The sequence below is a fragment of the Tachyglossus aculeatus genome, chromosome 4 (genome assembly GCF_015852505.1).
Source record: "Tachyglossus aculeatus isolate mTacAcu1 chromosome 4, mTacAcu1.pri, whole genome shotgun sequence".
Classification (NCBI taxonomy): Eukaryota; Metazoa; Chordata; class Mammalia; order Monotremata; family Tachyglossidae; genus Tachyglossus; species Tachyglossus aculeatus.
This window is the reverse complement of record NC_052069.1, coordinates 53,521,318-53,665,496: the sequence shown is the minus strand read 5'-3', so window position 1 is coordinate 53,665,496 and position 144,179 is coordinate 53,521,318. Positions and strand designations below refer to the sequence as shown.

At 43.7% G+C, this 144,179-nt stretch overlaps 1 protein-coding gene and 1 non-coding gene across 2 annotated transcripts; both read right to left on the bottom strand.

The window, feature by feature from the left end:
• Positions 1–27,198: 27,198 nt before the first annotated feature.
• On the bottom strand, positions 27,199–27,337 carry LOC119927733. The gene has a single exon (XR_005450709.1). It is a non-coding gene; the product is annotated as a small nucleolar RNA SNORA7 (small nucleolar RNA).
• A 2,284-nt stretch (positions 27,338–29,621) lies between these two features.
• Positions 29,622–135,647, bottom strand: SNX7 (sorting nexin 7). The gene is made up of 9 exons (XM_038745623.1): positions 135,282–135,647; positions 102,802–102,981; positions 96,381–96,491; positions 95,875–96,039; positions 90,085–90,283; positions 82,263–82,462; positions 74,278–74,364; positions 49,295–49,447; positions 29,622–30,020 (listed from the first exon to the last, which is right to left on the bottom strand). Exons 1-9 carry the CDS (start codon positions 135,645–135,647, stop codon positions 29,940–29,942), a joined length of 1,542 nt encoding a protein of 513 aa, XP_038601551.1. The 3' UTR covers positions 29,622–29,939.
• Between the last annotated feature and the right edge of the window lie 8,532 nt (positions 135,648–144,179).

Here is a 144,179-nt window from a genome sequence, read left to right as displayed (position 1 = left end):
CTATGTGCCAAGCACTTTAATGAACTCTTTGAGAGCAAGGATTGTGTTCTATTTGTCGGACTGTAAACTCGTTATGGGCAGGGAACATTCCTGCTAATCCTATTGTACTGTACTTTCCCAAGTGCTTAGTACTCTGTACATAGTAAGTGCTCAATAAATATGATTGATTGATTGATTCATTCACACCATCTGTGCATTTCACATTACAGTGTACAGTGTAGATAGTCAATAAATACTACTGAGATGAATTTCCTAGAAATGTCCTCTTTGTCATTAAATGTACAACACACAGTAGGAAGACGTAGGTGTCTCAAGGCCTAACAATGTCTTTCCTTTTAAGATTTAGGTTTTCTGGCAGCAAAGTCTTTTACACTACAAAATTATCTAGCTGGATGTAGAATTTTGTAGAGGGCAAAAACTAGGCTTCCACCGATCCTGTTTTCTAATCTGAGCTAACCTAGTAATTAGCTCTCTCCCTAAGGACTTTCCTAACAGTTTCAATAGTAATGATGACATTATGATTATCATGGTATTTGTTAAGTGCTTACTATGTGATTAAGCATAGGAATTAATCAATCGAGAACTTCCAGGCACCAATTCAGAGAGCTTTCTGTGGACAGCTTCCACTCCACCCAACCAACACAACTCCTCATTCAGGATGTCCTTCGGTAGGCATCCTGGTTTTTTTTTCTTAGTTGGAGTCATTTTGAAAACATTCCCTTTGTGTTTAAATGTAAAAAATATAGCTTTACACAGAGTACTTTTCCTTAAAAGTTAATTGCTTGATATTTTGATTAGGTCAAAACCATGGTCAATCTGGAAAGAAGGCAACTGTTTAGTATTGCTTACTGATCTCATAGACTTAGTAGTTACATTCAGCTGCCTTTTATATTTGATGAAGAGGCCGCTAAAGGTGAAATTCAACGTATGGGGGCATGTGCAGGTGAAAAGGCCAATGCAGGAACCGTAGTCCCAACCTTTCGTCTTTGCTGTGGTGATGTTTCTTGTTTGCCTCACCTTTAAAAGAAAATACATGGTATTTGTTAAGCGCTTACTATGTGCCAATCAATCATATATACTGAGCGATTACAACGTACAGATCACTGTACTAAGCACTTGAGAGAGTACAATATAACAGACATGATCCCAGCTCAAAAATGAGTTTAGAGGAGGAGACAGACATTAATAATAATAATAGCATTCATTAAGTGCTTACTCTGTGCAAAGCACTGTTCTAAGCACTGGGGAGGTTACAAGGTGATCAGGTTGTCCCACAGGGGGCTCACAGTCTTAATTCCCATTTTACAGATGAGGTAACTGAGGCAGAGAGAAGTTAAGTGACTTGCCCAAAGTCACACAGCTGACAATTGGCAGAGCTGGGATTCAAACCCATGACCTCTGACTCCAAAGCCCCTGCTCTTTCCACTGAGCCACACTGCTTCTCACTGCCTGGCACTAAGAGTGTCAGGCACCAGGCTAAGTGCTAGGGTAGATACAACATAATTAGGTTGGACACAGTCTGGGATTGAAGTATTAATCCCTATTTTACAGATGAGAGTACTGAGGCACAGACAAGTTCAGTGGTTTGTCCAAGGTCACACAGCAGACAAGAGGTGGAGTTGGGATTAGAACCCAGATCCTTCTGTCTCTCAGGCCCTTGCTCTATCCACTAGACCACACTGCTTCTCACCTGGAAATGTTTTCACCAGGCACCCACAGAAACACATTAATTGCAAGCATTCTAATAAGAACTCAAACTAGGTTATAGATTATTAACATAAAAGCTCGTCTCAAAGAGCATTCAAGGAATGTTTCACTAGATTTAGATATATCAGGGGTATTTAATGAGCAATTACTATGTGCAGAGCACTGTACTAAATGCTTGGGAGAATATACAACAGAGTTGGCAGGAACACTCCCCTGTCCACAAAGGGAGACAGATATTAAAGTATTTTTTTTAATTGTACGTGTTAAGAAATTACTGAGTCAAGCGCTGTTCTAAGCACTGGGGTAGACATTAAAGTATTTTTATTTAAATGGTATGTGTTAAGCAATTACTATAAATCAAGCGCTGTTCTAAGCGCTGGGGTAGATATGAGTTAATCAAGTTGGATACAGTCCCTATCCCACATGAGGCTCACAGTCTAAATAGGAGTGAGAACAGATTATGAAGCAGTTGAAGATATTGAGGCACAGTGGGACATGCAGAACAGGAACCATGTCCAACCCATGCCTGGCACATAGTAAGCACTTTAAATGCCACAATTATTATTATTATTATTGTTATTGACATCCCAGCAACCAATGGAAAGACATGGGGGGATTTGGGCCAATGTGATGATCTGGGGGAAGGATTAGGGAAACAGACAAAAAGTTATAAAAGACCAGATTTGCAGGCAACATGTGCTCAGTGTTTGGAACCATGGGCCCATTCTGGGACTTCCTAGGGAATAAACAAGCTGCTGTTCGGCTGTTTTCTATGCTGTGCTCCTCTGGAAAAGTACTCAAGAAAGTACAGTGCCACGGAGTTGGTAGAATTGATCCCTGCCCACAAAGAGCTTACAGTCTGAGGTCTATAAATGCCACTGATTGATCATTGTTATGAAATCAACTTTGGACCTAGCCAGTTCATGTACTATTAGTACTCACAAGTAAACTGCAGCTGGTGAGCTTTATACATGCAGTACAAATAGAAGAACAGACTGTGAGCCCACTGTGCTTAGTACAGTGTCCTGCACACAGTAAGCGCTCAATAAATATGATTGAATGAATGAACAGACTTATAGTAAGAAAATAATCATTGCATGATGGGATATAAACACTTTATGTCAGTGCTCTGCACACAGGAAGAACTCCATAAATACCACTGATTGATTGAGGATGAAAAGACTATTAAGCAGGTGATAGCAATAGACCAACTTCAATCATGAATTGGCCAACTATACAACATAGAGTAAGCCTTAGTGTTTTGCTTGGAAGTCTTCACAACTCAGATTTGGTAATGTTTATAAATAGAATAAAGTCCCTTTAATTTGCTCTCTGCCCATCTCTTTTATCTGTATGACACACTGTTCTCAAGTTATATCGCTCTAGAGAGAGGGCAAGATTAATGATATGCTTCTGTAGCTTTTCCAGGTGTTCTCTGTTTTTACACTCTGGTCGTTTCTACAGTCAACTCACCTTTCTCCTTGAAGTTGTTGATGATAGCATTATTGAAAACTTGTGATATTTCCTCAGTGGTTGTCCCATATACTGAGGAATAACCTGTGGAGACATCTACAATAATATCCTCACTTATTCTTTGATTTCTGCGTGGACACTAAATAATTCAATTTTCATTATCATTTTACCTGGCTTCAACTTTGGTTATTACTCTTCAAACGGTAAAATGAAGGCTGTGCCAGTTCTTCATTTCTTGGCAGGAGATGGTTCAGTAGATCATTAGACTATTTCTTCTATCTCTGCAGGATTCACTCCTTGTCCGTCTGTGGGAGAAGGAAGCTATGCCTTTACAGGAGGAAGATAATCACACCACTTGTTGGTTTAGGTGGCAGTAAACTGAGAGCTGAATAACTTCATTCTTAGAATTCCAACCCTAGTCATGCAATTTTCTTAGCTTTAGCTCCTGGAAAAGTTTCAGGTCTTTTAAAAAATTTTTTATGGTATTTGTTAAGTGCTTACTGTGTGCCAGTCACTGTACTAAGGGCTGGGGCAGATACGAGCAAATCAGGTTGGACACAATCCATGTCCCCATGTGGTGCTAACAATATTAATCCCTATTTTACAGACGAAAGAAACTGAAGCCCAGAGAAGTTTAGTTACTTTCACACAGCAGACAAGTGGCAGAGCAGGAAGTAGAACTCAAGTCATTTAGATTCCCAGGCCTATACTCTATCCACTAAGCCATGCTGCCAAGGTCTTGGCAGATGTCTTTTTACTTCTGGTGATAAGGGCCCACAATAAAATACTTTGCTTTGTCACAAAGATATTTAATAATTGTAGAAAATGATAGTATTCATTAGAGCCCACTGTTGGGTAGGGACCATCTCTATATGTTGCCAACTTGTACTTCCCAAACGCTTAGTACAGTGCTCTGCACACAGTAAGCGCTCAATAAATATGACAATGAATGAATGAATGCTTACAGAACGAACTCATTTTCCACCCAAACCCTGTACTTCCCCTGACTTTCCTATCACTGTAATAATAATGATAATAACGATGGCATTTGTTAAGTGCTTACTATGTGTCAAGCACTGTTCTAAGCGCTGGAGACAACACCACTCTCCTCCCTGCCTCACAAGCCCGTAACCTCGGTTTTAACCTCGGCTCATCTCTCTCATTCAACCCACACATTCAATCTGTCACAGACTTTCATAGGTTCTAACGTCACAACATTGCTAAAATCCACCCTTTTCTCTCCATCCAAATGGCTACCGTACTGTGATCCAATACTAATTTCCCACCTTGATTACTGCTGCTCAGCCTCACTGACCTTCCTCCCTGCCTCCTGTCTCTCTCCATATTTCACTCTGCTGCCCGGATAATTTCTCTGAAAAACCATTGAATCCAGTCCTTAAAAACTTCCAATTGCTGCCCATGCTCCAGCGCTTAGAAAGATGCTTGACACATAGTAAGCATTCAACAAGTACCATCATTCACCACCACATATAACAGAAAATCCTTACCATTGGTTTTAAATCACTTACCCAGCTATCTTCCCTTTTACTTTACCTCTCTGATCTTCTACTAGAAGTCAAGCCACACATTTCACTCCTCTAATGCATCAGCCTTCTCACTGACCTTCCTTCCTACCTCCTGTCTCTCTCTATATTTCACTCTGCCGCCCAGATCATTTTTCTGAAAAACCATTCAATCCAGTCCTTAAAAACTTCCAATTGCTGCCCATGCTCCAGCGCTTAGAAAGATGCTTGACACATAGTAAGTGTTCAATAAGTACCATCATTCACCACCACATATAACAGAAAATCCTTACCATTGATTTAAAATCACTTAGCTATCTTCCCTTTTACTTTACCTCTCTGATCTTCTACTAGAACTCAAGCCACACATTTCACTCCTCTAATGCATCAGCCTTCTCACTGACCTTCCCCCCTGCCTCCTGTCTCTCTCCATATTTCACTCTGCTGCCCAGATCATTTTTCTGAAAAACCATTCAATCCAGTCCTTAAAAACTTCCAATTGCTGCCCATGCTCCAGCGCTTAGAAAGATGCTTGATACATAGTAAGCGTTCAACAAGTACCATCATTCACCACCACATGTAACAGAAAATCCTTACCACTGGTTTTAAATCACTTACCCAGCTATCTTCCCTTTTATTTTACCTCTCTGATCTGCTACTAGAACTCAAGCCACACATTTCACTTCTCTAATGCATCAGCCTCCTCACTGACCTTCCTTCCTGCCTCCTGTCTCTCTCTATATTTCACTCTGCTGCCGAGATCATTTTTCTGAAAAACCATTCAATCCAGTCCTTAAAAACTTCCAATTGCTGCCCATGCTCCAGCGCTTAGAAAGATGCTTGACACATAGTAAGTGTTCAACAAGTACCATCATTCACCACCACATATAACAGAAAATCCTTACCATTGATTTAAAATCACTCAGCTATCTTCCCTCTTACTTTACCTCTCTGATCTTCTACTAGAAGCCACATCACACATTTCACTCCTCTAATACCTACCTACTCTCTGAACCTCAACTTTTCATATCCAACAGACTACCATTCTCCCCAACTTCAAAACCTCCTAAAATCACATCTCCTCCAAGAGACCATCCCTGACTGAGCCCTCATTTCCTCTTCCTGCCCCCACTTTTGCATTCTTTATGGTATTTGTTAAATGTTTACTTTCATTAAGTGCTTAGTACAGTGCTCTGCGCACAGTAAGCGCTCAATAAATATGATTGAATGAATGTTTACTATGTGCCAAGCTCTGTACTAAGTGCTGGGGTACATACAAGCTAATCAGGTTGAATCCAGTCCATGTCCCACATGGGGCTCACAGTCTTAATCCCCGTTGTGCAGATGAGTTGAGGCACAGAGAAGTTGTGACTTGCCCAAAGTCACACATCACACAAGTGGCAGAACGGGGATTAGAACCCAGGTCCTCTGACTCCCTGCCCGTGCCGTATCTACTAGGCAAAGCTGCTTCTGACTATGCACTTAGCTGTGTACTCCTTAACCACTTTGATGCTCTTCCAAGTCCCACAGCATTTATGTCTATATCCTTATAGTCTATTTCCCCTATTTTTAATCCCCTGCTATTTCCCCTATCTTTAATCCCCTGCTTCCCCTATCTTTGGGAAGTAGCGTGGCTCAATGGAAAGAGTATGGGCTTTGGAGTCAGAGGTCATGGGTTCAAATTCTGCCAATTGTCAGCTGTGTGGCTTTGGGCAAGTCACTTAACTTCTCTGTGCCTCAGTTACCTCATCTGTAAAATGAGGATGAAGACTGTGAGCCCCCTGTGGGACAACCTGATCACCTTGTAATAATAATAATAATAATAATAATAATAATAATAATAATAATGGCATTTGTTAAGCGCTTACTATGTGCAAAGCACTGTTCTAAGCACTGGAGGGGGATAAAAGATGATCAGGTTGTCCCATGTGGGGCTCACAGTCTTAAACCCCATTTTACAGATGAGGTAACTGAGGCTCAGAGAAGTTAAGTGACTTGCCCAAGGTCACACAGCAGACATGTGGCAGAGCCAGGATTAGAACCCATGACCTGACTCCCAAGCCCATGCTCTTTCCACTGAGCCACACTACTTGTAACCTCCCCAGTGCTTAGAAAAGTGCTTTGCATGTGGTAAGTGCTTAATAAATGCCATATATTATTTAATAATTTATTTTAATGTCTACCTGCCCCTGTACACTGTAAACTCCTTATAGGCAGGGATCACATCTATCAACTCTATTGCATTGCACTTTCCCAAGTGCTTAGAACAGTACTGTGTGCTTTGCACACAGTTAACACTCAATAAATACCATTGATTAATTGATACTATGTGCCAATCACTTCGCTAACCACTGAGACACCATATAATCAGATAGGGCACCATCTCCATCTCTCACGAAGTTTACAATCTAAGAGGGAAGATGAACAGGTATTTTATCCCCATTTTATAGATGAGGACATCAAGTTAGAGATGTTAAGTGACTTGCCCAAGGTCACACAATAGGTCACATTTGACTAAGGTCACATTAGAGAAGCAGCGTGGCTCAATGGAAAGAGCCCAGGCTTTGGAGTCAAAGGTCATGGGTTCGAATCCCAGCTCCACCACATGTCAGCTGTGTGACCTTGGACAAGTCACTTAACTTCTCTGAGCCCCCAGTTCCCTCATCTGTCAAATGGGGATTAAGACTGTGAGCCCCACGTGGAACAACCTGATCACCTTGTATCCCCCCAGCACTTAGAACAGTGCTTTGCACATAGTAAGCGCTTAACAAATGCCGTCATTATTATTATTATTACACAATAGGTAAGTGGCATAGCCTGGTTTAGAATCCAAGTCTCCTGTCTCCCAGTTCTCAACTTTTTCTCTTAAGCTATTACTTCATTTCACCAATTCCGGCAGTAAGACCTTGACTTACCCAGAACTTGGTGTGTGCCTGTAAGGAAGTATCACATCGACATTGCCCATTAGCTTTTCAATTGCAGGTGAGGTCCTTAGTCTGAAAACATTGCTGGGTTGTGTCTGAGTGTCATCATCATCATCATCATCATCAATCGTATTTATTGAGCGCTTACTATGTGCAGAGCACTGTACTAAGCGCTTGGGAAGTACAAATTGGCAACATATAGAGACAGTCCCTACCCAACAGTGGGCTCACAGTCTAAAAGGGGGAGACAGAGAACAAAACCAAACATACTAACAAAATAAAATAAATAGAATAGATATGTACAAATAAAATAGAGTAAAAAATATGTACAAACATATATTCATATATACAGGTGCTGTGGGGAAGGGAAGGAGGTAAGATGGGGGGGATGGAGAGGGGGACGAGGGGGAGAGGAAGGAAGGGGCTCAGTCTGGGAAGGCCTCCTGGAGGAGGTGAGCTCTCAGCAGGGCCTTGAAGGGAGGAAGAGAGCTAGCTTGGCGGAGGGGCAGAGGGAGGGCATTCCAGGCCCGGGGGATGACGTGGGCCGGGGGTCGATGGCGGGACAGGCGAGAGCGAGGTACGGTGAGGAGATCGGCAGTGGAGGAGCGGAGGGTGCGGGGTGGGCTGTAGAAGGAGAGAAGGGAAGTGAGGTAGGAGGGGGCGAGGTGATGGACAGCCTTGAAGCCCAGGGTGAGGAGTTTCGTCCTGCATGTGTTCTTCTCTCCAGCAGCTTGGAGTTTAGACCCATAAGGACTTGGGTGATTTTGACTCAGGGGATTCGACAGTAAGCCCAATGTGGGACCTGGCCCACAACCAATCTGATTAACTTGAATGTACCCCAGTGTTTAGAAAAGTGCTTGCCACAGAGTATGAGCCTACTACTACTACTAATAATAATACTAGTGCCTACATTATTTTCTGGCAGTGGGGCATGAATGATTCATGGATTCTTATTTATTCTGCTGGTATTGACACCTGTCTACTTGTTTTGTTTTGTTGTCTGTCTCCCCCTTCTAGACTGTGAGCCTGCTGTTGGGTAGGGACCATCTCCATATGTTGCTAATTTGTACTTCCCAAGCACTTAGAACAGTGCTCTGCACACACAAAGTGCTCAATCAATCAATCAATCAATGTATTTACTATGATTGAAATATGATTGAATGAACGAATGAATACATTCTGAAGCACACAGGCTACCAAATGCTGGGCTGATTAATACTTTTCGGTTCCTTTAGGTTCGGGTTGGGATAAAGGTTACCACTGCTGCAACAGAATCTGAATTCCTGGACTGAGAATTTAGCATTAACTGCTCTTCATAATAATAATGATGGTATTTGCTAAGCACTTACTATGTGCCAAGCACTGGGATAGATACAAGGTAATCAGGTTGTCCCACGTGGGGCTCACAGTCTTAATCCCCATTTTACAGATGAGGTAACTGAGCCACAGAGAAGTTAAGTGACTTGCCCAAAGTCACAGAGTTGACAAGTGACAGGGCAGGATTAGAACCCATGACCTCTGACTCTCAAGCCTGGGTTCTTTCCACTAAGCCCACTGCTTCTCTTTGCAGGCTAATGTACGTGACCAAAATATTATGAGATTTCCCTGTTTTGATTAATTTCATGGCACATCAACACTCCATTAGGTGTGCACAAGCAAAAATTCCCACGTGAAAGATCTGTATTATCTTCAATCATATTTATTGAAAGCATTCTATGTGCTTGGGGGAGTACAAAATAGCAGAGTTGTTAGACATAGTCCCTGACCAAAGTGAGCTTATACTCTTGTTCAGAACAATTAAAGTCATTACTCGTGGTAAACTGTTTCGGGAAAATCTAAACATATCTTACTAGGGTCCATTACACTATCAAAATATAATATTTCATAACTTGAAAAGCACCCTGCAAGCTCCTTTGAGGGCAAGAACTGTCTCTTGCCTGGCACACAGTAAGTGTTCAACAAATACCATCATTATTATTTAGCTTTGGTTGACTTTTCCCCAGCACCTGCACCAATGCTGTGCACATGGAAATGTTGCTGATGATGAAGATTCTGTTTAGAGGGAAAAAATGACCTGCTAGATCTTTCCCCACCCTCTACTACATTTCTTAAGGAATTTCTTAACTGACCTTGCTTCCAGAAGGTAAAAAAAAAATAGAATTTTGAAACATAAAACGCAGCCATTATGTACTTTCATCCATAAAGTTGAAGAGTAGATAATTACAGTAGTATTGCTTCATTTTCCATTTCAGCCTTTCTAGGTTCACCGCGTGATGCAAATTATGCCATCAAAGCCATCTAGAGCTTTTTAGAGGTGGAACGCTGCGTTCTTTGAAATAGTAATTAAGTAAGAGGTTATTTTTTCCTTGAAAGAGCTCCATTTTCTTTTTGACCTTCCATTTCCAAAATGTCAGGATCTGAGTTTCCAATAAAGCCATGCAGTTTCTCAAATAAAATGACAAAAAAAAAAAAAATGTGCCGATCAACATCAATAAATGGTAACAATGAAGAGCACATATTTCAGGGTGGAGTTTCTCAAGGGAAATATTCACACAATGTTTTGTGATGAGAATAAAATCAGGGGAAGAAAATCAAAGCACTGTACTAAGAGCTCGGAAGAGTACAATACAATAGAGTTGGCAGTCAAGTTCCCTGCTCACAAGGAGCTTACAATCTAGAGGTAAAGAACAAATAGTAGAGTTATATGTATAAGAGTTGCCACAATGGATTTAGCAATTCCTAGGGAAACTAGTTCTTTGCCCTAATGATAACAAGACATAACAGCTTCACAAGTTGATGTAATAGGTGATGGTTCACAGGTGAAAGAAATTGCATTCTATTGAAGTGGACAATCTTAAAATGCATAATTTTTTGAGACTCATTTACTAAAAGAACCAGGTTTGCTGTGCTGTGTGTTTTCATTAATTTGGATTAAGCATGATAGAGGACTAGGGGGACATCGTCACCATGGCTAGAAACTGGCTCTAAATATCAATTAAATCAATGGTATTCAATGCTTACATTGTGGAGTGCTTTGTTCAGTGCTTCCACTTTTTGAACACTTAATAATAATAATAATAATAATGGCATTTATTCATTCAATTCAATCATATTTATTGAGCGCTTACTGTGTACAGAGCACTGTACTATTAAGCGCTTACTATGCGCAAAGCACTGTTCTAAGCACTGGAGAGGTTACAAGGTGATCAGGTTGTCCCACGGGGGACTCACAGTCTTCATCCCCATTTTACAGATGAGGTAACTGAGGCACAGAGAAGTTAAGTTACTTGCCCAAAGTCACACACCTGACAATTGGCGGAGCCAGGGTTTGAACCCATAACCTCTTACTAAAAAGCCTGTGCTCTTTCCACTGAGCCACACTGCTTCTGGAGTGCTCAGTAAATATAACTGACTGGTTGATTGATACACCTAGGAAGGATGGAGAGTCAAAGAAGGGATACCATTCTAACAGGATTCCACATTATCATCATCATCATCAATCGTATTTATTGAGCGCTTACTATGTGCAGATCACTGTACTAAGCGCTTGGGAAGTACAAATTGGCAACATATAGAGACAGTCCCTACCCAACAGTGGGCTCACAGTCTAAAAGGGGGAGACAGAGAACAAAATTAGAGTGTAAACTCACGATCCCCTCTGAGGGTCACACCTGGAGAGTTTCCAGTACTCTACCAGTCTCAACTACGGGAGAGAGAGAGACAAGCAGAGGCCTACCCATTCTATTCCTAGCTTGGCCAGTGGCTACCGAGTGGAAGGAAGGCAATCTGCTACAAGTCAAAACTCAAATGTGCTGGGCAGCAGGAGCAATGGAGAGAGTTGGGGGTGGAGACTCAAATTTACTGTGTGGAAGGCTGTAATGGTAAAACTATTCTGTATTTTTACCAAGAAAACTCTATGGATTCACTGCTTGAATAATTGCAGATGGAGGTGGGGTATCTGGGAGAGATGTGTCCATGGTGTCGCTGTAGGTCGGAGATGACTTGACAGCGTAAGACAAACTTATGGTGGGGAGGAGCGTTTGAGGGTTTGGTTGGACTTTTGTCAAGCACTGAGTACAGTGCATTTCACCCAATGGGTGCTCAATAATAATAATAATGGCATTTGTTAAGCGCTTACTATGTGCAAAGCACTGTTCTAAGCACTGAGGGGGATACAAGGTGATCAGGTTGTCCCGCGTGGGGCTCACAGTCATCCTCCCCATTTTACAGATGAGGCAATTGAGGCTCCGAGAAGTTAAGTGACTTGCCCAACATCACACAGCAGACGTGTGGCGGAGCCGGGATTCGAACCCATGACCTCTGACTCCAAAGCCCGTGCTCTTTCCACTGAGCCACGCTGCTTCAATAATAATGATAGCATTTATTAAGCACTTACTATATGCAAAGCATTGTTCTAAGCTCTGGGGAGGTTACAAGGTGATCAGGTTGTCCCACGGGGGGCTCACAGTCTTAATCCCCATTTTACAGATGAGGTAACTGAGGCCCAGAGAAGTTAAGTGACTTGCTCAAAGTCACACAGCTGGCTATTGGCAAAACCTCTGACTCCAAAGCCCGGGCTCTTTCCACTGAGCCACGCTGCTTCTCTGTTCTCAATATTACTAGGACTGCTATTTCAGTGGATATATGTTGCCAACTTGTACTTCCCAAGCGCTTAGTACAGTGCTCTACACACAGTAAGCGCTCAATAAATACGATTGAATGAATGAATGAATGATAGGATCTTGTGGCAACTTATAAACAGGCCTTAGCATTTCAAAGGAAAACCAATGCGCCATAATTGAAATTCATTATTTGTTGGACAATGATCTAAGCACTGGAAATCAGTGTCTGTTGAGAATTTTTTTAAACGGTGCTGTATTAAACACTGGGGTAGGTACAAGCTAATGAGGTTGGACACGGTCCATTTCCCACATGGGGCTCAGATTTATTCCACAGTTCATGCACGAGGTAACTGAGGCACAGAGCAGTTAAGTGACTTGCCCTAGGTCACTCAGCAGTCAGGTGGCAGAGCCAGGATTAGAACCCAGGTCCTCGGGCTCCCGGGCTCATGCTCTTTCCACTAGGCCATGCTGCTCCTCAACATGAGCTGTAAATGATTAGCAATCAAGGTCAGATAGTGTCAAACAAACAAGCAGTGGAGTTGTGATAACACCCTACTATGTGCAAAATACATCATCATCATTAATTAATTCATTCATTCATTCAATCGTATTTATTGAGTGCTTACTGTGTGCAGAGCACTGTACTGAGCGCTTGGGAAGTACAAGTTGGCAACATATAGAGACGGTCCCTACCCAGCAGAGGGCTCTCAGTCTAGAAGGGGGAGACAGACAACATAACAAAACATATTAACAAAATGGAATAGTAATTAATTATTACTACTATTATAATTCCATAAATTAATGGAATTTATTGAGAGATTACCTGTACTGTACTAAGAGTTTGGTACAATACAAGAGTTAATAATAATAATAATGATGGTATTTAAGTGCTTACTATGTTCCAGGCACTGTTCTAAATGCTGGGGTGGATATAGCAAATCAGGTAGGACAAGTGCTTAGTACAGTGCTCTGCACACAGTAAGCACTCAATAAATATGACTGAATGAATGACAGAGTCTCTGCCCCTTGTGGGGTTCACAGTCTCAATCTTCATTTTAAGCGCTTAGTACAGTGCTCTGCACACAGTAAGCGCTCAATAAATACGATTGATTGATTTTACAGATGAGTTAACTAAGCCTCAGAGAAGTGAAGTGATTCACCTAAGATCACACAGCAGGCAAGTGGTGAAGTCAGGATTAGAACCCATGACCTTCTGACTCCCAGACTAATGTTCTATCCACTACACGGATCCCTGCCCACAAGCAGCTTACACTCTACTAAGCTTTAGGAAAGAATAAACAAGTGAGAATCACCCGAGGTCACTGGCCCTGAAGAGATTCACTCATCTAAGAACAGGAGACTGGCAAGAGATATAAGGGGAGATGAAACACAAGAACATAAATCAATCAATCAATCAATCGTATTTATTGAGAGCTTACTGTGTGCAGAGCACTGTACTAAGCCCTTGGGAAGTACAAGTTGGCAACATATAGAGACGGTCACTACCCAACAGTGGGCTCACAGTCTAGAAGGGGGAGACAGAGAACAAAACAAAACATATTAAAAAAATAAAATAAATAGAATAGATATGTACAAGTAAAATAAGTAGAGTAATAAATATGTACAAACATATATACAAATATACAGGTGCTGCAGGGAAGAGAAGGAGGTAAGACGGGGGGATGGAGAGGGAGATAAGAAGGAGGGGGCTCAATCTGGGAAGGCCTCCTGGAGGAGGTGATCTCTCAGTGTGGCCTTGAAGGGAGGAAGAGAGCTAGCTTGGCGGATGTTGGGAGGGAGGGCATTCCAGGCCAGGGGGATGACGTGGGCCGGGGGTCGACGGCGGGACAGGAGAGAATGAGGCACGGTGAGGAGATTAGCGGCGGAGGAGCAGACGGTGCGGGCTGGGCTGGAGAAGGAGAGAAGGGAGGTGAGGTAGGAGGGGGCAAGGTGATGGACAGCCTTGAAGCCGAGACAATAATAACTAGGAGAAGAAGAATAGGGTAGAGGATTTAAAGGAGCAGAGCCCCAGGCCACCCCTGCATAGCACAGAGTCCTGGGTTCCTTGTGGCTCAGAATTCCTGGCCCCTCATGGCTGAGAGTTCAACATTCACAACAGCCACGGCCTCAGCCAGGGGCCCAGCGGAGGATGATGATGATGATGGCATTTATTAAGTGCTTACTATGTGCAAAGCACTATTCTAAGCGCTGGGGAGGTTACAAGGTGATAAGGTTGTCCTACAGGGGGCTCATAGTTTTCCTCCCCATTTTACAGATGAGGTAACTGAGGCCCAGAGAAGTTAAGTGACTTGCCCAGTCACACAGCTGACAATTGGCGGAGCTGGGGTGGGATGGAGTGGGGTGGGGTGAAGTCCTGAAGCCTGCAGCTTCCTTCCCAATGACTGAAAGGCTGAGGAGGCCTCAGGTTGCAGCTGCCAACTTCTCCCCTTTCCCGATCTGGAATGGGGGCCGACAGGAAGCCCCGATGGAGGGAGGGCAGGACACCGCATCAGCAGGCCGCAGGCCTCGGTGTCTGCTGGTAAAGGGGGCCGGCGGGGATCTCACACTGCTGACACCCAGGTGGTCCAGAGTCCAGGTACAACCGGCACTTCCCTCAAGCTCCAGAATGTGTGGAGGTGGGTTACCGAAGCTTAACCCCTCACCACTTTCATTTGCACAATGGGGAATGAGACAATCAGTCCCAAATGGGGCACGGACTAACCCACCTGATCAACTTTCCCCTCACTGTAGACAGAACCACCTTCCTTCCCATCTCACAAGCTCTCACCCCTTACTGAAGGCACATCTCCTCCAAGAGGCCTTGCCAGATTAAGCCCAACTTTTCCTCAACTCCCACTCCCTTTCGTGTCACCTTGAATTGCTCCCTTTGCTCTCCACCCTTGCCCCACAGCACTTATGTGTATATCTCAGCTGTGTGACTTTGGGCAAGTCACTTAACTTCTCTATGCCTCAGTTACCTATCTGTAAAGTGGGGATTAAGACTGTGAGCCCCATGCGGGACAACCTGATCACCTTGTATCCCCCTCAAGCACTTAGACTAGTGATTCACACATAGTAAGCACTTAACAAATACCATCATCATCATCATCTGCAATTTTATTTATTAATATTGATGTCTGTTTGCTTGTATTGATGTCTGTCTCCTCCTTCTAGACTGTGAGCTCATTGTGGGCAGAGATTGTCTCTATTGCTTTGGGCAAGTCACTTAATTTCTCTATGCCTCAGTTACCTATCTGTAAAATGGGGATTAAGACTGTGAGCCCCATGCGGGAAAACCTGATCACCTTGTATCCCCCCCAGTGCTTAGAATAGTGATTTGCACATAGTAAGCACTTAATACCATCATCATCATCATCTGCAATTTTATTTATTAATATTGATGTCTGTTTACTTGTATTGATGTCTGTCTCCTCCTTCTAGACTGTGAGCTCACTGTGGGCAGAGATTGTCTCTATTGTTTGGGCAAGTCACTTAATTTCTCTATGCCTCAGTTACCTATCTGTAAAATGGGGATTAAGACTGTGAGCCCCATACGGGACAACCTGATCACCTCGTATCCCCCCCATTGCTTAGAATAGTGATTCGCACATAGTGAGTGCTTAACAAATACCATCATCATTATCTGCAATTTTATTTATTAATATTGATGTCTGTTTACTTGTATTGATGTCTGTCTCCTCCTTCTAGACTGTGAGCTCATTGTGGGCAGAGATTGTCTCTATTGCTGTATTGTACTTTCCCAAGCACTTAGTACAATGCTCTGCACACAGTAAGCACTCAATAAGTACGATTCATTCATTCATCATATTTACTGAGTGCTTACTGTGTGCACAGCACTGTACTAATGTAGAGATGGGACGGGGGAAGAATAATACTAATGATAATGATGGTATTTGCTAAGTGCTTACTATGTGCGAAGCGCTGTTCAAAGCGCTGAAGAACAAGGGAGCAAGCCAGGGAGATGCAGAACGGAATGAGAAAAGAGGAAAAACGGGCTTAGTCACAGAAGGCCTCTTGGAGGAGATGGGGCTCCAATAAGGCTGTGATGGAGGGGAGACTAAAGAGGCAAGGTTGGGAGCGGGGGCCCAGGATGGCAGAGTGGGGAGGGTGGAAAGCGATCCGGGATGTTTTGTTTGACAGGCCAGTGGGGTCGAAGGGCAGCTTGTGAGTACAATAGCTTACGTTCAAAGCAGTGGCTTTATGAGGCTTTTTCATCTACCTTAACCTTCTTGATTTCCATCCAATGGGATAGAAGCCTTGTGCTATTTCAAATGTTCTTGAACCATCTCCCTTCAAACACCTAACTTCTCACTGAAACAACTCAACACAGCACAGTTTGGGGCCAACAAATTATACGAATGCAACCAAATTGCAGGAGCGATGCCAATAATTGAATATATCAATAAATACAGATGTACAAAATAGTGTTATGGAGAATGATGGGATGACAAACTTGTAAGTGGAGATTATTCAGAAAACACCTCTTGGACCCACTAGGTTTGGGATTGGACTGCATCAATCAATCAGTGGTATTTATTGAGTTCTTACTGTGTGTGGAGCACTGAACTAAGTACTTGGGAGAGTACAAGCGTAATTGTGTACACCTCCCAATTTGACCAATGATCTAACCGAGTTAAAATCGATGCATTACTCATTCACTGCCTGCTTCAGTATGAGGCATTATTTTTCATTTCTTTAAAAATTTGTTGTTTTATCAGAAGGCTTGTTTTCACCATATTTTAGCTAAGAGAAGTGCATGACTTAGTAGAAAGACCCCAGGCCTGGGAATCAGAGGGTGTGGATTCCAATCCTGGCTCTGCCACTCTTCTGCTGTGTGACTTTGGGCAAGTCACTTAACTTCTCTGTGCCTCAGTTACCTCTTCTGTAAAATGAGGATTTGATCTTACTCCCTTCCACTTAGACTGTGAGACCCATGTAGCACAGGTACAGTCTCCAACCTGATTAGCTTGTATCTACCCAGTACTTGGAACAGTGCTTGGCACATAGAAAGCACTTAAGTACCATTATTATTATTAGAACATAACATCAGAGAGAGGAGTTGGTCTTCCAATACCACAGGTCTATTTGGATATACTGCAACACGGTGTCTAAAGAAATGGCTGTAAGGGGGTGAGTTTCCCTTAATGTGGGTTTCTTCAAGAAACAACTGCAATGACAGAGCACACCCAGTTACAGAACTGGGATGGGTGTGTTCTACAGCCCTCCTCTTTTCCTCTGCTCCCCAACTTCTTCATCACCCCAACTTGTTCCCTTTGCTCTAGCCCCCTCCCTTCCCCACAGCACTTGTGTATATATGTACATATTTGTAATTATAATTCTATCTATTTTCAGTAAGGATGTGTATATATCTATAATTCTATTTATAATGATGCTACTGATGCCTGTTTACTTGTTTTGTTGTCTGTCTCCCCCCTTCTAGACTGTAAGCCTGTTGTGGGCAGGGATTGTCTCTCTTTGTTGCTGAATTGTACTTCCCAAGCGTTTAATACAGTGCTCTACCTACAGTAAGCGCTCAATAAATACGGTTGAAAGAATGAAGGAATGAATTATAGTTGATTTCACTGAAAGGCCTCAAAGTACTAAAATCTCTTCATCTCTGTTACAGTTTTATTCTTGTTTAATAAACAAGAATCCCGAAGCAGTTGGAAATAATTTGCTCAAGGCCTCACAAGCCAGTGGGAGAATGGGAGATTTAGAACTACATTAGAGATTTCCTGTTTAATGTTTCCACTGAAACATGCTGACTTCAAAGGTGATGGTGGGAGATGGTCTCTAGGAAAGCCAGAATCTATTCTCTTCAATGCTGAAAAACACATTCCGGGAGAAGCAGCATGGCCTAGCATATAAAGCATGGGAGAGAACGTGGGTTCTAATCCCGCTCTTATCTGCTACGTGACCTTGGGTAAGTCACTTTACTTCTCTGGGCCTCAGTGACCTCATCTGTAACATGGGGATTAAGACTGTCAGCCCCATGTGGGACATGGACTCTGTCGAACCTGATTAACTTGTACTTAACCCAGTGCTTAATATAGTGCATGGCACACAGTAAGAGTTTAACAAATACCATAAAAAAATAGTTCCTTAAATCAGTTTTGGAAATACATTGAGAGCCAGTAGAGGGAGCATAAAACCAGTCAAATTCACCAAACTCTACCTTGCAGTATGTTGTGTCCAGAACCTATTGTATTCTTCAAATGATAATCTAGGTGATTCAGGCAAGGAGCGGCCAGTCAATCATATTTATTGAGCGCTTACTGTGTGCACAGCACCGTGCTAAAGCACTTGGGAGAGTACAATATAGTAGACATATTCCCTGACCACGATGACCTTACAGTGTAGTGGACGAGTTTCCACCTCCAGCATCTTCATTTTGGGTGACTTTGAAAATTTTAGCCCTTTTCCTTTTTTCAGGGGAAAGAAAAAAAAGACAGCCTTTCTTATATGTCATGAAAGTAAAGAACAACCTAGGTGGAGAGTGTAAAACATCTTAGAAGAGAAATAACCAATTAGATAACAACAGATTGACAAGGACCATTACACCTTTGACTAAACGTTTTTCCTGTAATAATTGGACTCTTCAAAATTTCATCAGAGGTGATGGAAAATTAATGGTCTGTAAATTAAAGGGCATATTTTCCCCACAGAATGTTTACTACCACAAAACAGAGACAACATGGCAGTTGGACTGAACAAAAAAGGCTGAATTATGAGACAAATCAGTTTACAGAAACTTAAATTGTAAACAAGGATAATTACCGCCATCATCATCAATGATATTTATTGAGCATTTACCGTGTGCAAAGCACAGTACTAAGTATTTATGACAGTACAACAGATTGGTAGGCAAGTTCCCAGCCCACAAAAAGTGTACAGGGAGAGGCAGACATTAAAATAAATTATGGATATCATAATTGTATTTATTAAACTCCTCACCTTCGGCTTCAAGGCTGTCCATCACCTCGCCTCCTCCTACCTCACCTCCCTTCTGACCATCTACAGCCCAGCCCACACCCTCCGCTCCTCTGCCACCGCTAACCTCCTCACCGGGCCTCATTCTCGTCTGTCCTGCCATCGACCCCCGGCCCACGTCATCCCCCTGGCCTGGAATGCCCTCCCTCCCCACATCCGCCAAGCTAGCTCTCTTCCTCCCTTCAAGGCCCTACTGAGAGCTCACCTCCTCCAGGAGGCCTTCCCAGACTGAACCCCCTCCTTCCATCTCCACCCCCCACACCTTACCTCCTTCCCTTCCCCACAGCACCTGTATATATGTATATATGTTTGTACGTATTTATCACTCTATTTATTTATTTATTTATTTTACTTGTACATATTTATTCTATTTATTTTATTCTGTTAATATGTTTTGTTTTGTTCTCTGTCTCTCCCTTCTAGACTGTGAGCCCACTGTTGGGTAGGGACCATCTCTATATGTTGCCAACTTGTACTTCCCAAGTGCTTAGTACAGTGCTCTGCACACAGTAAGCACTCAATAAATACAATGGAATGAATGAATGAATGAAGTACTTACCATGTGTCAAACACTGTTCTAAGCATTTGGGTAGTTTACTAGGCTGGATGCAGCTCCCGTCCAGGTGGGGCTTACACTCTAAGTAGGAGGAAGAACAGGCACTCAATTCCTATTTTACAGCTGAGGAAAGCGAGGCTGAGAGAGACATTAAGTGACTTGTCCAAGGTCACACAGCAAGCAATTGTATCTACCCTAGCACTTAGAACAGTGCTTGGCACATAGTAAGCGCTTAACGAATACCATGATTATTATTATTATTACCGTGGGGGCCACGAGGGTGCTGGGGCTCCAGATTGCAACCCCTGGCCCTTCTCCATTGCACCTCTGCTCTAGACTATAAGCTTGTTGTGGGCAGGGAACGCGATTACTGACTCTGTTGTACTGTACTTTCCCAAGTGCTTAGTACAGTGCTCTGTAAACAATACAATAGATTAACTTCTCACACCCAGTCCCTACTTGTGCTAAGATAATAATAATAATAGTGGTATTTGTTAAGCACTTACTAAGTGCCAGGCACTGTGCTAAGAACTAAGGTAGATACAGGCAAATTGGGTTGAACACAGTCCCTGTCCCACCTGGGGCTCACAGTCTCAATCCCCATTTTACAGGTGAGGTAACTGAGCAACAGAGAAGTGAAGTGACTTGCCTAGGGTCCCACAGCAGACAAGTGGCAGAGCCTGGATTAGAGCCTCTGACCTTCTGACTCCCAAGCCTGTGCTCTATCCACTATGCCATGCTGTTTCCCTCTGCTTGCAATTCAAAGGTCCCCAGCCCATGCCCACCCCTGATTCCCACCCAGGAGAGCCCAGGCCTCCTGTTGTCGCAGGGACTCCAGCCCCTGCTTCTGCAGTGTGGAGTGACACAAGTGAGAGAACTGCTGCTGGGCCTCGCTTCAATCAATCATATTTGTTGAGCGCTTATTGTGGGCAGAGAGCTGACCCGTGTTCCGCGAGCTCACCCAGCTCATGCCAACTAGGACCTTCTTGGACCGGGGGAGCCTTGGAGACATGTAGTAGAAGTCAAACCACACCACTGATAATAATAATATTTGTTAAGCATTTAATATGTGCGAAGCACTGTTCTAAGCACTGGGGGGGAATACAAGGTGATCAGGTTGTCCCATGTGGGGCTCATTTTAATCCCCATTTTACAGATGAGGCACAGAGAAGCTTTCCCAAGGTCACACAGCTGACAAATGGCATAGCTGGGATTCGAATCAATCAATCAATCAATCGTATTTATTGAGAGCTTACTATGTGCAGAGCACTGTACTAAGCGCTTGGGAGGTACAAATTGGCAACACATAGAGACAGTCCCTACCCAACAGTGGGCTCACAGTCTAAAAGGGGGAGACAGAGAACAGAACCAAACATACCAACAAAATAAAATAAATAGGATAGAAATGTACAAGTAAAATAAATAAATAAATAAATAAATAAATAGGGTAATAAATATGTACAACCATATATACATATATACAGGTGCTGTGGGGAAGGGAAGGAGGTAAGATGGGGGGATGGAGAGGGGGCGAGGGGGAGAGGAAGGAAGGGGCTCAGTCTGGGAAGGCCTCCTGGAGGAGGTGAGCTCTCAGCAGGGCCTTGAAGGGAGGAACCCATGACCTCGGACTCCCAAGCCCATGTTCTTTCCACTGAGCCACGCTGCTTCCACACTGATCACCAAGGTTACTGCGAAAGTTTTTTTACTTAGTTTCACCAACGTGCAGAGGAGTGACACGTACACACACTCACTCACTGCATTCCACCAAGGGTCAGATACCAGTCTGCTGATCAAGGGAGCTCGTTCTGCTGACGCTTCTTCTTCCTGCTTTCACGTGCTGTTGCTTTCTGCTGCTTTCGAGCGCTGCTCTCCTGCTGCTTCAATCCTTGCTTTTCTGTGCTGCTTCTGCTCCAGGTGCTTCCTTCTGATTCTCTGCATGTGCCTGTATGTGTTTACCATGTGCTTCCTCGCGATTCAAAACGACCACCTTTTATCTGTCTTAGGCAGCACAGCTGTGGCTCTACATGGCAGTCATTGATTAGTCCAGCCTCGTTACTGGGTAGAACAGTAAGCGCTCAATAAATATGACTGATTGATTGATTGATTGATAGAACAGGGAGAGAAGGCCACACTTCCCTCCATGCTCCACCCTGACAGGCCAGCAATCATTTACCTCAGGTAGACCCCATCAGTGCCTTCACAAATCTCTTTCCTTGTTGTTCACAGGATCACGTGGCTCAGTGGAAAGGGCATGGCGTTGGAGTCAGAGGTCATGTGTTCAAATCCCGGCTCTGCCACTTGTCAGCTGTGTGACTTTGGGCAAGTGACTTCAGTTCTCTGTGCCTCAGGTACCTCATCTCTAAAATGGGGATGAAGACTGTGAGCCCTCCGTGGGACAACCTGATCACCTTGTAACCTCCCCAACGATTAGAATAGTGCTTTGCACATAGTAAGCGCTTAATAAATGCTATCATCATTATTATTATTATCATTATCACAAACAGTCAGTGGTAAGGCAGCTAACTTTGGGCTCACCACACTAAGCACTTGGAGAGTACAATATAGATTTGATAGGTGACTTCCTTGCCCACAAGGAGCTTGCAATCTAGAGTTTTCTGACCCCTTAACCCAACTAAAGGGCAGGTCAGCTAATTATGGCTACTCTTTCTGTCCCAAAAACTGCACAGGAGAAGCTAATGGTACTAGCCCCATAGTGCCAAGTGTATGGGCCTTGGCCAACTAGGCTACCTTGTTTCCCATGAAGCAGGCACCTGTGCTTGAAGAATGGGGAGTTAATCAGGAAGAGAGGGAGAGTGGTCTAGTGGGTAGCGCACAGGCCTAGGAGTCAGAAGGACTTTCTCTGGGCCTCAGTTCCCTCATCTGTAAAATTAGGATTAAGACTATGAGCCCTATGTGGGACAGGGACTGTGTCCAACCCAATTATCTAGTATCTGCTCCACTGCTTAGAACAGTGCCTGGCACAGAAAAAGCACTTATATGCTATTATTGTTATAGAAAGGCTTGCGGAAGAAGCTGAAATTTTAGGAAGGCTCTAAATATGGGGAGAGTTGTAGTCTGGGGGATTTGAGGAGGGAGTTCCAGGATGGGGTACAGCTGGAATGAGGTGATGAAGGTGAGAGAGAAATTTAGCTTGAAGGTTGCCCTGGGAGGAAAAAAGACAGTGACTTGGGAACAGTGAATGAAGAAAGCCGACATGTAGGGTGGGATGAGTTGTTAGAGAGCCTTGATCTACTGTGAGGATTTTTTGCTTGATGGGGAGGAAAAAGGGGAGGATGCTCATTACGGGTAGGGAATGTTTCTGTTTAATCTCTTGTACTGCACTCTCCCAAGCACTTAGAACAGTGCTCTGCACATAGTAAGCATTCAGTAAATACCACTTATTGATTGAGGATTTTGAGGGATGGGGGACAGCTGTATGCTGAGTGATGCTTCAAGATGATTCATGCAAAAACAAGGAGTAATCTGGTATGTACCAAAGTGTGACTTTCACACTCCCATTCCCACTCAACCGGTCATCAGATGCTGGCACCGGCATTCTGCCATGGGAACGTTCAGTTTCTACAAATGCCCCAAAGATCAGAAAGGTGGGTGTGTCTTCACCGAGATGCCCAGGCTGTCGAGAATCCCATCCCCCAGGGTATTTTGGGATCCAGACAGCGAGCTACTTACCTTCCTCCAGAGCTCTCCAGGATCCACTCCTGGGTCACTCCAGCCTTGCAGAGGGTGAGCGACCACAACACAGTCCCTCCAATGAACCCCGAGGCACTTACAGGATGGGCACCGCAACAAAGTACCGTGACACGATCTCCGAAACCGTGAGTAGCGGAGAGTGACCGTTTGTTCATTTTGGTCACAACCTTTAAACGAAGCAACTGGAGATTGGAAATGTTCAGAAGAGTGACAAAAAGGATTAAAGCTTTGGGAAATAAGAATCTAAAAATATAAGTAATGCCATTATTGGACCAAGTTGATGCAGTATTGTGATTCTGACCAGGGAAGCAGGATGCTTGGAAGAATAATGGTTGGCCTTGTTGGCAGGATGCTTGGCCTCTTGATATAATGATAATGATAGTACTTGTTAAGCATTTACTATGTGCCAAGTACTGTTCTAAGTGCTGAGCGCGGGGATACAAGGTAATCAGGTTGTCCCACATGGGACTCACAGTCTTAATCCCCATTTTCCAGATGAGGTAACCGAGGCCCAGAGAAGTGAAGTGACTTGCCCAAAGTCACACAGCTGACAAGTGACAGAGCCAGGATTAGGAACCACAACCTCTGACTCCCAAACCCGAGCTCTTTCCACTGAGCCACGCTGCTTCTTGATCTTCACATTTAGGGATATAACATTTCTAACTTTTCCCACCTCTATATCTCTAGGTTTCTCTCTTTAAAGACCTCCTATCCATTAATTTATTAAAACCTCTCTTGAAAATGCCCTATTTCTAGCCTTCATCACCTTCTGTTATAATAAACTCCATGCACTTAACCTGCTGCAGGAAGAAGTTTTTTTTAAAAAAATGGTACTTGTAAGTACTTACTATGTGCCAGGCACTGTATTATTATTACATTATTGTATTTGTTAGGCACTTGCCATGTGCCAAGCACTGTTCTAAGCACTGGGATAGATACAAGTTAGGTTGGACACAGTTCCTGTCCTGCATGGGGCTCACACTCTTAATCTCCATTTTACTAAGCTCCAGGGTAGATATAAGCTAATGAGTTGGACACAGTCCATGTCCCACATGAGGTTCACACTCTTCATCCCCATTTTACAGATGAGCTAATTGAGGCACGGAGAAGTTAAGTGATTTGCCCAAGGTAACATAGTGGACAAGTGTGAAGCAGTAAGCAGCAGTCTGGTCTAGTGGATAGAGCACAGGCTTGGGAGTCAGAAGGACCTGGGTTCTAATTCCAGCTCCAACACCTGTCTGCTTCATGACCTTGGGTAAGTCACTTCCCTGTGCCTCAGTTACTTCATCTTTAATTGTGTCCAACGTGATTAGCTTGTATCTAAATAATAAATACCATTAACAAAAAAAAAAGAGGAGCTGGGATCAGAACCCAGGTCCTCTACCAGGTCTGTGTCCTTTCCATTAGGCAATACTGCTTCAATGTTACCACCCTCGAGGTTCAATTGGTTCCCTCTTGTCCTGCGTCGTGAGATTTCGGGAACAGTGCCTTGTTTCTTGTGGTTAGGGAAGGTGTCCATCACATCCATTACTCTCTTAGACTGTGAGCCCACTGTTGGGTAGGGACTGTCTCTATATGTTGCCAACTTGTACTTCCCAAGCACTTAGTACAGTGCTCTGCACACAGTAAGCGCTCAATAAATACGATTGATTGGTTGATTGACTGTACTATCCCAAAGGCTTAGTACAGTGCTCTACACATAGTAAGATTTTGAAAGGTACAATTAAGTTAATAACTTTCTCTAAATTTGTGAAGGTGTTCTATGGACAGAATGCTGACCAGTCGCATACCATGCCCCACATCTTACAGTGTTCTACACACAGTAAGCACTCAATAATTACCACTGATTGATTAAAGGACATAGTGAGAGCTGTCTGGTATTCAACCTTTGGAATGGGCTACCAAGGAAGGCTGTGGGGTCTTCAAACTTGTAGATCTCCAAGGACATATTTTCCAACTGCTTTGGAGGCTTTATGTGTCTGTCTATTGTTATACTGTACTCTCCCAAGCGCTTAGCACAGTTCTCTGCACACAGTAAGCACTCAATAAATATGACTGACTGACTGTAGTCCAAGGATTGACAAGCCATAGATCACAGGCCATATCTAGCTCTTCTTGGAGCCAAAAGTGGCTCTAAAACAGGACTTCAGACCAAGAGGCTACCCCCAGGAAATAGCCAACCTCTAGCACCATTACTGTGCACAGCACGGCAGCCTCAACCTCCTCAAAAGCCTGGCGGCAAGTGATGCAGTCCTGATGGGCTCCCCTCCTACCATACAGAAGAAAGAAACGCAGGGGACGTCAGCAACTAACAGCCTTCCACAAACTTTTTTTTTAATGGTATTTTTAAGCGCTTACTACATGCCCGCCACTGTACTAAGTGCTAGCATAGATACAAGCTAATCAAATTGGACACAGTCCATGTCCCACTTGGGTTTACAGTCTTAATCCCCTTTTTACAGATTACTAAAGCAAGGAGAATTAAATGATTTACCCAAGGACACCCAAGCAGACAAGTGGTAGAGCTGGAATTTGAACCCAGGTCTTTCTGATTCCTAGACCCATGCTTTATCAGCGTGCAGCATGGCTCAGTGGAAAGAGCACGGGCTTGGGAGTCAGAGGTCATGGGTTCAAATTCCGGCTCCACCGCTTGTCAGTTGTGTGACTTTGGGCAGGTCACTTAACTTCTCTGGGCCTCAGTTACCTCATCTGTAAAATGGGGATAAAGACTGTGAGCCCCACGTGGGATGACCTGATCACCTTGTATCCTCCCCAGCGCTTAGAACAGTGCTTTGCACATAGTAAGCGCTAAACAAATGGCATCATTATTATTATTATTATCCACTAGGCCACGCTGCTTCTGACAGAAAGCCATTGATCCAGTCCCTTGCTTCAGGGGCTGCCGGGAGCCCTTACTAAAGTCACCCAGACTGAACCATTAAGATGGGGGAAAGCAATGCTCTGTTCCAACCAGTGAGGGAAGAGTACCTGCCCCTTGTTTCACCTGGAGTGAAACCGAAATCTGCTGTGGCCACGGGGTAGAGAGGGATGGTGTCCCATTCTCAGCCAGGGAGACGAAGAACCTACCTGCCCTTGGAGAACTCGATGCAGTCCCGTGGGAAACGGGGGATGAGACTAACAGATTGGCCTATTTTGCCACACCTCCCCCCTATTTCTTTTCCCTCCCCATTAACAGTATTTACTGAGCATCTACTGTGTGCAAAACCTTACAATGAACACTTATAAGAATACATTAGAATTAAGAGACAAGACCTCTTGTCTTGAAGGAGTTTCATCTAGCTGGATAGGTGGACACTAAAGCAGATTACAGAGGAGGAGGCAAAATAGGGAATGAAGATTGGTACTTATATGCTACAGGGGGTTTGAGTAGCTGAGTGCTTAAGGGAGGAGGTCTTGGCAGTCACGTTGGGGTTGTGGGGGAGACAGGGTCATGTCTTATGCTGTCGAGTCATCTCTGACCTATAGCGACACCATGGACATCTCTCCCAGAACACCCAACCTCCATCTGTATCGTTCCAGTAGTGTATCCATTGAGTTTTCTCAGTGAAAATATAGAAGTGGTTTACCATTGCCTCCTTCCACGCAGTAAACTTCAGTCCCCACCCTCGAGTCTCTCCCATGGCGCTGCTGGCCAGCACAGGTGAGTTTTGACTTGTAGCAGACTGCCTTCCACTCGCTAGCCACTGGTCAAGCTAGGAATGGAATGGGTTATGCCTCTGCGTGACTCTCCCTCCTGTAGTCGAGACTGGTAGAGAACTGGAAACTCTCCAGGCACAACCCAGAGAGGGTAGAGAGAAGGTGATATCATTATTATTCTTATGGAAATTAAAAATCAATTGGTTAAGGCCTCCTAAAAGAGATGGGATTTCAGGAGGACTTTGCAGATGGAGAGAGCAGGGGACAGTCAATCAATCAATAGTATTGAGTGGGCTTTCAGATGCCAAAGAGGATAGAGTTCCCAGGGGGTGGAAGGCACAAAAAAAGAGGTCAGCAGTGGGAAAGACATGAATGAAGCACCGTGAGTAGTACACTGTCCTCTTTCCTGTCTCCTCCCCTCCTTTTCTTTTTCTCTTCCCCTCTTCTTTCCCCTTCTGCTCTAGTAGCAACCTGTGTTACTTTAAAGGAATGATGGTAAGCTCATTGTGGGCAGGGAAAGTGTCTGCTATATTAGACTATCCCAAGTGCAGAGTACAGTGCTCTGCACACAGTAAGCACTCAATAAATATGATTGACTGACAATGATATCAACATGATGTATTGGGGGTAGCATAATAACATCATATATCACATATAGGGCCCTTAAATTGTAAGATTGGCTCTTTACGCACAAAATGTTCTAAGGTTTCATTTTACCTGTCTCTTGTAACCAAAAAAAGTTTCAGGCCCTGCTTTAGTCACTAAGGCTAGACCGTAGAGTGTAGACTCTAGACTGTAAGCTCTGTGAGAGTACGGAATGTGTCTACCAAGTCTGTTATATTGTACTCTCCCAGGCACTTAATCCAGGGCTTTTCCCATAATAAGTGCTCAGTAAATTCTATTGACTGAAGAGGATCCCAGAGAGCAGCTCCTTCCCTCGCTTCTTGCCAGAGAGATTCAGGGTCTACGCTGCACAATCAGGGGCTTGAGGCTCTGGGATACCAGAAGGGCTGGGGGCTGGAGCGGAGGGTCTCCAGAGGTACTTCCTGGCCACAGCTCTAGGGTTCTAGGATAGCAGAACTTTGCTCATGTCTTAAAATGATCTGCTCGAGCTCAGTCCCACTGGAGCAGGATGTAAAAAGGCAGCAGCAGCCACAAACCCCGGGGGACTCCTCCTCCTTCTCCTCCACCCATGGCTCACAGTCTAGGAAGACAGATTGCCCATTGGCCCACCATACTCCACCCTCATCATCATGGGTCCTGGGCCCATCCCACTGCAGAGGGCCGGAAGTATAGTGCTCTGCACACAGTAAGCGAACAATAAATACGACAATGAATAAAGTAGTGGCAACAGAACAGTCATAACAGACTATTGGAATGGAAGGGATCCAGGACTGGGTGTGGCACTGAAGACCCCGAAATGTCCATCAACTGCTAACTCTGGTGCACTGTACACTCCCAAGTGCTTGTGCTTGGCAAATGGCTCTGCACATAATTAGTGCTCAAAAAATACCATTGATTATAATCAATCTTTTAGTTGAGCTAGGATAAATGTCAATAAATATTATTGACCGCTTACTGTGTGAAGAGCACTATACTAAGCATTTGGGAGGATACAATACAACCGACACATTCCCTGCCCACAGTAAGCTTACCGTCTAGAGTCTTAGAGATACTTGCTGTTGTCTAAATGGTTAATTTATTTGTTGCATTTCCTCTATAACTACTTGGGTGAGTTTGCTGTCTCTGCAGCCATTTCTTCACTCAACCTACTCCCGTTTCTGTTATGAGCTCCATATGGGCCAGGGACTGACTGAATTTTCATGCTTGTACTGTGCCCCGGAGCCTAGTGGAGTACACTACCCCCCACACACAACCCAGAATAATCCTCACCACCAATTCCATCCATCCATCCATCCATCCACTCTGTGCATTATCACCCTCATTTTCGATGAGGAAACTGATCCCGAGAGGTCACTAAACAGATTAGCAACACGGGTGGAATGAGATCTTCTGACTCCCCCCGCCCCCTACCCAGTGTTCTTCCCATGAAATGATGCTATCCAACTTAATAAATGTAATCTGATTTCCTATCTGCCATATTGAAGCCTTCTGTTTGTTCTCATGCCCGTGGAAAAGAACATAACCAAGTAGATATTTGTGCTTAGGCTCTTGAGTTAGGGTCATTTCAGGATATCTGAGCCGGTGCATAATCCTCTGGAGTTGCCATGAATGGTGATCTCTGTAAAAAAAACTGTATAAAGAATAGAAAAATAGCATGGATTTTAGGTAATCGCCTAAATATTTGCATACATTTTAAAGAGAGATCTTCCAATCAACCATATATGGTTTTCCGAGACAAAATAAATACTGGAGACCCAGTCTCTCACAGACATGGGAAGAGAGCAAAATCTAACACACTGCATTCTCTTTTATTAAACTTTTTATTAAAATGAAGCCTTTACATCATATTTAAAATATTTTATATCCCAATTACAGAATAGTGAACAAAACAATTACTATGAGGCCAATATTTGCAGAAAAAAATGTAGGAAGGAATGTAAAAATATGCATTGTTATACAGGGATTGAAATGGAGGTCAGGACCCTGGAATACCTGAGTCTTCAAATGGTTGGCTTTCCAGAAGTCATTGATTTTCCACAGAGTACATACAAGAATGCAGCTGATTTAATAAAGTGAGCACCTCTCTTTGGTTGGTAGGAACCATCCGGCAGTCAAGATATTTCATGGCAGGTCAAGGTTTATCTTCAGAGGCTTCTTCTAAGTGAAGGTCAGTTGTCTGGGATGCAAGGAAGGACTCCCATATAGCAAGACACTTAGGAAAACAAGAGCAAAACACACCCACATGTTAAGGCAGTACTAGTTCTTTGAAATGGACTGGTGTAGTTGTCAACTAATGGTATTTATTGAGTCCCTAAGCACGCAGAGCAGTACACTATCCACTTGGGAGAGCACGTTAGTGTTAGCAAACAAAATCCTTGCCCTCGAGATTACAATTTACTGGGAAAGATGGACACTAAAATAATTTACAGGTAAGAAGGAGCTAAGTGGATATTTAGATGAATGAGTGTCTAGTACTAGGTTATGTATCAAAGTGTCCAATGGGTAGTGGGAAATTTGAAAGTGCTGCGGTGGTAACTGAGAGGGATGAAATCTGAGGATAGGATAAATCGGTTCCCTGAAGAGATTAAATTTCAAAGGGCTTACAAGGTGAGGAGAGGTGCGGTCTGCCACGTACGAAGAAGGAAGGTAATGCCAGATCAATTCAAAAATTTTCTCTCAGATAGCTTCAGCAGTGTTTTAGAGGATGGCAAAGCCAAAAGAAATTAATAATGCCATGCCATGTCTGGGCACTGGTTTACTCAGCCAATATTCTAATAGTACTACTGAAGGATGCTTGAAGGAACTGTTTGAGAGTCAGCATCTTTAACATCCCTAACCCTTCCCACTAAAAACCCATCATGTACCCATTGTCCTTGAATCACTTTAGACTCTGATTGAACTTTCCAGTACCATATATCCCTCAAACCTATCTTTCATTTTAGACCTCCAGTTCGTAAATTTTGCTAAACATTTCTCATACTGATGAAAATTCTGCCTGCATAATTTCCTGTGATAATATATTGGGTGAAACAATATTTCCTTGTGTCTGTTGCTCCTACCAATCTTACATATCTTGAACCAAGCAGCAACACGTTATCACCACCTGTCATTTTCAACTATTTGTTTTTGAAATAGAAATGAAAGGTAAATATACTGACTTGTCCCTCAAAGCCACAGAGTAAAATCTAATATTGTAAAATGGATTTTAGTACTTCTGCTGGTTACAGACTTTCACCTCACCCTGTATAAATTCCCGACTTCATTAGGCAGTATTGATGAATATTAAGTATATCATCAGGCAGAAACTCCTCACCCTCGGCTTCCCTCAATCCACTCCCTCTAAGCACCTAATCCCTATCCTTCTTTCCCAGCATCGCCCCTCATCCCCATCATCCCTCAGACCATCCTCTCCCCCAGCTCCAATCTAGTGCAGTCTGTGGAACCTCTTTTCCATCACTGGAAAGCTTCTCTTCAGCTGTTCCCGATCTAGTCCCCGCTTCTCCTCTCCATCACTGAAAGCCCAGATGACACTGTCTCTCCTGCTGTTCTCTTCTGAAGGGGCCTCATCGTCCCCCATACCCCAACACTCACTGGGAAAGGGTTGGCTTCTTTCACATTATCCCTTCCTTCCAACTCTCTGCCTTCTTTGAAAGCCAACATCACCCACTTTAATCACCCACTTCAACTACTTGTTGCCATCATCTACCACCCCACCTCCAGCTTTCTGAATCACTGAACCACTTTGATTCCTTTCTCACATTCCTCCTCTCTCTGTCCCTACAATATTAATAATAATAATGTTGGTATTTGTTAAGCGCTTACTATGTGCCAAGCACTGTTCTAAGCGCTGGGGAGGTTACAAGGTGATCAGGTTGTCCCACGGGGGGCTCACACAATTTTAATCCCCATTTTACAGAGGAGGTAACTGAGGCCCAGAGAAGTTAAGTGACTTGCCCAAAGTCACACAGCTGACAGTTGGTGGGGCGGGGATTTGAACCCATGACCTCTGACTCCAAAGCCCGGGCTCTTTCCACTGAGCCATGCTGCTTCTCTAACCCTTAGGGACTTCAGTGGCCATGTGGATGTTTTCAAAGACCTTTCTGCTGTCCACTTCCTTTCACTCAATTCCACCGACCTCTTGTTCTACCCCACCTCGCCGACTAACTTGGACATGTGCTGCGTGTGTACAATCGTCAAATTCTGAAATTCCTCTCTGTCCATGACTCCTCACCTGCCTTCTCTTCCACATACCCCATCTCTGCAAATCTGTCCTGTTCCCCCACAGAGACCTCCAAGATTTCTACCCCCTCCAATTTTCCACAGTCATCACGCTCTACTTGGTCACCATATCCAACCTTCCTTCCCATTATGCACAAATCCACACCCTCAACGATGCCCTCTCCGCTTAACTCAACTGCTTCATTCCCCTATATCCCTTCATCAATCTGGTACCACCAATCCACAATCCTGGATCACTTCCAAAGTTTGCCGCCTCCTCTCATGGGCTCGAGCGGCAGAGTGATACTGGTGTAAATCCAGACCTCGTCCTTCTCAAACATTCTCCACTGCTTTAACTCTGCCCTCTCCTCCACTTGGCAGCAATACTTCTCTAGCCTTATTGGCTCCCAAGCCCATTGCCCACACCAGCTACTGCGGACTTTTAACTTCCTCCTTAAGCCCTATCCCCCAGGTTCCCCCATCTCTTGTCCCTAATGACCTAGCTAACTAGGAATTGATCAAATTGAAACCATCAGGTGTGATCTCCCAGGACTCTCCCCTGCTCCTCTCCAATTCCATCCTCCCCTGGCCCACTCTTCGACTCTCCCGTCTTTCCCAACAGTATCTATAGAGGCAATCTCCTGTCTCCTCTCAAAATTTCTCTCCATCTGCACCTTCAGCTCCATCCCTTCACACTATATCAAAGCAATTGCTCTCCCGCTATCACAATCTTCAATCACTTATTTCAATTGGTTAATACCCCACTGTTTTCAAACATGCTTATGTATACTCTATCCTAAAAAGTGCTTAGTATGGTGCTCTGCACACAGTAAGCGCTCAATAAGTACGACTGAATGAATGAATAAAAAAACAACAAACCCTCCTTTGACCCCATTGCACTATCTTGTTATCACCCCATCTTCCTCCTACCATTCCTCTCCAAACTCTTTGAGCGAACTATTTATACCTATTGCCTCCACTTCCTCTCCTTGATCCCCAGTGATCTGGCTTCCTCCCCTTTCACTTCATGGAAACTGCTCTCTTTAAGGTCAACAGAGACCCCCTTCTTGTTAAATCCAATAACATACCCTTCAACCTGACCCTCCTAAATCTCTCTCCAGTCTTGACACTGTGAATTAGCCTTTTTATCTAAAACATTTTCTATCCCTAGCTTCACTGATACTGCCCTCTCCAAGTTCTCCTCCTAGCTCTCTGGATGTTCATTCTCAGTCTCCTCCCTATGCTCTTCAGCCTCCCACCCTCTAACTGCAGGAGTCCCTCAAAGTTCAGTTCTCGGTCCCCTTCTATTCTCTATCATTACACATTCCACTGGAGACCTCATTCACTCCCAGGACCTTCAACTACCATCTCTATGTGGATGACTTCCAAACTTATCGCCGCAGCCCTGATCTCTCTCCTGTGCACTGAGAAAGGCAGGGTTGCCTAGTGGAAAGAGCACAGGCTGGGAGTCAGAGGACCTGGGTTCTAGTCCTTCTAATTCTAATCCACCACCTGTCTGCTGTGTGACCTTGGGCAAGTGCACTTAACTTCTCTGTACCTCAGTTCCTTCATCTGCAAAATAGGGATTCTGCCTCCTACTTAGACTGTGAGCCCCATGTGAGACCTGAGTATCTTGTATTTACCTCGGCACTTAGTACAGAGTTTGACTCATAGTAAGGACTTAACAAATACCACAATTATTATTACTTACATGTCCCACTGACATCTCAAAGTTATCATAACCAAATCAGAACTGATCATTTTTCTAGAAAACGTTCAGTCCATGTCTCCCCGTTCCTTAAGAACCTCCAGTGGTCGCCCATTCACCTCTGTAATTAATCAATCGGATTCATTGAGTGCTTACTGTATGTAAAGCACTGTACTAAGCACTTGGGAGAGCAGCATGGCTTAGTGAATAGAGCTAAGGCCTGGGACCCAGAAGGTTATAGGTTCTAATCCTGGCACTGCCACTGCCACTTTTCTGCTGTGTGACCTAGGGCAAGTCATTTCATTTCTCTGGGCCTCAGTTACCTCATCTATAAAATGGGATTGACACTGTGAGCCCCACAAAAAAGACAGGACTGTGTCCAACCTGATTTGCTTGTATCTCTCCCAGGGCTTAGTACAGTGCCTGGCAAGTGCTAAACAAATACCACAATTATTACTATTACAATATAACAGAGGTGGTAGACCCATATCCTTCCCACAACAAGCTTACAGTTAAGAGGCAAAAAAGAAACTCCTCACTATCAGCTCTAAGGCACTCAATCAGTATTTATTAAATGCTACTATGTGCAGAACACTGTACTAAGTGCAGGGAGAAAATACAGGTGGGAATTAGAGTCACTGTCTCTCCGAGTGCTCCCAATCAAAAAGTAGGGATAAGGGATTGGAGACAGATCACCAAGAATTAAAATAGAACATAAACAAATGTACGAAATTGGCTCAAAGTTTGGCAGGGATGGAAAAGTCCGAGTGTGAGGGAGCAGCTTTACCCCTGGCCCAGTGGGCAGGGGGCTTGCTGGGAGCAGGGACTCTCAGTGGCAGGGGTGAGCCACCAGGTACCACAGGTAATCACTCAGTACATGCTTCCCCACTCCTTAACAACCTCCAACGGTTGTCCATCCACTGCCACATCAAAAAAACCACTCCTGACCATCGTCTTTAAAGCATTCAATAAGCTCGCCTCCTGCCTTACTTTGCTTATCCTACTCCAGCCTAGTCCAGACTTTGCTCCTCTAGCACCAGCTTGCTCACTGTACCCCAGTCCTATCTATCCACCTCTGGCCTGGAACTCCCCCCTTCTCCATATATGCCAGGCTGCCACTCTCACCACCTTCAAAGCACTATTAAGGTCACGTCTCTCCAAGAGGACTTTCCCGATTAAGCCCTCTTTTCCCCAATTCCCTCCTGCAACGGTGAGGTACTTGAATCTATGACTTTGGGGATTTGGTATTTACCTCACTCTCAGACCCACGGCACTTATTACCTAGAAATAAATTATTTATTTATATTCATTCATTCAATCGTATTTATTGAGCACTTACTGTGTGCTGAGCACACAGAGCTACTAAGCGCTTGGGAAGTACAAGTCGGCAACATACAGAGATGGTACCTACCCAACAATGGGCTCACAGTCTAGAGGGGGGAGACAGACAACAAAACAAAACATGTGGACAGGTGTCAAGTCGTCAGAACAAACAGAATTAAAGCTAAATGCACATAATTAACAAAATAAATAGAATAGTAAATATGTACAAGTAAAATAGAATAATAAAGTAATATTAATGTCCATCTCTTCCTCTAGACTGTATGTTTGCTACAGGCAGGGAATGTATCTACCAACTCTCCCAAGTGAGTATGTACAATGCTCTGCACATGGTAAGCGCTCAATAAATACCATTGATTGATTCTTATCCAAACCCAGATCTCCCTCTGATTTTCCCATAATTGTTGACGGCAGTGCACACCATAAGCTAATATTCAAACATACAAACATTTAACACTGTATTATCTTTTAACCTAAGGGCAGACCCACTCTAATTATGCCTCACTTTTTCAATAAGATTCTAAAAAACCAATATTTAACAAAACCTTTGAAGCCCAATGGGCAAATCATAAGTTAAACATTGAACTCTGGACAGAATGTCCCATTCATTAGAAATCATGTCAGATAAATAATCCAAATTGCCCCAAAGACAAAAGCCTTCACTTAAAAATATTTTTCAAGTAAGTTCTGCTTCAACCACCACAGTTTAAGGACAACTAAAACATTTACAATTACACTTAATATTCATCAATACTGCCTAATGAAGTCGGGAATTTATACAGGGTGAGGTGAAAGTCTGTAACCAGCAGAAGTATTAAAATCCACTTTACAATATTAGACTTTACTCTGAAAAAAGAATGCACAACACAGACGAGTAAACTAAAAGTACATAATGACTTGTCTACCCTTCTATACTCTTCAGTAAAGCATAAATCATCATTGTTCACAAAGTCACAAGATAAAGCAGCATGGCCTAGTAGATAAGGCACAGTTTTAGGACTCAGAGGACCTAGATTCTAATCCCGGCTCCATCACTTGTTAATAATAATGTTGGTATTTTTTAAGCACTTACTATGTGCCAAGCACTGTTCTAAGCGCTGGGGTAGATACAAGGTCATCAGGTTGTCCCATTTTACTTAATCCCCATTTTACAGATGAGGTAACTGAGGCCCAGAGAATTAAGTGACTGGCCCAAAGTCACATAGCTGACAAGTGGCAGAGCCAGGATTAGAACCCACAACCTCTAACTCCCAAGACCGTGCTCTTTCCATTAAGCCACACTGCTTCTCTGCTATGTGACTTGTCTCCTATATGACCTTGGGCAAGTCATTTAACTTTTCTGTGCCTCAGTTACCTCGTCTGTAAAATGGGGAGACTGTGAGCCTCATGTGGGACATGGACTCTGTCCAACCTTCTCTGCTATATGACTTGTCTGCTATGTGACCTTGGGCAAGTCATATAACTTTTCTGTGCCTCAGTAACCTCATCTGCAAAATGGGGAGACAATGAGCCTCATGTGGGACATGGACTCTGTCCAATCTGATTAGTTACCCCAGTGCTTAGTACGGCGCCTGGTACATTGTAAGCAGTTGACAAATACCATAAAAAACCCCAAACCAAAGCAAAACAACTATCCCTAGATTTTGCTGGTTTCCAGTATTGACTCAGGCTATTTTTACCAATGAACGGAATGGTAAATAGCAAATCTTTTAGGATGAAATTGCTCTTAATCTAATAAGGAATCATTAGCAAATTACTGGTAATTAAAACATGTAAGAGTGTGGAAATGGTATTTTCTCAATTTATTTTTTTTTAAATCCAACTAAATGAATACACATATGCATGCAGTTCTATAAATAAAATAGGTTATTCAAGATGAATAAGTATTGATGACCAAACTTTGATGTAATTGTTAGAAATTGTTCAATAAGAATAAAAACATCAACACTGTTCCTAATCCCCTTGATCTTTTCATAGAGAAAGAAATATTAAAATACAGCTGGTCAGATGTCATCAAATCAGAGAAGAAAATAATCAAGAGGAACTAATTTCCAGGTTATCCTTTAAATCATATTAGTCAAACAAAAATTTAAATGTAACCAACGGAATTTATTGAGTGCTTACTGGGTGCAGAGCATTGTATTATGTGCGTGGGAGAGTACAATACAACAGAGTTGGTAGATATAATACCTGCCCACAAGGAATTTACAATCTAGAGGGGGAGACAGACATTAAAATAAATCACAGACATGTACATAAGGGGTGTGGGGCTGAAGGTGGGTTGAATACCAGGGGTACAAATCCTAGTGCAAGAGTCAAACAGGAGGGAGTGGAAGAAGGGGAAATGAGGGCTTAGTTGGGGAAGGCCTCTAGGAATTGATGTGATTTCAGTAAGGCTTTGTAGGTGGAAAGAGTGGTTTCCTGTCATATGAAGGGGTAAGGAGTTTCAGACTGGAGGTAGGGAGGGGGTGAGGGATTGGCAATGAGAAAGACCATGCCCATGCCTCCCCTGTACTAAAAAAAACCCTCCCCGGACCCCACTGCTCCCTCCAGTTATGGCCACATCTCCCTCCTACCATTAAATTCCAAACTCCTTGACCAAGTTATTTATACCCAGTTTCTCAAATTCCTTATCTTCTCACCCAAACCCTGTCCTTCCCCTGATTTTCCCATCCCTGTAGACAGCACCACCCTTCTTCCTTCTCACAGGCCTGGAACCTTGGTGTTATCCTCGACTTCTCTCTGTCATTCAATCCACGCATTCAATCCATCATTAAGTCCGGTCGGTTCCACCTTCATAACATCACTAAAATTTGCCCTTTCCTCTCTATCCAAACTGCTACCACCTTAATACAACGACATCCTCTCCCGCCTTGATTACTGTATCCGCCTCCTTGCGGACCTTCCAGCCTCCTGTCTCTCCCAATTCCAGTCCAGACTTCTGAATGCTGCTGCCCAGATCACTTTTCTACAGAAGTGTTCAGGACATGTTTCCCCACTCCTCAAGAAACTCCAGTGGTTGCCCATCCACCTGTGCATCACAAAAAAACTCCTCACCATTGGCTTTAAAGGATCACCTTGCCCCCTCCTATGTCACCTTGCTACTCTCCTATTACAACCTAGTTCACATGCTTTGCTCCTCTAATTCTATCCTTCTCACCGTACCTCATTCTCGTCTACCTCACAACCAAGCCCTCACCCACAATCTGCCTCTGGCCTGGAACACCCTCCCTTCTCAAATAATAATAGTAATAATAATGGCATTTATTAAGCGCTATGTGCAAAGCACTGTTCTAAGTGCTGGGGAGGTTACAAGGTGAACAGGTTGTCCCACGGGGGGCTCACAGTCTTAATCTCCACTTTACAGATGAGGTAGATGAGGCACAGAGAAGTTAAGTGACTTGCCCGAAGTTACACAGCTGACAATTGGCACAGCCGGGATTCGAACCCATGACCTCTGACTCCAAAGCCCGTAATCTTTCCACTGAGCCACGCTGCTTCTCAAACCTGACAGAAAATTACTCTCCCTACCTTCAAAGCCTTACTGAAGGCACATCCCCTCCAAGAGGACTTCCCTAAGCCCCCCTTTTTCTCTTCTCCCACTCCCTTCTGTGTCACTCTGACTTGCTACCTTTATTCATCAACTCTCCCAGTACCACAGCACTCAGGCAAGTCACTCCAGCTTAGTGGAAAGAGCATGGGCTTGGGAGCCAAAGGACATGGGTTCTAATCCTGGCACTGCCACTTGTCTGTTGTGTGACTTTGGGCAAGCCACGTAACTTCTCTGTGCCTCAGTTACCTCATCTGTAAAATGGGGATTAAGACTGTGAGCCCCATGTGGGACAACCTGATTACCTTGTATCTACCCCAGCGTTTAGAACAGTGCGTGGCACATAGTAAGTGCTTAACAAATACCATCATTATTATTATAATTACTATGTACATATATGTAATGTATTTATATTGGTGTCTGTGTCCTCCTGTAGACTGTGAGCTCGTTGTGGGCAGGGAACATATAGTTTGACACATTGTACTCTCCCAAGCGCCTTGGCACATAGTAAGCATTTAAATACCATAATGATTATTATAATTATTATGTACATATATGTCATTTATTTATATTGGTGTCTGTGTCCTCCTCTAGACTGTGAGCTCGTTGTGGGCAGGGAACAGGTAGTTTGACACATTGTACTCTCCCAAGTGCTTAGTATAGTGCTCTGTACACAGTAAGGCTCAATAAATATAATTGAATGAAGTGAGTAGGTTGCGATTAGGGAAGCAAAGTGAGTATATTAGGTTATTGCAGAGAATCAATGAGGTAAGATAGGAGAGAGTAAGGTGATCGAGTGCTTTAAAGTCCATGGTAAGGAGTTTCTGTATGATGCTTCGGTGGATGGGCAACCACTGGAGGTTCTTAAGGAGTAGACTGACTTGTTTTAAATAAAATGATATCAAGCAGCAGAGTGAAGTAAAATGGGGAGTGACAGTAGTCTAGGAGGAATAGGATAAGTGATTGGACAAAAACAGTAGCTGTTTGGATGGAGAGGAAAGGGAAGATTTTAGTGATGTTGTGAAAGTAGAACTGATAACATTTGGTGACAGGTTGAATATATGGGTTGAATCAGAGAGATGAGTCAAAGAAAACACCAAGGTAACAGGCTTGTGAGGAAAGGAGGATGGTGGTGCTGTCAGTGCTTAGAACAGTGCTTGGCACATAGTAAGTGCTTAACAAATACCATTATTATTATTATAGTGACGGGAAACACTTCATAATTTGTTTTTCATACTATTCTAACGGAAAAAAATCACAATTACTATTTGCAGCCATTTCAGTGATCCTGAAATGGCAAACTTTTAAATGAACTAAAACAATGTAAAACCACGTGTCTGTGACCCAGTCTCTTTCTGGTTTTGGTGCAAGGGCTGAACCAGCCATTTTATAAATTTGTTTGTTAAATACTCTTGGATCACTTTAGTTTGTTCTTCCTCATTTGCTTAATAGAAAATGATAGCTTTGTTTCTTGCAACCATCAGCCCCTAGAACCTAAGGAAATGTTAAGAGAAACTTAACTTCCAGGCCTTTCCAGTAAAGGCCATTAGTTGGGAAAAAGCCTCATGATAAAACAGTACAATTAGCAAATGATGAATGTGTACTTTGTATTGTGATTGCTTTGTTGCCTGATCGTAATGACAAAAATTGCTGAAACTTTGCCTTTCAAAAATTCCCTCAATTATTTAATTCTCCAAATTTGAAAGTCAACAAAGCATGAGTCACACTGTCAAATGACAATACCAAGAGCTTTACTGTATTGAGATCATTGTTTTCCCATATTTCAATATACTTTGACATTGACAGGAAATAATTCTGGGTCACCTCTCGGTCACCTTGGAAGCCAAGGAAAACTGATTCTTCTTAATGAATTGGACAGCGGAACACTGCATTAATTCCATCATTAAATAAAACCCCCATTAAGAAAGGACAGGAATACCTGGAATATTTAGGGCACCAATCACATTTTTCTTCCATATATTCTTTGTCATTTCTTATAATTTTAGGTTCTTAACTTAAAGGATCCACTTTGTACATAATCTTTAATACTATCTTGAGCGTTTGCATAGATGGGTGTCCACTTACTCTTTCCGCAACTTCATCCGGACACATTTGTAGGACTACCTGTCTTTTCCTTGCTTGTCCTCCCGCACAAAATTGGGTCTATCTCCCTCAGACTGTAAGGATGGAAAATGGGTGAAGCTGAGCAATGATTTGGGGGCCTTTAGCTATAAATACTTAGAGTTTCTCTCTGTAGCCTGGCTGTAAGAAAGGCTTTGCTTTCATATGGTGAAAACACTTGACCGCAACTGCACCAAGGAGACAGCAGTATGCTTGCATGTGATGACTTACGGCCATAAATGCCACCTTGTTTTCAAAATTCTTACTTGTAATTAACCTTTCCTTGCCTCAGGGAATGAGAGCTCGTTAACTATTAAAAGGATCACAAACCCTTGTCTGGTTGGGAGTTTAAAAAGAAATGGCAAAACTTAGGGCAGACTACCAGCCATGGGATTTCTGTTACCTTACAGAACAGGGACTGGGTTTTGCCTGATTATCTTGCGTCTACTCCAGCGCTCGGCATCCTCTAGACTGTAAGCTCACTGTGGGAGGGAATGTGTCTGTTGATCGTATTATACTCTCCCAGGAGCTCAGTACAGTGCTCTGCACAGACTGAATGACCAGTGCTTGGCATATAAGCACTTTAATACCTCAATTATTACTATCATTATTTTTAATTGTGCAACAATTATCCAAAATAGCACCTTTCCATTTTTGCAGTCTTACGCTGTTGTCTCCACAACATTCAGAAGTTACAAGATAACATATGCCAAGATAAACCAGCGTTTGAAATTCCTTCATGAGGAAGTAATTCACTTGCTCCTAAAAAATGTTGCTCCACTACATTCTCAGAGATTTCCAGGGCATTTCATGGGTGAGAGCCCTTCTTTTAAAGTCATATTGTTTACTTTTTGAATGATAATTAATCTCATGACTTTATTACTTTTATATAGGGATGTAGCAGAATATTCACTTCACGCCTCATCTATGCTCATTAAATCAAACATTCATATTTATTGAGTGTTTACTGTGAACAGGCACCATACAACAAGGCACCTGGGAGTGCTTTGTACTCTCCCCTTTCTAGACTGTGAGCCCATTGTTGGGTAGGGACCGTATCTATATGTTGCCGACTTGTACTTCCCAAGTGCTTAGTACAGTGCTCTGCACACAGTAAGTGCTCAATAAATACGATTGAGTGAATGAATGAGAGAGTACAACATAATATAACTCACATTTCCCTGTCCACAACGAGCTTACAATCTAGTAAGATGTTCTTCACAATTCGGATCTTCATACAGTGGGTAAGCATTTCCTCACATAATAAAAGTGCAGTTTGGTAGGAAGAATTCTAGGAAAGCCTGAGGAATTTGAGTTTCAGGAAAGTGCAGAATTATACTTGTTGGATAACTTCTTATCAAGTTTCACCCATCTCCCTTTCCTAGAGAAAAACAAACAAACCCCCCATGCTTCCTCCGCAGGGGTCGAATAGTCAGAAAAAGTTAAGGATTACTTTTACCTGTTTATCGTATAGCATTTTCTTGTAGAAATAAGTCAATCATGTTTATTGAATGCTTATTATGTGCAGAGCACTGTACTAAGCGCTTGGGAGGATACGATATAACAGAGTTGGTAGACACGTTCTCTGCCCACCATGACCTTACTTTCAATGGCTAAATACCCATTTCCTGAAATCTCAATTATGAAGATTTATTTTTTAAGGTGTCTCAACACTATTAATTACTACTCTGACTTCACTGAATTATATTAATGGATCTTTAATGGCACTATTTGAAGGGAGGGGAATAAGTAACATGACAACGTTCAAGTTTTTAAACTATTTCCATTGAACTATATGAATTGGCTGAATATTTGCCCATGAAAAATCTGAACATATCTAGTATGTGTTTTAAGATTGATGATACTTTTTTGGGAAAAAAAAAGGTGGATTCCCTTTCTGTAACTCAAGATTTTCATCAAATGGCCAGTAAAATGCACATTCCAGGGTATTTCACTGGTGTGATCTTTTCATTTCAAATTATTTTTACTTTTTGAATGAAAATTGACCTTATGGTTGTATGCAGGAATATTAAATCAGACAAAAGTGGGACATATTTTCCAAATAGAAAGGTAAAAAGAGTAAACTTTGTCATTCAAGGTTTTGGGGAAAATATATACCAATCCAAATAAAGGCATCATGCAAACACACCTGTCTTTTCTATCCCAAAAAATGAACTGCTAAATTCAGCTGGAAACAAATGAAATGTCTTCCTGGCTTCAAATGTTAACAGGACAAGGCTAAATTCTGGTAAGTGGATTTCTGTGTTTTAATTGTGGTTAAAAATATAAAATGTTTAAAAACACTAAATTGACTTGAGATGAATCTCGTGATACAGAATGTCTGCAAGAGCACTTAGGTATATCCCCAGCTATTTTTTAAAACAAAATTTAGCCCCAGATAAGTGTTTATAAAAGTAGGTATTTCCCATCCACTGCTGTGCAAGTTTTGGAAATACACCATAGGCAGCAGACCTGGATACTACAAGCCCTGCTCCATCATTCACCCAAGTCTCCTCTTAGAGGGGAGACAGACAATAAAATGAATTACAAATACGTACTAAAATGCTAGGGGCTGAGAGTGAGGTGAATTCAAGCACTTTGAGGGTACAAACCCAAGGGCAAGGGCAAAATAAAAGACAGGGGGAGTAAGGGAAATGAGGACTTAGTCTAGGAGAGAACAAGCTTTAGTACAGTGCTCTGCACACAGTAAGCGCTCAATAAATACGATCGATTGATTTAGAGGGGGGCCATACCCAGTGCTCCCTCAAACTTTAAAGTTGCCCTGAGCGAGAGGAATAAAAAGTAACAAGAGAGTCAATCTTGAGAAGGATGAAAACTCAAGGCTGAGTGGAAGAATTTAGGAGTAGGCTTCTGGAGCACCAAAATACACTCCAGGAGGCTAGTGGGATTTCCCTGAACAAGGTTTTTCTGGAGAAGCACCTAAGGGGTGTCTACATAACTGCTGAGGCAAATAAAGCTGAACATTGTCTGGCAATAGCCAGGCTTCCCCAGCGTGTCGGTGTCTGCAATTTGTTCTCACTGAAAACCACCCCCAGCTTTTCAATGCACAGTGATATATGCTCCACTGTCAGTGAAGTTCCAGGAGAGGAATCCCATCCACCGTACTTCCTGCAATTACCCAAATACCCTCTGAACAGTACAGCGCAGCCACTGGCTTGCCAACATTAACACTCAAATATCAGCCAGGGAGGTACCAAATAAACAAAATGATCATAACTTAATCCATGAACACTTCAGGGATATTACATATTGCTGAGTTTCAGAAATACAGTTCTACCCAAATAGATTACAGTGGGAAGAGGAAGATTTTCATGACATTTAAAATTCATCATTGTTCTCAGATCCAGCATTAAAAAACAAACACCCGAAGCACAACATATTACAAAGGCCAGATATGCCATATGAATCAACCTAGTGGGGTGAGACATTTTTGTAGATCCAGAGTAATGACTAATTCAAGCAGCTCACGCACTTGCTGAAACTCATTTTCTTCCGCCACTCTAAATTTTAATTTGAAGCTGTAATTAAACCATGACTATCTTCCTTTTCATGTAGGAAATTCCAAGGGCAGATGTTTACAGCACATCTTATCACTATGGGAACAGTAGCTTTTTTTCCCTCTCCATCTGAATGCATGCAGATGAAAATCAGATATTATATGATTAAACTCTAATAGGAAACGGGGAGACTGGAAAACGTTAGCTTTCCGTCTTCTTTAGGATAGTTTCAGCTTAATGCATAACAGATCTTCTATGGTCAAGCTTCTAACAATCTGGGTCTTGAAAAATTTTTATTCAAATGGAATTTGGAAGAAAATAGAGCTGAAAGCCCAGCACTCCCTTACGAACTGTGTATGAAGAACAAAGGCAGCTGAAATGCAGAAATATTTCTTTTCAATTAAGTAGGCCATTTAATAAAACACCAAAACATGAGAACTCATAAATACACAATTATGTGGAAGGAGTACTCACAGATTAATTTTAGGGTATGCCTCAAGTAGTATTCCTCAGCTAAGAGAAGTCTAAATTTATGTACCTCTATGAGGTACAATTGCCATTAAGAGGCTTTACTTCTCCTGTCCCCTCTACTGAAGGCAGGGAAGGCCATCCTAATAATAACAATTGTGGTATTTAAGTGCTTACTACATGTGGCTCAATGGAAAGAGCCCGGGCTTGGGAGTCAGAGGTCATGGGTTCTAATCCCGGCTCCGTCACTTGTCAGCTGTGTGACTTCAGGCAAGTGACTTCACTTCTCTGTGCCTCAGTTACCTCAACTCTAAAATGGGGATTAAGACTGTGAGCCCCACGTGGGACAACCTGCTTTCCTTGCATCTCCCCCAGCGCTTAGAACAGTGCTCGGCACATAGTAAGTACTTAACAAAAGTCCATTATTAATTATTAAGCGCAAAAATGGGTACAAGGAAATCAGTTTGGACCCAGTCCCTGTCCCACTTGCAGCTCACAAATACTGTTAAAAAAACAAACTCACTGTTGGGGTGGCCAAGCCTCTTGAACCTACGAGAGGCAAATCAAATGTATAATTTGGCGGAGAGCCTCAGATGTTCCTGGGGAGGAGGCGGTGGGTAGCAGTGGCGAGAATGAGATAATGATAATAATAATAATGATAATAATGATGATGGCATTTGTTAATTGCTTACTGTGTGCAAAGCACTGTTCTAAGCACTGGGAGGATACAAGGTGGTCAGGTTGTCCCCAAGTGGGGCTCACAGTCTTCATCCCCATTCTACAGATGAGGTATCTGAGGCCCAGAGAAGTGAAGTGACTTGCCCAGGGTCACACAACAGACAAGTGGCAGAGCTGGGATTAGAATCTCTGACCTTCTGGTTCCCAGGCCCGTGCTCCATCCACTACACCAAGGGTCAGAAGGCACCCAGGGGGCCCCCCCTCCACTGGCTGTGTGGTCTGCGCACTCCTGCTTTTTGGCAGTGGTGAGGGATGCAGGAAGCACTGCTCCGCCTTTCTGGTTGGGTGCAGGGATCCCGCAAGGGAGGGGTGTGGCCTCCGCCCCCCAAAGATGCCCAGCCTCCTCCGCCCCCCTCCCCATCTCGGGGCTTCTGAGGCCTCTGGATGAGGGGGGGAGAGCTGCTAGTGAGGAGGTGCCGTTTTTTTAAGGAAATGGAAAAAACAATAAAAAAGCACGTAAAACAGATTTTTTAAAGAAAGAATATTTGTTTTGAAAGCAGGTAATCAATCAATCAATCGTATTTATTGAGCGCCTACTGTACTGTACTAAGCACTTGGGAAATACAAGTTGGTAACATATAGGGACAGTCCCTACCCAACAGTGGGCTCACAGTCTAAAAGGGGGAGACAGAACAAAACCAAACATACTAACAAAATAAAATAAATAGAATAGATATGTACAAGTAAAATAAATATATAAATAGAGTAATAAATATGTGCAAACATATATACATATATACAGGTGCTGTGGGGAAGGGAAGAAGGTAAGATGGGGGGATGGAGAGGGGGACGAGGGGGGCTTAGTCTGGGAAGGCCTCCTGGAGGAGGTGAGCTCTCAGTAGGGTCTTGAAGGGAGGAAGAGAGCTAGCTAGGTAGCTAGCTAGGTAAGCCCGGGCTTTGGTGTCATGGGTCATGGGTTCAAATCCCGCTCCGCCACATGTCTGCTGTGTCACATTGGGCAAGTCACTTCACATCTCTGAGCCTCAGTTCCCTCAACTGTAAAATGGAGATTAAGACTGTGAGCCCCACGTGGAACAACCTGATCACCTTGTATCCCCCCAGCGCTGAGAACAGTGCTTTGCACATAGTAAGCACTTAACAAATGCTATTATTATTATTATTATCTCATTCTGGCCGCTGCTACCCACCGCCTCCTCCCCAGGAACGTCTGAGGCTCTCTGCCAAATTATACATTTGGTTTGCCTCTCATAGGTTCAAGAGGCTTGGCCACCCCAACAGTGAGTTGTTTTTTTTAACAGTATTTGTTAAGTGCTTACTATTTAACAGGCACTGTTCTAAATGCTGGGGTAGATATATGGTAAGCAGGTTAGGCACAGTCCCTGTCCTATATGGGGCTCACAGTCTTAATCCCCATTTTACAGATGAGGGAACTGAGGCACAGAGAAGTGAAGTGCCTTGCCCAAGGTCACACAGAAGACAAGGGATGGAGATGGTATTAGAACCCAGGACCTGCATTCATTCATTCAATCATATTTATTGAGAGCTTACTGTGTGCACAGCACTGTACTAAGCACTTGGGAAGTACAAGTTGGCAACATATAGAGACGGTCCCTACCCAACAATGGGCTCATAGTCTAGAAGGGGGAGACAGACAACAAAACAGAATGTAGACAGGTGTAAAAGTTGTCAGAACAGAATTAAAGCTATATGCACATCATTAACAAAATAAATAAAATAGCTAGGCCTGTGCTCTATGTTAAGCCCCATTAGGAGCTCATCTTAATATATGCCTGCCCTATATTCAGCTCTTAGAACAGTGCTTGGCACATAGTAAGCACTTAACAAATATCAACATTATTATATACAAGATTTCTAGAGAGTAAAATCACTTTTCTGACAAATTAATTCAATTATTTAATGAGTGCTTACTGTGTGCAAATCACTGCACTGCACTTGGGAGAGTGCAAAGTAAAAATAAACAGACTACAACTCCAACCCAATAAGCTTACAGTCTCGAGTGGGAGACGGACATTAATATAAATACATTAACAGATATGTCCATAAGTGTTGTGGGGCTGTTGGAGGGGGAGGACTGATGAGTAAAGGGAGAAAGTCAGGGTAATGCAGAAGGGCGTGGGAGAGAAGGAAAGGGAAATCCTCTTGGAGGAGATGTGCTCTCAGTAAAGCTTTTAAGAGGGGGAGAGTAACACGATGTTTGAAATGACAGGCATGAAGTATTTAAGGTACACCAAAAAAGATGCCAACTCAATTCTAACTTCCATATACTTGAGTTTACATTCTTAAGTAGAAAAATATTGAGAGTGCAAATACTTTTCTGAGTCCCCCAATTTTTTTTCTCTAAACCACTTTCAACTGATGGACAGAGCTGACTGAAGAGAGTGAGCAATTTAGTCACTTTCTCCTTTCAACAACTCAGCAAGGGTTAGACTAGGGAAGAGGTAACTGTCATAGGCTGAAAATATATGGCTATTAATCTATTTTCCAAAATAGTTCCACTCTCTCATTCTTGGAACTTATCTTCTCTATAAAAAGAATTACATACTCTATCCTCATATGAAAATGACTAAGACACAACCTTCATTACACTATCTTGAACCCAAAATCTGTCTTCATATAGGTGGTGTTGAAAATGGCTAAGAAACCACCTTAATTTTACCCACAAAGTGCAGTCTCTTCTGTTCCACTGGTTTGCCACTGCCCAGATATGGCTGAGTTCAGTAGCAAGTTAGTAGTACTTACTGAGCACCTTGCAGATGTAATGCATTGTAATTAGTAGTTGGGAAATACAAAAGAAGCAAGTGGTAATTTCCCTATCCACCAGGAGCTTATATTTTAGTTGGGGGAGTCAAACATGAAAGTAACTACAGAGCAATGAAAACAAATAATTGCAATGTACAGTTGAACAAAAACATGTATACGTAAGTACTGAGGATTTGTTTAAGTGGTTATTTAAGTGATGGTTAAGTGCTCTGGCCTCTAGATCATAAATAATCAGGGCTACCGTTTCGGATTCCTTTCCTGGGAAACAATGTTGGTACTGAAATCACAAAAACAAAAATGGTGTGCACTTTTATGTACTCAAACAATCAAGCAATAGAAGCCTCTCATATCTGCTTGATCTATTACAGGCCACTTAGAGAATACTACTATTATCATTAATATTAATGATAATAATACTATTATCATTAGTACTACAGACTAAGCCCCACTTTTACTCTGCACCCCCTCCCCATCGCCCGTATTCTCTCCCTTTGCTCTACTCTGCTCCCTCCACAGCTTGTGTACATATGTACATACTTATAATTCTATTAATATTCATTATGTGTATATATCTATCATTTCATTTATTTATACTGATGCTATTGATGCCTGTTTACTTTTTTTGATTCCCATCTCCCCTCTTCTTGACTATGAGCCAACTGTGGGCAGGGATTGTCTCTTGCTGAATTGTACTTTCCAAGCACTCAGTACACTGCTCTGCACACAGTAAGTGCTCAATAAATACGACTGAATTACATCTGTTAAGCACTTACTATGTGTCAAGCACTGTTCGAAGGGGTAGATACAAGCTGATAAGGTTGAACAGAGTCCCTATTTGATATGGAGCTCAAAGTCTTAGTAGGAGGGACTAGCCTTGAATCCCATTTTACAACTGAGGAAACTGAGGCGCAGAGAAGTTAAATGACTTGCCCAAGGTACACAGCAGACATATGGCAGAACTGGAACACTGACTCCCAAGCCGATGTTCTTTCCACCAGGCCTAGGTGTATGGGAATCAATGGTACACAAAATCCAGAGAAGCGAAATACATTCAAAACATTACTTTTGAAGTATACAATTACCTCTTCGTAATAGTGAACATTCTTCTCAGCCATATCTGTGAACACTGCCTTGATATCATTTTGCATGTTTTGTTTCCATCTGTCCCAATCTGCTTTCAGAGCATTATTTGCACATTCCATTTTATCTTCCAGCTTCCCAATCTCTTCTGAAAGCTGAAAAAAGTACAAAAAAATGCTTATTTAATCACAGCATTCTTTCAAACAGGTGGTTTCTTTCATTTTATGCAACAACAATAATAATGGTATCTATTAAGCACTATGTGCCAAGCACTGTTCTAAGACCTGAGCACTGTCCTTCAAGGATCTGTTTCGAGTTTCCTTCTCTTCTTAAATTTCATTCCCTCCCTTGAAGAGCTCACTCCCTACCATGGCTTAAACTTACACCCTGTCTGGAGATGACTCCCAAATCCTCCCCGCTAGTTCGGATCTGTCTCCTCCTCTGTCTCCAGGACACGTCCATGGATGTCTCACAGGGCACTTCAAGCTCAACATGGCCCAAACTGAACTCATCTTCTCTCTCAAACCTTCCCTTTCTCCCGACTTTCTCATCACTACTGACACCACTGCCATTCACCTTTGTCTCTCAAGTCCTTCTAGACTGTGAGCCCACTCTTCTAGACTGTGAGCCCACTGCTGGGTAGGGGCCATATCTATATGTTGCCAACTTGCACTTCCCAAGTGCTTAGTACAGTGCTCTGCACACAGTAAGCACTCAATAAATATGATTGAATGAATGAAAGTACACAACCTTGATATGTTCTTTACCTCTTCCCACCTCCATATTCAGTCTGTCACCAGATCTTGTCAGTTCTTCCTCCTCAACTTTTCCTAGACCTGCCCCTTCCTCTCCAAACAGCCACGACACTATTGCAGACATCTGCAATATGCCATTCTGACTACTGCATCAAGCCTCCTTGATGATCTTCCCGTCTCTAGTCTCTCCCCTCTCCAGTCCATTTTACTCTGGCGTCCTTATCTTTTTTCTTCTCATTCCCCCAACACCATCAATGATGACCCATTCTTCTCCATATCAAGGGTTTGGGTGGAAATGATTTCCATAAAACAACTTGAACAATATTTCATCACCTTCTGACTGTGATTTACTTTTAACTCTTAAGATGGTGTTCCAGATCACCTAAAAACTTAGATAATCAATGTTATTTGCTAGGCAGATGACTATATATGTAAATTTCCAATGTTTGTCTTTCTAAGTGCATATCTCAAACTAAATCTCATGGAAAATTTGAATATACCAAATAGCAGGTAAGGGTGGAACTAGTCAAAGTGGGAGAAACTGCTGCTGTACTGGGTGAATAATGCTAGCCATTATTTTTCACATAAGAAATACAATATATGTCTGAAGAGGAGAGTGTAGGTTGTTTTCCAGTAGAAAATACTATTCTCCCCCTAAGAGTGCATAGCCAGACCACAGCTAGGCATAAACTCCTAACTGCAGGCTTGAGTCAAGAAGACCACACTAACATTATGTTATCAAGTATCAGTAGTCTGGTTTCCTGCCCCGTGAATTCTGATGTATTCCAGAATGATGTAATGTAAATCCAACTGTATTTTAGGTTCTTCCAGTTCCCTCCACAAACCCAACCTAGTATTTTTCATTGTTCGGTGGGTAGTAGAAGTACAAATAGGTATAATGATTTGTGTAAAGTCATCTAATGCCTAAGGACTAGAGTTCAGAATTTTATCTCCTGAAATGGTAGGGATTTCAGAAAAAGACTCCAATCCTGGATAGTTTTTAGTATCAGTGAACTGTTCTTTGGTGCTTTAATTCAAAAGTGTCCTTAGTTTAGGATTTATTTCTACCTATATCCTGTTTATCATCTGAGAATTTCCAAACCGAGAATATAGACTGTCATTTTAGAAAGTGAGCTTGTTCTCAAACAAAAGTATGAGAAATATTGGGTGTCACGCTGATTCCATGCTGGGAGACCGGTTACATCTTAGAGCTGTTGTACATCTAAATAATGAAAATGGTACTTGAGGACTACACTTCACTTGGGTATAGTTTCGATTTTAAAGCTGACTTCTACAGCAAACCAAGTCATTACCGTAGAGTAGTGCTCTTAGTTCAAAAGGGTCCATATTGGGAAACGGTAAAGATGAAAGGGTAGCTCCAAACCCTTCAGGGTCTACTGTATTTCATAAGCCCATTTTCCTTCTCTGCTCTTGGCAGTCATTAAGGCCTTTGTAGGACTCTCCAAGCCTCTCATCACCTAACTACCCCTGATCAAGGCACATTTAAAATTAGCCTCCTGGTTATTTTACTGAAACCCAGGCTTACGGTCAGCATACTCAACTACTCTCTGTCTGCATTCTTGCCTGTAAGGTTGGAAAAATAGGGAGCTATTCATTAGAGTGGATGCTTGACCTGTAAAATGGGGACTGCTGGCAGCTGTACTAGTATGGCCATTTTTTAAGCACCTTCTCCGTGCAGGGTGTACTAAGCGGAGGAAAGAAAAAAGGACAATTGACAGACAGTTTTAACAAAACTAATTTGACAACAACAATAGCTAATCAGAAACGGCAAACAGAGCAGCAGAATGACATTGCTTAGATGGAATATTCCTGGAAAAGCTATCTTTGGTTTACACTGTCACAACCTCCCAAACATCCTACCACTCTAACATTTGCTCACCTTCCATTCCAACTGCTAGAGAACTCATAAGGTCCTCTGAGCTTTAGGATTCTGTGAGATGGGGAATATACTCAAAGTGTGATATTAGTACTGGTCTTTTTCTGAGCATCCGCTTGGAGCAATTCACTCGTCACAAAACTAAGGAGTGACATGTTCCCTGCACATAAGGGCCTTACAATAACATGGAATTAATTGAAACAATGGTTTTGGGGGGAGGTGGTTTGGTATTTGCTGAGCGCTTACTATATGTCAGGCACTGTTCTAAGAGCTGGGGTAGAGACAAGTTAATCGGGTCAGACCCAGTCCTTGTCCCACATGGGGCTAAGGTCACATAGCAGTAATCAATCAATCAATCGTATTTATTGAGCGCTTACTGTGTGCAGAGCACTGTACTAAGCTCTTGGGAAGTACAAGTTGGCAACATATAGAGACAGTCCCTACCCAACAGTGGGCTCACAGTAAGTGTTGGAGCTGGGATTAGAACTCAGTCCTTGGTCACACTGCTCCGACAACTGCCATTTCCAGGTGATTTGGAGGGTCAAGAGTCTAGCGATACTTCAATATTTTTCATCTCAAACCCATTAGATGTCTAAAACTAAATTATCTTCCCTCACACAACCTATCCTCCACCTAACCTTTCCATAAATACCAACGTCACCACCCATCTAAACTCTCTAGCCTGCAACCTTAGCATTATCTTTGACTCCTTCCCTACTTTCAACTTTCACACTCACTCTGTCGTCGAACCTCGCGGTTTTTATTCCACAACATTTTCAAGATCCACCCCTTTCATCTAAATCCAAACAGCCCCACACTGGTTCGGACATTTATCTTGACTACTGCATCAGTTTCCTCATTGGTCTCTCTGCCTCCAGTCTCTAATTTCATTCATTCATTCAATCATATTTATTGAGTGCTTACTGTGTGCAGAGCACTGTACTAAGCGCTTGGGAAGTACAAGTCGGCAACATATAGAGACGGTCCCTACCCACCAGTGGGCTCACAGTCTAGAAGGGGGAGACAGACAACAAAATAAAACATGTAGACAGGTGTCAAAATTGTCAGAACAAATAGAATTATAGCTATATGCACATCATTAACAAAATAAATAGAATAAATATGCACAAGTAAAAGAAATAGAGTAATTTTCTCTGATGCCCAGATCATTTTTCTAAAACATTGGTCTGCACGTGTCTTTTCACTCCTCAGAAACTTTCAAAGATTACCCATTCCTCTCTGCAACAAGCAGAAATCCATGACCAATGGCTTTAATGCCCTCCATCAGCAGTCTTCCTCCTACGTAACCACTCCCGTCTCCCACTACATTCCCAGGTCTTTCTTTTCCTCAAGTTAACTTATTCAGTATGTCTTGCTCTTGTAATTTATTCAGTATGTCTTGCTCTTGTCTCTCAAGCCTCCACCCACTTGCTCACATCCTTCTTTATGCCTCAGACCCTTAGTACGGTGCTAAGCACTTACTTAGTACAGGGCTCTGCACCCAGACAGCGCTCAATAAATATGACTGAGTCAGAGAAAACAAGGTTAGACATTGTTTCTAGGAGAATGATGTGGTTCATAGTGTCAAAGGTTTCTGAGAGATCACTGTCCTTTCCTGGTTCTCCCTCTACCTCTGGCTATGCCTCCTCTGCCTCTCACCCATTAAAGATGGGGGGGACTCTCAAGACTCACTTCCTAATAATAATAATGACATTTGTTAAGGAACAGTGGTATTTGGTAGGTATATTGTCTATTAACTCTGACTCTCTTGGGGAGTTCACCCACTCCAACAGCTCTAACTACCATTTCTACATAGATGACTTTCAAATTTACTCCTCCAGCCCTGACCCCTCTCCTTCTCTGCAATCTCACTTTTCCTCCTGTCTTCAGGATCTGTCTCTACTTGGATGCCCCACCAAAACGTCAGACTCAACATGTCTAAACCTGAACTCCTCATTTTCCCTCCCAAACCTTTCTTCTTCCCATCTTACATATCATTGTCAATAATACCACTATTCAATGACATTTACTGAGTGCTTTTTATGTGCAAAGCACTGTTCTAAGCACTGGGGAGAGTGCAATAGAACTAGCAGACATAGTCCCTGACCATAATGAGTTTACAGTCTGTTCTCCATGTATCTCAAGCCTGTAACCTAAGCTGTAAACTCTGTGTGTGCAGGAAATGTGTCTACCAACTCTGTTATATTGAGCTCTCCCATACGCTTAGTATAGTGCTCTGCACACAGTAAGCAGTCAATAAATACATTTGATTGACTATGAATAGTAATGATGGTATTTGTTAAGCACTTACTATGTGCCAAGCACTGTTCTAAGCGCTGGGGTAGATACAAGGTAAGTGGGTTGTCCCAAATGGGAGCGCAGGGGTCACATCTACCCAATGTACTGCATTCTCCCAAGTGTTTAGTACAGTACTCTGCACGAAGTGCTGAATAATTACCATTGATTAACACTGGAATTATCCTTGATTCATCTTTCTCCTTCAACTCACACACCAAGTCACCAAAACTTGTCAGTTACTGCTCTACGATACCTTTGGAATCTGTCCCTACCTTTCCATGTGAGCCCATTGTTGGGTACGGATTGCCTCTATTTGTTGCTGAATTGTACTTCCCAAGCGCTTAGTACAGTGCTGTGCATACAGTAAGTGCTTAGTAAATACGACTGAATAAATGAATCTAAATTTCCACCCTGCTGGTACAAGAATTTACATCTCGATTTGACCACTCCTCAGAAACCTCCAGTAGTTTCATAAATTCAGTCGTATCTATTGAGCACTTACTATGTGCAGAGCACTGTACTAAGCGCTTGGGAAGTACAAATAGGCAACATATAGAGACGGTTCCTACCCAACAATGGGCTCACAGTCTAGCACAGTCTAGCTCACAGATAGTTTCCCAGCTATCTCTGCATCAAAGAGAAACTCCTTACCATTGGCTTTAAGGCAATCAGCTTGTCCCCTCCTACCTTCCTCATTGATCTCCTATGATTGACAACCTAGCCCACTCACTTTTTTACTCTAATACCACCCTACTCTCTATACCCTGATCTCATCAGTTTCACTGCTGAACCACTACTCACATCCTCCTTCTGGTCTGGAACTTACTCCCCTTCATAACCAAAAAACCCACCACTCTCCCCATCTTCAAAACCCTCCAAAAGTCACATCTCCTCGAAGAGGCCTTTCCTGAGTTATGCCTCATTTTTCCCACTCAATTAATAATGACAGTGGTATTTGTTAGGCGTTTATCACCCTCCCTTCTGCACTGACTAGGCACTTGAGTATGTTCCCCTTTTCCCAGACCGACCCAGTCGGCCTTCCTTCCCCCCTAGTGTACCCAGGAACTAGAGGGTGCATCCGCGAAAGCAGACAAGAACAATCCCAATTCTGTCTCTGTCTTGGGTTATGCCCATTCACCGAGTGGCGTCCCACTGGTGCTGAAATGCCCGAACCATCTCCTGATGAGAGGTCATTTCCCCAGACCGACTCGGTCGGGCTTCCTTCCCCCCTAGTGTACCCGGGAACTAGAGGGTGCCTCCGCGAGAGCAGACAAGAACAATTCTGGTTCTGTACCTATCTCGGGTTATGGCCGAGAACCACGTGGCGTCCCACTTGCCCAAGCTATGGTCCCTCCAACTCAAGGTGTCACCTGATGAGAAGTCCCTTCCCCGGATCGCCTCCTGATGAGAGGTCTTTTTCCCGGAACGCCTCCTGATGAGAGGTCCTTTTCCTGGACCGCCTCTTGATGAGAGGTCCTTTTCCCGGACCACCTCTTGACGAGAGATCCTTTTCCTGGACTGACCCGGTCAGTCCTTCCTTCCCCCGTAGTGTACCCGGGAACTAGAGGGTGCCTCCGCGAGAACAGATGAGAAAAATTCAAAAAAAAAAAAGAACTCACCACTCTGATGGTGAGTTCCCCCTCCTCCCCCTCGCCATCCCCCCCATGTTACCTCCTTCCCTTCCCCACAGCACCTGTATATATGTATATATGTTTGTACATATTTCTCTATTTATTTAACTTGTACATATCTATTCTATTTATTTTATTTTGTTAGTATGTTTGGTTTTGTTCTTTGTCTCCCCCCTTTAGACTGTGAGCCCACTGTTGGGTAGGGACTGTCTCTATATGTTGCCAACTTGTACTTCCCAAGCGCTCAGTACATTGCTCTGCACACAGTACGCTCAATAAATACGATTGATTGATTGATTGATTCCCCTTAAGCACTTTGATATTCACCCCACCCACCCAGGCTCATAGCACTTATATACATATCCTTATACTCTGCCATTTCTTCTCTACGTAATTATTTTAATAACTGTCTTCTTTCAATAGACCATAAGCCCCTTGAGATCAGGGAGCATGTCTACCATCACTCTTGCACTCTACTCTCTGAACTGCTTAGTACAGTGTTCGGCACACCATAAACGCTCAAAACCATTTTACCTGTTTATAACACTACAACAAAACCCTTGTGAAAATTTTGGATTTGACTACTTGTAAACTCAAGTACATTTTAATTTCAAAACAATGAATGTTTCAATGATTTAAGAAAACTATTGTTTTCGCGATTTATATCTTCAAATGCTACAAAGCAATCCTAGTTACTCTGCAGACTAGACAATGCTTTGGAAAATAGAATGTCATTAGAAAATAACAATCAAATATCAAAAGACTAGAAAGTGTCCTAAGTATTCTGTCCAACTCTGTGCTAAATACTAATGAAAACTTAAAATGTCTCTTGAATTTTAAATTACCTCATTCTGAAGAAACCACTACGAGGAAAATATTCCTCACTTCAAGAATATGTTCAACTAGACTTAAGAAAGAGAAATAAATATGGCTGCTTACACTTTTCTGTATTAACTTCTGAAGGCACAACTTCAACTTGGCCCTAATACAGCAAATTGTCTGGGAGAAGATGTCATTTCTATCAATGATCTTCTGGAGGTAACGCTAGGTTAACATGTTTTCCTTCACTCAACACTTCCTGAAACTCTCTTCTGTGTTGGAATTTTCCATGCTTTGCCACCGCTTGACTAAAGTACAGCTGCATAAGAAATGCAATTGAGGGAAAAACATGCTACATTTAAAATGGAAAAAGGACGTAAGATTTTTCTGGCAGAAGACAGTTCCGAAAGAGCTGAACTTTCAAAGCAGAAATTTTCCAAGCAATCATATTTCACAGAGGTAATCTTTTCTCCTACTTGTTGGCATTTGCACATTTCAAAAATACATAAAACCACTACCGCCATAATTTAGCTCATCCACTACTTATGTTTGGGAAAAATGTGTAATTTATTTTATATCTGTGTGACTTTGGGCAAGTCACTTAACTTCTCTGTGCCTCATTTACCTCATCTGTAAAATGGGGATTAAGACTGTGAGCACCCCGTGGGACAACCTGATCACCCTGTAACCTCCCCAGTGCTTAGAACAGTGCTTTGCACATAGTAAGTGCTTAATATTATTATAAGCGCTTAGTACAGTGCTCTGCACACAGTAAGCGCTCAATAAATACGATTGATGATATCTGTCTCCCTCTCTAGACGGTACGCTCCTTGTGAGCAGGGAACATGTCTACCAACACTGCTGTATTGTACTCTCTCCAAGCTCTGCATATTACAGTGCTCTGCAAAGAGTAAGCACTCAATAAATACCATTGATTAATTTTATTCAGTGTATCTCCCCAACACACTCTGTACATTGTAGTTCCTTAGTAAGTGTTCACCCCCCTCCCCTCAGGGGGTGAATCTGGAGAGTTTTCAGTACTCTACCAGTCTTAACTATGGGAGGGAGAGTCGAGCAGAGGCCTATCCATCCCATTCCTAGCTTGGGATGTGACTAGCGAGTGGAAGGCAATCTGCTAAAAGTCAAAACTCACACATGCTGGGCAGCAGGCATGGGAGAGAGTCGAGGGAGAGACTCGAGTTTACTGAGAGGAAGGCAGCGATGGTAAACCACTTCCATATTTTTACTAAGAAAGCTCTATGGATACCCTAACAGAACGATTGCTAATGGAGCTGGGGTGTTCTGGGAGAGATGTGTCCATGGAATCGCTATGGGTCAGAGACAACTCGACGGCATAAGATAAGTAAGTGTTCAACAGTAGTGGCATTTCATAAATATTTGTATTATTACACTCTCTATAATAATATACAATTTAAACACTTACCCTCTCCCCTTACCACTCCCCTCTCTCTCACACACAAACGAATTTATTTATATCCTCTGCTACTTCCCAGCTGATTTGTCTCTGCCTCTCAGAAACTCGTCCATACTTCTTTCAGCCAAGTTGGGGAAAGGGAAGTACTTCAGCCAAATTTTAACTGTTCTTGATTTTGTAGATACTGAAAGACTTCCTGGCATGGTCTAAAATGAGTCATGCAAAAGTGAAGAGATGCCAAAGGATGGAAAATACTCCGTGCTTGCCCTATTGCTCTCCAATTCAATGTTTATAATAATTGCAATGCCTATTACCCTCCACACCCCAAGTCTACCTATGAGATTTCTTGGATCTTTTCAAACCCTGTAACTTCCGTTGTTTCTAAGTAAATATTATGATAATAATACTGGCAGCTTCAACAAGACTCCTCTGAAAATGAAATTAAAGTTCTAATGGAAGCAAAAAATTATAGGTGAACAAGTGCACTCAAGGCATGGTAACAGCTCTACTTGAATGCCACAAAGTCTCCTTTCCTACTTGCCTCTGGTTCATCATCATCATTATTATTATTTATAATACAATTTAATAATAGTATTATTACTATTTATTTTTGTTTATTATTTATTATTATCTATTGCTATATTACCATTTATTTATTTTTATTTATTTTATATTATTTCTTTATTATTATTAATGACAATAATAATAATGGCAACTGTTAAGCACTATGTCCCAAGCAGTGTACTAAGTGCTGCAGTAGATACAAGATAATCAGGTCCCACACCCGAAGTACAAGGGAGATTGGGATTGAATCTCCGGTTTTGCAGATGAGGTAACTGAAGCACAGAGAAACTAAGAGAGTTGCCTAGGGTCACCCAATAGGTTAAGTGGTAGAGTAATTCATTCATTCAATAGTATTTATTGAGCGCTTACTCTGTGCAGAGTACTGTAATAAGCCCTTGGAAAGTACAATTCGGCAACAGATAAGAGACAATCCCTACCCAACAACAGACTCACAGTCTAGAGGGAGGGAGACAGACAACAAAACACTCCAGCCTAATTCTACTCCCATCCTGGCTGTGCAACAGAAGCACGGGGAGCAGCGTAGATTAGTGGATAGAGCATGGGCCTCGGAGCCAGAAGGAACTGGATTCTAATGCCGGCTCTGCCACTTGTCTGCTGAGTGACCTTAGGCAAGTCGCTTCCCTTCTCTGTGTCTCAGTTACCTCATCTGGAAAATTGGGATTGAAACTGCGAGCCCCATGTTGGACAGGGACTGTTTCCAACCTGATTTGCTTGATTCACCCCAGGGCTTAGTTCAGTGCTTGGCACAGAGAAAGTGCCTAACAAATACCACAATTATTATTAGTAACAACAAATACTACAATTATTACTATTATTAATAGGAGGAACTCATGCCATGCTTTGTGAATTTTGGTATGGTATAACTCAGTGAAAAAGGCATTCAAGGACCTCAAATTCATGACAGCATATCCAGCTGTCATGACAGCTTGAATACATGACAGCAAGAAGCAGCGTGGCTCAGTGGAAAGAGCACAGGCTTTGGAGTCAGAGGTCATGGGTTTGAATCCCAGCTCCGCCACATGTCTGCTGCGTGACCTTGGGCAAGTCACTTAACTTCTCAGAGCCTCAGTTACCTCATCTGTAAAATGGGGATGATGGCTGTGAGCCCCACGCGGGTCAACTTGATCACCTTGTACCACCTCCAGCGCTTAGAACAGTGCTTTGCACATAGTAAGTGCTTAACAAATGCCATTATTATTATTGTTATTATATCCAATAGTTAATGTGCAATTCCGCCAACTGAGGCAAAGCAACTGCCCTATTATCGATGCTTTTCTTCCTATTTATTTTTGCTATTGCTTTTTTTTACAAAACTTAACATCACTTTAAAATGTATAAAAATCTGAATCCATGCTCTATCCACTAGCCCACACTGCTCACGTGCTTCTATTGCACTGCCAGGATGGGAGTAGAGTTAGGCTGCATTAGTTTCAGGGGGCATCTTAAAGATTTTTATGGGGTTTGGCAATGCACAGTTGGTGGCCACTACCTATATACCCTTCTTCTTCTGGTTGCTCCTCTTTTAAGGAGGGAGCATGACAACTGTCAATAAAAGGCAAACCAGCTGACTCCTCTGACAGCAGCACCACCTGCTCCTGTTCCGTCTGGAGGAAGGACCAGGAAAATATCTAGAGCAAGTCAGAAGAAAGAGCCCAAGACTCAAGGTGTGGTTGAAGGGTTGATGGTGGCACTTTAGGTCAAAGAAAGTAGTTAAGAGAAAGGCACTGGGATTAAATGGAAGGATTGGAAAAAGATGGAGACTGGGAAAGGCAGAGGTGTGGGAAGTCAGGGCTGGGTAGCGAGGAGATACAGCTGGAATGTACAACAGGTGGGAAATGTGGGGCCAGGATGATGAGAGTCCACGGCAGGAAGTGAGTTGGTAGGCATAAAGAGAAAGTATCTTCAGTCAGGAAGGGTGAACTGGAGCGCAGAGGTGCCATGGAGCAGCCAAGCATGTGGGATCAACCAATCAACGGTATTTGTGTGCTTACTGTCTGCAGAATACCATACTAAGCCCTTGGGAGAGTACAATACCACACAATTGGTAGACACGCACCCTGCCCACAAGAAGTTTACAATGTACAGGAGACAGGGTTTAAAATGAATTACAGATGTATAAGTTCTAAGAAGCTGAGGTTGGAGTAAAAATCAAGTGCTTAAAAGGTACAAAACGAAGCATAACGTTGGCACGCAGGGGGAGGGGATATGGAAAACAAGAGCAACGTCAGGTAAAGGTGCCTTGGAGGAGATGTGGGAAAAGGTGGGGAAAGTGACAGTATGACTACATGAAGAGGGGAGAGGGAGTTTCAGACCAGAGGCAGGAGGTTGGAAAGGGGTCAGTAGTGAGATAAAAGAGAGTGAGGTTCAGTGAGTAGGCTGGCATTAGAGGAGTAAAGAGTGGGCCGGACTATAGCAGGAAATCAGCGAGGTAAGGTAACAATTAAGTGCTTTAAAAGAGTTTCTGTTTGATGCTTTGGTGGATGGGCAACCACTGGAAGTTCCTGAGAAGTGGGGAGACATGCACTAAACTATTTTTAGAAGAAAAGAATGTTTTTTTTTTCCAGAGAATAATAATAATAATAATAACGGCATTTATTGAGTGCTTACGATGTGCAAAGTGCTGTTCTAAGCGTTGGGGAGGTTACAAGGTGATCAGATTGTACCCCATGGGGCTCACAATCTTCATCCCCATTTTACAGATGAGGGAACTGAGGCTCAGAGAAGTTAAGTGACTTGCCCAAAGTCACACAGCTGACAAGTGGTGGAGCAGGATTTGAACCCATGACCTCTGACTCAACAGCCCGTGCTCTTTCCACTGAGCCATGCTTGGGCCTGAGAGTAAGGAGGGCTGGGGTTCTAATCCTTGCTTTGCCATTTGTCCGCTATTTGACACTGGGCTAGTCATTAAACTTCTCTGTGCCTCAGTTACCTCATCTGTGAAATAGGGATTAAGACTGTGAGTCCCATGTGAGACATGGACTGTGTCCAACCTGAGTAGCTTGTACCTAGCTCCAATGCTTAGTACATGCCTTGCACATAGGTATAACAAATAACATTTTAAGAAAAGAATTATCGGGGCAGCAAATTATGGACTTGAGTGAGGAGAGAAGGGAGGCAGAGAGGTCAGCAAGAAGGCTGATGCAGTAATCAAGGTAGTGTAAGATAAACGCTTGGATCAGCACGGTAGCAGTTTGGATAGAAAGGGAAGATTTCAGCGAAGTTGTGAAGGTTGAACCAACTAGATTTGGTAGCACGGAATATGTGGGTGGAATTTGCTCTGCTCACAGTTGGTTCAATCTCTCATCCTACCCCGACTGGATTACTGCATCAGCCTCCTTTCTGATCTCCCATCTTCCTGTCTTTCCCCACTTCAGTCTATACTTCATGCTGCTGCCCAGATCATCTTTGTGCAGAAACAGATCTGGGCATGTTACTCCCCTCCTCAAAAATCTTCAGTAGCTACCAGTCAACCTATGCAACAGGCAAAAACTCCTCACTCTCGGCTTCAAGGCCCTCCATCACCTCATCCCCTCCTACCTCACCTCCCTCTTCTTTCCTTCTACAGCCCAGCCTGCACCCTCCGCTCCTCTGCCGCTAACCTCCTCACTGTGCCTCGTCCTCGCCTGTCCCGACATCAACACCCGGCCCACGTCCTCCCCCTGGCCTGGAATGCCTTCCCTCTGCACAATCGCCAAGCTAGCTCTCTTCCTCCCTTTAAAGCCCTAGTGAGAGCTCACCTCCTCCAGGAGGCCTTCCCAGACTGAGCCCCGTTTTTCCTCTCCTCCTCCCCATCCCCCCCCCACCCTACCTCCCTCCCCTCCCCACAGCACCTGTATATGTTTGTACAGATTTATTACTCTATTTTACTTGTACATATTTACTATTTTATTAATCATGTGCATCTAGCTTTACTTCTCTTTATCCTGATGACACCTGTCCACATTTTTTGTTCTGTTATCTGTCTCCCCCTTCTAGACTGTGACTGTTGTTGGGTAGGGACCTTCTCTATATGTTGCCAACTTGTATTTCCCAAGTGCTTAGTACAGTGCTCTGCACACAGTAAGCACTCAATAAATATGATTGAATGAATGAATGAATAAGCACTTAAATACGATTGAATGAATAAATGAATGAATGAGAGAGATGAGTCAAGGATAAAATCAAGGTTATGAGTTTATGTGACAGGAAGATGGTGGTGCTTTCTTCAGTGATTGGAAAGTTGGGTTGTGGGGAGAGACAGGGTTTGGATGGGAAGACGAGGAATTCCGTTTTGGTGAGGCAGGACAACGCAGAAGAGATGTCCTGAAGGCAGGAAGAAATGCAAGACTGCAGAGAGGTAAAGAGATCAGGCCTGGAGAGGTAGATTTGCAAATTATGCACGGAGAGGTGGTAGTTGAAGCCATAGGAGGGAATGAGCTCTCCAAAGGAATAGGGTTAGATGAAGGACAGAAGGTCAAGCACTCCATCACCTTGCCCCTCCTACGTCGCCTCCCTTCTCTCTTTCTACAACCCAGCCTGCATCCTTCACTCCTCTAGTGCTGACCTTCTCACTGTGCCTTGATCTCGCCTGTCTCGCTGCAGGCTCCTTGTAAATCACTAGTCCACCATTTGATCACACCATATTCTGAATAAACCTATAACCTGACTACTCTGTATTTCTTAAAGGCATTAAATACACTGCAGGGGAGAGAAGAGGCTCTTGGCGGTACCATTACGGAAGATTCCGAATTTTAAAAGGTACAGTGCAACTTAGATGAGATGCTTAAATTTAAACATACTTTTTTGATGATCACAATATTTTTAATTCCTTAATATAATTAATAACAGGCCCAGAAATGTCTTTGGGAGAAACTTTCACTGAGACACTAAAAACTCATATTCTTTCCCAAAACAAGTCATTAATTTTATTTTAACTAACAATGCAATTATACTGTCAGAACACATTCCAACCCTTGTGTTACTACCAAAATTCATTATCATAAGCCACTTCTCACAATATCGAAGTGAGTTACTGGATGTGTACCTTTTATTCACCCCACCCTCAGCCCCACAGTACCTATGTATATATCCGTAATTTATTTATTTATGTCTTTCTCCCTCTCTAGGCTATAAGCTCCTTGTGGGCTGGTAATGTGTCTACCAACTCTGTTATACAGTACTCACCCAAGCCCTTAATTCAGTGCTCTGCACACCCTAAGCACTTACTAAATACAATTACTTAATTGATCAAATCACTCCAGAAGAATACTGAGCATCCAAATAGCTAAAGAATAAAGAGCACTGTATTCCCATCTCAAAAGACTGGTATTTCATTTTCCTTTGTAGAGAAGTCAGAAAGGTTCAGTGGCTTCCTCTAGGTCACACAAAAAATCAGTTGAATGGACAAGGCCGATGACCAATCCTGGGCTCAGATCTCCAGGCATTATATATTTTAAGTTGCACCGCCCCATTTCCTAATGAAAGGCTCCATTAAAGCATGAGCAGTACCTATTAAAAGGTAAGATTCAAATCCTTTCATCTTCAAAGTGATTCCGGGGGCTTTTTTTGGCCGAGATTTATATGTATGTGTGTACATTTTCCCGTATTTATTTTGACTGCTCTTAGTTGCACACATTTGTTTGTCATTCCCATTAAAAGTGTGAGCTCCTTGTGGGCAATGGAATATATTTTCATTCGGTACTTTCCAAGCTCCTAGTCAAGTGCCTTGACCAAAGGCACTCAACAGTTCTACAACCGCTACTTAAGAGGACAGGCCTAATGCCCAAGGCAAGCACAGCGAGGTCATCAACTACAGCAGAAATAAAATACAACTTTAAGGCCTTTTTGAGTCAGGGGATGCTTTCGGGCAACTTAAATGTACTACTATTTAAAGTATTTATTTTCTGAAAAATGTGTTTTTGGTCCCCCTTAGATCACTGCCTACTGCGTGGAATTCTCTGACTATTTTCTATGATTTATCTTTCAGCCCCATAATGTACATTCTATACTAACCCTCATATATATTATGAGCACTAACCAGTCCTTCAAAAACAAGCCAATTTGACAGTGAACTGGAGGGTCCAACATACTGATGGGCTTGTGGTCCTCCCTCCCCCATCTCCCCCTGACCTCCGCCACCCCCAGCAACATAGGAGATGGGATTGGTGACTCTTATAGGGCAGACACCATGTCTTCTACCTCTGTCCTTCTCCCACAAGTGTCTCTATTTCTCTGCCCACAGATGTCATTCAAAAAGCACTGATGAATGGCTACTGGGGGAAGTAGCCTGCAACCTGGTTTTACAGTGCTAACCATGACTCTACCCGTTCCCAGATCTGCGATCCCCCCACCAACCCCCAACCTCATTCAGAAGGGTGACAAGAGTGAGGGGCGGTTAGCTCATGTCGTTGGGTAGGGATTGTCTCTATCTGTTGCCGAATTGTACTTTCCAAGCACTTTGTACAGTGCTCTGCACACAGTAAGCGCTCAATAAATAGGACTGAATGAATGAATGAACTGTTTTCTTTAAGTAAACCAACTAGCGTCATCTCTTCTGCCGGTCAATAATTGACTGTGGCTAAGCTAGAACTTCTGCTGGAGGGGAAAGGGAGGAATTTCTGAAGAAGCTAGCTGACACATAAAATTCTGTAGTATCTTTCTCAAAAAAATCCTTCTTCATCTCCACCACCGACTCCTTTAACTGTCTGGAGTCCTCAAGGCTCAGATTTGGGTCCTTTCATATGAAATGCTGTGCTAGGTACCAAATAATCAGGCCAGGCACAGTCTTTGTCCCATGTGGGGCTCACAGTCTAAGTAGGAGGGAGAACAGGTATTGAATCTCCCATTTTACAGATGAGGAAATTGAGGCGCAGAGAAGTGACTTGCCCAAGGTGACAGCAGGCAAGTGGCAGCATCAGGACTAGAACCCAGGTCTATCCAGCGTTTAGAACAGTGCTTGGGACATAGTAAGCGCTTAACAAATACCATTATCATTATTATTATTATTATTGACTTCCAGGACTGTGCTCTTTCTATTAGGCCACACTGCTCCACATTACACTCCTCTCACTTTGCATTCACATAATTTGACTTCCACCATGGTGGAGACTGTTCAAAATTTATTTCTCCTGCCCTGAACTTGCTCTATCATCCCAGTTTCAAATATCTTGTCTCTAGGATAAAGACAGTCGTATTAATCATCAATACCTCGAGCTTAACGCAAAAACTGAATTCCTAAGCTTCTCTCCAAACACTTCTCTTATATTTGCCTAGTGGATAGACCAGGGCCCTGGGAGTCAGAAGGACCTGGGTTCTGCTCCCGTTCTGCCACTTGTCTGCCGTGTAACCTTGGGCAAGACATTTCACTGGGACTCAGTTACCTCATCTGTAAAATGGGGTTTAAGACTGTGAGCCCCAAGTGGGACAGGGACTGTGTCCAACTTGATTTGTTCGTATCTACCCCGGCACTTGGTATACTACCCGACATATAGTAAGCGCTGAGTACCACAAATACCACAACTATTATTATTATTTACTACCACTGTCAACTGTGCAACAAGTGAGATTTAAGTTCAGTAAAACCTGGATGAAATGTTGACCAAAGCACTGAATATACAAAGCCTCTGTACTCCTCTACTTCCTCAGAGAGCTTCTTATTGGAGTTTGCCTGCTGCTCCTTTGTGGTTTCCTCACACAAGTCCTGCCTTCACCTTCTCCCCGTCCTTCACTGATCTCTGGCTTACATTTCCATCTCTTTTCCTGAAGTACAAAAAATGTTCTTTGGGTCCTAGCCCTGGTGCTGCCCTGACGATCAGGGGCCTTAGGTGAGTCATTTGATCTCTCTCTGCCTTGGTATCTCCATTTATTACACAGGGACATTAATACCTGACTGCTTCCTACATCACAGGGGTATTGGGAAGATGAATGAAGTTATGAATATAAGAAGGCTTTGAGCTTTACAGACACAAAGCAACAGAGAAACCCAGCCACTCGTCTGTTTTTCCTGCCTTATGATTTGTGGGACTGTTGATTTCTAGACATGGTAATGTGTGATATTTTTGAGCTCGATCCCCTTATAATTCTGCCAGGTCTGGCCTCAACTCCCTGGTGAGTACAAACTCTTGGCCTTAACCCCAAGAAGTAATATATTTAGGGGGAATAAGATAGCACTTCTGTACACATCATTAAACTCTGTTGCTTCCAACAACCTGTAGTTTATTTTAGTGTCTGAATCTCCTGGTTTAATTGTAAATTCTTTGAAGACAGGAATCACATCTACTAATTGTACTCTAAGTGCTACATACAGTGCGCTCTGCACATAGTAAGCCCTCAATAAATACTATCTATTTATTGATTTCCAGCCCCCCAGGGTTGATACTTGTTCACACTCCCTGTTTCCACTTCCTCCCCTACAATTATCTCCTTATTCCCCTCCAGCCTGGCTTCTGTTGCTTCACTCCACAGAAACAGCCCTCTCTAAGGTAATCAAGACCTTCTTCTTCCTAAATCTAAAGACCCACAGTTGCTAAATCTGACTGCCTCTATTTTATCCTAATCTCCTAGACCACCATAGACTACCACACTTCTGGAAACTTTATCCAACCTTGGTTTCACTGACACTGTCCTCTCTTGGTTCCCCTCCTCTCTCTCTCTAGCCACTTGTTCTCAGTCTCCTCCTCTGCTTCCAACCCTCTGGCAATGGGGGTCCCTCAAGACTCAGTTCCAGGTCCTCTTCTATTCTCCACCTACATCCGCTCCTTTGGAGAACTCATTTGCTCCCTTCACTTCAATTACCATCTACATGCAGAGGATTGCTAAATCTGCATCGCCAGCCCTGATCGCTCTCTTACTCTGCAATCTCGCATTTCCTCCTGCCATCTGGACATTTCTGCCTGAATTCTTCTCTTCTCACCCAAATCCTGTCCTCCTGAATCTTTCCCACCACTGTAGATAACACCACTGTTCTCCTTATTTCACAAGTCCATAACCCTTCAAGGTTCGGCTTCAAGGCTCTCCATCACCTCGCCCCCTCCTACCTCACCTCCCTTCTCTCCTTTTACAGCCCAGCCCGCACCCTCCGCTCCCCTGCTGCTAATCTCCTCACCATGCCTCGTTCTCGCCTGTCCCACCATCGACCCCTGGCCCACGTCATCCCCCTGGCCTGGAATGCCCTCCCTCTGCACATCCGCCAAGCTAGCTCTCTTCCTCCCTTCAAAGCCCTACTGAGAGCTCACCTCCTCCAGGAGGCCTTCCCAGATTGAGCCCCCTCCTTCCTCTCCCCCTCCCTGCCACCCCCCGGCCTACCTCCTTCCCCTCCCCACAGCACCTGTATATATGTTTGTACGTATTTATTACTCTATTTATTTATTTTATTTGTACATATTTATTCTATTTATTTTATTTTGTTAATGTGTTTTGTTTTGTTCTCTGTCTCCCCCTCCTAGACTGTGAGCCCACTGTTGGGTAGGGACTGTCTCAATATGTTTCCGACTTGTACTTCCCAAGCGCTTAGTACAGCGCTCTGCACACAGTAAGCGCTTAAAAAATATGATTGAATGAATGAATGAATGAACCCTGGCATTGTACTTGACCCATCTCTCATACAACCCTATTAATAATAATAATAATGGTATTAATTAATCACTATTTTACAGATGAGGCAACCGAGGCACAGGGAAGTCAAGTGACTTGTCCAAGGTCACAGAACAGACATGTGACAGGGCTGGGATTAGAACCCATGACCTTCTGAGTCTTAGGCCCATGTTCTACCCACTAGGCCATGCAGCTTCACATATTCAGTCTGACACCAAGTGCTGTCAGTTCTATCTCTACAACATTTCTAAAATCCACCCAAACTGCTACCACACTGATCCAAGCACTTAGCCTATTCCGCCCTGACTACTAACTACATCCACCTCTGTCTCTGACCTCACTGCTTCCTTCCTCTCCCCACTCCAGTCCAAACTTTGTTCTGCTGCCCGGATCGGTTTTCTACAGAATTGTTCAGACCATGTTTCCCCACTCCTCAAGAATCTCCAATGGTTGCTCATCCACCTGCACATAGGACAGAAACACCTTACCATTGGCTTCAAAGCACTCAATCAGCTCACGCCCTCTTACCTCACCAATCTTCTACTAGTGCCCACCTCACACACTTTGCTCCTTTAGGTGCCAGCTTACTAACTGTGCTCTGACCTCATCTATTTCACCGCTGACACCTTTCCTGTGTCTACTCTTCAACTATCATCTCTACGCCGATGACACCCAAATCTACATCTCTGCCCCTGCTCTCTCCCTCTCCCTTCAGGCTCGTGTCTCCTCCTGCCTTCAAGACATCTCCATCTGGATGTCTGCCTGCCATCTAAAACTCAATATGTCCAAGACTGAACTCCTTATCTTCCCTCCCAAACCCTGCCCTCTCCCTGACTTTCCCATCAGTGTAGACGGCACTACCACCCTTCCTGTCTCACAAGCCCACAATCTTGGTGTCATCCTCGACTCTGCTCTCTTGTTCACCCTCACATTCAATCCGTCACCAAAACCTGCCGGTCTCACCTCTGCAACATCGCCAAGATCCACCCTTTTCTCTCCATCCAAGGCGCTACCCTGCTGGTTCAATCTCTCATCCTATCCCAACCGGATTACTTCATCAGCCTCCTCTCTGATCTCCCATCCTCCTGTCTCTCCCCACTTCAGTCTATACTTCACGCTGCTGCCCGGATCATCTTTGTGCAGAAATGCTCTGGGCATGTTACTCCCCTCCTCAAAAATCTCCAGTGGCTACCAGTCAACCTAAGCATCAGGCAAAAACTCCTCACTCTCGGCTTCAAGGCTGTCCATCACCTCGCCCCCTCCTACCTCACCTCCCTTCTTTCCTTCTACAGCCCAGCCCATACCCTCCTCTCCTCTGCCACTAACGTCCTCACCGTGCCTCGTTCTCGCCTGTCCCGCCATCAACCCCCGACCCACGTCCTCCCCCTGGCCTGGAACGCCCTCCCTCCGCACATCTGCCAAGCTAGCGCTCTTCCTCCCTTCAAAGCCCTCGTGAGAGCTCACCTCCTCCAGGAGGCCTTCCCAGACTGAGCCCCATTTTTCCTCTCCTCCTCCCCATCCCTCCGCCCTACCTCCTTCCGCTCCCCACAACACCTGTATGTATGTTTTTACAGCTTTATTACTCTATTTTACTTGTACATATTTACTAGTCTATTTTGTTTTGTTCATATGTTTTGTTTTGTTGTCTGTCTACCCCTTCTAGACTGTGAGCCTGTTGTTGGGTAGGGACAATCTCTATATGTTGCCAACTTGTACTTCCCAAGCGCTTAGTACAGTGCTCTGCACACAGTAAGCACTCAATAAATACGATTGAATGAATGAATGAATGGCCTAGAATTCCCTTCCTCTATATATATATATATACCAAGCCACTACTCTCCCCATTTTAAAAGTCCTATTAAAGTCATATCTCCAAGAGGCCTTGCCTAATTAATCCTTCATTTCCCCTGCTCCTTCTCCTTCTTTGTTGTCTATGTATGTGGGTTGGTGACCTCTGGGCATTTGACATTCACCCCACCAGAGCTCTTATGTACATATCTTTCAATTATATATCTAAATTTCTTTTTATACTAATGTCTGTCTCCCCCTCTGGACTGTAAGCTTGTTGTGGGCAGGGAACGTGTCTACCAACTCTGTTGGGTTCTAACTCTCCCAAGCACTTACAGTGCTCTGCACATAGTAAGTGCTCAATAAATACCATCGATGGTAACGATGACGATAATGGCAGGGACATACATACAGTTTGTCTCAGGCCTCTCCAGGGTATCTCTATTTCTGAAGGTGGATGGCCCACAGAACGAAATGGCCCTTCCTGATTACTTAAGGCTGGAGATGAGCCAGGTTTAATTGGGATACTTTGTGAGGGATCATTACAGTGCTCTGCAAGCAGTAAGCGCTCAATAAATATGATTGATTGATTGATTGATGACAGAGAGAGCACAAGATGAAACAAATCCTAAACCAAATATGCACTATATGGCTACCTTGGCAGTTTACAGAAAATCAAGCAGAGGGCTCCTACTCCCAGGCTGTTACCTCTGCTTCACTGGCAAATTTCCTCAGTGTGATAATTCTGATCCTAGGATCTTGGCCGATTAACTTTTCAGATCAAACATTATGACTGGAATGTTCCTCAATCCACCATGTTTCAAACGGAAATGGTTTTAAGGCACTCAGTCAGTACTCTTTGATTTTACTTCACTGATCTCTGTGTCTCTAACACCAGCCTACTCACTGTACCTCAGTCTCATCTATCTAGAAACAGCATGGCTCGGTGGAAAGAGCACGGGCTTGGGAGCCAAAGTTCATGGGTTCTAATCCCTGCTCCACCACTTGTCAGCTGTGTGGCTTTGGGCAAGTCACTTAACTTCTCTGTGCCTCACTTACCTCATCTGTAAAATGGAGATTAAGACTATGAGCCCCACGTGGGACAACCTGATCACCTTGTATCCCCCCCCACAGCTCTTAGAACAGTGCTTTGCACATAGTATGCACTTAACAAATGCCATAATTATTATTATCTCACATTCCACCTTGGGCCTGGAACTCCCTCTGTCTTTATATAAGACAGACCACCACTTTCTCTACCTTCAAAACCCTACTAAAATCATATCTCCTATAAAAAAAGAGTCCTTTCCTTTCTAAGCTCTTATTTCTCTTATCCTTTCTCCCCTCCCTTCAGTATCGACTCTGCTCTTGGCTGTATATCCCTTAAGACCTTTGATCCTCACCCCAGCCCCACTGCACTTATCCTTAAATCCTTACACTCTATTTCCTCTCTCGGTAATTTATTTTAATGTTTCTCTTCCCCTGGAGATAAACTCCCTGTGGGGAGGGATTCATTCATTCATTCAATCATATTTACTGAGCGCTCACTGTGTACAGAGCACTGTGCTAAGTGCTTGGAAAGTACAATACAGCAATAAAGAGAGACAATCCTTGCTCACAACAAGCTCACAGTCTAGATGTGGGGGGAGACAGACATCAATACAAGTAAACAGGTGTCAATATAAATAAATAATATTATAGATGAATACATATATTCATTCAATCGTATTTATTGAGTGCTTACTGTGTGCAGAGCACACAGTACAAATCGGCAACATATAGAGATGGTCCCTACCCAACAACGGGCTCATATTCTAGAGGCATCTGTGCACTCTAACACGGTACCTGCTCTTCCTCAGCTCAGGTGGGTCAAATGGGGTTTTTCAACATATCTTTTCCAAAAACTATACATGCTGTGGGGTGGAGAGAGGGGGATGAACAAAGGTATCACGTCACCAACTCTTGTCACAGTGACAAAAATGGTGAAACAATTTCCCAGACACATGTAGATCTAGTAAATTCAGTACATATTGTTTGCTAAAAGCTCAGTTATGAAAAAGTGAACCAATACCACAGGCAGCCTGGGAACAATCAGTCAATTCTATTTATTAAGTGCTTACTGTGTGCAGAGCACTGAACTAAGCACTTGAGAGAGTACAATCTAACAATTCAACTGACACATTCCTTGCCCACAACAAGTCTATAACAAATTTACAGTCTAGAGGAACCCAGGACTTGGTTACACTTCTGTCATTCACTGTGTGGCCTTGGGAAATACAATTAACCTCTCTGGGCCTCAATTTTCTCATCTGTACAATGGAGATAATAATATTTGCTTCTAACTCAGCGTGGCTCAGTGGAAAGAGCATGGGCTTTGGAGTCAGAGGTCATGGGTTCAAACCCCAGCTCTGCCAATTGTCGGCCGTGTGACTTTGGGCAAGTCACTTCACTTCTCTGTGCCTCAGTTACCTCATCTGTAAAATGGGGATTAAGACTGTGAGCTCCCCGTGGGACAACCCGATCACCTTGTAACCTCCCCAGTGCTTAGAACAGTGCTCTGCACATAGTAAGTGCTTAATAAATGCTATTTAAAAAAAAACTCACAGTGATGCCTTTGGGACGAAAAGAGATGAATGAAATGAAAGCACTTTGGAAAATAATAAGTGCTCTAAAAATCAAAGTACACCCAGTTCTCCTATAATACAGAGAGGTTGTGTTTGTGCCAAGCCCTTCATTAAGGAAATGGTCCCACTGTAGTATGTAAACATTCTGACCCCACACAAAAATTGCTTCTTCCAACACCATGCATATGCTGGATCCAAAAAGGCTTGCACTGCTGGATAAACATGCCTTAATTCCTTGACAATGACCTAGCCAAAAAGTATCTCTAAAACACTCATTATGGCAAAACCGAGCACTGTTTTAGTCAATGAGAAAGTTTCAACATTTTAAAAAATTGTATTTAAGTGCTTAAAATGTGCCAGGCACTGTACTAAGCATTGGGGTATACACAAGATAATCAGGTTGGATTTGATAATAATAATAATAATAATGGTATTTGTTAAGCACTTACTAAGTGCCAAGCACTGTTCTAAGCACTGGGGTAGATACAAGGTAATCAGGTTCCAGGACACAGTCCCTGTCTCACGTGAGGTTAACAGTCTTAATCCCCATTTTACTGATGAGGGAACTGAGGCCCGGAGAAGTTAATGACTTACCCAAAGTCACACAGCAGAAAAATGGAAGAGCCAGAATTAGAACCCACAACCTCTGACTCCCAAGCCTATGCTCTTCCCACTTAGGCCACGCTGTTTCTCATTACATATTACATCAAAGAGAGGTTTGGACACTTGATATTCTCCCCGCCCACAACCCCACAGCACTTATGTGCATATTTTTAAATGATATATTATAAATAACTTATTCATCCATATTAATTTCTATCTTACCCCCCAGACTGTAAGTTTAGTATGGGCAGGGAATGTGTCTGCTAATTCTTGGTACTGTATTCTCTCAAGCACTTAGTAGAGTGTCCTGCACATAATAAGTATTCAGCAACTGTGATTGATTAATTGATCTAGAATCGCTCTATGCTGGAAGCTCATTGTGGGCATAGGTCATATATGCCAACTCAATTGTACGGTAGTCTCCCAAGAGCTTAGTACAATACTCTGCACCTAGAAAGCACACATTAAATACCATTGGTGATGATAAGGAAAAAAGAACAGGCTAAAATGTCGTTTTGGGTGTTTTTCTTCAAATTGTCACCCAGGATAGGATAATTACGTTGATTCTACCATATGTGGATGAATGTGGATATATTCCATATTCCTGTTTACTGAAGTTACATTCACCAAGATGTTGATAATGAACACTTAAACCCAGAAGGTGCTCAAATACCATTGCTTTATAATAATAATAATAATAATAATAATAATAATAATAATAATAATAATAATAATAGTTGTACTTGTTAAATTGTACTTGTTAAGCGCTTACTATGAGCCAGGCACCGTATTATGCGCTAGGGTAGATACAAGCAAATCAGTTGGACACAGTCCTTGTCCCACATGGGGCTCACAGTCTCAATCCCCATTTTGTAGATGAGAGAAATGAGACACAGTGAAGTGACTTGCCCAAGGTCACACAGCAGATGATAAAAGCACATTCTAGTTTTTTACAAGAATCAGAACTATTTAGCACTTACCGATTCCTTTTCCGTCTTTTTGGAGGTTAAAGCTTCCACTTTGGAATCCAATTCGGCTTGTATTTGGTCTCTTCTTTTCATTACACCCTAACATTAAAAAAATTAAAATCTAGTTCATTTTTTTTTAAAAAAAGATCTTACAGGTAAAAAATTCCCCATTTCAAAATTCTGACTTCAGATCCCATAGTAGCTATTCCCTCTAGTTAATAAGCTCTTTGTGGACAGGGATTGTGTTTATCAAACTCTCTTTAAAATAAAAAAAATAGTAATAGTATAGTATAGTAATAGTAATATTTTTAAAATATTTTTTAAAAATAATAATAGTTTTGTTTGTTTTTTAAAATAGTAATAATAGTATAGTAATAATAATAATAATTGTGGTATTTGTCAAGTGCTTACTGTTTGCCAGGCACTGTAGTAAGCACTGGGGTTGATACAATCAAATCAAGTTTGACCAAGTCCCTGTCCACACGGGGCTCATAGTCTTAATCCACATTTTACGGATGAGATAACTGAGGAACACCCTCTCAGGGTCACACCTGGAGAATTTCCAGTACTCTATCATCATCATCATCATCATCAATCGTATTTATTGAGCGCTTACTATGTGCAGAGCACTGTAGTAAGCGCTTGGGAAGTACAAATTGGCAACATATAGAGACAGTTCCTACCCAACAGTGGGCTCACAGTCTAAAAGGGGGAGACAGAGAACAAAACCAAACATACTAACAAAATAAAATAAATAAATACTCTATCAGTCTCGACTACAGGAGGAAGAGTCAAGCAGAGGCATATCCATTTCATTCCTAGCTTGGCCGGTGTCTAGTGAGTGGAAGGCAATCTGCTACAAGGCAAAACTCACCCATGCTGGGCAGTGGAGGCACAGGAGAGAGACGAGGGGGGAGACTCAAGTTTACTGCATGGAAGGAGGCAATGGTAAACCACTTCCATATTTTTACCAAGAAAACTCTATGGATACACTACTAGAATGATTACAGATGGAGGTGGGGCATTCTGAGAGAGATGCTTCCATGGCATCGCTATGGGTCAGAGATGGCATAAGACAAGACAATTGAGGAAAAGAGAAGTAAAGTGACTTGCCCAAGGTCCACAGCAGACGAGTAGCGGAGCTGGGATAAGAATCCAGGTCCATATGACTCCCAGCCCATGCTCTATCCACTAGGCCATGCTGCTTCTCTATTGAATTGAACTTTCCCAAGTGTTTAATACAGTGCTCTGCACACAACAAACACTTAATACCATTGAGTGCTCTGCTCTTTTCCATTAAAAGTGAGCTTGAAGGCACTACATTGAACCGATTGCTTTCATAACCCATTCTTCTCTTGAGAGTGTTCCCCAGGCACATACTGCTTTGCCAAGTAAAATAAAAGTATTTCTGTGAAGTCAAAATACAAACAGATGAAGTGCCAGTACAAGCAATACTCTAGTTCAGAGCGCTCAGTTGGTAGAACACCCAGGGCAATTGTCCTGAGGGATCCACTACTAAAGAGAAGTTATGACTCCTGAAATTTTTAATCTCAGGGCTATAAATGATGATAGGATGTCAGGCACCACCAGCTCGCCAGTAACAGGGGAGTTACATTCCTGCAGAAGGAAAACTTGAACTATAGCAGGCAAGCTTGGAATAATACTGCATGTGATTGAGACTGTGAGCCCCTCGTGGGAGAAGGACTGTGCCCAACCTGATGTGCTTGTATCCACCCCAGCACTTGGTACAGTGCCTGGCACATGGTAAGCTCTTAACAAATATCATTATTATTATTATTCTTATTATAACCAGGCCTTCAATCTCACACTGTATCTGGGCAGCTCGTGTTATTGGATGAACCTTCTCTAGTTCCCCAGCTGCATGCTATCCAAAGCGCATGGTGAGAAAATAAGAAAATCGTGGCTCAGTGGAAAGAGCACAGACTTGGGAGTCAGAGGACGTGGGTTCTAATCCCGGCTCTGCCACTTGTCTACTGTGTATCCTTGGGCAAGTCATTTAACTTCTCTGTGCCTCAGTTACCTCACCTGTAAAATGAGGATTGAGACTGTGAGCCCTATGTGGGACAACCTGATTACCTAACCCAGTATCTACCCCAGAGCTTAGAAGGGTGCTTGGCACATAGTAAGTGCTTAAACAAATACCATTATTATTATTATTATTAAAATTGAATTTCAATCAATTGTATTTATTGAGTGCTTACTGTGCGCAGAACACTGTACAAAGCGCTTGGGAGAGTACAATATAGCAAGGTTGGTAGATATGTTCCCTGCCCAACAATGAGCTTACAGTCTGAAGGGGATTGTACTTCCATACGCACTCCTTCAGGAAGGATCAAATTGATCTATTCCAGGCAAGGGAGAACCTTAGCTATCTTTAAAGCCCATGAAGAGGAGATTCTCTACCTCCTTAAATAATATTCTGGTGAATAACAGTACTCAGTAACAGGAAATTTTCACTCTTTTTTATGGTATCGGTTGAGCGCTCATTATGTGTCAAGCATCATTTAAACGTTGGGGTAGATACAAATTAATCAGGTTGGACACAGTCCTTCTTCCACAAGGGGCTCACAATCTATGAGGTAGAATTGACACCGAATCCCTATTTCACAGTTGAGGACACTGAGGTACACAGAAGTTAAGCGACTTCCTAAAGTCACACAGCAGGCAAGTTGGAAGATTTGGGATTAGAAACCAAGTCCTCTGATGTCCAGGCCTGTGCTCTTTCCATTAAGGCCACGCTGTTTCTGATTTCTAGTCCAAACCCCTCACGCTGCATTGTAAGCTTGTTCCTCTTTCTTCTGGTCACTCTCAAATGATGTAGTCACTGTCCCCTTTCCACAATAATGTCATTTATTCAGGCCTCATTAAACCAGGCTCTGATCACTTGGACTACTCTTTGCTCCTTTTAACTGCTGCCAAAGAATTGCTGATTTTTGAGCTCAACAAGGAAGTTAACAAAACACCGTTTAAGCAGCCAGTGGCAAGAGACGCATGGAGATAGATGAGAGTCAACTGGGGAGCATTGGCCAGTGAACACACTAGGACCTTTGGTCATTTTAGGCAGATTTACAGACATACACCTAATTATTAACAAACTAATAGATGAGAGTCAACTGGGGAGCATTGGCCAGTGAACGCACTAGGACCTTTGGTCATTTTAGGCAGATTTACAGACATACACCTAATTATTAACAAACTAAGCTTCTGCTTAGTCACCAAAAGACTAATCCATCAATGGTATTTATTTAGTGCTTACTAGGTGTTGAGCACTGTACTAAGCACTTGGGAGAGTAATAATAAGGACAATAATAATAATGATGGCATTTGTTAAGCACTATGTGCCAAGCACTGTTCTAAGCGCTGGGGGATGTACAAGGTAATCAGGTTGCCCCACGTGGGCTCACAGTCTTCATCCCCATTTTACAGATGAGGGAACTGAGGTCCAGAAGTGAAGTGACTTGCCCAAGGTCATACAGCTGACAAGTGGCAGAGCTGGGATTAGAACCCATAACCTCTGACTCCCAAGCCTGGGCTCTTGCCACTGAGCAACACTGCTTCTCTACAATAGTACAACACAATACGAGTACAATACAACAGAGTTGTTAGGCCATGTTCCTTGACCTTAATGATCTTATATTAAAATTCGCATACATCAAAATCGATTACGGATATGACTAAGTACTTTGGTGAGGGGTGGAGGGGGTGGGGTGTAGAAGACACACCCACAATACAATACAGCCTGCAGTTAAAAGAAGAAAAGATTCAAGCTGCAGTTGGGCTCCTCTTCCAACTTTTGTTTTAAATTACAGAGACCTTACTGTACATTTGAAGACTGTAACTATGTCCAATAATGTTTTGTTGGGCAACTAGGGGAAATAAAGCAAGACATTACTTGGGAATATCAATCAATCAATGTAATTGATACAGTACTTACAGGTGTAGAGAAGTGCTTAGGACAGCACAATACAATACACACGATCCCTGCCAACAAGGCACTTACAGTCTAAAAGGGGAGGCAAACCTTAAAATACCAATATAAGCACTTAGGAAATTACAGTACAATGGAGTTGGTAGTCATGATCCTTGCCCACAAAGTCTAGAGGTGGAGAGGTGGAGACAGACATTAAAATAAGTTAGAGGAGGGATAATACGCCTCTAGCCTATTTTGTGCAAAAGTGCACATATATATTAGTAAATTTATTTAGAATTATGGTGTTAAGTGCTTACTATGTGATGGATACATGATAAATGGATGAGATAGAGAAGCAGCATGGCTCAGTGAAAAGAGCCCGGGCTTAGGAGTCAGAGGTCATGGGTTCAAATCTCCACCACTTGTCAGCTGTGTGACTTTAGGCAACTCACTTAATTTCTCTGTGCCTCAGTTCCCTCATCTGTAAAATGGGGATTAAATCTCTGAACCCCATGTGGGACAACTTGATTACCTTGTATCTACCCCAGTGCTTAGAACAGTGCCTTGCACATAGTAAGCACTTAATAAATGTCATCATTATTATTATTATTATTAGGTACAGTACCTGTCTCACTGCCTAATACAGAGGGACAGCCGCCTTCTCATTCCCATCTTGCAGATGAGGAAACTGTGATCCAAGGAGTTAAGCGATTCGTCTACAGTCACATGATAAGCCAATGGCCAAGCTGGAGTTTGTTCCAGTTCTCCTGGCTCCCAGTGCTGTGCTCACTTCTCTAGATTGGGATAGCGCTTAGAACAGTGCTCAGTGCATAGAATAGTGCTTGACACATAGTAAGTGCTTAACAACTACCATCATTGTCATCATTTGAAGAACTGCAGCCTATTATTTAGCCTGAATCTTCAGGATGTGTGAGAATTACAGTTCACAACTAGAACTGACTATACGGTCAAGTCAAAGGCATTTATTAAGCACTTGCTGAACAGCACACACTGGCCCAAATACTTCAGAGAGCATGTTTCCAGGGTCTTCCCCTTTCTCTATATCCAAGTGCCCTCCACGTTGGTCAAGGCGAATACCATATCCTGACTTGACTATTCCATCAGCCTCTCACAGGTCTCCCTACCTCCTCTTTCTTCCTTCTGCAGCCCACACTCGATGCCCAGATCGTTTTTCTAAAATCACATTCTGCCAGCTACCACTTCTCAAAAACGGCCAAAAGATGTCCCTTCCTTTCCACATTGAACTAAAATTCCTAACAACTGGTTTTAAAGACACTGTCAGCTCTCTCCCTACTTATGCACACTTCAGCGTGGCTCAGTGGAAAGAGCCCGGGCTCTGGAGTCAGAGGTCATGGGCTCAAATTCCAGCTCCGCCAATTGTCAGCTGTGTGACTTTGGGCACGTCACTTCACTTCTCTGTGCCTCAGTTACCTCATCTGTAAAATGGGGAGTAAGACTCTGAGTCCCCAGTGGGGCAACTTGATCACCTTGTAACCTCCCCAATGCTTAGAATGGTGCTTTGAACATAATAATAATAATGATGGCATTTATTAAGCGCTTACTATGTGCAAAGCACTGTTCTAAGCACTGGGGAGGTTACAAAGTGATCAGGTTGTACCATGTGGGACTCAGTCTTAATCCCCATTTTACAGATGAGGGAACTGAGGCACAGAGAAGTTAAGTGATTTGCCCAAAGTCACATAGCTGACAAGTGGCGGAGCCGGGATTTGAACCCATGACCTCTGACTCCCAAGTCCGTGCTTTTTCCACTGTGCCACGCTGCTTCTCTAGTAAGTGCTTAATAAATGCCATTATTATTATTAATCCATTATACCCCAGCCTGCATTCTTCATCCCTCCCATTAGTAATTACAGTACTTATTACGCATTTATTATGTGTTGTGCATTGTATTCATTTATTCATTCAATCGTATTGAGCGCTTACTGTGTGCAGAGCACAGTACTAAGGGCTGGAGTAGATCTCCCTGTAAAATGGGGATTAAGACTGTGAGCCCCACGTGGGGTGACCGGATCACCTTGTATCCTCCCCAGCGCTTTGAACAGTGCTTTGCACATAGTAAGCGCTTAACAAATGCTATCATTATTACTATTTTTATCCAAGATAATCATGTTGGACACAGTCCCTGTCTCAAATGGGGTTCACTGTCTTGGGTGGGGGAGGGAGGAGAGAGTTCTAATCCCAGCTCTACCAGTTGTCTGCTGTGTGATCTTGGGCAAGTCACTTTTAAATGGCATTTGTTAAATGCTTACTATGTGCCAGACACTATACTAAGCACTGGGGTAGATACAAGATAATAGGGTTGGTCACACATGGGGCTCACAGTCTTAATCCCCATTTTACAGATGTGGAAACTGAAGCCCAGAGAAGTGAAGTGATTTGCCCAAGGTCACACAAGCAGATAAGTGGGTAAAGCTGGGATTAGAACCCAGTCCTGGGCTCTTTGCACACTGCTCCCCATTACCATCACATAGTTTGCAATCTTGCCCTGCCAAGAACTCCTACTCGCTTCACGTTTGCCAGATCCTCAGCTCTCCCCAAAGTCAAGGCCCTTCTAAAATCACATCTCCTCTGGAGGAATTTCTCCTCTCCCTTGGTTGTATTCCCAGTCAACTACCATCCCAGCACTATTCACCAACCATGCACTTACATACTCGCCAACACCTGTAGAACTTTTTTTTAACAGGCCCTATTAAGTACTCACTCATCTATATATCCACTTTCCCTTTTCCTCTCTGAGTGTGGCCCCAGTTAGACTGTAAACTCGAGGGCAGGGTTCATGTCCTCTATGCCAATTAATCAATCAATCAATCGTATTTATTGAGTGCTTACTGTGTGCAGAGCACTGTACTAAGCACTTGGGAAGTACAAGTTGGCAACATATAGAGACAGTCCCTACCCAACAGTGGGCTCACAGTCTAGAAGGGGGAGACAGAGAATAAAACCAAACATATGAACAAAATAAAATAAATAGAATAGATATGTACAAGTAAAATAAATAAATAGAGTAATAAATATGTACAAACATATGTACATATATATAGGTGCTGTGGGGAAGGGAAGGAGGTAAGATGGGGGATGAAGAGGGGGATGAGGGGGAGAGGAAGGAGGGGGCTCAGTCTGGGAAGGCCTCCTGGAGGAGGTGAGCTCTCAGTAGGGCCTTGAAAGGATAAAATATTCCTACTCTCTGAAGCCCTTAGCTCAGTGTTCTTCAGACAGTTGTCCCGCAAACACTGTTGGTTAGAATGAAAGTAACAAGACCACCAAGAAAACTAACATATCAATCATATTTATTCCGTACTTACTGTGCTCAGAACACCATACTATGCACTTGGGAGAGTGTGATATAACAGAGTTGGTAGATACGTTCCCTGCCCACCACAAGGTTACTATAATCCCTTCCACACTGTGTGCTTGCAAAGCTTGCTCCATGCAGCACTACTGAATGTTACTCACTGTTCCTGTTGATTTTTTCCATTCCAAATTTTGGTACCATAACCTTTCCTAAATTCTCTGTTCCACGGAAGTCATGTGACTAGGCCCACTTACAGATCAGGAGAAAAGACCCAGAAGTTTCTAAAACAGACCTGACAGCCACAGGCTTAGGGAAGTAGCAAAGCCTAGTGGATAAAAAGCAGGCCTGGGAGTCGGAGGATCTGGGTTCTAATCCTGCTCTGCCATTTACCTGCTGTATGACCTTGGACAAGTCACTTAACTTCCCAGTGCTTCAGTACCCACACCTGCAAAATGGGGATTCAATACCTTCACTCCCTCCAACTCAGAATATGAGCCCCATGTGGGACCTGATTATCTTGTATCTACCCCAGTGCTTAGTACAGTGCTTGGCACATTGTAAGTACACAAAAATACCAAGATTATTTTTATTCTTATTGCTCAGAACTGTCACTATATACTAAAGACAGAAAGTGTAAGTTTTCTTAAGTATTGCTAAAACTATAAGGCAGACTTTCTATGCTTGAAAGAATGGTACCTGCAAATAATAATTTGGGTATTTAAATGATCTTACCATTAAGGTTTCACTGTAAAGAACATATTCGTGAACACCTGGGAGTAGGGTTTCTGAAAATCCTGACAACCTTTTTTCAGTAGCCTTGCAGCATCTGTCAATGCAGTTGGCCACCCCTTTCAAGGATTCTACCAGGTCCTCTTCTGATGCAGACCATAAAGTATGGATTGGTCCATATTCCTTCATTTCTTCAAAATATTCTAAAAGAGAAAGATTTAGGTATATGTATATGTACAGGCATAAGTGTCTGAACTTGAATTGCTGACAAGTTACTTACGGAAAACCTCAGTGGACTGAAACTGTCAAAAACTACAAAACTAAACATAAAAACCTGCATCGTGTTTTCTCTTTGTGCACAAACTAATGGACAACATGATTAGAATAAGCAATAGCCTCAAGCAATCTCAAGATTGAAAACTGGCTGGGCGAAAATATCCAGCAAAGCCTGAACGAAATGTAAACCAAAGCAGCCCACAGAACTACCAACATACAGGGAACCATCTCAGTATAACATGGAGAGTCTCCAATTGATTCCATCATCTCAGAGCTATCCTAGTTCCTAGACAGAAAAACAGGTGTGTGAACTTTGCAAATTATAATCTTCACTACATACTACATTCTCGGATAGTTGCATCAGAATGTCAGCCCCACGTGGGCATGCGACTGTGTCCAAGTCAATTAAGTTGTATGCAGTGCTTAGTAAAGGTCCTCGGCAGAATAAGTGCTTATCATTATTATAATTAGTAGAGCTGACAGCTCTGTTACAGCACCATAATCCTATTTTTAAAACTCCAAGAAAGTTGGTTACATGCAGCCAGTAGTAAGTGGAAAAGATTTCAAGAGACATGACAAGCACCAACTGTGTCTGGATGTAATATTTCTGATTGTTAGATATGGTATTTCAAATAATTTTATCTTTATACTGAGATTGTGAAGTTCACACTTTCAGGTGACCTTTAGCTTCTCTTTTCTTGGTCTGGTAATTAAATCGAGGCATCATTATCATCATCATCATCATCAATCGTATTTATTGAGCGCTTACTGTATGCAGAGCACTGTACTAAGCGCTTGGGAAGTACAAGTTGGCAACATAAAGAGACAGTCCCTACCCAACAGTGGGCTCACAGTCTAAAAGGGGGAGACAGAGAACAAAACCACACATACTAACAAAATAAAATAGAATAGATATGTACAAGTAAAATAAATAAATAGAGTAACAAACATCATTAGTGCTTCCTCAACAGAGTTTTCCCATTCAGCATTTCTAGAATTTCCCAGCTAAAATGCACAGGAAACAGGAAGCATATGCCGAAAAAGACGCCCCAGAACTGGGAGCGTGTGAGGTTATCCTATTCTTCTAAAGCAAATAGATGTCTTCATTTTTTATTTTCTTTAGGAAAAAGACAGAAGAACTAATGGATAGCAACAACACCACAAAAGAATCACAATCAACACCAAGACAGTTTCAATAAATGGCAAATTAAACAAAGCTGAAAAAAACAACCTACATTAGTTTAGCGAGTCCACCTGTTCTGCAACTTGGGCTGTACGCAAAAAAATATTTTCCCTTTCCATTAACTTGGGGGAGAGAGGGGAGAAAGAAACCTTTTGATTATAACATAGGATCTGGGAAAACTGTTTCACAAAGCTACAAAACAGAAATAGTCTCATCAATTTTAATGGGATGTTGACAAGCATATCTCACATTGAAAGGACAAAGTATGCCCTTAAGCTCCTCATGGTAACATTTGAGATGTTATATTTTACATGAACATGAAAATCGCATAATGCGCTCTGTGAATGATGGCTCAAATTTACAGGGAAAATGCAAAGTTTATTTTTTTAACTCAGGAAAAAAAATCCATTGAAAGAAACTATTTTCTGCCATTGAATGTTTGACAAATATTTCAACCTGCCACAGATTTTGACGTTGTTAAAAAGAGATTATCTGATCAATTTTAATGAATCCTTTTGGTAGTCACAAGTTTCTATCATGCTGCTAGTCCATTAAATTTTGCAGCAGGGATTTGCTCTAAAGCCCCATATACATGGAGTATTAAATGTATTCTAGCTGCATAGGACTAGGAGAGTTCTGATCAATCAGTCATTTATTGAGCCCTCATTGTGTGTAGAGCACTGCACTATGTGCATGGGAGAGTACAACATAGCTAGGCTCCCATGAGGCTGATTTTATAGACTGGCAACCTACTGGCAAGGAGAAGGTTGAAAAAGTGACAATTTGAAATCATCTGTAGGCAGACAGCAACATTAGACTGTAAGTTCTCTGAGGGCGGGGGAATCTGTGTTTGGTTTCTGTTGAACTCCTTCTTCCAAATTCTTACTACAGTGCTTTGCCCTCCATAGGCAAAGAAGCAACCTGAATTAATGGAAAGAGCACGGCCCCAGGAGTCAGAGGACCTGGGTTCAAATCTTGGCTCTGCTACTTGCTTGCTGGGTGAACTTGGACAAGTAACTTACCTGCTCTGTGCCTAGTTTTTCCATATGTAACATGGGGATGAGACACCTGATTTCTCTCCCACAGACGGACAGCCCCCCGCCTCCCAAGCCTTTTATCTACCCCAGACTTCCTACAGTGCTTGGTACATAGTGAGCACTTAACAAATGCCACTATTAATAATAATAATAATAATGGCATTTGTTAAGTGCTTACTATGTGCAAAGCACTGTTCTAAGCACTGGGGAGGATAGCAAGGTGATTAGATTGTCCCACGTGGGGCTCACATCCCCATTTTACAGATGAGGTAACTGAGCCACAGAGGTAACAAAGCCACACAGTGGACAATTGGCGGAGCCGGCATTTGAACCCATGACCTCTGACTCCCAAGCCTGGCCTCTTTCCATTGAGCCACGCTGCTTCTCTGTAGTAGCATTCAATACCACTGACTGAGATAGCAAGAAATTGTAAGGAAAGGCAGCAAGTGAAGTGGAGAAGCTGTTTACAACTTGGATGCTAATATGAACTTAATATGTTAATATTAAGTTAATGTTAATACTTAAGACCGTGAGCTTCATGCAGGACTTCCTTCTAGACTGTGAGCCCACTGTTGGGTAGGGACTGTCTCTATATGTTGCCAACTTGTACTTCCCAAGTGCTTAGTACAGTGCTCTGTCCACAGTAAGCGCTCAATAAATACGACTGATTGATTGATTGAACTGGTCCAAGCCAGACACTTGAAGACCTAGTACGGAATAATCAATCAACAGGGTAAGGGGATCCCAAGCAGGACACCCTTCCCATGAGCAGGGGGGAGCAGAATTTGCCTCACCTCCAGAGAGGAAGGAAGGATTGAAGGGAATAGGACAAAGGAGAGGAAATAAAGGGGAAATAGATGATGGAATGAAGGTGCAAAATGATATGGTGATATAAATTGTACAAAAACAGTCAGAGGTAAGGCGTCAGTGAGCGATCTTCCCCAGGCGCAGCTCCGGGGATCTGCTCCTCAAGGGAAAGACTATACTGGCCGTTGGCGGCTATGTCCGCGATGCTCTGGGGCATTCTGCCAGTGTGGGCCGGTGGACCACCTGGGTGCTGAGCCATATAAACCATCTCCCTCAGTGCTTACTGGACATCTTGTGCCGTGTGTTTGAGAAGCAGCATGGCCTACTGGCTAGAGTACGGGCCTGGGAGTTAGAAGTTCGTGGGTTCTAATTCTAGATCCCCCACTTTTCTGCTGCGTGACCTTGGACAAGTCACTTATCTGTGCCTCAGTTACCTCATCTGGAAAATGGGGATTAAGATTGTGAGCCCCATGAAGCAGTGTGGCTCAGTGGAAAGAGCCCGGGCTTGGGAGTCAGTGGCCATCGGTTCTAATACCGGCTCCGCCGCTTGTCAGCTGTGTGACTCTGGGCAAGTCACTTAACTTCTCTGTGCCTCATTTACCTCATCGGTAAAATGGGGATTAAGGCTGTGAGCCCCATGTGGGACAACCTGATTACCTTGTACCTCCCCCCGACAGCGCTTAGAACAATGCACGGCACATAGTAGATGCTTAACAAATGCTATTATTATTATTATTATTATCATTATTACAGAGATTGCCCAACCTGAATATCTTGTATCTACCCCAGTGCTTAGTACAGTGCCTGGAACTTAGTAAGCACTTAAATACCATTAGAAAAAAATGTGTAACAGGGCTCCAAGAAAGCATATCCTGTACTGACTTCTGGCAATTCTAGACATTCCTTGCAGACAATGTGGTGAGCTTTCCTGGGGCTTCCAGGGCAGAAGGGAAGCAGGCCACACAGGCAGGTTCCCTTTAGGGGTTGGTCACAGGGCAGAACTGACCATCCAACACCTCTTCACCGAAAATGGGAGGTTAGTTCGGCCATAGGCTGGCCAGTATTAAACAGGGTTAGGCAATTGGGTGAATCCTAACAGGCAGGCTCTAGAGTTTGGTTTCTTTCCCTCAATTCTCACAGAAATCTTATCTCCTTCTGCCTCTGTGGCAAATCATTCAGCTACCAACTTGGGAGTAACACTTTGAGTATCACTCAACCTTCATGGGACCCAAAGGCAGACTATCATCTCCTTGGCAATGCGCAAATAGCCATGCCCATTGTGCCCTCTGAAATAAAATAATAATAATTAGGGTATTTGTTAAGCGCTTACTATGTGCCAGGCACTGTACTAAGAGCTGGGCACTGTCATAGACAGCAACAACTCAAAGGACTTATGAGAAATCCCTCAGTCAAAACACTTGACTCCGGGATGGCAAATATCCAGAGCAGATGGTGATCTATTCTTTCCTTAAATATATCTAGATGGACACAACACAATCTCTCTCGAAACTTACCCCACTGCTTATCACCCTAACACTCAATGTATAGCAACATGTCCAATGAAAGTCTCTCCTAATTTAAGTCTATTTCCTCTGGCATCTTCAAAGATCCAAGGTGCTTCTCTCTGTATTATTCAATAATCTCCTTAGATGCCTAGGCCGAATTTTCAAAATGCAGATATAGAAAGATGAATTATTATCATTATGGTTATTACGGCAATTGTTAAGAACTTATTACCTGTCAGGCACTGCTCTAAATGTTGGGGTAGATGCAACTTAATCAGATCAGACGCAGTTCCTATACCACATGGGGCTCAGAGTCTAAGTAGAAAGATAATCAGCTATCGAATCCCCATTTTACAGATGAGGAAACTGAGGCAAAGAGGAAGAGTATACCCTAGTGGAAAGAGCAGTAGCCTGGAAGTCAGAGGACTTGCCACTTGCCTCCTGTGCAACTTTGGGCAAGTCACTTCACTTCCCTGTGCCACAGTTACCTCATCTGTTAAATGGGGATTAAGACTCTGAGCCCTGTGTGGGACAGGGATTGAGTACAACTCGAGTATATCATGGCTCAGGGGAAAGAGCTCAGACTTGGGAGTCAGAGGTCATGGGTTCTAATCCGCCCTGCCATCTGTCAGCTGTGTGACTCTGGGCAAGTTACTTAACTTCTCTGGGCCTCAGTTACCTCATCTGTAAAATGGGGATTGAGACTGTGAGCCCCACGTGAGACAACCTGATTACCTTGTATCTACCCCAATGCTTAGAACAGTGCTTGGCACACAGTAAGTGCTTAACAAATACCATAATTATTATTATTACTATATCTACCCCAGTGCTTAATTCAGTGCCAGGCACATAGTACACATTTAACAAATATCATTAGGAGACGCAGCGTGGCTCAGTGGAAAGAGCCCGGGCTTTGGAGTCAGAGGTCATGGGTTCACGTGTCAGCTACGTGACTTTGGGCAAGTCACTTCACTTCTCTGGGCCTCAGTTCCCTCATCTGTAAAATGGGGATTAAGACTGTGAGCCCCATGTGGGACAACCTGATCACCTTGTAACTTCCCCAGCGCTTAGAACAGTGCTTTGCACGTAGTAAGTGCTTAATAAATGCCATTATTATTATTATTATCATTATAAAAAAGTGACTTGCTCAAGATCACACAGCGGGCAACTGGCAAAGCTGGCATTAGAACCAAGTCCTCTGACTCCCGGCCACACTACTCCTCAATTATAGCATTATAACATAACCTGGCAGATTGATTACCATAAAAGAGGACATGTTCTGTATCATAGCCTGGCATTCCTTCAGACCAAAGAAGTTAAGTGAATCAAAGAGAAGACCGAGGAAATAGCGATCTGTTTTACTATTTTGTTTTTATTTTGAAGAATGCTTGCTAGAGTAACAAAATCCTTTCCTATCCTTCATCGTACAGTGGAGAACTTTTACTAAAAGTCCCTTTTCACTTCTCACAAGACAAATTGCTGATGATCATTACATTGTAAGATCTTTGAGAGCATGGACCATTTTTTTTCCACTTTGGTTTTCTGATCCCAGTTGCTTAGTATAGGTGCTGGAGGATATATCAAGAGACCCAGATGCAGGTGTTAGATTTCCCTTTTGACCGCTGGAAAACGTCCAACTGAAAGGATTCTTGCATCATCCAAAAATCACATAAACAGTGACTCAGAATTACTGTATGCAGACGACAGTGCCTTAAAGGTCACCCCCAAGAACAAGCACAAATGATTGGAAATTATTTCACTGAATCAGCCAGGGAAAACTGGTAGTCAATGCTGTGGACAGATCAGCGTGGCATACTGCTACTGAAAAATGAGTGGCTCTTTTCAAGCAAAAGCTTCATAAGAAAGGATGAGGCAAAAGAGAAAAAAGAGTGCCAGGTGCCACAAATATGACAAACCAACAAGAGGCAGCACTTTTGTGTATACAACATGGCCAGGATTGTAGGTTCCGTGTTAGCCTTTTCAGCCACACACACACTGTAGGTAAACTGCCCTGGTGATAACCTCAAATATGGAGGACAGATAGCAAACATCAAATATATACAGTGCTTGATACAATGGGTGGTCGATAACTGCTGATGACAATGATAGAATCATCCCTCTTTCCTTCCACAGAGCTAACCTTGAGCAAAGGTGAAAAATTTCAGGCAAATTCCCTCTTGCTCCCACCTTCCAGAGTTAAATCCACTGTCACTTCCCCTTGTCCCGTTCCATGGAGTACAATCCTTCCCTCCTGAGGAATCACTCTAATTTTGAAATACTTCCTCCCAGACTAATGCCAAACACCAATTTGAGCTTTTCGTTATCCCTCTAGGACCCGCCTCCTTACTCCTCTAGAACAGATTCCTGCTTCTAGGAAACTTTTCTTATGCATAGTCCTCCTCTTTATTTCTCCATTGGAATGTCTTCTAGACATCCTTTGCTCCGAATCATTCCTCATTTTTAGAAATCCTGTCCTTGAAATGAAAAGATAAATCAAGCAGTGGTATTCATTGAGCACTTACTATGTGCAGAGCACTGTAATAAGTGCTTGGGAGAGTACAATACACAGTTGGCAGATACGTTCTCTGTCCACATTGAGCTTACAGTCCAGAAGGAACACATTTTCTTCCACAGAATTCATACTTCCGTGAGGCACCAGCTATTAAGATCATTATGTGCTTTCCCACCCCTTGACAACTTCTTTTCTTGGAAAACTATAAAACCGACTACCCTCTGCAATATCTCTCTAGCTAATGGCACAACTCTACCTCATAAAACACATTCCCTTAGCATACTGCTTTTGAGATTCTACTCTCTTTACCCTCATGTCTGTCTTACCCCTATTCTGCTGAGCTAATTAGGGTAATAAGAAGATTCCAAGACAACAATCACATTTACCTGTGTACAGGGAACAGCTTTTTCAGGTGAATTCTCAGCACTCAACGTGCAACACCCCCAGCAAATCTGCTACATTAAACTACACTGAGAAAAAGGCAGCATTCAGTAGTTCTACCTACCCCTTTCTTCCTTGTAAATTCTATGAGATATTTTGTCTATCAAGTTTATTTTCTGGCTAAATATTTCCACGTAGTCATTCATTTCGATGAATTCATCAGGGCGATTTTTCACGCCTCTCACAGAGGAGGCTACAGCTCTGACTGTTTGTCCCATCCTGCTAAGCAAGCCAGGACCTTGCTTCTTGTACGAGGAAAGTTCCTAGAATCAAAACACAACATTTGAAGTGGGACACATGAAAATTTTCCTTAGTTCAAAGAGAAAAACAATCGATAAAACATTGCATAATTTAGAAATCACATAACGTCGAGTTCCAAATTACTCTCTAGTCAGTACAGTTTGTGTCCATTATTCCCTTGCCCTGAATGATACATTCCACTCCAGACTTCTTTTTTTATTTGCATAGGGATATACTGAAATGGAAAATAAATGAATACTGTGGCTTCTTTCAAGGCAGAAGGCTTGGAGAGGGAGAAGAAGGCAGTCAAAGAAGATTAGGAGTCTTCAGTGCATAGTAGGGCCTTTATGTCTAAAGCTACTACTGCTGTAGCTTGGCTTTTAGAAACTTTGGAAGTTTCAATAACGTTTATGCCACTAGATTACTGGCTACTACTTTTCAGAAGCAGCAAATGTTGAAGTGACCAATTTTGCAGACAGTGACCCTCTTTAAAAATCAATCATATTTACCGTGCACTTACTGTGTGCAGAACACTGTACGAACTGTGTGGGAGAGCACAATATAACAGATTTGGTAGACATGGCTTAGTGGAAAGAGCACAGGTTTAGGAGTCTGAGGTCGTGGGTTCTAATCGCAGCTCCACCACTTGTCAGCTGTGTGACTTTGGACAAGTCACTTCACTTCTCTGTGCCTCAGTTACCTCATCTGTAAAATGGGGATTAAGACTGTGAGCCCCACGTGGGACAAACTGATTATCTTGTATCTACCCCAGTGCTTAAAACAATGCTTGCACATAGTAAGCACTTAACACATACCATTATTATTATTATTGTTACCCACAACGAGCCTATGGTCTCCTTAACCGGAAATCCCATTCACCTGACTCAGCTTAGGATCTACTTCTGAAAGATAGGTAATACTGAAGATAGTGTATCCCATGAAGTCTCTTTTGCAAACATCAGCAACTTCTAAAGCTTCAATTTTTGAAAGTGGATTGAGACCACAAAATCATCTCCAATGATTAAAACCTTCCAGTCTTTATGATTCTCAATCAGTATCATCAGGAAATGATTTACATTCAGTAAAATAACTAGGATTCTTCTGTCTGACTCCCAGCCTCTTAAGTAGTGACAGGCTGGAAACTCAGTGTCAGGTAATCTGTGCAGTAAATTATGCAACACTGACCCTTGTCACCAATAATCTTTCCTGATGAGATATAATTTATTAATTCACAAAAGATCACATCAGAAAGAGGGTTTTGCACTACAAAAGTCTTGGAAATGATGCCATCAGAATTAGCTTAGGCTTATGACGGCATCCAGGAAAACTACATTGTTTTAAAGTAGCTTCCCTACGAGATTTTTCTCTCCTAGAAGGGGCATGCTGGCCAAGAGGTACGCAAAAGGGATGGAAATACTTAATCTCCACCCATCCCTAACTGGCAGCACATTCAGACATTTCCTTATCACTAACAGCAAACCTGAATAAACAGAACATATTTTGAAAGTGCTGAGTACCAAAGAGCACCCAAATAATCTGCTTCCAGAGTGCAGGGGGGCAACAGAAATACCTCCCACTAGATAAAAAAGATAGGTTACAGTTTGAGTCACCACAAAGGGCAGATTGACTCACAAATATCTCTGTAGCTGGAAGGGTGGGATAGGCTTAGTACAGTGCCCTGCACACAGCAGGTGTGCAAATAAATACCATCGACTGATCGATTGGGAGACAGATCCCCCTCCTTTAATCCTGTGCTCTGAAAGAGCAGTCTAGAACCACAAACGCCCTTGGTCCCACTAAGTGGTCCCACTTAGACCACTGCTATTTCAAGCTTGACTCCACTCTCTGTTGAATCAAGACTGGCATGCAACCCAAGTCAACAGGAGCCTAATGGGTACTTGGTACGTGGATACATGCTTGGCCTCAAGAGCAGCCACCTTGGAAGGGTTAAGGGGCTATGGTAACCTGCGGAGCTACAGTTAAGTCTCTGGTCTACTGTGTCTGTGATTCCCACATTCCACTTCTCCCTTTCTCCATCCATTTCCACCTACTCCAAAGCACCACCAAGCCCCGGGGAACTGGTTCTCAAGACTGGAAGCTCATTGTGGGCAAGGAACGTGGCTGTCAATTCTGTTGTATTGTACTCTCCCAAGCACTCAGTACATTGCTCTATACATAGTAAGCATTCAACAATCACTACTGATGATTATGCTGGTTCCCAGGCCCACTGTGGCCTCAAACCAGATTGCCGCCATCACGGTAGCCTGCCAAGAACACTGGCCGACTTGTTGCCAACTTGTACTTCCCAAGCGCTTAGTACAGTGGTCTGCACACAGTAAGCGCTCAATAAATACGATTGATGATGATGATGATGATGATGGCCAACCATAGGTACCCTCATAACTGTTGCTCTATGCCGTGCCCTGAAGAAATTTGTCATCTGTGCTTACCTGCCTGTGCCCATGTCTGGATGTGTTTGTGTCTGCTCATTCCTATGTCTAAGTCTCTGTACCTAAGAGATCACACCAAGTGAAGCACAATTGCTTTTTCAGTTGTATGTAAATAACTTTTCATACCTCTGGTTATCTTTGATACCCTATTCTTCACACTTGGTGTTCACTTTGGAAGTTCAGCCCTTTACATGATTTCCACTCCCTCTGTGTCGATGATTCATAAGCCACCATTTCAAACGCTGACCTTCTCACTACTCTACAATCTCATATTTCTTCCAGCCTTTAGGAATCCCCATTCAGATGACTGGCCAGCCACTGAAACTTACCATTGCCTAGAATGATTATTCTTCTCATTGCACCGTCTCGCTTCCTTTGCTCTACCTGCCAACCCCACCCACAGAACTTGTGTATATATGTACATATTGCGTATACATTGTGTATACATGTACAGAGAAGCAGCGTGGCTCAGTAGAAAGAGCACGGGCTTTGGAGTCAAAGGGCATGGGTTCAAATCCCGGCTCCACCACTTGTCAGCTGTGTGACTTTGGGCAAGTTACTTGACTTCTCTGTGCCTCAGTTACCTCATCTGTAAAACGGGGATTAAGTCTGTGAGCCCCACGTGGGACAGCCTAATCACTTTGTATCCTCCCCAGTGCTTAGAACAGTGCTTTGCACATAGTAAGTGCTTAATAAATACCATTATTATTATTATTATAAATCCCAGCTCCACCAATTGTCAGCTGTATGACTTTGAGCAAGTCACTTCACTTCTCTGTGCCTCAGTTACCTCATCTGTAAAACGGGGATTAAGACTGTGAACCCCCCGTGGGACAACCTGATCACCTTGTAACCTCCCCAGCACTTAGAACAGTGCTTTGCACATAGTAAGCGCTTAATAAATGCCATCATTATTATTATTATATTTACAATTCTATTTATTTATATTAATGATATGTATATATCTATAGTTCTATTTATTTATATCATCAACATCATCAATCGTATTTGAGTGTATATATTTACAATTCTATTTATTTATATTAATGATATGTATATATCTATAGTTCTATTTATTTATATCATCATCATCATCATCAATCGTATTTATTGAGCGCTTACTATGTGCAGAGCACTGTACTAAGCGCTTGGGAAGTACAAATTGGCAACATATAGAGACAGTCCCTACCCAACAGTGGGCTCACAGTCTAAAAGGGGAAGACAGAGAACAAAACCAAACATACTAACAAAATAAAATAAATAGAATAGATATGCACAAGTAAAATAAGTAAATAAATAGAGTAATAAATATGTACAAACATATATACATATATACAGGTGCTGTGGGGAAGGGAAGGAGGTAAGAAGGGGGGATGGAGAGGGGCACGAGGGGGAGAGGAAGGAAGGGGCTCAGTCTGGGAAGGTCTCCTGGAGGAGGTGAGCTCTCAATAGGGCCTTGAAGGGAGGAAGAGAGCTAGCTTGGCGGATGGGCAGAGGGAGGGCATTCCAGGCCCGGGGGATGACGTGGGCCGGGGGTCGACGGCGGGACAGGCAAGAACGAGGTACAGTGATGCCTGATGCGATGTACGGTGATGTTATTGATGCCTGTTTATTTGTTTTGATGCCTGTCTCCCCTTTTCTAGACTGTGACTCCTTTGAGGACAGGGACTGCCTCTATTTGTTGCTGAATTGTACTTTCCAAGCACTTAGTACAGTGCTTTGCACACAGTAAACGCTCAATAAATATGACTGAATGAACAAATGAATGAATACTATCCTCCCTGTCCCAGCAACTTTGGTGTCAGGATTACCTCTAAATCCTATTAGTTCTTCTGATATATTCCATCTTCTCTAATCACATAACTGCCACCCTTGCCTTACCACTTCCTGACCTGAATACCATAATAGCCTCCTTACTGACTCCCTGCCTCCAGTTTCTCCTATCTTCAGTCTACCACACAGTCAGTCATATTTACTGAGCACTTACTGTTCGCAAGATACTGTACTAAGTGCGTGGGAGAACACAATATGAGAGTTGGTTGGCATGTCGTCATTCTCACACCTGTTTTCCCTCCTAATCAGACTGTTCAAAACTACATTTGACTGGATTATTTCATATCTCCCACAGCACTTAGAACAGTGCTTGACAAATACCATAAAAAAAAATGGTCAACTCTTATTTCCCTCTCCATAAATCTGTAATGGTTCTACACTCCTACCATATAAAGCACAAATTTATAATCATTGCCTTCAAGGTTTTCCATCATTTGGTTCTTTCTTGCTTTTGTGCCCTTTTGATAATTACTAATCATAATAATAATAATCATGACATCTGCTAAGCACTTACTATGTGTTCTAAGTGCTGGGGTAGATACGAGCTTGTACACCATCCCTGCCCCACACAGGGCTCACAGTTTTAATCCCCATTTTACAGATGAGGAAACTGAGGCTCAGAGAAGTGAAATGGCTTGCCCAAGCTCACACAGCAGACAGCTGGGGGACCTGGGATTAGAACCCAGGTCCTGCTGACTTCCAGCACTGTGCTTTATCTACTGGGCCACACTACATATCCTCCAACACCTTAACTCAGTCTTCTCTCCTCTTAAGAAGACCTAAATGGAGGCCTAATCCTCTGACCTCCTAACTATTGCTAGTTTTTTTCCATTGCCTGGAATACTCCCTAACCAAATTACAGCTCCCCTTTGCTTAAAGTCCCCCTAAAATGTCAGCTTCTCCAGGTGGCAGGTCATGATTAATTGCCCACCATTTTACTGGTTCTGTATCAGTCACGATCTGCGTTTTCTCTCATTCACTTATGCACTTGTATCTATTTCCTCATGCTCAACATTTGCATATTCATCCATCCGCATCTATCTCCACCATTAGAATGTAATTTCCACAAAGGCAGGAATTGCATTTTCCACTTATACTGTGTGCTCACCAGCCCCTATTACAGTGTTCTGCATAAAGTAGGTACTCAGTATGTACTGTTAATTTTAATGACCTTTTTATAATACGGATATCAGATTTTTAGGGTATTTGAATTATGTACAAGGTTATTAAATATCAACCCTTGCCTTGTGCCGACAAAGATTATGGACAAAATCAAATCTAATATTCATTTACCATAACAGATCACATAAGTAAAAACTGAAGATCTTTACCCATGCCTGCGCAGTAAGAAACACCTTGAAGTCTTCATTGAAAGTTAAAGTTGGATGATCAGCAATTCGGTTTAAAAATTTATGCAATGCTTTTTTGCGAGTCTCAATGAAATCATCATTAAATCGTTCCACCATTCCTTTCATTATAAACTTTTCTGGTAAAGGCTAAAGAAAAAAAAAAAGAACCCCAAATTATATAAAATAGCAAGTATAGGTAATTCTCTGCTGTATGGCTCTAGGGTTAGATTAGATTATTTTACAAAGGGAACCACAAAATACATATGCACAATGCTAAAACAGTGATTAATGATAATGTGAATAAAAACAAAAGCCTAAGACATTTGACAAAGTCTAAGAAAAAATGTAAAGTAATTTGATCATTGTGTTCTCATATTCATTTACGAAGAATTTAATTAAGCTATTTTAAAGACCTAAAATTAATTTCCTAATTTACTACATATTTCAGGATAAATAATTGTGGTGGCATGACAAAACAAAATACTTACAGGAATAATCAGAGTGGGATGTGCATCCTCAAGTTTACCTTTTAACCACAGAAAATCTTGATAACGTCTTCGTACTTCATACTCACTAGCGTCAAACTCACCACGGGATGTCTGAAGAACAAAAAAAAATGAAATCCTAAATGCAATCTAAGAAAGCATTTGTCATGTCATTTTAAACATTCTGGAATAAATCAGAATTGTCAAGGAAAATGAACAAGCATTAAATTATTCAGTGTGTCAGATGAACATTATTCTGTGAAGTGATCTACTCTTGCAGCCAATGAAATACACTTTTTTTTTGTATTTCCAAAAAGAAAGCAAATAAATGTAAAACCAAACCAGATAAAAAAAAATCTCTTCAAAGGGCCAGTTGCCTTCCACAAATTATCAATCCACCAGCATCTCTGGCACGGTTTTCTTCCTAGCATGAGTGTACATTCTGATTTTAAGCATGAAATATACTGCTTCCCTAAAATGATGAGAAGTCTTAACTATTTTTAAAATGTGAAGAACTAAAACCTGAGGAAAATATTTTCCTGCATCTATTCAAATTAGCTCTTAGAACCTGTAGCAGATGGAAACTGGTATCTTGAATGGCAGTTGGATTGTTGTTTGCTAAAACGCTATCAACGTACATTTGGTTCCACAAGAAATCGTGCTATCAGTTTTAATCTCAACTCACTTCCCAGACAGCTTTGCATATGATTTATATTTTTGTTCTTTAATAGATGCTGAGTAGCCAACACATAAGAAGGGAGCCAATTATGTATTAACTACAGAATTCAGAAAAGGAGAGGAGTTCATGCCAAACCCCTGTTTCCCAATCCAAATTCTCCAAGGAAAAAATACCAGAGAATATAGTTACCACCTTTCATAAGCATATCAGTTCTATTTATTGAGCGCTTACTGTGTACAAAGCACTGTACTAACTGCTTGGGAGAATACAACTGGGTTGGTAGTCAAATTCCCTGCCCACAATAAGCTCAGACACTTCTCAAAAGAGATCAATACCTGGGATTAGGATCACCTTATAAAAGAGATGGATATTTTGATCAATTAATCCATAGATTTTTTTATCTATGTCCATTTCTTAAATTTCTCACATTTGAAGAAAATGTTTACAATATGTAGGCACAAGGCTACTGTTCTTGTGCTTTTTCTGAAGGAGGTGTGTGGGCTGAGGAACTTTAAAATTCCTTAAAACAGTTTAAGATACGGTTGAAAGCTTTCACTGGATTTAAACACATTTAACTCCAACCAATTTAATACGCTTTAGATGACATTATAGCTTTATTAACTGAATCATGATTTTTCTGCCAAATCTTTTAGAATTCAACTCCCACTACAAGACTGCCCATATTCTTTCTCTGTACACCATGCATTTATAACAGCAACGTGCTTGAAAAGCTATGCAATGAGTGCACATCTGAGAAACTATACTTAACCTCAAATTTTTGGACCAAAAAAAAACAAACCAAAAAACAACAAAGTAGTGTCCCGATGGAGACAATTATGTACTCTGGGAATGCTGCCCACATTGAAACAAACGAAAAAAAAAGAATCACCAGAATAAAGTGACTACAGATGTGGGTAGTAATAAAGCTCATGAATGCCTAACAACAGTGGTATTTATTGAAACTTACTATGTGCCGGGCACTGTACTAAGCACTTAGGAAAGTAGAATAGAACAGTTGTAGACACATTCCCTGCCCACAGTGAATCCCCACTAGAGTCACTCTTGCAATTACAAAACACATGGAAGCAAGTAATAGGAGAAGCACAGGAACTTAGGGGGAAAAATATTTTTGGTCTTGTATTTCTACAGGGGGTTAGCAGCTGTAATATGTTACATCTGGTACTACAAACCTCCACAGCCCAGCAAGGAAGAAGACACAATCACAGATTCACTGAAAGCTTATTGTAGGCAGAGTACTGTATTAAGTGCTTCAGGGAGTACAACAGAATAAGTACACATGATTTCTGCCTTCAAGGACCTGAAAACCTAGTGAAGGTGACAGCCTTGGGAGTCAGAGCACCTGGGTTCTAATCCTGGCTCTGCCATGTGCGAATCACTTCACTTCTCTGTGCCTCAGTTACCTCATCTCTAATTCATTCATTCAATTGTATTTATTGAGAGCTTACTGTGTGCAGAGCACCGTACTAAGTGCTCTGGAAGTACAAATTGGCAACATATAGAGGCGGTCCCTACCCCACAACGGGCTCACAGTCTAAATGTGGGGATCCGATACCTGTTCTTCCTCGGACTTTGACTGTGAGCCCTGCGCGTACCTAACCTGATCATCCTGAATTATCCCAGGGCTTAGAACAATGCTTGACACATAGTAAGCACTTAACAAATTCCACAATAATAATTATTATTCAGAAAATAAAATGAGGAAAAGGAGACATGAATGTAAGTTAGTGCTTAAGTAATAGGGTTAGATGTGCACCTAAGTGTTAAAGGATTTGGGGAGTCTTTTAGACTGTGAGCCCACTGTTGGGTAGGGACTGTCTCTATATGTTGCCAACTTGTACTTCCCAAGCGCTTAGTACAGTGCTCTGCACATAGTAAGCGCTCAATAAATACCATTGATGATGATGATGAGTACACCTTTTAAAGGTATTTGAGCATTTACTCGTGGGGGACTCCTGATAGGAGGGGATAGCTGGGGCTATGTGGCTGCAGTTTTTTGTCTACTCTGCTCTCCATTCATTCATTCATTCATTCATTCAATGGCATTTATTGAGCACTTACTGTATGCAGAGAACTGTACTAAGCGCTTGGGAAGTACAAGTCAGCAGTGGGGTGGGCAAGAGAATGGGAAAGAGAATTACACGGTTGGAGGTTACGGATGGTATGTTATGGATCATTGGGGTGTTTAAGAAAGCAGTAAGACACACGATTTGATCTGGTCAGCTGGGCTTGAAGGAGACGTAAAGCTGGAAGAAACATCACGGCCTGCTGGAAATATCAGGGGCCTGTGAGTCAGAGGATCTGGGTTCTGATCCCAGCTCTGCCAGCTGCTTGCTGTGTGACCTTGTGCAAGTCACTTAACTTCACTGTGCCTCAGATTCCTCAACTGTAAAATAGGGATGAAATCCCTGGTTTCCCTCCTACTTGGATAAGGAGCCCCACGAGGGACAGGGACTGTGTCTGACCTAATTAACTTGTAACTACCCCGGCACTTAGAACAGTGTTTGACATATGGTGAATGCTTAAAAAAAACCATTGAAATAAAATAGGAAGCAATAGTCTGCAGCGTGAAGCAGCGTGGCTTAGTGTAAAAAGCATGGGCTTGGGAGTCAGAGGACATGGGTTCTAATCCCGGCTCCACCACTTGTCTGCTGTGTGACCTTGGGCAAGCCACTTAACTTCTCTGTGCCTCAGTTACCTCATCTCTAAAATGGGGATTGATACTGTGAAGCCCCCGTGGGACAACGTAATTACCTTGTATCTATCCCAGTGCTTAGCACATAGTAAGCACTTAAATACCATATAATAATAATAATAATAATAATAATACTAGTCAGTGCTAGAATGAGTGGGGTAGATCAGGAAATTATCCCAAGCCTGGATACTTTTAGGCATGGGTTAATCTCCCTGATTACATTTAGTCTGGGAAAAACAACTGGAGCAAGCAAGGCCAAATTAACCCCCGAAACAATGCCTCATGGGTTCACTCCAGGGAATGTAGTGATTTAAGAAGCAGAATAACTGTAGATACAATTTGTTTCACTCCTCAAATAAACTGTTCTCACCCCTGGACCAAGCCTGGAAGCAACAACCTAGCATCAATCAACTTGTTCCCAGCCTTCACTACCCCTTGGACGGCATTCACGAGAACCCTGGAAGCCAGATTGTGGAGGGTCTAGGAGGGAGCTGGAGGAGGGTGGTGGAAATAAATAACTCATTTAAGGATTTTGGTCAGGAATGGTAGAAGCTGCATGGGATGACGGTTGGATTGGGCAATGGGGTCCAGAGAGATTCTTTTAAGGTAGAACACATGTGGATGTGTGTAAAAGCAAAGGAGAAAAAAAGAGCTATCAGAAAGTGAGGGGTTGAAGATGGTGGTCATGGAGGGAAAAACAGAGGGGACGTGTGTTACAAGAAGTTGTGAAGGGTTGGAGTTGGAAGCACAGGTGGAGGGCTGGATTTTGAAAGCTGGCAGGGGACCTCCTAAGAGATGGCAGGAAAGAATGAGAGAGTGGATGGGGGGATAGGCTAGAGCTGGGAAGGGAAAGAAGAGATTTGGGGGAATTATTCTAGACTGTGAGCCAGCTGTTGGGTAAGGATTGTCTCTGTATGTTGCCACCTTGGACTTCCCAAGCGCTTAGTACAGTGTTCTGCACACAGTAAATGCTCAATAAATATGACTGAATGAATGAATGAATTTAGCCTTAGGGTTTAAATTTTATTAACACTGGACAGATTTCATACTCCATTTCTTTGGAATTCTTCAATTGGCAGAGGGTTTCTTTTTTGTTCCTCCTTTTGGGCACTCTCCAAAGGCATTGTTTACTGCACACTCCTTGTTAAACTAAGCATTAGCTCACTTTCATACTAAGCGACTATTTCAAATATTCAAGAAATCAGTCAGTGGTGTTTACTGAGCACTTACTGTGTGCAAAGCACTGTACTCTGCACTTAGGAGAGTACAATACAGTAAGTAGACAGGATCCTTTCCCCTGCAAAGAGCTTACAACCTAATGGGGAACAGATAAACTAAAACTGCACATCGGGGGAAGTAATCAAGTTTAAAGATATGTACATAAATACCTTGTTGTATTCACTGCTACAAGTCACTAAATGGTCCCTCATACTCAAAAGATTTCATGTCATTCTCAAAGAGCCTAACTACTATCAAGAAATAAACATAGGCCTGGAAGACTTTAGATATTTTGAATTTAGGCAGAATTCAGATTGGGAATAAGTAAGGCTAATGATACGAATAATAATAAAAATAATCACAACAACAATATTTGTTATGGGCTTTCAGTATGTCAAGCACTGTGGTGAATAATAATAATAATTAAATTTATTACGCACTTACTATGTACCATGCACTGTACCAACCACTGGGTTGGATACAAGCAAATCAGGTGGGACACAGTCCACATGGGCTCACGGTCTTAATCCCCATTTTGCAGTTGAGGTAGCTGAGGCACGGGGAAGGAAGTGACTTGTTCAAGGTCATCTGGCAGACAAGCAGCAGAGCTGGGATTAGAACCCAGGTCCTTCTGACTCTCAGGCCTGTGCTCTATCCACTGGGACACCCTTGCTTCTCTTGTTGGAGAAGATCCAAGTTGATCCAACCATTCATTCACTCATTCATTCAATCGTATTTATTGAGTGCTTACTGTGCACAGAGCACTGTACTAAGCGTTTGGGAAGTACAAGTCGGCAACATATAGAGACGGTCCCTACCCAACATCGGGCTCACAGTCTAGAAGGGGGAGACAGACAACAAAACAAAACATGTAGGCAGGTGTCAAAATCATCAGAACAAACAGAATTAAAGCTATATGTGCATCATTAACAAAATAAATACAAAAGTAAATATGTACAAGTAAAATAAATAGAGTAATAAATCAGTACAATTATATACAAGTGCTGTAGGAAGGGGAAGGAGGTAGGGCGGGGGGGATGGAGAGGAGGAGAGGAACAAGGAGGCTCAGTCTGGGAAGGCCTCCTGGAGGAGGTGAACTCTCAGTAGGGCTTTGAAGGGAGGGAGAGAGCTAGCTTGGCGGATGTGCGGAGGGAGGGCATTCCAGGCCAGGGGGATGATGTGGGCCGGGGGTCGACGGCGGGACAGGCGAGAATAAGGCCCAGTGAGGAGGTTAGCGGCAGAGGAGAGGAAGGTGCGGGCTGGGCTGTAGAAGGAGAGAAGGGAAGTGAGGTAGGAGGACCTCCTCTTATCTAATTTGTAGGAAAGCTGTGCGAACCAATGAGATAAGATGTGAAGGGACTCTGAGTTCTCCAGAAAGGCACCATACAGTAGACAATATTATTGTATTATTTTTCATTTTAATGAAATGTTTTCTGTTCTGTAATTGCACCCTGAAGTGATTTTATCATGAAAGGAGCAATTGTGTAAAGAGAAAAAGGAAATAAATGATGTATTTACAAGAATACATGCAATGGCTATGAATTAGGTCATTTTGCATTCTAAGGCGGTTTCGTACCGGGGGTGCAGTTTTCACAACTGAAAGGCAAATAAACCACATACAATGGTCCTACTAGATGCCATTTACTACCTCAGTTTCAACCACACACTTGAACTTGGCTGTACGTTTAGAAAACAAGTGAAGAAAAATGCCCATCGGCTAAAAGACCTAAAATGTCTTTTAGGTCAAAGTTAAATAGTCCACAGTCATCAAATTTCAGAGAAAAACATGGCTGAGAGTAGTGCATAAAATTTACCTTAGTCGTGATCCTGTAAGTAATGAAAGTCTCTATTGCAGTAATGTGGCTTTCGGGATCATCAACGGTAATGAAGAGATCTTTCAGGTCTGGCTCATCTTCAAACTTATATTGGTTTATCATAGACAAGGGAGATGTTGGCAGAGGACTGAACGAGTTCATATCGGCCAACGAGGTGTCCTAATGAATAAAACATTTCAGGCGTTATTGTCAGCAGGAAAATGTTTCTCATCCCATACTTTCATCATCCAAATAATATTGATAGTTTCAGTAGCCAGAATCGACCAAATCCTGGTGGGCTGAGGCTTGATCTGTCAGTGAGTCTGTCGTAATTATTAAGAACTTACTGTGTGCAGAGCACTGTGCTAAGCGCTTGAGTACAACACAACAATATACCAGACATTCTCTGCCTACAGTGAGCTTACTTACGGTTTAGAGGCAGAGACAGACATTAATATAAATAAAGATATGCACGAAAGTGCTGTGGGGCTGGAGGTGGGAGGAGGAATAAAGGGAGTAAATCAGGACGACACTGAAGTGAGTGGGAGAAATAGAAAGGAGGGCTTAGTCAGGGAAGGCTTAAGAGGAGATGTGCCTTCAATAAGGCTTTGAAGGGGTGGGAAGAATAATTTTCTGCTGGATATGAGGAAGCATCTGCTCCTCAAATGCCCTTCTGCCCATTCTCCCTTTGGCTTTCAAGGCTTCATTCCCGGGATTTCCTGCTAAGATCCCTGAGTCAGTCTGGGCCTTGGAACTGCTATTTAGTACAATTCACACTTGCATACACTTACTATGATGATGATAATAATAATAATAATAATAATAATAATAGTACTTGTTAAGTGCTTCCGATGTGCCAAGTACTGTTCTAGGCATTGGGGTAGATACAAGGTAATCAGGTTGCCCTATGTGGGGCCCACAGTCTTAATCCCCATTTTACAGATGAGGTAACTGAGGCACAGAGAAGTAGGCAGCTTGCCTGAGGTCACACAGCAGACAAGTGGCGGAACTGGAATGTCCTCCGATTCCCAAGCCCAAGCTCTTTCCACTAAGCCAACCTGATTCTCTATCACAAGTGGGATGTTTTCTTAATACTTGCATGCCAAAATGCAGATGCAAATACTGTTCTTAAATACATCACTCAGCTTTGGAAAACATATTTTGCCTCTGTTTTTCCCTCCTGCCATTCACCTTGTCTACACCCAAACACAGAAAATTACCAAAAGAAAACAAAAATCTATAGCTCTTCATGAAGGCTCTCCAGGAAGGGTCTTGGAGAGTCACTGAATTCGCCTCATTATACCATCGAGCTGAAGTGTGCCTATTCCCAAACATCTAGCATATTGTAATGATCAGTGGTAAGTCATTCAAGAAGTACTTTTTCCCAATTCCAAATTTTTAATTCCAAAAATCTACAAAGAAATAAAAAATTACGAGACTCTCAGTTCATGGAGCTGGATTCACTGTTTGCTGAAATTGCATGTCGCAATTTAGCCACGTGATTTTTTTTTTTTTTTGGCTATGGAAACCTAGTCATTGCAAACCACTTCTATTTAACTCAAGAGCATATGTAATATAACTTTGTTTTTTCTGGATGAAAACATAGCCTTTTTATAGATCATAAAGACTGCAGAACTTCACTGTGTTTGGGTGGTATCTTAAATCTAACCAGGAGGAAATATTTTAGTCTTCATTTCAGAAAATGACAAAGACTTGTGAGAAGATTTGTTCCAAGTACCACTCCCTAAAGCACTGAGCCCAACTTTAAAGCATCCAGAATATTTTGGTTCAATTATTGGATTGTTTAACTTTCAAAAGAACAAAAAGATAAACCTGCTTTAAATAAATAAAATCTTGGAAAATCTGTAGTATAAGGGAATAATGGAGGAAAATTCATTCATTCAATCGCATTTAATGAGCGCTGACTGTGTGCAGAGAACTGAACTAAGCACTTGGGAAGTACAAATCGGCAACATAATGAAGTGTCTCAGTTTTGATAGAAAAGTTAATTAACTGGAATGACCTATACTTAAACTTTTCTGACTGGTTTTCTGATGGAGATGCAGTAATGCGGAGTCACAGTTTATTCTTTCCCAACAAAGGTCTTTAATCACTACTAAAATCCATGCGCATTCTTTTGTAAGCTTTTGAATCCTCGGCAATACATGTGGGAGGGAGACAAAAGCTATGAGTTTAAGCACTTTACACACTATTTTTCTTTTAGGGATTGGTGATGAGTTGATGAATAAAACCTCAACGTAAGTTTCCTCTTTCCTCTAAATAATTTTAAAAGCTTATATTGTGTGCCTTGTCTCTGTCCAATTGCAGAAAAATCAAAACAAGGAAAGAAAGAAAGCTACGTAATTCCATTATTTTAGGCCAAAATTTGCACCTTTACCAGCAAGAGTAACTCAAAATAAAAAGCAGCTCAATGATACATTTTAGGTAAACACAGTAGAAATAAAATGGATCTTCTTTGGGAAGGAAATATTTGTAGCAGCACTCTTAGTCATCAGACCACATAGTGCCTCTTGAAACCACACCAAGAAGCAGTGTGGCTGAGTGGAAGGAGAATGGGACTGGGAGTTGGAAGGCTAACTTCGACTCCGCCACTTGTCTGCTTTGTGTCCTTGGGCAAGTCACTTCATTTTTCTGTGCCTCAGTTCCCTCATCCGTAAAGTCTCTGAGCCCCATGTGGGACAAGGACTGTGTCCAAACTAATTTGCTTCTGCCTACCCCCACCCCAGGACTTAGTGCAGTGCCTGGGACACCTAGTAAGTGCTTAACTACCATTAACAAAAACTCAAAACAAAACAAAAAAAAACCCTTTTTATACAATATTTGGATTTCGGCAATCTACCGCTAAGGAAAGCAGCATGGCCTAGTGGATGGAGCATGGGCCAGGGCATGGGAAGGAACTGGGTTCTAATCCTGGCTCTGCCACTTGTCTGCTGGGGACTTTGGGCAAGTCACTTTACTTCTCTGTGCCTCAGTTACCTCATCAGGAAAATGGGAATTAAGAATGGGATTCATTCCTTCATTCATTCAATCACATTTATTGAGAGCTTACTGTGTGCACAGCACTGTACTAAGCGCTTGGGAAGTACAAGTTGGCAACATATAGACAGTCCCTACCCAACAGCTGGCTCACAGTCTAGAAGGGGGAGACAGACAACAAAACAAAACATATTAACAAAATAAAATAAATAGAAAAAATATGTACAAGTAAAATAGAGTAATAAATACGTACAAACATATATACATATATACAGGTGCTGTGGGGAGAGGAAGGAGGTAAGGCAAGGGGGATGGGGAGGGGGAAGAGGGGGAGAGGAAGGAGGGGGCTCAGTCTGGGAAGGCCTCCTGGAGGAGGTGAGCTCTCAGTAGGGCTTTGAAGGGAGGAAGAGAGCTAGCTTGGCGGATATGCGGAGGGAGGGCATTCCAGGCCAGGGGGAGGACGTGGGCCGGGGGTCAACAGCGGGACAGGCGAGAACAAGGCATGGTGAGGAGATTAGCGGCAGAGGAGTGGAGGGTGTGGGCTGGGCTGTAGAAGGAGAGAAGGGAGGTGAGGTAGGAGGGGGCGAGGTAATGGAGAGCCTTGAAGCCCAGGGTGAGGAGTTTTAGCCTGATGTGTAGGTTGTTTGGTAGCCACTGGAGATTTTTGAGGAGGGGAGTAACATGTCCAGAGCATTTCTGGACAAAGACGATCCAGGCAGCAGCGTTAAGTATGGACTGAAGTGGGGAGAGACAGGAGGATGGGAGATCGGAGAGGAGGCTGATGCAGTAATCCAGTCGGGATAGGATGGGAGATGGAACCAGCAGGGTAGCAGTTTGGATGGAGAGGAAAGGGTGGATCTTGGCAATGTTGCGGAGCTGAGACCGGCAGGTTTTGGTGATGAATTGGATGTGAGGGGTGAACGAGAGAGCGGAGTCGAGGGTGACACCAAGGTTGCAGGCTTGTGAGACGGGAAGGATGGAGGTGCCATCCACAGTGATGGGAAAGTCAGGGAGAGGGCAGGGTTTGGGAGGGAAGACAAGGAGTTCAGTCTTGGACATGTTGAGTTTTAGATGGCGGGCAGACATCCAGATGGAGATGTCCTGAAGGCAGGAGGAGATGCGAGCCTGGAGGGAGGGAGAGAGAACAGGGGCAGAGATGTAGATTTGGATGTCATCACTGTAGAGATGATAGTTGAAGCCATGGGAGTGAATGAGTTCACCAAAGGAGTGAGTGTAGACCAAGAACAGAAGGGGACCAAGAACTGACACTTGAGGAACCCCTACAGTAACGGGATGGGAGGAGGAGGAGGAGCCCGCAAAAGAGACTGAGAATGAATGGCTGGAGAGATAAGAGGAGAACCAGGAGAGGACAGAGTCTGTGAAGCCAAGGTTGGAGAGTGTGCTGAGGAGAAGGTGGTGGTCCACAGTGTCGAAGGCAGCTGAGAGGTCGAGGAGGATTAGAATAGAGTAGGAGCCACTGGATTTGGCAAGAAGGATGTCATTGGTGACCTTTGAGAGGGAAGTTTCTGTGGAATGTAGGGGACAGAAGCCAGATTGGACGGGGTCGAGGAGAGAGTTGGCATTGAGGAATTCGAGGCAGTGCGTGTAGATGACTCGTTCAAGGAGTTTGGAAAGGAATGGTAGGAGGGAGATAGGGCGAGAACTAGAAGGTGAGGTGGGGTCAAGAGAGGGTTTTTTTAGGATGGGAAAGATGCGGGCATGTTTGAAGGCAGAGGTGAAGGAATCAGTGGAGAATGAGCGGTTGAAGATGGAAGTTAAGGAGGGGAGAAGGGACAGAGTCCTATGTGAGACAGAGACTGTGTCCAACCTGATTAGCCTGTATCTACCCCAGCCTTAGAATACTTCTTCACACATAGTAAGCATTTAACAAATACCATCGTTGCAAGTACTATGGTATCAAAAAATTGCATTGCGTCAAACACTGCTCCAATCAGAAATAAGGAGCTAGGAAGAAGATAATATAAAAATTTCCAAATGTTTTGATTGTTTCTTGTACAGTTGGTATATTTTTCTTTTCTGTGTTGTATATTTTTCTAGACTAATGGTGTGCATTTGTAGGAATAACACTAGTTAATAAACAAAGAAATTAACATCAGTTGCACAAGTTGTTTGTCATCAAGAGGTAGGAAAACAGAGCTGGAAGAGGATGCATTCAGAAGATACCTAAAGGCAGTCAATGCTTTCTAACATTTTTAGACACTTTAATTAAAAGAAAAAATATCCATCTTCTGTTCTGAGGTAATTGCTTTTCTCTTTGCTTCACTAGTACCACTATCATTGCGAGCACCACAACCGCCCCCCCACTTCATTCTAAAATTATCATAAAACACTAGAATTACAGAAACGAGGCAGAACTGAAGCAGTGCAATAACGGAGAAAAGACGGGTAGCATCCCTCCTTGGTTCTAGTCTCCCCCTTCTAGACTGTGAGTCCACTGTTGGGTAGGGACTGTCTCTATATGCTGCCAACTTGTACTTCCCAAGCGCTTACTACAGTGCTCTGCACACAGTAAGCGCTCAATAAATATGATTGATTGATTGATTGATTCTAGCTATGGTTCCAGGATGGGTTGACGCATTTTGCACTACAACATGTTTGTTAACCAGGCAAAATGCTTCAAGATAATAATAATAATGGCATTTATTAAGCACTTAGTACATGCGAAACACTGTTCTAAGCACTGGGGAGGTTACAAGGTGATCAGGTTGTCCCACGGGGGGCTCAGTCTTAATCCCCATTTTACAGATGAGGTAACTGGCACGGAGAAGTTAAGTGACTTGCCCAAAGTCACACAGCTGACATTTGGCGGAGCTGGGATTTGAACCCATGACCTCAGACTCCAAAGCCCGTGCTCTTTCCACCGAGCCACGCTGACGGATATATACCAGCTAACGACTGATCGTCTTCATAGTATATATTACTCAGCAGCCTGACCTTCCAACCCAAGGGCAGCGTTGTTGGGTAGGGACCGTCTCTATATGTTGCCGATTTGTACTTTCAAAGCGCTTAGTACAGTGCTCTGCACACAGTAAGCGCTCAATAAATACAACTGAATGAATGAATGAAAGCAGGACTTTTCATGAAGCTCCAAAGGAGGAAAGGACTTGAGGAATGGACTGTGAGCACGGCTAGCGGACTGTCCACCAGGAAGACGTGCATTTTCCTCCAAAACCGAAGCGGCTCTGTCCTGGCTTTCTCTCCGTATCCCCCGGACCCCAGGGGACAGAGAGGAGAAAGAGGGGCTATGTGGAGACGGTTTCCACTATTGAGACAGAGACAGACGGGCTGCTTGTTTTTTGTTTTTTTTTTTTAAAATCATCTCTCCCCAATGAGGCAGTTCAGGGCCAGGGAGATTCCCGGGCCAGTAAGCATTCTAGCCACAGCCTGGCCCAGTGCGGGATGGTGGCCTGTTCCTACAACCCAGCTGGCCTCAGCTGCCCCTCATGTCTTGCCAGACGGGAGCCCACTGAGGGCCAGCCCGTGACTAGGGACCTAAAGCGTGGCTTAGTAGAAAGAGAACGGGTTTAGGAGACGGAGGTCGTGGATTCTAATCCCGGCTCCGCCACTTGTCAGCTGTGTGACTTTGGGCATGTCACAACTTCTCTGTGCCTCAGTTCCCTCATCTGTAAAATGGGGATTAAGACTGTGATCCCCACGTTGGACAATCTGATTAATAATAATAATAATAATAATAATGATAATGATGGCATTTATTAAGCACTTACTATGTGCAAAGCACTGTTCTAAGGGCTGGGGAAGTTACAAAGTGATCTGGTTGTCCCACGAGGGGCTCACAGTCTTAATCCCCATTTTCCACTGAGTCACACTGCTTCTCAAGATACAAGATTACCTTGTATTACCTTGTATCTACCCCAGCACTTATAACAGTGCTTGGCACATAGTAAGCACTTAACAAAAACCATTATTATTATTACTATTATTAACACCACCGGCACCCGACCCTGACAGCCGCACTGGGCCCACATCCAGGCCTCCATCGCAGCTACGTGGACTTACATTTTTGTATTGTACTCTACCGAGAGCTTAGTACAGTGCTTTGCACACGGTAAGTGCTTAATAAATACGATTGAATGAATGTGGGGCTGGGCCTCAGACTGCTCTATGTGACTGGCAGGGAGAGGCAGCGCCATGATAACTCCTCTAGACTGTAAGCTCCATATGGGCAAGGGAACATGTCTGCTTATTCTGTTATATTGTATTCTCCCAAGAGCTTAGTATAATGCTCTGCACATAGCAAGTGCTCAATAAATACAATTGATTTGATTGATTCAACCCCTCTACTAGGGATTGGAACAAAATGGGATGCCCAGACAACTTCAGAAACCAACCAAACACCTCTTATGCACCTCGCTCTCCTGTCACGGATGCCTATTAGTATACTCCTAAACTGCTCTGCTTCACATTCACTCATCATCACTGCATGTTTCGACCGTGTGGTGAACAATACAAAGCTGCGGTAAGGCTCGATGGTCCCCTATCCTTCCGTAGTGTCATGTCCGAATCACACCCTGAAAAATCTCTGTATTCTTTTAGGGTGAATTTCTCTACATCTTCTGGTAAAATACCACCTTTACAAAAACCAATGTCACTGCTTCCATGTCAGACTCTTCAAGGATGCCTCTAGTGTATTAATGGAGCCATGTACTGGTTAATTTTCAGAAACTCCTTCACATGCCCGGGAATGTCTACTTTGGATGAATCAATCAATCAGTAGTATTTATTGAGCGCTTACTGTGTGCAGAGCACTGTACTAAGCGCTTGGGAAGTACAAGTTGGCAATATATACAGTCCCTACCCAACAGTGGGCTCACGATCCTATTGTCTTCCCTAAAGAGCACCAGTAGGAGCTCTCTCTCTCTCTCTCTCTGGTCTTCTTGACTTTCCTCATCATGGCTCTCAGTGTCCTCTGTAACGGACTGCCGCGCTGCCTTCCGGGGATCCCAAACAGCTTTCCTCAGGACCACTGAGGAGATTCTATCCCAACACACTTTCATCACACCTCTGAGAAACAGAAAAACGACTGCGGTGCCTTCAGCGTTCCCCACTGGCCACCCACCAGCCAACCATGCTGCCTGCCCAGGAACAGCCACCGGGTTCTCCTCCAAGGAGACTCCATCCATCCCACCCTGCCTCTCGCCAACCGGGCAGGAAAAAGATAAACACCCACAGAATGAGGCCTCCACAAAACCCCGGTATGCCTCGTGGTCCTCGACTCTGAGCTCTGAAGAGCCTGCAATTCTGCTCCTCTAGCCACAGCACCCTGTTGATTTTGATTTTGTGAATTTGTCTGACGTGTTAATGTTTCATCATTCTGGATTTTTCTGTCTCCAGTCCCTTCTCCCTTAGATTATGAGCCCGCCGAAGGGCAGGGAGCATGTCTAATTCCCACCTGTATATTCGCTCCCAGTCCTTAGCACAATACTCTGCATGCAGTAAGCAATTAATAAATATTACTACTACTACTTCCTGATTCTCGTTCTCCAAATCCCTCATCTGGCTCTCTAAATAATAATAATAACGCTGGTATTTGTTAAGCTCTATGCCCCATGCACTGTTCTAAGCGCTGGGATAGATACCAGCTAATTGGGTTGTCCCATGTGGAGCTCACAGTCTAAATCCCCATTTTACAGATGAGGTAACTGAGGCACAGAGAAGTTAAGTGACTTGCCCAAAGTCACACAGCTGAGCCCCCTCCTTCCTCTCCCCCTCGTCCCCCTCTCCATCCCCCCATCTTACCTCCTTCCCCTCCCCACAGCACCTGTATATATGTATATATGTTTGTACATATTTATTACTCTATTTATTGATTGATTTATTTTACTTGTACATATCTATTCTATTTATTTTATTTTATTAATATGTTTGGTTTTGTTCTCTGTCTCCCCCTTCTAGACTGCGAGCCCACTGTTGAGTAGGGACTGTCTCTCTATGTTGCCAACTTGTACTTCCCAAGCACTTAGTACAGTGCTCTGCACACAGTAAGCGCTCAATAAATACTATTGATTGATTGATTGATTGAAAAGTAGTGGAGCAGGGATTAGAACCCATGATGCCTGACTCTCAAGACTGCGCTCTTTCCACTAAGCCACGCTGCTACTTCTGTAGCACAACAGCTCCCGCCTGGGAGCCTGGGAGTCGGAAGGTAATGGGTTCTAATTCCGGGTTCTGCCACTTGTCTTCTGTGTGACCTTGGGCAAGTCATTTCACTTCTCTCTGTCACCGTTACCTCATCTGTCAAATGGGGACTGAGATGGTGAGTCCCCTGATTTGCTTGTATCCACGCCAGTGCTTAGGACAGTGCTTGGCACATAGTAAGCACTTCTGATATAACACAATTATTATTCTGATTTCCTCTCCCTGGGCCCCTCCATTCTCTCCAGGCCTTTCCGACTTCCTCTCAGGGTGTCCCGTTCCTTAGCATCACCTTTCCCGTTCCCTCCTGGCCTTCCGAGGCAGATAGCATCCAGATTTGATTGTCAAGCCCTGAACTGGTCATAAGCCCTGTAAAAAACAAAGCCTAGAAATTGAAAATGAAATAGCTTTCTAAATCAACTAGCCAACGGAAATCGAGTTTCCGGGATGAAATTCCAATCATACTCTTCTTATCCAACTGACAAGGGCAAAAAAAAGTTCTCAGTAAGAAAATGGCAATTCAGACAATGAAGCAGAAGGAAAACATAAATGTAAGTCTATTTTCCCTGGAAGATTATATTTCACAGTCTCTTTTATAACTGTTTGCCTAGAGATAAAAACAATAGGGTTTACTTTGTTTTTATAAAACAAATAGGCAATCTAGTTTCTCTGTAGGTAACTGTGGAGATACTGTGGTGTCTTTTGTTAAAATGCCACTTGGGAACATCTTATGGTTATCAGATGAATAATACCAGATCTTTCTTTACATATTGTATGCTATCAGTACACCAACATCTTCTCCAGGTAAAAGAATCATCCCCTTGAGAATCATACCAAGTCAGCAAAGACAAAACAAAAAGGCCAGTCAAAGTGCTGAGGAAAAAAAAAGACATCTGAGGAAAGGCAACAAATGCTGAAGGGCTCTGTGAAACCACGCTATTCAAAAGGACACACATGCTTGATGGGTTTAAAATTAGACTTCCCAGCTGTGTTTTGTTTCACTCTCTTTGTTTATAGAGATAATATTAAAAAGGATGAAGATTGGCCATAAACGCCATCTAATCAAAAATGTGACCTAGTGAAAAGTATGCCGGGAATTTACTGTGAAACATGGAGCAAAATGCTTCACCTTCCCTGAATAGGAATTTCTTACCGCTTTCAGCCTTTTAGTTCAGATACTCCACAGCCAAGATGGAGCACTTGTTGGTGGATTAATTCTGGCTGGGTTCCAGTTTCACTTTAGGGGTGTACTATATCTTATCCCCACATTAAAGGTAGGTGCTACTTCCCCTATGACCTGCAGAGTAAATCTAAATTACCCTGTTTGTCACTGCACGAGCTGTAAAACACCAATCTCAATCCTAATATGTTTAACCTGCATCTAAAAATGGTGACTCATGCTTGTAAATCCAAGATAGGTGAAGATAAACAGTACACAGGTTACTTTAAAAAGGTTCAATTGTATCTACTCGAAAAGACAGAATTAATCACAAACAAACTTTCTAAAAAGCCCAATCGTGCCATGTCATGATGGAACGAGATATCGATCCCAGCATTTAGTACCATATCTGGCACATAGCAAGCGCTTAACAAATACCATTAAAAAAAAATCTGGTAAAGTTGAATAACTGGTATAGACTTTATCCACACTTCTGCAAAAGTCAGTGTCCCAAACATGATGATGTGCAAGTTCAGGAACTCCACAGACTGCCTTAAAAATACCTTAAAGTCCTGTAGGACATTCATTCATTCATTCAATCATATTTATTGAGCACTTACTGTGTGCAGAGCACTGTACTAAGCGCTTGGGAAGTACAAATCGGCAACATATAGAGACGGACCCTACCCAACGATGGGCTCACAGTCTAGAAGGGGGAGACAGACAACAAAACAAAACAAGTAGACATGGGTTCTAATCCCGGTTCCACCATTGTCAGCTGTGTGACTTTGAGCAAGTCACTTAACTTCGCTGTGCCTCAGTTACCTCATCTGTAAAATGGGAATAAAGACTGTGAGCCCCATGTGGGACAACTTGATTACCTTGTATCTACCCCAGTGCTCAGAACAGTGCTTGGAACTTAGTGAACACTGAACGAACACCATAATTATTATTAATATTATTAGAAAGCTGTGAAATTTCAAGGATGGCACTAACACGAGCAACTCAAGGAACGATGTTATTAGGCCTTCCCAGACTGAGCCCCTTCCTTCCTCTCCCCCTCGTCCCCCTCTCCATCCCCCCCATCTTACCTCCTTCCCTTCCCCACAGCACCTGTATATATGTATATATGTTTGTACATATTTATTACTCTATTTATTTATTTATTTATTTTATTTGTACATGTCTATTCTATTTATTTTATTAGTATGTTTGGTTTTGTTCTCTGTCTCCCCCTTTTAGACTGTGAGCCCACTGTTGGGTAGGGACTGTCTCTATATGTTGCCAATTTGTACTTCCCAAGCGCTTAGTACAGTGCTCTGCACATAGTAAGCGCTCAATAAATACGATTGATGATGATGATGATGATTTGAGCACTTACTCTGTGTGGAGCACTGTGCAAAGCACTGGGGATAGTTAATATGTTAAACTAGACCCTTACAGGCTTCCAACATAAAGCATTCTGAGATAATAATAATAATAATGATGGCATTTGTTAAGCACTTACCATGTGCAAAACACTGTTCTAAGCGCTGGGGAGGATACAAGGTGATCAGGTTGTCCCAGGTGGGGCTCACAGTCTTAATCCCCATTTTACAGATGAGGGAACTGTGGCACTGAGAAGTGAAGTGAGTTGCCCAAAGTCACACAGCTGACAAGTGGCAGAGCCGGGATTAGAACCCACGACCTCTGGCTCCTAAGAGCCTGTGCTCTTTCCACTGAGCCACGCTGCTTATGGAGGTGGCACATTTCATTCAGCGCTTAGAACAGTGCTTTGCACATAGTAAGCGCTTAACAAATGCCATCATTATTATTATTATTCTGCACAGAGGTCGGGGGAGGGCAGATGACACTGACCCCTTTAAAGAATCCCGCTCCAGGCTCTCCCCTCTCCTCATGTTCCCAAACTGCACTCTGGGGACCAATTTCCAGGAGTTAAGAGTGCAATGGGAAAGCAGGCTGGGAGAAAGCCGGAGAGAATGAGGAACGATGGTGCTCTCCTGACTAGAGATCTTTGAGGCGCTTCCTTCTGTGCTTTCAGAAACACCTGACGGCAACCCTGAAACTGCTCTCTGAAAGTCTGGCGGCTGCCAGCCCTCAGGAAGAAGAGGAACCATGTTGTTTACAAGAACCTAAGTGTCTAGGCCCTGCCTCTAACTCAAGGGAGACAGCTGCCTTTCTGGAATTAGGTCCTGAAGTTGGGGTGAGGGAGAGTGCTGGGGGATGAAGGTCAGCTCTCAGAGTCCCTCCGGAGGCTACTACTCCATAGATAATTAAGGCCAGATATTGGGTAAGCTCATTCATTCATTCAATTATATTTATTGAGCTCTTACTGTGTGCAAAGCCCCGTACTAAGTGCTTGGGAGAGTACAATGTAACAACAAACATACTGATAATGTGGAAACCTAGCTAGAAACTAGGCATAGGGGGCTCAACAAATTTGGGCTTAGGTTCAGCCAGCAAAATGACCGACACTTGATCCTCTCCACCTCTTTCCATCTGTATGCAATCAATCAATCATATTTATTGAGCACTTACTGTGGGCAGAGCACTGTACTAAGCACTTGGGAAGTACAAGTTTGCAACATATAGAGACGGTCCCTACCCAACAGTGGGCTCACAGTCTAGAAGGGGGAGTGTGCAAGTGTGCCTACTCTGACTCCTGTGGCCTTTAAAGTTAATTGTACAGGGGCAACCCTCCAACACCCTAACTCTTTTCACTGCCAGGGAGGCGTAGATGAAGACTTTTTGTTTCCCCGTCAGCTTCAATAGTTGACTTCTACTTCTGATGAATTTAATTTAGCTTCTCATTCTACCTGTCTTTTCAAATCAATCAACCAACTGCATTTATTGAATGCTTACTGTGTGCCTAGCACTGTACTAAGCACTTGGGAGAGTCCAATATTGCAGTTGATGGAGATGTTACCTGCCCATAATCAATCAATGATCGAGCACTTATAGTGGGCAGAAGACTGTTCAAAGAACTTGAAAGAATTACAATATATTAGAGTTGGTAGAAACAACCCTAGCCCACAGGAGCTTACAATTTGGAGGGAGATATTATCTGAGTGATCCAAATCATGTTTCTTAAGAAGCACAACTTTATTGTGTAATGGGGAAGTCTCATAATATCTAATAACCTAAGATGATCTTTTGATAAATCAAAATATCAACTTTGTCACAAACTATTCATGATTCGCCCCTTATCATTAAAGGTTTACCAGCTGAGATTCCAGTTTTAATTTCCATGAAACAACCGTCAAAATCAAAACATTTTCAGGAAGAAAATTATTCATTTTCCAATCAAATAATCTTAATCTCTCTAGATCAACCTTCTTTGAGAACAGAAAAGGACAACGGTCAGGGTTGGAGAGGTAGATTTGAGAATCACCTGCATAGAATCAATCAATCATATTTATTGAGCACTTACTGTGGGCAGAGCATTGTACTTGGGAGAGTACATAGTTAGTACACACATTCCCTGCCCAAAATGACCTTACAGTTTAGAGGGGGAGACAGACATTATTATAAATAAATTACAGATAATAATAATTGCATTTGTTAAGCCCTTACTATGTGCCAAACACTGTTTTAAGCGCTGGGGGGGATACAAGGTGATCAGGTTGTCCCACTTGGGGCTCACAGTCTTAACCCCATTTTCCAGATGAGGTAACTGAGGCACAGAGAAGTTAAGTGGCTTGCCCAAGGTCACACAGCAGACAGGATTAGAACCCACGTCCTCTGACACCCAAGCCCATGGTCTTTCCACTAAGCCATGCTGCCTCTCCTCTGAACATTAGTGCTGTGGTGGGTGGATAAAGGATGCAAATCAGGGCAGTACAGAAGGGAGAGGGTGAAAAAATAATGAGGGCTTAATCAAGGAAATGGTAGTTGAAGCCTTGGGAGTGAATGAATTCTCCATGGGAATGGGTGTAGACAGAGAATAGAAAGGTGCCTAGAACTGAGCCTTGAGGGACTCCCTCGGTTAGAGAGAAGGAGTGTATGAAAGAGACTGAGAAGGAGCAACCAGAGAGAATAGTGTCAGTGAAGCCAAGGTTGGTTAATGTTTCCAGGAGAAGAGGGTGGTCCACAATGTTGAAGGCTGCTGGGAGGCTGAGGAGGATTAGGATGGAATAGAAGCCATTGAATTTGTCCTAGAGAGATTTCTATATCTGATGATATACATATGGGTTCTATAAAATCACTGGCAGATTTAACTCATTCTTATCTCATCTCAAAAAACAGGTTGCAGCCATACCACCGCTTTAACCCGGATTTCCCCCCCCTCAATTTTTACTGGGTGACCATCAGGGACAGTGGAGTGGAAGACTGGCCTTGTCTACTGCAACAACGTACCACCAAAGACTGAGAGAGGGGGAAGACGGGGAGAGGAAGGGTCTGGAAATTTGCTTAGGAATTTTTTTTTTATTTTAAATCATACAGTCTCTTAGGGATCACTTCCTGCGCTAGGCCCACAGTGGTGATAATTTACATGATGAACCAAAAGTATATATTGAGCACCTTGTGAATGAACACTTTACGAAGTGTTTGAGAGCATACAACAGAATTAATAGACTTGATTATTGCCCTCACAAAATTTACAATCTAACTGGGAACATAGACATAAAGAGAAATTACAGGTGGAAGGAAATAATGAAGATATGTACATTTATGGAAGGATATAAGGATCCAGGTGCTTAGGTGGCAATGAAGTTCTGAAGTGGCAATTGCGGGACACAGAGGGGGGAAGGTAAATTAATTGGATTACCCACAGGAGGGAAATGAAATGGATTATCCTCCTCCAAAATTCCTCATTTGGAGTTCATGGGAATTTTTATGAGCAGTAATGAAGGTCAAAATAATTTCCATGAAAGGTATTATTTCAAGAACTTTGTATTATAGCAATCCAAATTTAAAGAACAGCACACTTATGCCAGAGGAAATATTTATGCTCAGTGAGTCCAGATTTTAAGCAACTGGCTATGTTTTATCTTATTACACTTTTCTGCCTTCTGATATTCTATAGAAGTGTAGTTTATTATTGATAATCCTTTGCCATATCTTAAAATCTAAGTTCCCTGCAATGGAATCATTATTAGCAGGAAGAGAAAGGGATCTATAAATGTACCCCTACATTAAAAACATTATATGAACAAAAATAATGTGGAAAAAAATCCTCCCTTTAGTAAATTTGAGCAACAAAGTGCTGATATCAAGAATTTGAGATCATCTGTACTATCACCTCAATTGTATTTATTGAGCACTTATTCTGTGCAGATCATTGTACTAAGCGCCTGAGAGAGTGTAATACCACAAAGTCGGAAGGCAGCTCCCTGCCCACAAGGAGCAGTAAATCAATATACTACCTCAGCAAATCAATATATCCATAGCATATAGCAGGGAACACCTCATATTTTCCTTTTGAAATCTGATTCCTCCCACTTCCCTGTTCATCTGAGAGAAATGAACTGGGTACTGTCCAATGCTGAGATGAGAGCTTTAGGCAGAAACAGCAAAAAATAATAGAAATAATAATAACAATATGTTACGTTAGCACTTGCTAAGTGCAAAGTCCTGTAGTAGGCCCCGAGGAGGATAATCAGCTCAGACACAGCCACTCTACCAAAATTCTCCAGAGAAGTAAACAGACCTGCCCAAGGTTACACAGCAGGCAAGTGGCAAAACTGGGAATAGAGCCAAGGCCTCCCAACTCCCAGTCTCATGCTCTTTCCTCTAAGTCATACTGGAAAGAAATGGTGTGCTTTTGCCATTCATTTTCTCTCCCCTCCAATTAATGAACAAATGCTATTTCCACTGGGCACAGTGGGAAGAAACGGCGTACTTTCTTTTCACTTTCCCCTCTCCACCAAATAATGGGCAAGAATGTCAAAGAAAAAACGCTTTCATATACAAATGGGAGGAAAAACAGCAACAACAAATACCTTGGTATTTTCTATTTTTCCTGATTACACCTACTAGAGGATATTAGGAAGTTCTGGGGGGAAAAAAAGAAACCTCTTTTTCGGCTTCACTTTAATCCCAGTGAAAGAGTCTGCTGCTTGTGTTTTACAACTCCCCAAAATTCCTGCTGCAAAACAAAGACCTGAGCAGCTTCCACCTACTGCTAATGGCCACAGTGGATCCTATCTTGTTTTCAATCCAGTGAAGAGAGGATCAGTTACTAGTATCGAGTCATAATTCAGGAAGATTTGCCTCGAGAACTCCCAGTTGGCAAGAGTGGGCGCAGCGGTGCTTCTTGATTGGCTTGGTTATATGCACGGCCCTGGAAAGTTGATCTCCAGGGGAGTCCCGAGACACATTCGTTTACTGGCAAAACAAATTCAAACCCACAGTCCTTGACTGTATCACTGTTCCAAGGAATCCCAATCTTCAGAGGGAGGTCCTGAAGTAACTGCGATCTCGGGCGGGTTCATCTTCTCCGCCTCCCCCAAATCACTCCTAGAAATGTGCCAGTTTCTAGTGACCTGAGCCATTAAAGAATAACATACAACTAGTGCTAACAAAATCCCTGAATTCACCACACAACTTCAATCAGCAGGAAAATCAGACCTTTTATTTTTTTTAAATGATATTTGTTTAGGGCTTACTCTACGCCAGGCACGTATCACTGGGGCAGACACAAGCTAATCAGGTTGGACACAGTCCCTGTCCGACAGAGGGCTCGCAATCTTAATCCCCATTTTACGGGTGTGATAATTGAGGCACGGAGAACTTAAAGAACTCGCCCAAGGTCACAAAGCAGACGTGGAAGAGCTGGGATTAGAACCCAAGTTTTTCTGACTTCCAGGCCTAAATTCTGTCCAATAGGCCACGCTGCTTCTTAATCCCCCTTTGATTAGGGGCTGATCTCCTCTCTCATCTCTCTCTCCCTCCCTCCCCTTTCTCTTTCTCTCTCTCTCAAACACACACACAAACATGTAAGGCTCTCCCGTCATCAATTCATTCATTCATTCAATTGTATTTATTGAGCGCTTACTGTGTGCAGAGCACTGTACTAAGCGCTTGGGAAGTACAAGTCGGCAACATATAGAGATGGTCCCTACCCAACAGCGGGCTCACAGTCTAGAAGGGGGAGAGAGACAACAAAACACATTAACAAAATAAAATAAATAGAAGAGTAAATATGTACAAGTAAAACAGAGTAATAAATCTGTACAAACATATATACAGGTGCTGTGGGGAGGGGAAGGAGGTAGGGCGGGGGGGATGGAGGGGGAGAGGAAGGAGGGGGCTCAGTGTGGGAAGGCCTCCTGGAGGAGGTGAGCTCTCAGTAGGGCTTTGAAGGGAGGAAGAGAGCTAGCTTGGCGGATGTGCGGAGGGAGGGCATTCCAGGCCAGAGGGAGGACGTGGGCCGGGAATCAATGGTGGGACAGGTAAGAACGAGGCCCATTGAGGAGGTTAGCGGCAGAGGAGTGGAGGGTGTGGGCTGGGCTGGAGAAGGAGAGAAGGGAGGTGAGGTAGGAAGGGGCGAGGGGATGGACAGCCTTGAAGCCGAGATAAAGGGCACATTAATGGCTATTCATTTGTTCGGCCCACCCCCACTGTTACCACTTGACTGCCCCTCTTGCTCCATAGGCTTGGGGAAGAAGGACATGGTTAAGAAAAGGATGTCCGAAGCCTAAAGTTGACTGACTAGACCAAGGCCCGTCAAATGCTGAAACTGAAAGCTCATCTTTCTGAGAACTAAAACACCAAGTGTGGCTGAGTGGATAGAGCACAGGCCTGGGAGTCAGAAGGACCTGAGTTCTAATCCTGGCTCCGCCACTTATCTGCTGTGTGACCTTGGCCAAGTCACTTCACTTCTCCGAGCCTCAGTTACCTAATCTGTAAAATGGGGATCAAGAGTGTGAGCCCCACATGAGACAGGGGCTGTGTCCAACCTGATTAACTTGCATCTACCCCAGCGCTTACAACAGTGCTTGGCACATAGTAAGCTCTTAACAAGTACAATAATTATTATTATTACTTCACCTATTGGTCACTTAATGCTAATAGTGTTCTTGCCTCAAACTCACTCCACCCAATCCAGGTCAGTTTTATATATATGCACGAGAAGCAGCGTGGCTCAGTGGAGAGAGCACGGGCTTTGGAGTCAGAGGTCATGGGTTAGAATCCCGACTCCGCCACGTCTGCTGTGTGACCTTGGGCAAGTCACTTAACTTCTCTGAGCCTCAGTTACCTCATCTGTAAAATGGGGATTAAGACTGTGAACCCCACATGGGACAACCTGATCACTTTGTATCCCCCCCACCGCTTAGAACAGTGCTTTGCACATAGTAAGCGCTTAACAAATGCCGACATTATTATTATTATTATTATTATATTGACTGTCAGGGGAGTTGAGAGCAGGGAGGGGAGTGGATTGGGGGGTGAGAAAGGGGAAGGGAAGAGCAAGTACATCGGTGACAGCAAGAAAGAGGGTGACTGCATGAGAGAGTAAGATTGTGATGTCTGTGAACGTATTGCCTATGCACCTCCACCTTTCTGATTTCCGTTTTTTTTTTTTTAATGTCTGCACTTTGTGCCCCTACTCTATCTCTCACTTCCTTTCCTTCTTCCCTATAGCTTTCACAACCCCCTTAACCTCCACTGAACCCTGGATTAATCCTTCGTCTCCCCAGTTCCCTCCCCCATCCATTCACCATTGTCCATGCTTTGAATTCATTTATGTATCTTCATTGTAGCCATGAGGCTGCTGGGTCCTATCAGGGGCCTTGGTACTGCTGCTGCTGCCAGGTCTGCAATAGAATTTCACTTATACTTCAATCAATCATATTTATTGTGTGCGCACACAATAGGTACAATATAACCATAAACTGACACATTCCCTGCTCACAACGAGCTTATAGTCTAGAGGGGAAGACTGACATTAATAGAAATTACAGCGATGTACACAAGTGCTCTGGGGCTTGGTGGCGGCGGGGAGAATAAAAGGAGTAAGTAAGGGTGACCAAAAAGGGAGCTGGGGGGAAGAATAAAAGGAGCAAGTGAGGGTGACCAAAAAGGGAGCTGGGGAAGAGGAAAGGAGGGCTTAGTCTGAGAAGGCCTCTTGGAGAAGATGTGCCTTCAATAAGGCTTTGAAGCAGGGGGAGTGTAATTTTCTGTCGGATATGAGGAGGGAAGGCATTCTAGGCTAGAGGCAGGATGTGGGTGAGAGGCCAGTGGTGAAACAGATGAGATTGATCATCATCAATCGTATTTATTGAGCGCCTACTACGTGCAGAGCACTGTACTAAGCGCTTGGGAAGTACAAATTGGCAACATATAGAGACAGTCCCTACCCAACAGTGGGCTCACAGTCTAGAAGGGGGAGAGAGACAACTTATGATGTAACTTATACAAGGGCCCAGGTCTCTGGCAGGGCAAGAGCAATATGTTCATGGCATGAAACCAAATGTTTTGACAGGCCCGTTCCAGGCCCCTTACCCCGCTCACCCCACTGGGGGCAAGATAATACGGAGCTTGAGTGGGAAACCAGGGTGACAGTGCATCATAATGGAAAGAGCCGTGGGAACTGCAGTAAAAATGAAATGGTAGTGCTTCCTGCTGGCTTTGGAGTCATTCATTCATTCATTCATTCAATCGTATTTATTGAGTGCTTACTGTGTGCAGAGCAGTGTGCTAAGCACTTGGGAAGTACAAGTTGGGAACATATAGAGATGGTCCCTGCCCAACAACGGGCTCACAGTCTAGAAGGGGGAGACAGACAACAAAACAAAACATATGGACAGGTGTCAAATCATCAGACTAAACAGAAATAAATATGTATTTACATATTACATATAATATATATATTATATATAAATATTGTATATAAGTATATACATAAATAGAAATACCTCATGCAGCAAGGAGAATGTAGGGAGGGCAAAACAGATCTGTGCTAGTCATTGAAAACAAATCAATCAATCGTATTTATTGAGCGCTTACTGTGGGCAGAGCACTGTACTAAACGCTTGGGAAGTACAAGTTGGCAACATATAGAGATGGTCCCTACCCAACAGTGGGCTCACAGTCTAGAAGAACTGAAATGAAAACAGTCTCCAAAATAGCTAGCCTCCTAGAAGGAACACAGGCCAGAATCAGGAAACCGGGTTCTAGTCTGCTCCTCCGCTCATCTGTTGTGCAACTTGGGAAAAGCCACGACCTCTTTGGGCCTCTACCTCCTCCCCTGTAGAGTGGAGAGCGATACCCGCTCTCCCCCAACTGGAATCCCCATTTGGGAGAGGGGAGTACAGCACTTAGCCCAATGTCAGGTACGCAGGAAGCATTTAATCCCGTAACGATTCCTATACCTTTGGGGAGCCCATGGAGCGGTGGTGGGGAACGAGCCACCTGTCCCGGGGCTGCCCACCAGGCTCCGGAGCTCACGGTCGGGGGAGGGTGGCATCTTGGCATCATGGGGGGGCTGCCCCCAGCAGCCTCACCCAGTGGCAGGACAGGATGCATCCAGCAGCCCCCCCAGAAGTCTCCAAAGGTCCTAATCACTCCTTATGGCCACCCTGGAGGTCCACAAAGTCAGTCAAGTCCCAATTGCTCCTGCTAGAGGGCTTCCAGCTCACCCCAACTGCAAGGAATTGGGCCTGCAAAATGGGTAAGTTGGTTGATTTCAAGAAAACCACTTTGGGGCAGAGGATGGAGGTGCTTCAGCTGGGCCCCCAAATCACCCCAAATCCGCTCCGGCAGAAAGGTAACAGCCACCCCACCCTCTCTCCCAGAGTCTGCGGCTCCCTGAGATGGAAGTGAGAAGGTTGGGAGGGAGGATGCAAACAGAAGGCTCTCCCCCCATCCTCCACCACCTTCCCTTCCCCAATCCCGATTTTGCAGCTCCGGAGGGTGGAAACGGCAAGCTGCATAAGCAGCCAGAACAGTGCAGACAGACGGGGCAGCAGGAGAAGGGCTGGACCCACACCAGGGCACAATGGAGAAGCAATGTGACCTACTGGAAAAAGCATGGGGCTGGGAGTCAGAGGGCCAATCCCAGCTCTGCCCACTGCTTGCTGTGTGACCTTAGGCAAGCCACGTAACTTCTCTGTGCCTCTGCTTCCTCAACTGCAAAATGGGGATTAAATCCTATTCTCTCCCACTTAGACCATGAGCCCCTTGTGGGACACCATGTCCAACCTGATAAACTTCTATCTACCCAAGCTCTTATAATAGTGCTTGACTCATAGTAAGCCTTTAAATGCCATAAAAAAATGGAGGAAGGGAAGGTGGGATACAGCTGAGGGGGGATCAGGGCATACAATGCAGGGGAGAAGGTAGCAAATTTGTTAAGTGCTTACTGTGTGCCAGGCATTGAACAACGGGCTGGGGTGCATACTAAGAAATCAGGTTGGACACAGTCCCTCACAGTCTCGGTTCCATGTGGGGCTCACAGTTTCAATCCCCATTTTACAGATGAGGTAACTGAGGCACAGAGAAGTGAAGTGACTTGCCCAAAGTCACACAGCAGACAAATGGCAGAGCCAAGATTCAATTCCATGACCTTATGACTCCCAGGCATGTATTCTATCCACTATGCCACTCTGCTTCTACCATCCTCTGACTTGACAGCCCCTACTAGCCACAGAAACTGCCAGGACAATGGAGACAGAGGAAGCAAAGTCTCCAATGGACCCTCACAGCACTGGATTTCTGATCAAATAAAGATAAGAAAAGACAAAAGAAAGGGGAGAGAATTCAGGGGGACCATAAAGACAAGAATGTGAGGGGAGATTGGAGGGTTAAAAGAGTCACAGTAGGGGGGCCTGGGAGGAGTGGGTATGCAGGGATTATTTCCCTAGTAAACTTGCCAAAGTAGAGGCCCACCAACAATCCTGTCAAAAGGAAGTGAATTCTGTCCGGGCTGACACAGAACTGCTGTTTAACAGATGAGGACTCAGCCACAGAGAGCTGAAGAAGCTCGCTCAGCATCATCCAAAAATAAATGGAACCGGGCAGAGTAGTGGGAAAGCGTGGGGAGATGTTTCATGATGAGAGGACAAAATAAAAAAAGGAGCCCTCAAGTGCCTTCACCTCTTTCCTCTCCAGGGAAACTGGGCAGTCAGTTTAAACTGGGACAGGATAGAGGGCAGGGGAAGATTTAATTCATCCTTCCTGAGATTATGGTTGTGGTAGAGCAGTGAGTACTGATGACAACAATCTCTGCTTGGATTTCCCACCGACACTTCAAAATTAATATATCCAAAACACCATCCCAACCAAACTCTGTCCACCCTTGGAATTCTCTATCGCTGTAGACAACACCACTATCTCATCTGCCTCCCAAACCCATAACCTTAGCATTGCCCTCAACTCATCTTTCTCATTCAATCCACACACTAAATCTGACACCAAATCCTGTAGGCCCTACCTTCACAACATTCGCTAAAATTCACCATTTCCTCTCCATGCAAACTATTACTACATTGACCTGAACAGATATTTTGCACCTTGACTATTTTATGTCTCCTAGCTGAACTCCCTGCCTTCTGTCGCTCCCCCATTCCAGTCTATACTTCACTCTTTAGTCTGGATCATTTTTCTTAAAAAAAAAAAATTAGGTCCACCTCTCTTCATTCCTCAAAAAGCTCCAGTGGTTGCCTGACACCTCCATATCAAACATCAGCTCAGCTTTAAATCACTCAGTCACCCTGCCTCCTCCCATGTCTGATACCACAAGTCAGCCACACATTTTGTTCCTCTAATGGCCAACCTACTCACTGTACCTTGATCAATATTTATTGAGCACTTACTATGTGCAGGGCGCTATGTTAAGTGCGTGCTTGGAACAGTATTAAGAGAAGCAGCATGGCTCAGTGGAAAGAGCACGGGCTAGGGAGCCAGAGGTCATGGGTTCTAATCCCAGTTCCGCCATTGTCAGCTGCGTGACTTTAGGCAAGTCACTTAACTTCTCTGTGCCTCAGTTACCTCATCTGTAAAATGGGGATTAAGACTGTGAGCCCCACATGGGACAACCTGATCACCTTGTATCCCCCCCAGGGCTTAGAACAGTGCTTCACACATAGTAAGTGCATAACAAATGCCATCATTATTATTACTACACAACAATATAAGAGAGACAGTTCCTGCCCAAGCACCGCTGCCTAGCGGATAGATCACGGGCATGGGAGTCAGAAGGTCATGGGTTCTACTCCTGCTCTGCCACTTGTCTGCTGTGTGACCTTGGGCAAGTCACTTTACTCTGTGCCTCAGTTACCTCATCCGTAAAATAGGGATGGAGACTGTGAGTCACATGTTGGGACAGGGACTGTGATCAATCCTAATTTGCTTGTATCAGCCCCAGGGTTTAAAGTACAGTGCCTGGCACATAGTAAGCGCTTAGCAAATACTGTAATTATTATTATTACAGTCTAGAGGAGGAGGCAGACATGGATATAAATGCATAAATTATGGATATAAACACAAGTGTTGTGGGGCTGAACGACACAGAGGGGGCGGGGAAAGAGGAAATGAGGGCTTAGGGAAGGCCTCTTGGAGGAGATGTACCTTCAATAAGGCTTTGAAGTGGGAGAGAATAATTGTCTGTCCGATATGAAAAGGGAGGAGTTCCAGGACAGAGGCCGGGGGTGGGCTAGGGGTCGGTGGCGAGATAGACAAGATCAAATCGAGGTATGGTGACTAGTTTGGTATCAATGGAGCAAAGTATGTGGGCTGGGCTGTAGAATAGCAAGGTCAGGGGCAAGGTGTTCAAGTCCTTTAAAGCCACTGGTACAGAGTTTCTGTTTGATTCAGAGGAGGATGGGCAACCACCAGAGGTTCTTGAGTAGTGAGGAAACATGGACTGAACGTTTTTGTAGAAAAATGTTCCGGGCAGCAGAGTGAAGTATGGTCTGGAGTGGGGAGAGACAGGAGGAAGGGAGATCAGCAAGGAGGCAGATACAGTAATCATGGCAAGATAGGATAAGTGCTTCGATTAGTGTGGTAACAGCATAGAGGTAGAGGAAAGGACAGATTTTAGCGATATTGTGAAGGTTGAACAGGATTTAGTGATAGATTGAATATGTGAGTTGAATGACAGAGAAGAGTCAAGGATAAGGCCAAGGTTACGGGCTTGTGAGACAGGAAAGATGGAGGTGTTGTCTACAGTGATGGGAAAGTCAGGTGGAGGACACGGTTTGAGTGGGAAGATAAGGAATTCTGTTTTGGACATGTTAAGTTTGAGGTGATGGCAGTACATCCAAATAGAGATGTCTTGACACCAGGAGGAAATGTGAGACTGCGGAGAGGGAGAGAGATCAGGGCTGGAGATGTAGATTTGGAAATGGCCATCTGCATAGAGGTGGTAGTTGTTCCCATGTGTGCGAATGAGCTCTCCAAGGGAGTGGGTGTAGATGGAGAATAGAAAGAGACCCAGAACAGAATCTTAAGGGATTCCCCCCTTCTCCACATTTAGTGGGTGGGAGGCGGAGGAGGAGCCTGTGAAAGAGATTGGAAATGAGCAGAAAAAGAGATGTTCCCAGGATAAGGGGGTGGTCCACAGTGTTGAAGACAACTGAGAGGTGAAAGAGGATGGACTAGAGGTCATTTGATTTGGCAAGGAGGAGATCACTTGTGACCTTTGAGAGGGTGGCTTTTATGGAGTAAAGGGGACAGATTGGAAGGGGTCAAGGAAAGAACTGGAAGATAGGAACTGGAGATAGTGGGTGTAGACACCTTGCTCAAGGAGTTTGGAAAGGAATGGTAGGAAGGAGATGGGGCAATAGCTGGAGGGAGCCATGGTTGGGGTGGGGGGGGGGAGAAGGGAAGTGTTTGGTTTTTTTCAGAACAGGGAAAAATTAGCATGTTTCAAAGCAATGGGAAAGAAGCCCCTGGAGGGTGATTACATTGAAGATAACATTCAGAAAGGGAGGGGGCAAGTGATTTGATAAGGAGTGAAGGGCTGGGGTCAGATGTGCAGATGGAAGGGGTGGGTTCTGAGAGAAGGCAGGAGATCTCCTTTTGGGATACTGCTGGGAAGGATGGGAGAGTCGAACAAGGGGCAGGAGGCGAGAGGGACTGGAGAGGGACAGGAGAGATTTTAAGGAGATTACGTTTGATAGTTTCAATTTTCTTAATAAAGTAGGAAGCCAGGTTATTAGGGGAGAGGGATGGGAGAGGTGTCAGGGGGTGGGGGGCGGAACGGATCATAGGGTGTGTGAAGAGGGAGTTAAAAATCTGGAAAAACTGGTGAGGGCAATGGGCATAGGTGCCAAGAAGGACGGAGAAACAATTTTGGCAGGCAGAGAAGAGGGCAGACAAGGATGAACTTGAGGTGGACAAAGTCGGCCTGGTATCTAGATTTCCTCCAGCAGCACTCTGTAAGTTAGGCACAGGAGCAAAGGAGGTGGATTGCAGAGGTGATCCAGAGCTGTGGGTTACTGGTATGAGAACAATCTCACCTAGACTGTGAGCCCACTGTTGGGTAGGGACCATCCATATCTGTTGCCAACTTGTTCTTCCCAAGCGCTTAGTATAGTGCTCTGCACACAGTAAGCGCTCAATAAATACGATTGATTGATCTATCTCACCACTAATCCCTTGCCTGCATCCTGCCTCTGGACTGGAACTTACTCCTCCTTCATATATTACAGACCACTACTCTCCCCACCTTCAAAGCCTTATTAAAATCACAACTCTTTCAAGAACTCTCCCCCGACTAAACCCGCATTGTCCCTACTCCCTCTTCCTTCTGAGTTGTCCTCGCGCTTAGATTTGTACCCTTTAAGCACTTATATTCATCCCATCCTTAGCCCTACAGCATGGATGTCTACATCATAATTTATTTTAATGTCTGTCTCCCCATCTAGACTGTAAGCTCCTTGTGGGCTGGACACGTCTCTATCAACTCCAATGTATTGTACTCTCCTAAGCACTTAGTACACTGCTCTGCACCTAAGCGCTCAATGCATACCATTAATAGACTGATGAAGATGAGATCCTCCTAAATTAGACTATGAGCCCCATGTGGGAAAAGGACCATGCCCAAATTGATGAACCCATGCAGCACAGCGTGGTTCAGTGGAAAGAGCACGGGCTTTGGAGCCAGAGGTCATGGGTTCAAATCCCGGCTCCGCCAATTGTCTGCTGGGTGACTTTGGGAAAGTCACTTAACTTCTCTGTGCCTCAGTTACCTCATCTGTAAAATGGGGATTAAGACTGTGAACCCCCCCATGGAACAACCTGATCACCTTGTAACATCCCCAGGACTTAGAACAGTGCTTTGCACATAGTAAGCGCTTAATAAATGCCATCACTATTATCATTATTATTAAAACAGTGTATAATCAATCAATCAATCAATCGTATTTATTGAGCGCTTACTATGTGCAGAGCACTGTACTAAGCGCTTGGGAAGTACAAATTGGCAACACATAGAGACAGTCCCTACCCAACAGTGGGCTCACAGTCTAAAAGGGGGAGACAGAGAACAGAACCAAACATACCAACAAAATAAAATAAATAGGATAGAAATGTACAAGTAAAATAAATAAATAAATAAATAAATAGAGTAATAAATATGTACAACCATATATACATATATACAGGTGCTGTGGGGAAGGGAAGGAGGTAAGACGTGTATAACAGAGTAAGCACTTATAAATGATAATAAAAATAAAAAATAATATTAAATGATTTCTCCAATCAGTGACCTGCAGGTCTGTGTCTCACAGACCGACCAAATCTGATATTTAACTTGAACTACTTTTAAAGTGGTAGAATTCATTAAGTTGTACTTCATTTAACAGGTTCTTGAGGCATTCCCTAAATCAGCGGCATTTTTCAATCAATTATATTTATCGAGCACTTTCATATTGCTTAACTCTAAGTGCACACTGCATAGAATAAGAAGGAAAAGAAAGGGTTGGTAACAGGCTAAAATTCTGTATCTAGTTAGCCTCTATCTGTGGAGATTTCTGAAGATGTGGTATTTGTTAAGCGTAGCGCTGGCGCGGATACAAGCAAATCGGGTTGGACACAGTCCCTGTCCCATGTGGGGCTCATAGGCTCAATCCCCATTTTACAGATGAGATAACTGAGGCCCAGAGAAATGAAGTGGCTTGCCCAAAGTCACACAGCAGACAGGTAGCAGAGGCAGGATTAGAACCTAAAGGCAGAAACACCCCACAAAAAAAATAAGGGGTTGTTTATAAAAAAATTAACTTCAGGAGGAAACTAAAGTTAACATGTGGCAATGTTTATTTCTACTTACAAATGAAAGTTTTGCCAAATGGTGATTTTTAGTAAAGGCATCAATTAGAACTTACATCATTTTTCCACTTTCCAAATTCAACTCTTTCTGGCTGTCAATTATTCCGCTGACCTGAGTTGCTCCCCCAGATAGTTCAAAGCGCCATTTAACAATTGCCCAGGCTCTTTAGGGGTCACCTCGTTGTTTTCAACCCATTTTCGACTGAGACCAGACGTTTTACAAAATAAGAAAACAACCGATGGTGGGTTTCGCTTGAACCTCACCTACCGTCCGTCTCTAAATTGAGCAAAGAAAATGCCGGGACGGCCAACCATCCGTCTCTAAATTGAGCAAAGAAAATGCCGGGACGGCCAACCGTCCGGCTCTAAATTGAGCAAAGAAAATGCCGGGATGGCAGCCCGATTAAACTAGGTGGAGGAAGAGGAGGAGAGGAGAAAGAGGAGGACATTTTTAGACTGTGAGCCCACTGTTGGGTAGGGACTGTCTCTATATGTTGCCAACTTGTACTTCCCAAGAGCTTAGTACAGTGCTCTGCGAACAGTAAGCGCTCAATAAATATGATTGATGATGATGATGATGAGGGACTAACCCCCTTCCCGCATCTGGGAGTGCCCACTCCCAGTCTCATCCCGACTCATTCTTCCTTCTTGATTCTGATTTCCATTCAATCTGTCCCAACCCAACAGGGTGGGCCCAGACGAACCAACGGCTCTGCTACTGGCTGGACCCCAGGCCTGGGAGCCAGAAGGTCCTGGGTTCTAATCCCGCCCTGCCACTTGCCTGCTGTGACCTTGGGGAAGTCACTTCTCTGTGCCTCAGCTCCCTCATCTGCAAAATGGGGATGAAGACTTTGAGCCCCCCATGCGGGACAGGGATCGTATCCACCCTGTTTTGCTTGTAAGCACCCCAGCGCTGAGAAGCTGCAGAGCCCAGGCCTGAGAGCCAGAAGGTCCTGGGTTCTAATCCCGCTCTGCCACATGCCTGCTGTATGACTTTGGGCAAGTCACTTTGGTGCCTCAGCTCCCTCATCTGTAAAATGGGAATTAAGACAGTGAGCCCCATGCAGGATAGGAATTATATCCACCCTGATTTACTTGTAAGCACCCCAGCGCTGAGAAGCAGCATAGCCCAGTGGCTAGAGCCCAGGCCTGAGAGCCAGAAGGTCCTGGGTTCTAATCCCGCTCTGCCACATGCCTCCTGTATGACTTTGGGCAAGTCACTTTGGTGCCTCAGCTCCCTCATCTGTAAAATGGGGATTAAGACAGTGAGCCCCATGCAGGACAGGAATTGTACCCACCCTGAGTTACTTGTAAGCACCCCAGCGCCGAGAAGCAGCATGGCCCAGTGACTACAGCCCAGGTCTGAAAGCCAGAAGGTCCTGGGTTCTAATCCTGCTCTGCCACTTGCCTGCTGTATGACTTTGGGCAAGTCCCTTCGGTGCCTCAGCTCCCTCATCTGTAAAATGGGGATTAAGACAGTGAGCCCCATGCAGGATAGGAATTGCATCCACCCTGATTTACTTGCAAGCACCCCAGCACTGAGAAGCAGCATGGCCCAGTGACTAGAGCCCAGGCCTGAGAGCCAGAAGGTCCTGGGTTCTAATTCTGCTCTGCCACTTGCCTGCTGTATGACTTTGGGCAAGTCACTTTGGTGCCTCAGCTCCCTCATCTGTAAAATGGGGATTAAGACAGTGAGCCCCATGCAGGATAGGAATTGCATCCACCCTGATCTACTTGTAAGCACCCCAGCGCTGAGAAGCAGCATAGCCCAGTGGCTAGAGCCCAGGCCTGAGAGCCAGAGGGTCCTGGGTTCTAATCCCGCTCTGCCACATGCCTGCTGTATGACTTTGGGCAAGTCACTTCTGTGCCTCAGCTCCCTCATCTGTAAAATGGGGATTAAGACAGTGAGCCCCTTGCAGGATAGGAATTGTACCCACCCTGATTTACTTGTAAGCACCCCAGCGCTGAGAAGCAGCAGGGCCCAGTGGCTAGAGCCCAGGCCTGAGAGCCAGAAGGTCCTGGGTTCTAATGCCGCTCTGCCACTTGCCTGCTGTATGACTTTGGGCAAGTCACTTCGGTGCCTCAACTCCCTCATCTGTAAAATGGGGATTAAGACAGTGAGCCCCATGCAGGATAGGGCTAGAGAAGCAGTGTGGCTCAGTGGAAAGGGGCCGGGCTTTGGAGTCAGAGGTCATGGGTTCAAATCCCGGCTCCACCAATTGTCAGCTGTGTGACTCTGGGCAAGGCACTTGACATCTCTGGGCCTCAGTTACCTCATCTGTAAAACGGGGATTAAGACTGTGAGCCCCCCGTGGGACAACCTCATCACCTTGTAACCTCCCCAGTGCTTAGAACAGTGCTTTGCACATAATAAGCGCTTAATAAATGCCATTATAAAAAAAAAAAGAGTCCGGGCCTGAGAGTCAGAACGTCATGGGTTCTAATCCCGGTCCGCCGCTTGCCTGCTGTGTGACCTTGGGCAAGTCACTTCACTGGGCCTCAGTTAACTCAGCTGAAAAACGGGGATTGAGACTGTGAGCCCCACCTGGGACAGGGACCGTGTCCAGCCTGATTACCTTGTATCCACCCCAGCGCTTAGTACAGTGCCTGGCACATAGTAGGTGCTTAATAAATACTATTATTATTATTATTATTACAGTGCCTGGAACATAGTAAGTGCTTAATAAATACCATAATAAGGATAGTTATTATTACAGTGCCTGGAACATAGTAAGTGCTTAATAAATACCATAATAATGATAATTATTATTACAGTGCCTGGAGCATAGTAAGCACTTAAATACGACAATTCTTATTATTAGTAGCCTAGCCCCACCGAAGGGACCGTTCCAGCCGGCTGCGAACCCCGAGATTCCTGGGGGATGAAGGGGCCCCCCGGTTTATCCAGCCACCCTTCCTCGAACCCCGAACCCTGGCTCCACATCTGCTCCCTCGCCCGGCGTCCCGGGTGAGGGGCGTCTAGTGTCAAGAGCCCGGGTTTAGGAGTCAGAGGTCGTGGGTTCTAATCCCGCCACCGCCCCTTGTCTGCTGTGTGACTTTGGGCAAGTCACTTCACTTTTCTGGGCCTCAGTTACCTCCTCTGGAAAATGGGGGTGAAGACTGCGAGCGCCACGTGGGACAACCTGATTACCTGGCATCTACCCCAGTGCATAGAACAGGGCTTGGCACACAGTAAGCACTTAACTGTCATCATCATTATTATTATTATCATCTAAGCGGTTCAAACAGTGGGCGGAGATTCTCCGCCCCGAAGGGAAAAAACAAAAAAAAAAGAGGGGACTAGAGGAGGAGCAGAAAACTCTGTAAACCCTCCGGGGGGGGGCAAGGGTCGTCTCTCTTTATTGCCAGATTGTAATAATAATAGTGATGGCATTTATTAAACACTTACTATGTCCAAAGCACTGTTCTAAGCGCTGGGGAGGTTACAAGATAATAATAATAATAATAATAATGGCATTTGTTAAGTGCTTACTATGCACAAAGCACTGTTCTAAGCGCTGGGGAGGCTACAATAATAATAATAATGATAATGGCATTTGTTAAGCGCTTACTATGGGCAAAGCACTGTTCTAAGCGCTGGGGAGGCTACAATAATAATAATAATAGTGATAATGGCATTTGTTAAGCACTTACTACGGGCAAAGCACTGTTCTAAGCGCTGGGGAGGCTACAATAATAATAATAATGATAATGGCATTTGTTAAGTGCTTACTATGGGCAAAGCACTGTTCTAAGTGGTGGGGAGGTTACAATAATAATAATAATGATAATGGCATTCGTTAAGTGCTTACTACGGGCAAAGCACTGTTCTAAGCGCTGGGGAGACTACAATAATAATAGTGATAATGGCATTTGTTAAGCGCTTACTATGGGCAAAGCACTGTTCTAAGCGCTGGGGAGGTTACAATAATAATAATGATAATGGCATTTGTTAAGCGCTTACTAGGGGCAAAGCACTGTTCTAGGCGCTGGGGAGGCTACAATAATAATAATAATGATAATGGCATTTGTTAAGCGCTTACTAGGGGCACAGCACTGTTCTAAGCGCTGGGGAGGCTACAATAATAATAATAATAATGATGATAATGGCATTTGTTAAGCGCTTACTATGGGCAAAGCACTGTCCTAAGCGCTGGGGAGGTTACAAGATGATCAGGTTGTCCTCCTTCTAGACTGTGAGCCCACTGTTGGCAACTTGTACTTCCCAAGCGCTTAGTACAGTGCTCTGCACACAGTAAGCGCTCAATAAATACGACTGCATGAATGAATGAATCCCCGTTTTACAGATGAGGTCACTGAGGCCCGGGGAAATTAAGTGACTTGCCCAAAGTCACACGGCTGACAATCAGTCCAGTGCTCTGCACACAGCAAGCGCTCGATAAATACGGTTGAATGGGAAGCAGCGTGGCTCAGTGGAGAGAGCCCGGGCTTTGGAGTCAGAGGTCGTGGGTTCAAATCCCGGCTCTGCCACTTGTCAGCTGCGTGACTTTGGGCAAGTCACTTCACTGGGCCTCAGTTCCCTCATCTGTAAAATGGGGATGAAGACTGTGAGCCCCACGTAGGGCAACCTGATCACTTTGTATCTACCCCGGAGCTTAGAACAGTGCTTGGCACATAGTAAGCGCTTAACAACTACCAACATTATTATTATTATTAAGAACTGGTGGGGCGGGATTCGAACCCATGACCTCTGACTCCAAAGCCCGGGCTCCCTCCACTGAGCCACGCTGCTCCTCTGCTTTCCAAGCACTTCGTAGAACAGTGCTTTGCACATAGTAAGCGCTTCATAAATGCCATCATCATCATTATTATTATTATTATTAATTATTAGAGCGCTCTGCAGAGAGTAAGCGCTCAGTAAATAGGACTGCTCCCGGGCCGGGGCGGAGGAGGGGGGTCTGGCCGCCGACCTCACCTTACTGAACACCTCCAGGTCGTCCTCGTCCTCGTCCTCGTCCTCGTCGTCCAGCTGCGGGTCCGGGAGGGGGCCGGGGCTGGGCGGCGGCGCCGGGATTGGGAGGACCGGGATGACCGGGATTGGGATCGGGAGCGGCGGCGGCGTCCAGCTGGTAGCCTCCATCCCGTCTGCCTGCGGACCGGACCCGGCCCCGCCCCCGGGCCCACGGCGCCCGCCCATTGGCTCGCCCGCCCGCCCCCGGCCACGCCCCCGGACCCACGGCGCCCGCCCATTGGCTCGTCCGTACTCCCCGGCCACGCCCCCGGACCCACGGCGCCCTCCCATTGGCCCGAGGCCGGTCCGCCCGCCACTGGCCACGCCCATGTCCACGCCCCCGGACCCACGACGTCCGCCCATTGGCTCGTCCGCCGCCCCAGGCCACGCCCCCGTCCCAACGGCGTCCGCCCATTGCCTCGTCCGCCCGTCCTCGGCCACGCCCCCGGACCAGCAGCGCCTGCCCATTGGCTCGTCCGCCCTCCCCCGGCCCAACGGCTCCTGCCCATTGGCCCGCGGCCCGTCCGCCCGCCACCGGCCCCGCCCCTGGACCAACGGTGCCCGCCCGTTGGCTCGTCCGCCCGCTCCAGGCCACGCCCCCGTCCCAACGGCGTCCGCCCATTGCCTCGTCCGCCCGTCCTCGGCCACGCCCCCGGACCAGCAGCGCCTGCCCATTGGCTCGTCCGCCCTCCCCCGGCCCAACGGCTCCTGCCCATTGGCCCGCGGCCCGTCCGCCCGCCACCGGCCCCGCCCCTGGACCAACGGTGCCCGCCCGTTGGCTCGTCCGCCCGCTCCAGGCCACGCCCCCGTCCCAACGGCGTCCGCCCATTGCCTCGTCCGCCCGTCCTCGGCCACGCCCCCGGAGCAGCAGCGCCTGCCCATTGGCTCATCCGCCCTCCCCCAGCCCAACGGCGCCCGCCCATTGGCTCATCCGCCCGCCCCCGGCCACGCCCCCGGTCCAACGGCGCCCGCCCATTGGCTCGTCCTCCCTCCCCCGGCCCCGCCCCTGGATCCACGGCCCCTGCCCACTGGCTCGTCCGCCCGCCCCCGGCCCCGCCCCCGGCCCAACGGCGCCTGCCCATTGGCTCGTCCGTCCGCCCCCGGCCACGCCCCCGGAGCAGCAGCGCCTGCCCATTGGCTCGTCCGCCCTCCCCCGTCCCAACGTCGCCTGCCCATTGGCCCGCGGCCCGTCCGCCCGCCCCTGGACCCGCCCCCGGACCAACGGCGTCTGCCCATTGGCTCGGCATTCATCCATTCATTCATTCCATCGTATTTATTGAGCGCTTACTGTGTGCAGAGCACTGTACTAAGCGCTTGGGGAGTACAAGTTGGCAACATATAGAGACGGTCCCTACCCAACAGCGGGCTCACAGTCTAAAAGGGGGAGACGGACAATAAAACATATTAATAAAATAAATAGAATAGTAAATATGCACAAGTAAAATAAATGGAGTAATAAATCTGTACAAACACATATGCAGGTGCTGTGGGGAAGGGAAGGATGAAGACTGGGAGCCCCACGAGGGACAACCTGATTACCCTGTATCCCACCCCGTCCTCAGCGCTTAGAACAGTGCTTGGCACCTAGTAAAGGCTTAACAAATACCGCAATTATTATATAATATTGTATTATATATGATTATATATTATATACTATATCATAATATTGGGGTATTATCCAAGCGCTTAGTACGGTGTTCTGCACACAGTAAGGGCTCAGTAAATACGATTGAATGAATTATCATTATTATAATTATAATACTATTATTTAACATTATATAATACTATATTTTTATATATTATATAATATATTATGATAATATAATACTATGATACTATAACAATATCACAGTATAACAATGCATAATATATTATAGTACAGTATATATAATAATATATAATATATAATATTGTTATATTAGTATGTTAATGTCATATATAATAATAATTATTATTATCGTTATTATTCTTTCCTCGGATTTCTTGTTGAGAAGCAGCCTGGCTTTAGTGGCAAGAGCCCGGGCTGGGGAATCAGTAAGTGTTAATGTCTTCTTTCGTCGTTTCCCAAGCCCCTAGGACCTTGCCCTCCATACAGCGGGCATTAAATTTTTAAAAAATGATGATTCTGATCATTCTTACCGAAAAGCTAGAACAAACTTCCATCCTAAAGTCCTTGCGAGAGCGTCAGTCATTCATTCATTCAGTCAATCGTATTTATTGAGCGCTTACTGTGTGCGGAGCACTGTAGTAAGCGCTTGGGAAGTCCAAGTCGGCAACATATAGAGACGGTCCCTACCCAACATTGGGCTCACGGTCTAGGAGGGGGAGACGGAGAACAAAACAAAACGTGTTAACAAAATAAAATGAATAGAATAAATATGTACAAACAAAATAAATAAATAAATAGATTAATAAATACGTACAAACATATATACCGGTGCTGTGGGGAGGGGAAGGAGGTAAGGCAGGGGGATGGGGAGGGGGAGGACGGGGAGAGGAAAGAGGGGGCTCAGTCTGGGAAGGCCTCCTTCGGTGAAATGACTCGCATTTTCAAAAAAGAAATGGTATGTGAAGGTCCACCTGTCTACGTTACACCTGTCTCTACATGTTTTGACACCTGTCTACATGTTTTACACCTGTCTACATGTTTTGTTTTGTTGTCCGTCTCCCCCTTCTAGACTGTGAGCCTGTTGTTGGGTAGGGACCATCTCTATATGTTGCCGACTTGTACTTCCCAAGCGCTTAGTACAGTGCTCTGCACACAGTTAGTGCTCAATAAATACGATTGAATGAATGAATGAAAGAAGGTCCTGGGTTCCAATCCCAGCTCCGCCGCTTGTCCGCTGTGTGCCCTTGGGCAAGTCACTTCACTTCTCTGGGCCTCAGTGACTTCATCTGTAAAATGGGGGTGAAGACTGTGAGCCCCACGTGCGGCAAACAGTGCTTGGCACATAGTAAGCGCTTAACAAATACTATCCCCGTGCTTAGAGCAGTGTTTGGCACGTATTAAGCACTTAACATATATCATCATCATAATAATTGATTGAACAAAAAGGACCTGAGTTCTAATCCCAGTTCTGCCCCTTGTTAGCTGTGTGACCTTGGACGAGTCACTTCTCTGTGCCTCAGTTTTCTCATCTGTGAAATGGGGATGAAGACTGTGAGCCCTATGTGAGATAGGGACTGAGTCCAAACTGACTAGCTTGTTTAGTAATAATGATGATGGCATTTATGAAGCGCTTACTTTGTGCAAAGCACTGTTCTAAGCGCTGGGGAGGTTACAAGGTGATCAGGTTGTCCCACGGGGGGCTCACGGTCTTCATCCCCATTTTACAGATGAGATAACTGGCGCACAGAGAAGTGAAGTGACTTGCCTAAAGTCACACAGCTGACAATTGGTGGAGCTGGAATTTGAACCCCTGACCTCTGACTCCAAAGCCCGGGCTCTTTCCACTGAGCCACTCTGCTTCTCCATGGATGGAAAGGAGATGGGGAGGTAGAGGTGGCATCTACCCCAGCGCTTAGTACAGTGCCTGGCATGCAGTTACCACTCAACAAATATCTTAAAACCTCCCCCAAAACTCTTAGGCTCCTTGGGGGCAGGGAATGGGTCTACCAAAGCTGTTACATTGTACTTTCCCAAGCCTTTAGTGCACTGCATGACCGGACATAATCAATCAATCAATCAATCAATTGTATTTATTGAGCGCTTACTGTGTGCAGAGCACTCTACTAGGCGCTTGGGAAGTACAAGTTGGCAACATATAGAGACGGTCCCTACCCAACAGTGGGCTCACAGTCTAGAAGGGGGAGACAGACAACAAAACAGAACATATTAACAAAATAAAACAAATAGAATAAATATGTACAAGGAAAATAAATAGAGTAATAAATACGTGCAAACATATATACATATATGCAGGTGCTGTGGGGAAGGGAAGGAGGTAAGGTGGGGAGGATGGAGAGGGAGAGGAGGGGGAGAGGAATGCTTCGGTGCGCCCAGAAAATTTTTATTAAGGGGAATAGGAGGTTTATTAAGGGGAATAGGATGGGGACATCACTTCTCAGAGAGTTTCCAGTACACTATAAGTCTCAGCTTCTGGAGGGAGAGTCAGGCAGAGGCCTATTCATTCATTCGTTCAATCAATCGTATTTATTGAGTGCTTACTGTGTGCAGAGCACTGTACTAAGCTCTTGGGAAGTGCAAGTCAGCAACATAGAGAGACGACTGAGGGAGGACGTGGGCAAGGGGTTGGGGGTGGGGTGTCGAGATTGAAGCACTTCCCAAGCGCTTAGTACAGTGCTCTGCACACAGTAAGCGCTCAATAAATACGATTGATTGATTGATTGATGTACCCAAAAATGAATCTTGTGACAGTAGGAAAAACGGGTAATCTTTGGCCTAGCTTGTATAGCCTTTTTTCATGAGAATACATGAGAAGCCACACAGCCTAATGGAAAGACCTCAAGTCTGGGAGTAAGGGGACCTAGGTTCTAATGCGAACTCTGCAGTGTGCTGCTGTGTGACCTTGGGCAAGTCACTCCACTTTGTAAAACGGGATGAAATAGTTGCTCCCCATAATACCCGTTCTCCATCCTCAGGCTGTAAGCCCCGTGTGAAACGGAGACTGCATCTGACCTGATACGTATCCACTACCTCAGTCAATCAATCAATCAATCATATTTATTGAGCGCTTACTGTGTGCAGAGCACTGTACTAAGCGCTTGGGAAGTACAAGTTGGCAACATATAGAGACAGTCCCTACCCAACAGTGGGCTCACAGTCTAAAAGGGGGAGACAGAGAACAAAACCAAACATACTAACAAAATAAAATAAATAGAATAGATATGTGCAAGTAAAATAAATAAATAAATAAATAGAGTAATAAATATGTACAAACATATATGCATATATACAGTATACACATATACCCCAATATGTAGTACAATGCTCGGCCTATAGTAAATCCATAACAAATATCACATTTATTGACAAAATCATTAATGCCAATGAAAAACTCTGTTGTCCAGATGTGAACTGGAGTATTTTTCAGATATGCCTTCTTTATGATTTAAGATGACTTTATTGAGCATTGTTGCAATTTTCCTACTTGCGTGCAATTTTGTTTTCATTCCACTTCCCCCTCAACAGCTAATTTCTTATTTTCAGAGAGCGGAATCCTTTGGATTGGTTTGCTATAAGAGATCACTTCAAGCATCCTTGAAGCATTTCAAAAAAGGAATCACGGAAAGTAGTTACCCTATTTTAAAAGGTAAACCCTGGTACTTTTTTCCTTTGAAAAGCAGGAAGTTCTGGCAAATTGTAACGGCCGAGCAGGATAAAGAATTGAAACACACCTTCACCCTGAATTGATTGCAAAAGCAGTTATTTCCATAGCAAAATAAAATCACTGGTGGCACTGCATCCTGTTTCCTCTATACATCTCTGTTCAGTAATTAAGATTTATTTCCAGTTGCAGAATAGTAGCTGTGCATCATTTTTTTCAAATGATGTATTAGATTAAACCTAGAAAAAAGAGTTTGGTGTCATTGCGCTCTCTTTACTGCTTCCTAAACCCACTTTCTAGATCTATGTGTGCTAAATTATCAGGAGTGAGGTGAAATTGGACCAGAGCCCTTGAAAACTCCAGGAAAATGCTAAAAAAGCAGTGAATTATTGACATTTCAAATGGACATGGGAAGCCGTGGGGAAGATTTAAAAGTGATTGATGATTTCTAAGTGAACGGTGCAAATTTATCATCACATTTTTATTAAAAATAACCAATTCTAACACTCCCCAAATATCTGCAGCTCTCAGAGGCGAAATTCTCGGCAGGCTGGACCAAGTTTCCCTCATCAAAGCTTAACTCTCTTACACCTAGTAAAAAGTTAAGAGCAATGGAAAAGCAAAGTATTCCACAGCTATGGGAGGAAATGGATGATTAATAGTTCTGGAAAGAGAGCTCTTTCCAATAGGAAGCATCTGGAAGCAATATTTTCAGTATTAGATCTGAAAATACCAGTTTTGAAGCTGTGTAGCCTCAAAAACTTTAGAAATTACAGTAATTCCCAGTTTTCTACTTCCCTACGTTACGACTAAAAACAGAAACTCCAGGTGTGACTCATTATGCAGAAGGAACTCCTTAATTTCTCCTAAATTGTTCTGTCAGTGAAGCAGGTCCTCTGCTTTAAGATTTCATTCTCTAACTGGCCTAATTTGATTTTGTCAGGGGCCCACCTAGATTCCTCAAACTCATAAAATTGTCCTTTAATTTACTAATTCAGAAAAGGACATCTTCTGGAGGCTGCTCTGTACCGCGCAAGTGTATGGTAATTGAGAGGAATATGTGACACTGACTTTGTGAAATGGATGACTCATTTTGCAACCTGGAAATACGCTTCCGAGCCTGGTAATAGTAGTAATGGAAGGGACGGTAACTCAAGAGCACAATCCAAGACATTTATGAGGCTTTTCACTTGGAAGATTTAAAGGGATTGACAGGCCATCTCAAAAAGGGAACGAAAAATTCATCCGTGGAAAGAAAATCCCATCACTTCTAAGTCATTCTTTGCATAAAAACTAACAGCATAAACCGGAGAGTTTTGTTCCAGGGTTTCTATAAACACCAAGGGAAGGCAATACAAGGTGGAAAGATTTACAGTAATGCCATTTGGTAAAATCACACCTTAGTTTAATATTACCATATAGAGTTGTCTTTTGGTTTAAAGACTGTGGTGAGATTGAGTGCTACTGGGAGACGATTACTTGCACACTTCATCGAAAGAAAATACAGCAGCGCACATTTTCTGGATCATTACCTTGCCCCACAAGGAGAGCAATCTCGGATAGCAAAGTTTAGAGGAAATAGTGTGTTTTACTGCCAGTAGGATACCCACTTCAGGTGCTTTTGTAGGTAGCTTTGACTGGCTCTCCTGAACCAGCTACAATCTAGTGGGAAGGAAAGGCTTGGGTGTACACAGCATGGTACACGGTGAGTACTACAGTATGAGTTTTCTGTAACACCGGCCTCTACAAGGATGCAATCCTGGCACTAGAAGAGAACTCTGCATAGCTCAGATAACTGCAGAAGACACCACTGTGCCCTCCCTCTTTTTGTTGGTGAGTATGATGCTCAGAATGGCTTAGTAAGCATCGGGTTTTTATTATAAAACAATCAGTCTAAAAGCAAAACCAAGAAACAAAAGGCAAAACAAAGAACTACTACATCAACAACAAAAAGCACAGTTGTCTGCACAAATGAACAGGAGCCTGAAAATGGCAGGAGCATCTGAGCGTATAAGACCGGTTGGTGCGGGCTGCCTGGCTCAGCATCAGCAAACAGTCTCTTCTATTCGAGGAAGATTTGGCAGGGCTGATCCCGGCCAGAATCCGACAATAAAATCACCCGCTTCCCCACCCCGACAGCCAATTCCCCAATTAGGAAAGACCTCCAAAGCGAAGTGCATTCAGTGTCCATCTCACCCTTATATCCCCTATCCTAAAAAAACTCCCTTGACCCCATCACCCTCCTACCATTTAATAATAATGATGGCATTTATTAAGCACTTACTATGCGCAAAGCACTGTTCTAAGCACTGGGGAGGTTACAAGGTGATCAGGTTGTCCCCCGGGGTGGGGGGGGCTCCCAGTCTTCATCACCATTTTACAGATGAGGGAACTGAGACCCAGAGAAGTTAAGTGACTTGCCCAAAGTCACACAGCTAACAATTGACGGAGTTGGAATTTCAGCTCTGCAACATTGCCAAGATCCGCCCTTTCCTCTCCATCCATACCGCTACCCTGCTCATTCAAGCTCTCACCCTATCCAGTCTGGACTACTGCATCAGCCTTCTCTCTGATCTCCCATCCTCCTGTCTCTCTCCACTTCAATCCATACTTCACGCTGCTGCCCGGATTATCTTTGTTCAGAAACGCTCTGGGCATATTACTCCCCTCCTCAAAAATCTCCAGTGGCTACCAATCAATCTGCGCATCAGGCAGAAACTCCTCACCCTGGGCTTCAAGGCTCTCCATCACCTCGCCCCCTCCTACCTCACCTCCCTTCTCTCCTTCTCCAGCCCAGCCCGCACCCTCCGCTCCTCCTCACCGTACCTCATTCTCGCCTGTCCCGCCATCAACCCCCGGCCCACGTCATCCCCCGGGCCTGGAATGGCCTCCCTCTGCCCATCCGCCCAGCTAGCTCTCTTCCTCCCTTCAAGGCCCTACTGAGAGCTCACCTTCTCCAGGAGGCCTTCCCAGACAGAGCCCCTTCCTTTCTCTCCCCCTCGTCCCCCTCTTCATCTCCCCCGTCTTACCTCCTTCCCTTCCCCACAGCACCTGTATATATGTATATATGTTTGTACATATTTATTACTCTATTTACTTATTTTACTTGTACATACCTATTCTATTTATTTTATTTTGTTAGTATGTTTGGTTTTGTTCTCTGTCTCCCCCCTTTTAGACTGTGAGCCCACTGTTGGGTAGGGAATGTCTCTATATGTTGCCAATTTGTACTTCCCAAGCGCTTAGTACAGTGCTCTGCACTTAGTAAGCGCTCAATAAATACGATTGATGATGATGATGATGATGATGACTCCAAAGCTCGGTCTCTTTCCACTGAGCCACACTGCTTCTCTTCTCTCATTTCTTTCCAAACTCAACTGAGTTGTTCCACCCACTGCCCTCATTTCCTCTCTGACAGTTCTTTTCTCTGACCCTTGCAATCTGCCCTGTGCCCCCTCCACTCCACAGAAACTGCCCTATCTAAGGTGACTAATGACCTCCTTCTGTTCAAATCCAATAGCCTAACCCCTCATTTCCATCCAGCTGCATTCCCCAAGAACCGGGTCAAGGTCAA

Excerpts from the sequence above, each read along its gene's own strand:
- SNX7 (XM_038745623.1), bottom strand. The coding sequence starts at position 135,647 with ATGGGCGTGGCCAGTGGCGGGCGGACCGGCCTCGGGCCAATGGGAGGG. Across the intron at positions 102,982-135,281 it reads ACCTGGAGGTGTTCAGTAAG|GACACCTCGTTGGCCGATAT; the intron begins GTGAGGTCGGCG and ends TTTATTCATTAG. Across the intron at positions 90,284-95,874 it reads TTCTTACTGCGCAGGCATGG|GAACTTTCCTCGTACAAGAA; the intron begins GTAAAGATCTTC and ends TTTTGATTCTAG.